The 144,179-nt window shown below is 41.8% G+C and overlaps 5 protein-coding genes across 17 annotated transcripts in view; 4 read left to right on the top strand and 1 right to left on the bottom strand.

Moving 5' to 3' along the window:
* Positions 1–18,161: 18,161 nt before the first annotated feature.
* Positions 18,162–22,217, top strand: dhdh.1 (dihydrodiol dehydrogenase, tandem duplicate 1; the record flags this gene model as incomplete). The annotated part of the gene is given in 8 exon segments (XM_080498929.1): positions 18,162–18,251; positions 18,348–18,459; positions 18,529–18,692; positions 19,706–19,958; positions 20,458–20,534; positions 20,538–20,582; positions 20,787–20,937; positions 22,108–22,217. Coding segments are annotated over 8 exon segments (1,002 nt in total).
* Positions 22,218–32,681: 10,464 nt separating this feature from the next.
* dhdh.2 (dihydrodiol dehydrogenase, tandem duplicate 2) lies at positions 32,682–36,767 on the top strand (the record flags this gene model as incomplete). The annotated part of the gene is made up of 7 exons (XM_080494319.1): positions 32,682–32,771; positions 33,598–33,709; positions 34,104–34,267; positions 34,601–34,853; positions 35,200–35,324; positions 35,702–35,852; positions 36,569–36,767. The coding sequence occupies 7 exons, from the start codon at positions 32,682–32,684 to the stop codon at positions 36,670–36,672; spliced, it is 999 nt and encodes a 332-aa protein (XP_080350445.1). The 3' UTR covers positions 36,673–36,767.
* Positions 36,768–38,047: 1,280 nt separating this feature from the next.
* Positions 38,048–53,547, bottom strand: pkma (pyruvate kinase M1/2a). 5 transcript variants are annotated; one of them, XM_080516289.1, is made up of 11 exons: positions 53,475–53,547; positions 48,101–48,282; positions 47,686–47,777; positions 44,889–45,020; positions 44,619–44,805; positions 44,260–44,530; positions 44,023–44,173; positions 43,773–43,925; positions 42,067–42,233; positions 39,376–39,557; positions 38,048–39,278 (listed from the first exon to the last, which is right to left on the bottom strand). In XM_080516289.1, exons 2-11 carry the CDS (start codon positions 48,252–48,254, stop codon positions 39,172–39,174), a joined length of 1,596 nt encoding a protein of 531 aa, XP_080372415.1. In that variant the 5' UTR covers positions 48,255–48,282; positions 53,475–53,547; the 3' UTR covers positions 38,048–39,171. The 5 variants fall into 5 exon arrangements, with proteins under 5 accessions (XP_080372415.1, XP_080372416.1, XP_080372414.1 ...); XM_080516290.1 differs by lacking the exon at positions 53,475–53,547 and adding an exon at positions 53,403–53,454; XM_080516288.1 differs by lacking the exon at positions 53,475–53,547 and adding an exon at positions 52,656–52,787.
* Positions 53,548–54,144: 597 nt separating this feature from the next.
* On the top strand, positions 54,145–78,768 carry LOC308148863 (protein mono-ADP-ribosyltransferase PARP6-like; the record flags this gene model as incomplete). The annotated part of the gene is given in 25 exon segments (XM_080520401.1): positions 54,145–54,207; positions 54,793–54,859; positions 56,808–56,878; positions 56,881–56,928; positions 58,863–58,940; positions 61,150–61,244; positions 61,410–61,470; positions 61,685–61,775; positions 61,937–62,003; positions 62,157–62,306; positions 63,869–64,019; positions 64,402–64,533; positions 64,919–65,014; positions 65,241–65,333; positions 66,057–66,182; positions 66,463–66,528; positions 66,868–66,935; positions 68,283–68,331; positions 68,777–68,889; positions 70,263–70,335; positions 74,999–75,068; positions 75,698–75,777; positions 77,059–77,122; positions 77,813–77,897; positions 78,666–78,768. Coding segments are annotated over 25 exon segments (2,160 nt in total).
* Positions 78,769–126,986: 48,218 nt separating this feature from the next.
* The window catches only part of celf6 (CUGBP Elav-like family member 6), a gene marked incomplete at both ends in the record, with an annotated part of 154,621 nt that continues 137,428 nt past the window's right edge, over positions 126,987–144,179 (top strand). For 5 of the 9 annotated variants that reach the window (XM_080500725.1, XM_080500718.1, XM_080500724.1 and 2 more), the window contains 2 exons: positions 126,987–127,236; positions 139,061–139,143. In XM_080500725.1, coding sequence (XP_080356851.1) covers positions 126,987–127,236; positions 139,061–139,143 — 333 coding nt within the window. The remainder of the gene's footprint in view (positions 127,237–139,060; positions 139,144–144,179) is intronic. The other 4 variants (XM_080500720.1, XM_080500722.1, XM_080500723.1 and 1 more) reach the window with 1 other exon arrangement.

The raw sequence follows: 144,179 nt of genomic DNA on the forward strand, positions 1-144,179 counted from the left end.
GTCCCAGAGTTCTGGTCCAATCCCAGCTGACATTGGGGACAGAGGACAGGCCCCTACTACGTCTTTTTGTATACAAAACCTATACAAGCTAACAAACAAACAAACTTATGTGCAAATTCAGAGGCCTCAGTTAACTTAGCCTGGCATCCATATCTTGGGATTGTGGGAGAAAGACAGTCTTAAAAGAAAACTCACATTTACAAAAGGAGAACCTGCAGACAGAAAAAGGCCTTTTCACAGAATTGCTGTGAGGAAAGATTACAAGCCCACAACACTGGTGCTTCCCAGCTTTTTTTACTCTGGAGCCAGTTTGGCTCGAGGAGAGGCGGTGGACTCCAGTCTGTCCTTGTAAAACATTTCAGTGAAGCCAAACCTGGACAGACCAAGAATGGAGGAGGTTTTTTTTATATTTTATTTGTCTGTATGTTCCATAAAGCGTCTTATTGTGTTTTGTTCAATTGTACTTCTAACAACCTTGAAGCGGCACCCATTGATCACGGCTGCTCCCAGTGCGGTCAGTTAACCACTGTGATACTAAGCAGGAGTAAGTCTAAAGAATGTATTTATATTATTGCATTATTCTTTATTTAGAGGTTGCTGTGTTGTGAGTGTGATGGAAACAGTTTCTGTGGATGTCTATCACTCGCAAAACATCCCTTTTGTTTGTTAATGCACCTCTGATCATTTAGAGAATATAGTATGTTCATTCTCTTAATAACTGAGTTCCACCACTTTTTATTTGGTCATTATTAGCAAGGCAGAGGGCTTTGCCACTTAAATATAAACCTCTGTCACACTGGGGGATTTGCTGAGGCGACTAATGCATCTGGATCCGTTTTCCCTGAAATGTGTCACAGTTGTAGATTTGGGCCTCCCCCTCCAAAGTAGCGTTTCAGGAAGCAGGTTTCACAGAAGTTATAGAGTCCTTACATAACTCGAAGGAAGTGGATGCTAATTGAGGCAAGGATGACTCACTTTCATCAGCAGAGGTATATCCTTCTGAGCGCTTGTACCTTTGATGTTTCTTCCTTGGGTGTTTCTCTGGGACTCATTCCATTTGCAAAATGTGCAAGATTTATGTTGCATGCAATTGTGTGTGCCACTGTGTAGCCACATAGCTCACAGCAGTGTATTCAATAGACACTTACAGTACGGTGCCAACTTCCCCAGAGCAAAACAGAGGAGGGAAGAAAAAAAAAACAAAAGGGAGGAGGGGGAAATGTATTGTGGGATCTTGTGCTTGTGTATGTATGTCTGCGCCTCTTTGGCTGTATATATGGGAGGGCAGAGCATGTGAGCCAGGACGCCAAGGTTGCAAGTGTGTCAGTATGTGCAAAGGTTTGTGTTTTGTGTGCGATAGGAGGAGGAGGAGGAGGAGGAGGAGAAGGAGGAGGAGGAGGAGGAGGAGGAGGAGGAGGAGGAAGCAGGGTGATGATAAAAGTAAGTTTATTTCAAGGCCCACCCTTACCAAAAAGAAGTACATTCAAGTATACTTCAAGTATACTAAAAATCAAGGTAGTATACTTCAAGTTTACTTTAAGTGTACTTATCAGAAGTATACTTTACCAAGTACATTTTAAGTATACTAATAATTATACTTATATATATACTTATTCTAAAGTTTACTTACATTTAGACTATACTTGTACTTGACTATACTTATCAGAAGTATACTTTACCAAGTACATTTTAAGTATACTAATAATTATACTTATATATATACTTATTCTAAAGCTTACTTACATTTAGACTATACTTGTACTTGACTATACTTATCAGAAGTATACTTTACCAAGTACATTTTAAGTATACTAATAATTATACTTATATATATACTTATTCTAAAGCTTACTTACATTTAGACTATACTTGTACTTGACTATACTTATCAGAAGTATACTTCACCAAGTACATTTTAAGTACACTCATAATTATGCCAATGTTATATATGTATATACTTATACTAAAGTTTACTTACATTTAGACTACACTTGTACTTATCAGAAGTACATTTCACCAAGTAAAGTTTAAGTATATTAAAATTTAGGCTATACTTTTATACTTATATGTATACTTACACTAAAGTTTACATTTAGATAATACTTGTTCTTGAGTATATCTTATTAAAATGAAATATGACAAGATATAAAACTATTTGCAGTTGTATTTTTGACTGTAGCCCATTTAATATATTTTCACATTTGCTAGATTGTTTCTGTACTATACTATACTGTAAGATAATCCAAATCATATCGATCCGATATTTGATTTTTTTGGCAAAAGGTCAGTATGTATGTGGCTTATAAGTTTATAGCCTAAGTGAACCTGGTGTTTCTCATAGTCTACATAGTGTCATAACCTTTTTTTTGTTTATTTCAAACAACTTCCAACCCTTAAATGGCACATAAAACCACCTATTTTATAACAATGGAAAAAGGAGAAAAATAACTTATCAGGTAGTTTATTAATGCTCATAAAATGGGAACATTTATTAAAGACAATGAGCTCTTTCAATCCCGTTCATATGGATTTGGCAGAGGTACAACATACAGTTTATCAGTCTCAACAACACATTTCTTTAATATCTTATAAGGGCAAATGACATACACATTTCCAGTCTTAACTTCATGAATGAAAGTACTCTCTACATCAATCTTTGAATCTTTACACAATGGCCTGTTAGATTTACTCAGCTTCTCTACCAACACACAAGAATGTTTGCTACATGCACAGTATCCCAGGTTTTCATGTGCACACTTTTCTTTAAAGACAACCAAGTCATTAATTAAACACAATTTACCATCATTCAAAGATACAGCACTGTTGAATCTTTTTTTCAGCCGTTCATAGACTTTCAGACTGTGAAACAAAACAGCTGTAACCAAAATACGCCTGTAATACCAGAAGCAGTTACTTAGATTTTCACATAGTTTTCCAATGGCAAGCCCATGTGAAGCTAGGATGTCTACCTGCCATGGAGGATGACCAAATCCTTATACCCTATAACAAGAATAAAGATCCCTTTTTTCAGGTGTTCATCTGCATCAAGTATCACATACACGGGGACAGTCAGCTCTAATGCCAAGGTATTTCAAACAGCATTCACAATAAAAGTGTACTTCATATGTAGATGAGCTTCCAAATTCTTTTTGGAACAGGTAATTGGAGGATGGGATCAAACCAGGAAAGGCAATGTTGAGCATTTCAAGCAAATGAGTCACTGCTGCACCAGTCAAATTGTGCCACAACTGGAAGGGCAGGAGCATCAGTAGTCTCTCCTTTAGTTCCCGGAGGACCAGGATACAAGAGCTTGTCACCAGCATCTCCCCCATCTTCATTGACCTAGACAAGAGAGTACACCCAAAATGTTAGTAGTTGACATATTTAAAGTTTGGGCAAAAAACGTTTTTCTTGAATTACCAATCCCACAGAGCCACTCGATTAAAACAAACACTAATAAAATATTTTTATACATCATATTTTCAAATCCCAAAGCATAGTATGACTCCTAACTTTGCTGAAATATAAGTTTATTGAACACATATGATAAAGCATGCCCCTCATGTGTTATGTGTTAGGTATAATTAAAGAAACCAGGCGGGTTTTCGTAAGGTACACTTTCTAATGCTTGTATATTAAAGAGGGTCTAACTTTGATTGACATCCCATAAGCATCAGAGCCAAAGGCTGAACTACACGCCCGGCCAGGGTCAAGTCTACAATGAAGATCCCGCCCATATGCCTTCTTCTCGGGGGAGGGGGGTCACTTTGTGAACATATTAGACAAAAAGCCTGCGACATAAATTAAAAAAAAAAGTATGGGCGTATTTTGTTCACTTTGCTTCAGAGTAAAAAACAAAGTAGGCTACACAGTTGCAAGACAACAGTAACCTGTCGTTCATAACTTACCTTTGCTTCCTTGCATCTGTTCCGTGTTCTTTTCGGGATTTGTTCTGTGCCATCCTCCAAGTACTTCTTGTACGGTCCCGAACGTTTTGCCATGATTTCGCTACAAAAATCTACCACGATCCTCCATTACGCTTCACGTTTCTTCTCTCTGCCTTCTCATTTCCCAGCATTCATTTCGACACGGTAGTCTCGCGGTACTACACGTAGTGCGACCCAACTTCGCTGCATAGAGATCTCGCGATAGCTCATTCGCGCTCCTTCAAACGTTCGCGCGCTTGCAGGTGAAGGAAAAAAGAAAAGAAAAACGGGAGCTCGTCGACGAGATAGGTGTGTTAAAACCTTGATATGGCGTATGCTATTTATTACATTAAAGACAAGGCTGTAGAGGTGGGACCAATACAATGGATGAAGGAGGACGACCAAAAACAACTGTCATCCAAACCTTTTAACGAGTGCCCTAATCTGGAGGATGGAGATGGCAGGTTGAACGTCAAGTGGACAGGCGGACGTGAGGGGAAAAAAGACGGCCAAAGGACGTTTCCAGCGAAGATTTTAATGATCAGCGGTCAGTATATGTGTGATTTATCTTTTATATATTTATTTAAGTAAAATACCTTTCCAGAAAAAAATATGTTACAACACCGCGTATTCGGCTTATTACACAGTTTTTGTCAAGTCAATTGCACTTTTGGGCTGAAATCAAGGCCTTAAATGTCATTATAAAGCATTAAATTGCATTCAAACTGGCATAAATGTAGATTTCTGGGAAAATTATGACATTGCTCAATAATTTTTACTGTTTAAGTTAATCAAATATACCAATATGATTGTCTAAAGTTATATGTGTGAACAGTTTATCAAGTTTATGGTGACGTTTTCTTGCATGTGAAAAATTTGAGTTGACATATTCATTATTGTGCATTTTTGTGTCTCATTGCACTCTTTTAATGTTTCTCATAGACAATTACACTGACCTGTGTAAAAAGAGAGAGGACTTCATAAAAGGAGAAGATATCTGGAAAAGACCAAACGATAATGAGAAACGAAAGAGAACGGCCAACAGCAAGTGGATGGAGAAAGAGCAACCGAAAGGCATTCAAAACAGGTAAAACATTATTAAAAAAAAAAAAAGTATGACTACATACAAAGCTCTATAACCGATTAATCATACACCTCATGTCATGAAAATGAAAAGTAAATCTTTCCTATATTCAAGTGATTTTTGAGTCTCTCATGTCATCTCTGTATGGTCTGAGACTGCACATGCAGCGTCTCCAGCAACATGGAGCTGCCTGTGGAGACCTCTGTAAATAATGCAGATCGACATACACAGCAGCCCGCATTGGCTGATGCCGATACACGTAAAAACTACAAAAATCGGCTGATAATATCGGCCGGTCACTCATACTTTCCAAATACTAACATGCAAAATATCTATTTGGCAGCAAAAGACAAAAAAAGCATCCTCATCCTGTCCTGCAAAAGAGGCTGCAAATCAAATGATTGAAGAGTTGAAGAAGGATCTCATGGAACAGCAAGCTTTGGAGGTAATTTGTATATTTTTTGTTTAATTTAGGAAATAATCTGGCAATCTATTGGGGCTGCTAGTAGTTTATATCGGCGACCTTGCTGTGCTTATCTTCGGCAGAGAAACGCTCGCTTGCTCAAGTTTGACCGGAAGACAGTCAGCAGCACATAAAGATGTGGAGTCCAAGCCACAACTTGATGCTGCAAAACTTGATGCCATTGTTGGTGAGTGTACTTAACTACTTTTAAATATCAAAATGAATTGTACTAACACGTTACACCATTGCTTAGTTCTCCATTGTTGTTTTGATGCAGCACGGGAGGGAAAGGGTTAAGTCTGCAGAATCAGTAAGGAAAACTGCAGCAAAAAGCAAAAAAAGGTGTGAGGAATTCACCTGTGAGTAGCTACAAAAGCTTTCCACATAAAATCATGTGTTGGTAACTGTGTGTACAAGGAGCAGCGAGAACAGGAAGAAGTGACAGGAGACATGCAGACGTTATCCTAGAGCCACAATTTGAGAGCCACTGGTCTAAACCAGGAGGATCAAACTGCCATGTGGACTTCTGGAGGTCGTCAGGAAAATATCAATGATACAATATTAGGAGTTCACTAAAATAGTTGCACTTTTCTATTTTATTATTTGACTATTTATAAACGTATACACATATATATCAAAAGTACCAATGGATGGTTTTCTGATGGAAATCTCACGTTTCTTTCATTGCATACAAAATCTAAGACCATTTTAAGCATTTCAAAGTGCACTAACTTTAACTTTGTACATCCAGACATTTTGACTTGCTATAAAGAAAAGTGTTAAAAGATAGAAGTCTTGTCTAAAATTAATAAACCCTGCTGCTTGTTTTGCATATTTGACAATCGATACCTTTTTCCATCATGGGTGTACAGTTAAAGCATTATATGCGTACCTATTGTTAATTAATTACATCAAAATTAACTTATCTATTGTGATCAATCAAATTTTAAAAGTCTGCTTAATCTGATATTCAAAAAAATGATTCACAGCAGTATTATTAATTGAAGTATGAACTGTTAAGATTTTGTGGTGTCAGAGTTCACCTAACAGTACAAGTGTTAATTTCTTTTTGTGTGTGTGTGTGTGTGTTCACAGGGCATGCTCAGTCCAAGTTTCCATCTATGAGCGTTCCAGATGTGAGAAAAATAATAAGAAAGAAATGCAACAACGAAAACTTCAAAAAAGCATCAACAAGCAAGCAAGTAAATGCTTAAAACAGACAATTAAAACATGTTCAGAATAGTTTGTGTTCTCAAGTTTGTTTCCTCCTGTTGAACAAATCTGTTGTTATAATGTTCAATTTCTACAATTCTCTATATGTTGAATAAATGTAAACAAAATTGCTTTGCTGTTTTCTTAACTTTATTTTCTCAGCATAAAGGTGAAGTATCACGAAGTAGTGGACTTGAAATGTATTGGTAGTAATAGTAATACCAAGTTTAACTTTAAGTATACTGTAAAGTATACTTTCAAAGAGAGAAGTATACTCAATTTTATCAGAAGTACACTGGAAGTAAACTTAAAAGATTACTTTAAGTATACTTTTGGCATACTTTAAAGTATACTTGTAGTATACTACAAGTGGGCCAATTTAGTCCCAAGGAGTATACTTGTAAGTATCATTACTTTAAGTATACTGTAAAGTATACTTTCAAAGAGAAAAGTATACTCAATTATATCAGAAGTACACTACAAGTAAACTTGTATTATTACTTTAAGTATACTGTAAAGTATACTTTCAAAGAGAGAAGTATACTACAAGTAAACTTGTATTATTACTTTAAGTATACTACAAGTAAACTTGTATTATTACTTTAAGTATACTGTAAAGTATACTTTCAAAGAGAGAAGTATACTACAAGTAAACTTGTATTATTACTTTAAGTATACTGTAAAGTATACTTTCAAAGAGAGAAGTATACTACAAGTAAACTTGTAGTATTACTTTAAGTATACTGTAAAGTATACTTTCAAAGAGAGAAGTATACTACAAGTAAACTTAAAAGATTACTTTAAGTATACTGAAAAGTGTACTTTCAAAGATAAAAGTATACTCAATCATATCAGAAGTACACTACAAGTAAACTTAAAAGATTACTTTAAGTATACTTTTGGTATACTTCAAAGTATACTTGTAGTATACTACAAGTGGGCCAATTTAGTCCCAAGGAGTATACTTGTAAGTAAACTTCTAGTGCAAATATAAGTATACTTGGTAGAGTATACTATGTATACTTAAGTACACTTGATATTACATACTTGAAGTATACTTCTTTTTGGTAAGGGCAGTTCTGGTTTTGTTTCATAAAAGCACTTACTCAAATAAAGGAGACCATGAAATAATAACAATAATAAACTTATTTCATAGAGCCTCGCAGGGCACCCAAGGCTTCTGTACAAAAGCAAAATAAGTGAGGAAGAAGAAGATACAGAAACAGCCCACAGTAAAAAGGGCGAGGGATAATGTGACGTGTAGGTGAGTATGAACAGACGAGTTTAAATTTTGGATCTGAAGATGGGGAGAGTTATGGAGGTCAGGTGGCAGTGCGTTCCAGAGCTTGAGGGCAGAGCGACTGAATGCTGCGCTCCCCATAGAGCGGAGGCGGGCGGAGGTACAGTGGGGTGGATGGAGGAGGAGGATCTGAGTGCGCAGGATAGAGGGACAACATGCAGGTCAGAGAGGTATGGAGGCGCTGAACTTCACATTCCCCCGTTTGATCCGGACCAGAGTCTGGATTTGTTTGGTTTGTTTCCAACCGATCTTTCTAAGTGGCGGTGTGAGAGGACGTGGTGCGCAATGCATTCTGGGTAGGAAACCAAGCCAAACATGTGAATCAGAACAAGCAGACGCAGAAATAATAATAAGAAAAATTTGGAAACGTGTAGAAGTAGCGAGAAAGGCTCTCATTGATATCTGGTCTGAAGACTAAATATATAAATTAAATAAATACAAATAAAATTTGTTTGTGGATTTGCCAGAAGCTAACTAACCTGGCCACCGCGGGCGAAAGCAGAGGGACTTACGGTTTCGGTCTGGACCAATCAGTGAGCCGTGTTTCTTCTTTACTTCCTCTCTGGTCAGTGTTTTTTTTCAGGCAACAGCGCCCCCAAAGCAGCAGCTAGTCTAATTGCATGATATTTTCTAGCCGTTTTTTTTTTGTTTTTTTTGTGAATGCCACCTGAACCAAATGAAGGTGTGAGGATTTACACCAGGGGTATGAAACATGAGGCCCGTGAGACAAATCTGTCCCACCTGAGAGATGTGCAAAATAACACACCATTTATTTTGGGCGTTTTCCTTCATGAATTTACATCATCAGGTTTACGCTAATTGATTAATGTAAGAGATGCAACAGTGACTGAAAGCACTTTTGTTTTTATGACTGTAGGTGATTTTCAGGTACATTTTATGCGATATGGCGCAAACCAGCTCAGCCTTTAGCAGCCTTTGGCAGTGGAATTTATTAAAATATATTTTAAATGTTGCACTTGAAATTTAGACTTTGTGTTGGATTTTTTTGTTTTGGATCCAATTCCAATATGTTTTATCATTTCTTCTCCAACATGAATAACTCCACAATGTTGTGATTGTGGGGTCTCTGCACTCCATCTAATTACTCGATGAATCAACAAAACTACTGTTTATACATTTTACAGTATAAAGAAAAGTATTTGTGTGAACACACAATTTAACTTGCAGGATCTTAGTAAACCAGGCCCTTCAAGTCATATTTACAATAAATTCTATTTTACACTGTTTTACTCTTTATTATTGTAGTTGTTTCATAATAGTTGTGGTAGTTTTTTTATACACAACATATAAAAAATAGGATTTCAGTTTGCCCCCTTAAAAAAAGTTCGAATTTTGTTTAGGTTAAGTAATACCTACATTATTTTTAGGATGCATCTGTATTGTTTTGCCCTAAAGAACTGCAAACATTTACAGTTGTCCAGTTCACATGATATAAAATACGGATGTACTATTTGCAGGTTCTGGACACTTCTATAAAATAACTTTAAATGTATTTTACTCACCAGTCTCTTTAGAAGAAACACAACTTCCTACCTGTTGCAAGGCAATTAAAGGCATTAATTAGTGTGAATGTCAAGTATGTGACCTTCATGGAGAGCAATGTTTGAAATATTATGAGATCTCAAATATTATTTGAATAGAAAATGGATATAATATAAGGGATGACATGAGGATAATGAAATCTTGCTCTCTGCATTTGTTGTTCCCCCCCCCCCCCCCCCCCCCCCCATTTTTCTTCCCATCAGTTTGTCTGTGGCTCAGGTGGCATAGCAGTTCTGCCTTTGATCATAGGATCACAGGGTCAGCGGTTTGATCCCTGCCTCCACATATCAAAGTGTCCTTGGGCAAGACACCAATATCCAAGTTGCTCCTGACAGCTGCTTGATCACTTTGCATAAGCTCCATTGGCGTGTGGGTGAATGTGTGAGAATCACTCAGTTGAGAACGTGCTATATGAGAGCAGTCTCTTTCCAGTTTATTATCTTCTGCCTCACAAAAACTAACAAAGACTTCAAGCTGCAACAATACAGCTTCATGGGCAGGTTTTACAGTGACATCGTTGGAAGAGAGGAGCGAGGGAATCAGAAAACCTTTTAATGTTAAAGGATCAACATGAAGTTATTTTTGCACCTTGAACTGCACAAACTGCAGAAAAAGTAATGAGGTGGAAATGTTTATTATCCCAAGAGTGAGTCATGGTTAGTAAGCTCGCAGAGCGAGATTCACTCAACAAAACCACTCTCTTCTCAAAAGATATATTTTATAGTGCAAAGCAAAGTATTGTGATGTGATGTGATGATGTGGAATATGCAGTATTGTCAATATATTATATACTACAGTATATAATGTATAAATGTTAGCTCATTTACATTTTGGCAGAAACACAACTCCAATAAATGTGGTAAAAGGCAACAAAGACATGAAAAATTAAAATGAATAAATAAAAATAAAAATTGTATCAATAATAATTATAATAATAATACTGATTAGGCAACATGACTGGCTAAGAAAATAACCATTTAGAGAAATGAAGTAGCAATTATAAGGAAACAAAATTGCCAGAAATAATATATATCTAACACAAACTTTGAAGATCCTGTGCAAGGGAAAAAGCTGAAGGTGAGTATTAATTATCCAAAGTCATTTTTTTCCCGTATGCGATGGTCCCAACTCGCCGTACTTGCAAGCGCATGTTGTCGATATGCAAAAACTTGGGCAAAACGTGGGGATTCGTACCTGGTGAGTACCGCCTCCGTACGGATTTGGAGCACGTAGCACTTTTCGTGCATGAGGAACTTTCGCTGCGTTCGGACTACGGATTCACCCCCGTACCGGTGACACACGAACACATTCTACAGCCAATGTGCACACAACGCATTGACTCCATGCTGCGCGTGTGATAAGTGCATGGTCTGCGTGTACTCGGCACTTCCCCACAATTCTACTGTCCAATGAACACGCAGAACTCACGTGGACCGCACGGGGTTAGCGCTTGCTCCCCAGTTACAATGCACGTTGTGCGCACTCATTTCGGCATGGACGAAACCACCATCTCCTGCGTTGCCTGTCCCGCATCTTTTTTTTTTCCCCTCTCCCGTATCAAGGCAAGTATGTCGTGCTCATGCGCTGCCACTCGAAGCTGCTCTTGCAGCATCAGAACCCGAAGTCTCTGCGGTGGAATGGGCGGCATCTGGAGGCAGCAGCAGCTGGGACGTCGGGCAGAAAAACTCACATTCATCGCACTTGCACGCACTTACATGAGAGTGAGTAAGGACACCGTACATGAGCAGCACGTGTAAGTACGGCCTCCATAGGATAACGGGGCAATCGCACGGAGATCGTACGTTGTAAGCACGTTGTTCCTTCAATAGTCTTTCAAAAAATAGTACAAAAGTCTTACTTTTGGGATATTAAATGTTACACCCTGCGAATGATGTAGAGCTTTATTCAAACTGCTATTCTTCCTGTTCTATTTCCATTTAACAACTCGTCTCAACTTTTTTTGAAATTGATGTTAAAATAATGAATGCAATGTTGACATTCATTCTCCACAAATGTGAAAAATATTGAAATTGTGCTTTCAAACAAATAAACTTGGATTTAACAGAAAATACGGTGCACTTACATTTTTTTCTTGTATTTATCCGAGGATTCACAGGTTTACACCTACACAATTTCAGGAGACAATGAGCTTGCTTTGCGAGATGGTGTGACTAACTGGCTGTATCCAATCAGCACACGGAGTGACCACAGATGAAATGTCGTGAGTTGAACGGAGGGAGTTGCTGAGCAAATTCAATAACTCCCACATAAGACAGAGATTGAACTCAAAGAAAAACCCAGCAAGGTGAATTCCATCTCCTAATCCCCCTGCCAAAACCCCAGCTGGAAAAATGAGAGAATTGGTTTTCTTTCCCGTTTCTTCTTCTTTTTTTTTTTTCCCCCCAGTGGTAGTTAGCAGGCTCAGAAACTAGTTCTGATCTGGTGCTGTTTCTTTCTTTCTCTCTGTCCTTCCCTCTATCTTCCTGGCTCTGCCACTGATATGTCTTCTCTTCACCTTTCAAAGCCTTAAATCACTCTGGCTGTGGACAAGCATACAGTTAATAAACCTAACAGCCGGCAGGTGTGCGCATGTGTGTGTGTGTGTGTGTGTGCGTGTGTGTGTGTGTGTGTGTGTGTGTGTGTGTGTGTGTGTGTGTGTGTGTGTGTGTGTGTGTGTGTGTGTGTGTGTGTGTGTGTGTGTGTGTGTGTGTGTGTGTGTGTGTCTTGTGTACAGGCCATAGTCGCCAGTGTATATAAGGTCTCGAGGCTGGACCGGTATCGTACTGTAACAATGATAGCCGCCTGGTGTCATAGCTCCATCTCACATAAACCTGCCAATTTGGTATAGCAGGAGAACAACCGTGCACCGTATGAAAATATTGTCGGCGATATCACTGAACAAAGACATGATTATCCCGATGCACAGTGATAACACGCCATCGAAGCCAACGCCACATTTAGGTATGGATGTTCTGTGGCATGTCACGGCTGAGAGGCTGGGCCACATATTTTGATATGCAGGAGCACAGCAGCGGCGGAGTTTCCTGCAGCAAGCAGGCAGCTCTCTTGTCACAGGTGTACTGAGGCATGGCACGTAAAGACACGCACACACACACACACACACACACACACACACACACACACACACACACGCACACACACACACACACCTCCCCTCTCGGCAGCCATCCGCCGCAGGACAGCTGATAAGAATATCACAGGTCCTATCAGGCAATTAAACAGGGAGACGCAGCGGAGTGTGTTGGCTGCGTAATGGCTTCGGCCTCCCTGCAGAGAAGTCAGCGTGACTGGCCAACAGGGGGGATACAGACCGCTGATGGAGTGGGAAATCAAATGGTGGGAGAAGCAGCTACATTGGTCACAGTGAGCTATTTTTCTGTCATGTGGTGGAAGACGATTTGCCATGTAAGTGAGGGGGAAAAAATGTGTTTCAAATCTGAATTTGACTGTGATGAGGATTAGTAACTGATATCTATATTACACAGGAAATGGCACTGAAGTACTGCTTGAAAATACTTTGAAATTTGTCTTAAATCAGAAATCTTTCTGGTTTGGTAATGTGTTTTGTACTTGTTAAACACCACCAGGCTTCACACGGATGGACGAGGTTTCGAATCCTGAGGTCACGGGTTGTTTGACCTCTGCGACCTTCTCGTCAAGCTCGCCACGGCACAAGTAGAACTTCGGTGACAGGTCTGCACTAAATTAATAGACATTCCTCAAACCCACATGGACATTATCAGGTGGGAGACAGAGGTTGGTGTCTGGTGCCTGCCTCGGCCCCGCCCTATCTGCCACTTCAACCTCAGCGGGGAGGGTCAGTGATCAACTCTGGAGCGTCTCACACAGTCTCACCATACGAGGTGCCGCCACCCCCGACCTGAATAGAGGCATTACTGTGTGCGTGTGTGTGTGTGTGTGTGTGTGTGTGTGTGTGTGTGTGTGTGTGTGTGTGTGTGTGTGTGTGTGTGTGTGTGTGTGTGTTTAAGTGAGACAGATACGATAAGAAAACAAGGAAAGTGAGTCAGAGTGTTCCCTAGATCCAGGCTGCAGTTAATGGAGACAGATAGTACCTTTTCCAACGGTACTGATGACTCAAACAGAAACAAACATTCACCGTGGGGGCAGAGCCTCGACTCAAATGGCTTTATTTGTTGCTGGGATAAACCCCTTTCAACTCCATTAGATGTAAACAAGACAGCCAGGAGAAGAGACACGTTTTAGTTTGTGTGTTCTTTCACGCAACATTTGGTGAACAGGTACATGCCTTTACAGGTTTAGAATAACGTTTTGTTTATTGAGGATTGAGAAGGGACATTAGGTCAAATTTCTCAGAGTGCCAGAGACAGGTCATTTGATATATGGACTGGTCACAACCTACAAATATTTAGGCATTTTGCTTGACAATTCCCTGTCTTTTACCCCTCTGATTCAGTAGCTTGCTTTTCCTTCCGAATGAAATCTTGTCTTTCATTTGAATCCAGAATGAGACTGGTTTGTGCCACATTCATGTCTGTGCTGGATTACGGTGATGTTTTGTATATGCACATCTCCTCTGGTAGTTTACAGTTCCTGGATACGGTCGATCATGGAGCTATGAGGTTCATCGCCAGTTTAAATGTCCTTGCCTGCTGTATACCCCTGTTAGAGTGGTCTTCTTTATATGATCCTCAACTGTTTTAGGTCAGTCACAGAAACACAGACTCTTTTAATCTTCCCTCGCAGGATCTTCTTTTACTTTCTGTTCCTAAAGTCGAGACTGAATTGGAAAAAAACAAAAGCATTCAGGTTTGCAGCCCCATCTGCTTGGAACGAACTACAAAAACACCTTAAACTCAAAAACCTGGTTTTAATGAACTGTTTTAAATAGTTGCTTACTGACCTGGAGACAATCACATCTGTCTCCAGATGTTTTGAATAATGGGGTTAATTTTAATTGATGGTCTTTTTTTTTGTTGAGCAAATTTTATTTTATTTTTTTATGTATTGCCATTTTTCTTATATGTTTTGTGTGATTTGAAACTTTAATGTACTGCTGCCTGTCTTGGCCAAGACGCTCTTAAAAAACAGATTTTTAATCTCAACAAGGTTTTTCTGGTAAAATAAATTTAAAAACAAATTTTAAAAAGTGCATTTTACTATTATTATGATCATGATTCTGATTATTATTGTGATTCTGACTCTGATTCTGATTATTATTAATAACAATAACAATAATAATAATAATAATAATAATAATAATAATAATAATAATAATAATAATAATAATAATAATAATAATAATAATAATGGAATAATGGAGTAACATTTTGACCAATAGGCAGCCAAGTATAATAATAATAATACCCAGACTGCTACGTGGGTTCGGCCACACCAAACCACATACAGAGAAGGTACAGCACTGCAGCACATGTCAACTGAAAATGAAAATGCAAAAGACACTGGCTCCAAATGAATGAATGCCCTTGATGCAATAGTTTTGTGTATCACTGTACTCCCTCTGTACTCTGACCCGCTCCCCATCAGCAATAACATCCTGATAAAGGGCTGCTAAGTCAGCTCAGGCCCTCCTCCTCCTCCTCCTCCTCCTCCTCCTCCTCCTCCTCCTACCCCTCCTCCTGCTCCACTCCTCATCCTCCCAGTGTGTGCGTGCTGCTAACAAAGATAGGACTCACAATGCTGGGCAGCTCAAAAGGGTCCTGTTCCTGCTTGATCCTTTCAGTGTCCCTCTGCCCCCCTTTTTTATTTCTTTCTCTTGGACATAAAAAAAAAACCAAACAAACATATAAATATAAATATATAACCTTGCCCCACACATCAGAGCACTGTAAGCATTGACAAAATGACTTATTAGTCCTTGTGGCACACTCTCTCCGTCCACGGATTCATCAGGCTCCCTGCCTTTTCCTCAAAATGGCTGGCACCTCCTGGTGCTCGTCTAGCCTGTCACCCTTCCTCTGCAGTGACCTTGAAACACAGTTGAAGGAGTGATGGTGCTCCCATAACGACATGTCTTCTCTCCCCCCTAAACAAAAAAAACAAAAAAAAAGAAGCTAAATAAATAAAACCCATACACACCACCAAGATGGCTCTCCTACTTCCACCGACGGGTGGAGGGGTGGAGGGGGTGGGGGCATATCTACATCAATCAAAACAGGATTAGGGTGCCTTTCCCTGGTCCTTTTTTTTATTTCCCATCCAGTCGAATGTGCTGATGAAATACAGAGCTCTTCCAAGGTAACAACGGTTAGAGAAGCTTTTGTTAAAGTGAAGTGTAAGACCTTTAAAAAAAAAAAAGAAAAACCTTGATATTTCCAATCATGAGGGTGCAATAATGTGTTACTCGTGCATTGCTCGGGTCAGTGACAAAAAGTGGGAAGAATGCGTCTGACAGCAAGATACACAAATGAAATGACATGACAACGTGTGAAACCAAACTGTCTGCTGTAATCAGCCACCTTCACAGGCCAAATATCTTCCCCCGAGAAGGAAACTTGTGACCAGTCATGTGACTTTTCTTTCGCGTCCTGGTGGAATAGGAGTGCGGACAAGAGATGATGCATGAATTCTTAATCAGATAAAGACAGTGAGAAGTGATAGGAGTGGAAGGCAATCGTCCCGGCCATGCTGAATTAATGAGGCGCCCGCTTCCTTCCGCATGCCAGGTTTCTGAATGACTCGGCTCATCAGCCGTCTTCACTTTCCCGCCTCCATCCCTGGGCTCGGCTCTGCAGAAACAGAAACCCCATCTTCCAACGTGTGCCGGACACTCGTCGCTCCCTCCTCACTAAAGGCAAGAGCTGACTCCTAGTACGGTCTTATTTTCTTCGTGACCTTGAGAGTGCAAGGAGAGGGAAGTGAAAAACTACAGTTTTTCAGATTACATTGAAAATTGAGCAATTATGGTTCAATCGAGGTGGCGTCCGGAGTGTAAGGGTGAAGTGAGGGTGGGGGTGGTCCTGGCGAGGTGTCCCAAATCCTGTCCAGCGCACGCTCCTCTGACCACCTGAGCCTCTGCTTTTTCCCTGACTGTCAGCTGGGGATCAAGTCAAGCAGCACGGAACCGATTCATTGCTTCAAACCAATCCACAAAGCAGCTTTTTTGCAATGCAACCTCCTCTCTCCTTTCAACCTCCCCCGATCGCACGTGTGGTGATGTCATCAATATGTTTGACCCTCAAAGAAGTTTTTTTTATGGGGGGGGGGATTACTCATTCCCATGGCCAGCAGGGCCTTGTGGTATAGGTAGGAATAAGAGGCCAAGCCCAATGCCATTTGCATACAAATTGCCCAGCTGGTACCTTGTTGTTATGACAACGGCACACAGCTCCCAGAATTCATTTGGAAGTGAAATACAAAAGGAGAGCAGCCAGCGAGGAGAGTCATTGATAAAATTCCTGTCGCTTTCATAATGAAGATGTTGCTGACACTGCGTTCACATGTCAATCCAATCACTACTCTGCGCCAGAATGAAAGGGAGATTTATTCCCACGACTGGAATTATGGAGCAAAAATATTCAAACTTTGAGGAGGACAGAACTGAATCCTCTGTTCACTGCTATAATCAATGGGGTAAATACATGCTTATTGCAGGCATAATATAAAACACTTGGGACGTGTTTTGCTCTGTAACTATACCAATTCTCACTTATCTGCAACTCCTGCTCAACCTCTGTCAGGTACTCTCACCTGATTTTGTAGACCTGTATATAATTTCTCTCAATGAGCCATGCAAAAGCCGCAGAGCACATGAGGGAGAAAGTAAACTCTGCTGACAACACAGTGTCCTCTACTGGCAGCAAGAGGCAGGAAGTTTACACAACCGCCTGTCTGCCTGAACAGATAATATTTAGCTCAAGGGCAAGTGAGCTGATGCTTTTCCACAGTCATCCTGGCTCAGCTTACTGGTCAGTTCAATTGCCCTGCGTTGGGCTCCATGAGCCTTCTGTGAATCCAGCATATCTGTTTATTCCAGCAACCCCCCACAACACCCTGGTTTAATCATTGGCCTCTGTGCGGCTGTCAGACCATCGCAGGCTAATCGGTTTCTCTCCCAGCGGGAAACAAAGGCACCTCCTGGTTTCAGTACTTGACCTGCAATACCATGGGAAGGTGCTGACCTATACGACGACGGTGAACCCTCGCCCTGGCCTGTGCACATTAAAACGGTGTTGAGGGTTTTTTTTCTCCTACTCAGCATGTTAATGATGGACAAGGACCCCGATGGTACTCCTGTTAAAAATTGCAGGAGACAACTGGTAAAAACAACTTCGGTCCAGTTTGAAAGGCTTGTATCAGCAACAACACACCAAGATGCGTGTGCGCAGACACTTTCTGTATTTTGTGTGTGTGTGTGTGTGTGTGTGTGTCGCAGCCTCTACCTCGGGGTGGGAGCACGAAGAAGGTGACATATTGTGCCTCCCCGGCATATAAATGCAGGAGCCTTTCTAGCCGCTGGCTCTGAGGCATGACAGTTTAGCGGGTTTCTTCCCCTGAACGTGCAACCTCGTCCAAGGTCACAACTCGCTACCAGCTCAGACCTTTGCCAAAGCAACACAATCCACTCATTTGTCACTTTCCATTCCATTCAACATGGCAACTCGGTGGGGACTCTGCGGTGCGGGGAAGATAAGCCACGACTTCAGCGTGGCCATGAAGACTCTGCCTCCTGGAGATCACCAGGTACTCAATACAAACAGCCACAGCATCTATATTGTCACACGGAGCGTATTAATTGCACCGATGTTGGGGTGTGTGGGTTCGTGCTTATTTGTGCAGATAGCGGTCATTGCATCAAGGAGTTTGGAGCGTGCCAGAGATTTCGGCAAGAAACACGGCATTCCAAAGGCTTATGGCAGCTATGAGGAGCTGGCTAAAGACCCAGACGTTGGTGAGTTGAGAGGCATCACTGATAATGGCGTGTGCGGTACTGCTGTTTGAAGAACCCGTGTCCCCACAGACATCGTGTACGTCGGGGTGCTGCACACGGAACACTGGCGAGTGGGTCTGCTGTTCCTCAATGCTGGGAAGAACGTACTGTGCGAGAAACCCTTCGCTATGAACTCCAGGCAGGTGAACGATCTTGTCGCCGCGGCCAGGAAAAACAACGTCTTCCTGATGGAGGTAAGGGTGAAAGGATGAGGTGATTTTATTTAGGTCGTTGTCCCGGGGCCTTAAAAGTGACGCCTGGATGAAGTTAATAGATCACATAAAATATTTTTATAGCATTGAAGTAGCATGGTGTGAAAGTAGTCAAACAGCAGCCTTGTTTTATTTGTCTTCCTGCAGAGAAATAGATGAGATAATTGATACCATGTTGATATTTATGTAGTAACTATGCGTCCGTGGCCAGCCCCTGCGAAGCTACGCATAGCAGAAGGACTGAAAACAAGCAAAAGCAGCTTGCCTGGCTCTGCATGAAGGCTGCAAAAACTGCCTACGAGCACCTCTTGTGATCACTCATTGTTAAGTTGTTTGTTATGTTAAATCGTGTGTGCACTTTCGTGACGGCACAACTCCAGAAAAGTTGTTTCTGCTGACAAAGACACAACTTCTTCCTGTCTGTTACTCAAAACCACATGTTATGCTTACATTTGGACTTATTGGCACAGGAAACAAGCAGCATCTAACATGTGAATTCAAATAATAAGATAGTGGATGGATGCGGCAGCTTTAAGACTAAAATAACTGAGCACAATGTATGTTAAGCCTCACTGTAGTGATGGTGGAGTTACGGAGAAGCCGGTGTCCTTTTCAAACAGTAGGAATAATCGACAAATCCCATCACTAATCCCAGATCTCACTAATAAAGCCCATGCCTGCTTGTATTTCTGCCAAATAACGATGTATGCTGTCTCAAAAACATTCAAACTGCAAATACTTCCAGGTGTTTAGACTACCTCACTGGTGCTTCAACTGATTGCATTCAGTTGTGTAGTACACCTGTGCGTGTATACATTTTAATCCTCATGTAAGGATGCAGTGCTCAGGAGTCCAGGGAAGAGTCACAGTTCATGGTTCACATCTACCACATGAGGCATGTAAGCGAGGCTCTGCGGTACTGAACTCCTGCTCAGGTGAAACTTTAGCGTTTGATTCCGTCGCAGTACTGGGCTGTGTGTTTTTGCCCCTCGCAGGCCATCTGGTCCCGCTGTTTCCCCGTGCACGCCGAGGTGCGCCGGCTGCTGGCGGAGGAGGCGGTGGGGGAGGTCAAGCTGGTGAAGGCCTACTTCGGCTCTCCCCAGCTCCACATTCCCCGCTCGGTGGAGAAGGAGCTGGGAGGAGGAGCCCTGCTTGACATCGGGCTGTACTGCCTGCAGTTTGTGCTGATGGTGTTCAACGGCGAGAGGCCAGAGTCTATCCAGGCCACGGGAGTGCTCCTCGATTCAGGTATGATTCAGCACGCAGGTCACGCAGCAGGGGCGGCATGCAGATTAGTATCATTAACCGTGCAGCATGAGTCAGTGATCACAAACTGGACGTTGAGCTCATCGCTATAAAAAGAAACAGGAAGGGAGGGGAAAAAAAGGATAAAAAGGAGAATCCCTGGTGTGACATTGGGAGAAGACACGACTGGCTTTTATTATTTGAATAAACTGTTGGGATTTAAACACCTGGGTGGACATTTCAAGACTATTTATTACTAATGTGTCATATTAATCCAAATCAACCATCCATAGGGCACAGTAATAGAGTAAAGCCTACACAAGAATTAAAAACAGATCCAAATTGCAGGGGTTGACTATTTTAAGAATTCAGTCACAAAATCAAAACTGGACCAGGATTTTAAAATGTAAATGATTTGACCTGATCAAAAACAGCACATTAGATTTCATTAATTTTCATCCCTCCACTTGTGCTCCGGTTTAATACGTCACATGTTTTGCAGGAGTGGATGAGTCAATGGTCGTGGTGATGAAATTCTCCAGGAAGAGGATTGCCTTCTGTACCTTTTCAATTGCAGCTTGACTCCCAAACGACGCCTCCATCAGCGGCACCAAGGGCTCCATTCAAGTACGACCTGCCAGTCCTGCCCAGGAACACTTTAGTTAATTAAAGAAATGATAGAGACATGTGGAGACCGAGCTCACTGATAATTGCTTTAACATTTAGCTAAACTCAGACATTCGTTCAGAGATTCACACTTGCCTCGTGATGATGCACAAACTAAAGCACTGGACACACAATTAAATGAAATGTTATATATTTGACCTTCAGGTCTTGGGCCCCATGCACTGCCCCACCACACTGGTGGTCAACAACAAGAAAATGGAGCACCCTCTGCCTGAACCGTGCCTCCCGCTCAATTTCACCAACAGCACCGGACTTCGTTACGAGGCGGAGGAAGTGAGGCAGTGTCTGCTTAAAGGTAGCATTTATATTACCTTTGTTGTTTTTAATTAGAGTAATGAACATATTTGAACAATTTGACTGTTTTCATCTAATTGCAAAGTGAGTTGTGCTGCAGGTGAATTTACCAAACCCACCTTGTAATGGCTTAAAACCGATAGAGTAATACCATTTTACACCACCAGATGGTGTAATGAGTCCCTTCAATGCAGGGCTTTAGAAAGTTTTGAGGGATGGCTCCCAGCTCCTGTCAAACCCTGAACCCAACTCACATGCTGTTGTATGTCACTTGGACTAGATGCTGTACTTTGTCCTGTTTCTCACATTACACATTAATATGAGATTGTTAAAGGTATCCTAGGAGAAGTCTCACTTTTCTCCTACTTGTCAGACAATCTAATAAGTCTCAATATTCTGCGACTACCACAACTGTTACAATTGACTTTTATTGCTTTTACATTCAACTTACAGTTGCGTCTTCTATACCAGTGTATTCAGTTCTGCATGGGTGCTGGTGCGAGAAGAATCAAGCCATCACAAGTCCAGCACAGAGAGACACAGTCTTTAACAATTGAGGGTTATCGGTTGACCACACAGGCATGTTTCTGGAGTATGAGAGGAAACAAACAGGACTACCGTGCCTGAATAGAGACAAAACAAAACTCCACACAGAAAGGCCAATAACCTTGCTACGAGGAGAACCTTATATCGTGATTTATTCTCGAAAGATAAAACATAAATAATAATCCCCCCCTCAAGCCATCACCCAGAGGGGGTCCCTGTTTTCATTCTCATTCTTGATCTTGGCCTTAAAAGACGAGACATTTGTGGCGTGCTCCTGCTCTGGTGGACTGAATAAACAAAATGTCAACTGCTTTTGTATTTGAAGAGATTAATTTCTTTTAAGAGCCCAAACCACAGTTTAAATCATGCTCCTCATGTAAAACACTGCGGTTGCAGCTTCTCAGAGGCTTTTAATGATGCACTCATCAGATTGGATCGCTGTTGTTATCAGTCCTTGAAATGTCCTCTAGCCCGTATAGTATTACACTACTATTGGGCTTGCTACTTATAGTCATTTACATAATCCATGCATCTCTGCTTATGCCTGCGTATGAATATGCACATAATTTAACAGGCGTCTGTCCTTTGGTCTGATTCTCCTGCTGAACCTTTCTTGTTTTTGCAGGACTGAAGGAGAGCCCGCGGATGCCTCTGGCTGATTCCATCTTACTGACCGAGATCATGGATGAGATCAGGAAGCAGGTGGGAGTCGTCTTCAGCCAGGACAGGCAGTGACATCACAGCCTCTTTCACCTGACCTAAACCCACTCGATAGAGCAGAGGGAGCTGCTGGAGGCAGGCTGTGGATTTCTGGGATGAGCAGATCACTCGTGACACTGTGTGACAAAGCCTGAGCTGCTGCCGCATCTCTGAGGCAACTGTGACTTCTCTCGCCACTGAATTAAAGAACCAGTAAATTAAAGGAACGTCTAAATTGTGTGTGTGTGTGTGTGTGTGTGTGTGTGTGTGTGTGTGTGTGTGTGTGTGTGTGTGTGTGTGTGTGTGTGTGTGTGTGTGTGTGTGTGTGTGTGTGTGTGTGTGTGTGAGAAATTTGCTATTTGTACACCCCCAAGAGCCTAAAATACATGACACACACCCTGAATATGATACACTTGTGTTTCACAGATTAAAGTATGAAATTGAAAACATGTCTGATAAATCAGGGTGTAAATAAACCAAGTTGCGGGTGTGTGTGTGTGTGTGTGTGTGTGTGTGTGTGTGTGTGTGTGTGTGTGTGTGTGTGTGTGTGTGTGTGTGTGTGTGTGTGTGTGTGTGTGTGTGTGTGTGTGTGTGTGTGTGTGTGTGTGTGTGTGTCCTGTAATGAAGTCCTGGACCTTTAAAAACAAACCCAGCTGTCACTGCGAAGTGTGTGATTGATGAATCCAATAAAGAACTGATCGTGAAAGCCACGATTCTTTTCGAACATCATCCGCTGGAGAGGAGAACAGACTTGGAGTGGCACATCTGAATCGAAGTGTTCTGTCATGTCTGACCCTCGCAGCGGTGCACAAATAGATTCCAAAATAGGTTGCAGTGTCTGCTTTTCAAGGTTAGGACACGGAAAGGCCTTTGTGAGTCAGCAAAGAGCATGGCTCATTTAATACTGGGCTGGCAATACTGGACATTTCATTGACACTGGGTACAATCCATGAATGCAAAGTGGCAAATTTTGATGCAGCAACATCATCTTACTTCAGTTATTTTTGCTTGATTAATGACGAAGGCTTGCATTGTAATTTCTTTCTGGACACCCTGTGCTTTTAACTTAACCTGCTGCATTACCTGTGGTTAGGAGAGACGTGCACTAAATGGACCGTTCAGCCTCAAACTAGACAGTGATGAATATGAGACCCACCAGGTTCCTGTAACGGTCACCTCTTACCACAACCAAGGGAGCTGGATGACCTCTGACCTGTGATTAACACAAAAAAAACCTTTTATGAATCAAAATGACAATGAGTTATGACTCCAGTTTCGATTTAAAGAAAAAAGAATGAAAAGAAACACCAACAATTAATTCATACATCATCTCATTCAAAACACATGCGGGTGTTAAAATTGAGATATGGTGAAAATACAGAAACCTTCAGTAATTTTAATTATTGGATTAGATTATAGATCAGTCTGAAGGGAAATTAAAGTTCCAGGTCAGAGAAAAGTTCACATCATTAGTCAGCAGTAAACATAAAGAGAAAAAAAAGTAGTGTGACTACAGGTGGAGAGCTCCCCTCTGTGGGAATACAGAAGATAAGAGATTATAAAACACAAATTATAACACTCTTTGTTTACTCTTCTCTCACAGACGTCACCGTTTTACTCAACTTGCACAAATGTGACGACATCCATGTCATATATTTACCTGACAAACACTAGAAATCTCCAGTTTCCCCTTTGTGTTTTAGTCTTTTCAAGACCAACATATTTGGCAGGGTTTTGATATTTTCTGTGAGAAAATAAGTCACTAATTCATCAATACACTTGAAGGTTATAGAATATTTTCATCCATAAATTTTCTTAGAACTATATTCCAAATGGATTATAACCTCTATCTTTAAACAGATAACTGCACATTTTAATTATGCAATGAAATAATTTAACTTGATCAAAGTATTTTTTCTCCCATCAATTTCATTTTTATTATTTTAATTTTGGGTTGTCCTTTATTTATGCCTATTTCTTCACAGTTTAGTTGAACATTTCTATCATATTATAATTCTCTAGGATTTTACTCTTTGGTATACGTTACACTTTGGTATATTTACATAGACGTTTATGTTTTCCTGGATGTTTTAGATAGGATGCATGTCTATTTTGGACTCTGGCTTTTATCAATGTGGTTTTAATACTTTACTGACAGTACACTCGCATTTAAATATATTTGGCTGAATGTGTGTGTGTGTGTGTGTGTGTGTGTGTGTGTGTGTGTGTGTGTGTGTGTGTGTGTGTGTGTGTGTGTGTGTGTGTGTGTGTGTGTGTGTGTGTGTGTGTGTGTGTGTGTGTGAGAAAGAATCTGCACATGTAAATATGTGTGCAGACGTGTTCTTATGCAAATCTTTTCCCGTCTCATGTTTCTCACTGGCTTCTGAAGCATTTCGATGTTCTGTGTGATATCCATTATCCAACACGTTCGATTGTTGCTGTTCTTATGATATTACATAATCTGAACTGTATTTGTGACGTTAGAAAACACACCACTGTCAACATTTAGGCTATACTGCCCCCTGCTGAAAGATAACAGCCACTGCTACCTGTACAGTAAATCATCAATAACACGTTCCAGTCCCGTGTATAAATGAAATAGACTGATTTCGTACTGAGGCAAAACCAACCTGCCAAGATTAGAGGCTTTATTACTAATCAGAACAAATGAAAGAAGTTTGTTATTCTAATCATTTGAATATATTTCACAAATCTCACAGTTTTTAAGTGAATTATTTAATCTCTGAGCTTTATATAACTTCGCAGATAATTCCTTAAGCTCTGCAGGTCTCCATATAATAAAAACAGGTTGGAGCATTTCAGTATGAATGGTAGTGGTTTACAGTAAACATGTGTTGCCATTCATCAGTGTTGCCATAACATGTACCTGGACGCTCGCTTGTACCATCCAAGGATTCATGAAGGGACGTTCCTTTTATTCAAACACCACATGCATTCACGTTCACATGTGTTTCACTCAAGGAAACTGACACATCGCACACACTTCCTGTATCATCACCCCTCAAACTGCATTTTGCCTGCAAATATAAGAACAGTGATTGAGATTAATTGTCTTTGTAGAGTAACTATGACCTCATGCCGATGCTATCTGAACAACACTGCTATCTCTGTAAGATAAGAAGAAAAGCCTTTCATTTTTATAATTGTCTTTGTTCTCACAGAGCAGAGCTCTTTCCCTGTAATCACACTACTTTTTATTTTTAATTGCTTTGATATCCACTGCTGACTAATGCACTCGGCAAAGGTGCAGTTTGTCCTCATAAATACATTCATAGACAACGACAAATGCAATTGATAACTCACCCTTTTTACGTATGTGTTTTATTCTCTTTTACAACTTCTCCTGAAGTGCTGAGAAAGTAGGTCGGCTGTGTTTGTGTTTATCAGATGTTTCAGGAAGAACTTGACATTTCCTTGTATTTGGACGTCGTCCAAACTGCCACCGCGAAATCACTCACTGGACTTACAGGCATGAGTAAGCAAGTGTGTGTGTGTGTGTGTGTGTGTGTGTGTGTGTGTGTGTGTGTGTGTGTGTGTGTGTGTGTGTGTGTGTGTGTGTGTGTGTGTGTGTGTGTGTGTGTGTGTGTGTGTGTGTGTGTGTGTGTGTGTGTGTGTGTGTGTGTGTGTGTATAAAACTGCTCAGTTTTATATGTTGCTGATGTGTAGCAGGTGTCTTCATCAGTCTATCCTGCTTCAAGAAGTGTAAGAAGTCATTAAATGTAAAGGGGGTTGTGATGTGCAGCTGGTGTTCTGAGTCGGCCTTGAGGCTGGAGTTCAAACAATAAATCCTACAGGAGCATCTTGAGTGAACTCGGCCTCACTGATGTTTTGCTCAGTGAATGATCGCGTGAAAAGGATTTATGGCTGCGAGAACGGCATTGAAATGACACTGTCTTAACTCTTACAACACTATTTCTGGAAGCTGATCCTCAGTTACCTGGACACAGTGAAGACTACAGGGCTACAGTAAAGGACAGGCATCTTCCAATTCAACAAACAAAACGGATCCTGCTCCTACCAAACAACATTTTTCTGGCAGCAGCAAAACATACTTAATCTTCAAAATGTTTGCATTTTTGTGCATTTTGGAATTAAGAAGCAGAGACGTCATAATCAAGATTTTAACTGCTGCAGCAAACAAAAGAATGTTGTTGTTTTTTCTGTTGTTAACCAAGCACACTAAAATACAAGTCTCTCATCCGCAAAATCACAATTTGTATTATAAAAGTGAACTCAGCCACAAGCTCAACTGTGAATAAAAGCTACTACAAGACTGCACAATGTACTTTATTAAACCACAAAGGAGGAAAACATGTTTTAAAAGAAAAGTGTGAGAAAGAAACATGAATTAAACTGTTTGAAGATGCTTGTAGTTCTAAAAGGTCTTCAAGCTCAGAGAAACATTGGGAAAATATGATTTGTTTCTTCATCAAGAAAGAAAAAATTAAAACACTGTTTTGGTTTGTTTGAGTAGTGCAAGAGAGGAAAGTCACTTCCATATATTCTAAACCAAACCAATACTGGAGTGGTACTCATAAAACAATAAATAGGAATTTCAAGACTCAAATACCATAAAACTTTAAAAAGTTAATTTCTTGGCTATGGAAAAAATGTCCTGTTGCTCCAGGTCCTTCTACCGTCAAGTAAATAGAAGCAGATATATATTTAGCTTTAAATTGATGTTTCCCTTTGACTGAAATACAGAAAACAAGTTTAAATTGTATATAGATATTTAAAAATACTGACTTGAGACCAGAAGCATGAGAGTTCATATGTGTGATTTATTTAAACCCATTCTTGGAATATATAATTACAATGGCTGGCAAAATCAAAATAACATTCCCAATAAGAGGAATGTTGAATAAACCTCAATGAGGGGTTGTTTTTATTTGGCAGACGAGCCCCTCAAAGGCTCTACACATGATTGAATTGATATAATATAGTAGGAGCATATGTAAATCAAGGTTGTGTTCAAGGATTCACTGTGCAGCGACTCAAAGCTGCTTTTTTTGTCCATATTCCTGTAAACCAACAGAAAAAAGTAGTATCAGTCTATTTGTAAATATAACGCGTTCTATTTACTCTGTTGTGATACGAACAAACATAAATTTTTGATGCAATGAGAGATCATTCTCATCAAAACACAATATTCATCCATCCATCCATCCATCCATCATCCATCCATCCATTCAATCAAAATGACCTTTATTTACTCTTCTTTCATCATCTGTTCCATGTTATGGTGCATAAATGTGGACAACACAACCAAATGATTCATTATTCTGATATTATTTTATTAATAAGATACATTAAGACACATTTTGCACATTTCCTGTTTGTCCTGGCTGCAGACGGATCCGATCTGCCTGCGAATCTCATCTTGGACCTCGGCCAGCAGAGCAGAGTGAGCGTGGGACATGACTTTGCTCTCCTTCAGCCCTGCAGGAGGGAAGAAGGGAGGAAAATGCACTCAAAAATGTGCTGGCAAAGAGTGAACTCTGGGGAAGTTGCTGTGTCTGATGCCACCTTGTGTTGAGTGTGTGTCACTTCACATTATATAAGAAAGTGTCACTTGTCCACCTTGCCTTACCATCAAGGACTAAACATTGCAGCAGAGCCGGTCAATGTGATGAAGCCAAATCTTCAGCTTTAATACGAGCCAATATCTAGAATCTTGACTTGCTGGGGTTTGACTGGGTGTGACATATTGAGTGTGTCAGTCAAGACAGGCTCATGGAAATGATGCGGAAGCACCTTTGAGCAAACACTGCTCAACAACAGATCCAACCACACCCACATAATGTAAATTAAATCAGAAAACATTTAAATTATAAAGTATAAATGTTTCTTCTGCTGTGATTTGAATAGGTAAGGGTTCTGACAATAACTTATATCATTAAAAGATTCAGGTTTTTTTTAAATAAATGTAGTGTAAATGTATTGAAGATGACATAATTGTACAAAATAATAAACTATGGATACACCATATATGTAACAGGTATTCCAGTTGAAGATATAAGAACCTCTCACACCTTCTTAGAAAACGGTTTCCAACCAGTATTCATCCAATAATGTGTTTCATTGCCTATGGATTTGAATAGTCAGAAATATTTTATTGTTGCAGATTAAAAAGACTTAAATCACTTATTTTTTGCCGCTTAGTAAACCTCTGTACTGCGTAATAACGCAAGGTTCACAGGAAGTGCTTTCCATTTCCAGCCCTTCTTCATCATGATTTAAAACAGTTATTTGATGCGTTTAGTCCTGATCCAGTCCTCAATACCAACCACGAAGACTTTATGAGCAGAACAGCTCATGGTGCACCAGGTGTTGGAGGTGCTGAGCTGCGCGATATACAACAAACGTGCAAATGTATTAAAACTACACAGCTTGCTTGCTTTTTTGGTTTTTGCTTTGTTTGTTTGTTTTTTTAAGCTTCAGTGTCGTTTTCAGCTGCACAAGGGTGGTAAAAGGTGAAGTTAAGAAACGTGCATCCATACGGTGTTTAAAGAGACCAACAGCGGTGACGCTCCCGATACCAGTGGGTCCGTTTTGGGATCGAATCTCATGTTTCGATATCGCTATTTTTTTTTTTTTTTATTGCAGTCGGTTTTCTTCATGGATAAATGCCTGTTTGTTTTTTCAATCAGAGTTAAAAGTTGAGTTATTTCTGTAGTATGTCTGTTTATTCTAACTATTTCGATTCGTGATGTTGGTTTGGTTATAATGTCAATAATAATAACATCCTTAAATCTCATGATCATATTTCAACTGTGTGGTATTGACCATGTGCTACATCAGATATTGGATCCTTCCAGCCCACAGGATCGGAGTGCAAGTGCATCTTTTTAAGAAGTGGAGAACAGGAGGTGGTCAGTTTTCTTTCAGTATTTATAAAGAAGTTCTCATCTGCTGTTTCTGTTTTTCACTAAAGAATCCACTGAGAACCAATTAGCTGATATTTCAGAAATATGTCCACATAGTTACAATAAACAATTGATTTGTCATCGTATGTTTATTGTTATTGCCTTAAATATTTGAGATTTAAAGACAGCAAACACACAAGAGATGAAGGCATATGAGCAGCCAGAGATGTTTACTGAACCGTTTGCATAATGTATGTTCAACCTGCTATATTGAAATGTTGGTCCAAACACTTTGATAAAGAATAAGAAAGAACATTGTTTGCTTTAATGTCTTTTTATTAGACATAATATGATAGAAAATACCTTTGACTGCTTTCTCTTACCACATGAGCTCAAGGCTGCCCACACAAAGAGGATTTTGCAAAAAGAATCATTACCAATATCAATTAGATTCAATAGATATCAGTATTGGAAAGGAGCACCGATATCACTCATCACACAAGGAAAGACCCCAGAAAGAGCAGACTCTAAAAAATAGAGCCCTTGATTTTAGCCACAATATGTAATAATAATAATAATAATAATAATAATAATAATAATAATAATAATAATAATAATAATAACAATAATAACAATAATAACAATAATAATAAAGATTAGGCCCATTTGTAAAACTTTGGGTGTTCAGTTAAACTCTGATTTAATTATTTGAATGACACTCTTATTTATTTATTTGACACTCTATTATTTATTTATTTATTTATTTATTTATTTATTTATTTACTTATTTATTTGTTTGTTTGTTTATTTATTTATTTATTGATCTGTTTTTTTTCTGTTTGTTTAGTAAGTGTATGATTTGATTTGATTTGAATCATTTATTGTCATTGTACAGGTACAGGTACAGGTACAGGTACAGGTACAGGTACAACGAAGTTACATTCACATAGAAAGTTTTGGGGAAAGAAGGACACATGAGGTGAGGAGAGGAGGGGGGAAAAAGGCAGATTAAAGACTGTGTTCTGAGGAGCACACTCTGTAATTGGGGGGAAAAAACCCACCTCAGTCACATTTAGCATCAACACAGACAGGTTACAACATTTCTCTAGACAGCATTTGGGATACATGAAGGGTAGTTTTGCAGCCCGCCGCTAGGAGAAGGTTTTTGCACATACGTAGGTTCTGGTCTGCACATTTTTAAGTGATGTGGGATTTTGTACATGCGTGCAAATCAATTACATGCGTGCAAATCAATTATGTGCACTTTACGTGTGTATATATATATATATATATATATATATATCAATCATGTGTTTGTTTTCAGATCCCCAGCACCATGTGGTGCCCCACTGCGTTGGAGGTGAATGGGAAAAGGACGGAGTACCCACTGCCGGAGCCCGGCATGCCGCTGAACTTCACCAGCAGCACCGGGATGCGCTACCAGGCGGAGGAGGTCCGGCAGTGTTTGCTCTCAGGTACCGTGAACTTCAGCATCATTTAGAGAGTTCAGTGTGTGTGAGTGTATGCAGTACTGTGCAAATATTAGGAGTGTGAGGTAGATGGAGGAGGATTGATTTAAAACTGTCAATGGCTCCTTTTCTTATCACTAAATACAAACATTGCAAAATACAAAAAATAAGCCATGAAATTTGCAGTATTTTTGACTCTTTTCAGATTTAACTCCAACGCTTATTTGTATTAGGTTTTTCTTTTTTTAATTTCATGTATTTGTGGAGATTTGTATGAGATTTTCACGGATTTGTGTTTTTGTGTATTGTACAGATGTATTTCTAGTCCTGTTTTATTCCTCTCCTGCAGTTTAATTTAACGCATGCTGCATGTTTTATATGATGTGAAGCACTTTACCAACTACAGGTCGTTGATTGACAGTTAAAGTCTAGCTTGAAATGAAAAAGGCTCTTATTATATTTATAGTTGTATTATTGGCCTCTGATGTATGATGTTTAGAGTCACTCACACACTGTGATCGTAATATGTTTCTGCACTTTTGCACAGTACTGTATTTGTATTAACATATGGAACTGTTTTAAGATTTCGCGACATGTTATGCACACATTTACCACAAGGTGGCATCAGCCACACTGGCGTCTCTACAGCTTTTTCCAGCAGACATTTGAGTGCATTTTTCTCCTTTTTTATTTGTTTATTTGATTATTTGATTATTTGTTTATTTGTTTGTTTTTTTCTGTTTGTTTAGTAAGTGTATGTTGCACGTACGTAGGTTCTGGTCTGCACATTTTTAAGTGATGTGGGACTTTGTACATGCGTGCAAGTGTTCCCAAATCGGTTGCATTGTCAGATTTCCAAGGTTTGGACACAGAAAGGCCTTTATGAGTCTGTAAAGAGCATCACTCATTTAGTTGTTTGTGTTTCATCTTCACATGTACACAGAGTACAATCTGTAAAAATCTGCAAAAAACCTTCTCTGAATAAATGTTTGATGAGACACAACTCTAGTTTTTATGTAATACAGCTTTTAAAAAAGGATATTTCATCATGCCACACAACATGCATACAAATCCAAGTGAGATATGTTAAAATGCTTTACAGATGAACAAACTTTTAATGTTAGGTAAAAGGGTATCCATTAATTATCAGTCTGAAAGGAAATTACAGTTCTAATGCAGCCAACAGGTCACATCATTAGTCAGCAGTAAACATAAAGCATAATAAAATACAAAGTAGTGTGATTACAATAGCGTGCTCCCCTCTGTGTGAATACAGAAGATAGGAGATTGTAAAATACAAAGTATAACATAATTTATTAACTCTTGTCTACAGAGGTCCGAGTTTTGTTCATTTTGCACAAATATTACTTAATATATTGAGACGTTTTCATAACTCTGCAATCTTTTTTTTTTTTTTGCTTTTACATTTTATTACAAGCCGAACATGTCTCAAGGTTATATTTGTATTTTCTAGAGCTGAATTTTTCATCAATGCACTGGAGAAGCAAATGTTTACCCCTGGTTTCAAGTTTTAATAATGTTGCCTTGACACACAATTGATTGTACACCATTTATGCTACTTCTTATTACTCTGTATTCTTACTCATATTTATATACAGACCTATTTTTGCACTACTATTGTTCACATATTGTACGTAGTTTTTACTGACCTTGTACTGTTTTCTTTTATATGCTGTTTTACTGCTGGCATTCTCTGGCGACAGCAGAAACAGAAATTCATTGTAAGGAGAAAGTTTTTCTGACGTGCATATGACAATAAACATTGAAACTTTGAAACTTGAGAAGCAAAGCCATCTTTACCCCTGTAGTCTTTTATACATATATTCTAAATGACGAAGAAACACCTTTCTCTCAACAGAAAATGGTATACATTAAATATAAACACAGATTTGTCTATTAAATGAATTGTGTGATATATTATTTAATTTGTTCCATTACTTCACCTTGTTTTAAAAAAAACCCACTGTATGTATGTATGTATGTATGCATGCATGTATGTAATTCATAGAAGTGGGAATAACGTAAATTTTAGGTTAAATGTTTTATTTTAAAAAGAAGTCCCAGTCAATATTAATGACGTGTGCGCCCCCTCGTGGCAGAAGGCTACAATCACGTGTCCAACAATGGCGACCAGGTGGGCGATCTGCGGCGCGGGGAAGATCAGTCACGACTTCACTGTGGCCCTGAGGACTCTCCCACCTGAGCACCACCAGGTGAAACGCTCAGTAGAGACAGAGACTTGAATTCGCTCGTTCTTCGGTGTTCAGTCGGGATCATTTGCTTCGTTTCTGCAGACAGTCAAACATTGTAACGCGAACACTAAGTTCAACCGGTGCAGGACAAATGGGCGGGTCTTCCATCCTTTATCCGGCCTCTGATTGGTTTAAGGTTATGACGGAAACCAAAACCAGCGAATCATAGAAGAGCTCCGTCTGGTTTGATTTATCGCGAGGAAGTGAATGAGGCTGAAGTGGAACAAAACATGAGCGCGGAAGAGGATGTTTTCTTATTTTTTAATGAAACATATCAGGATCTATGTGGACCAAATATAGAGGAACAAAATGGAAATGAAAACGGCCGATGTCACTCATTTTCCGTATTGTTTTTTGTGTGTTTCTTAGTGGAAATTATTTAAAAACCTTAAATATGCAGTTCCTGCTGCCTTGTTTCTAGGATTGTCTCAAGGTCCGAGTTTTTATAGTCACTTCATATTTCATAATGTGAGATATGAAGTGAAACTAAACTGGGTCATGCACTAAACCTGAAATTTGCATTACACTTTGCAGGTACTTGGAACACTAAGCAGCAAATATTGACTGATTTTAGCCTTTTGCACAGGTTTTGCAATACATATGTCTGTTGGTATTTATTGTTGCGATCTATTGGCAATGAGATAACTTATACTGTTTGGAGACAGATGGGTATGTTTCTAAATACAATCTGCAACTGCCTGCCTCAACTGGTTATATTCATGATAACTTATTTTACAAATGCATTTAGTCTTCATTTCATTTTTCTGTCTTTTAATTCTTTCCGCAGGTCGTGGCAGTGGCAGCTCGAAAGCTCGAAGATGCTCAGCAGTTTGCCAAAAAACACAACATCCCCCAAGCCTACGGCGGCTATGAGGAGCTGGCCAAGGATCCAAATATCGGTCAGTTTCTGCTTGTTCTTTGTGATTCAGAATTAAAGTTATTACTAAAGAGAGAACTGACACACTACCATCCCATTTGACCCCGTAACGGTATATTCTGCACTTTATTTGTCACGTTAACCTGTTGTGAACTGATTAATATGGCATTCAGAGACATGCATACGTTTCTATTTGGGACTACCATGTAACGAGCGCTGAAATAACAAACTCCTCCATGGAGAACAATGATACTTTTCACCATTTACATATGCAAGTACTAAACACAGTACTGAAATCCTTTTCACACGCAACTAAAAGTTATCTGGAGTCTCGTGTAAGGGCACAATTATCAATGAAAAGTCTATTGTTTTGCTAATTATTTTTACACTCAGATATACTTTTTATACATTTATAGATGTGGTTTACATCGGTGTGATCCACCCCCACCACCTGAAGACGTGTCTGATGTTCACCAGTGCCAAGAAGAGCGTGCTGTGTGAGAAGCCGCTGGCCATGAACAGTAAGGAGGCGCAGCAGATCCTGGCCTCCGCCAAGGACAACAACGTGTTCCTAATGGAGGTAAACATTGAAGAGACGTCTGCCTTTTTTCAGTTTACTCCTGGACAACCAGCCTCAGGTGAAGATCATTTCTTTACACAATCTTTGAAAAGCTAAACACACACATCATATATGCAGATGTCTGATTGCACACAACTGGATGTGTATTGATGTGAGTAAAGGAAGTGGATGGGGCTGGTCTTTGCGGCGTTTCTGAGTCTAATAGTCTTTGTATAGCAGATTAGAATAGAAAAAATGTAATTAAGAATTCATCGATAACACAAAGAAAACACCCGAGTGAGTCGATCTGCATCACAAAACCCAGCTCGTACCTGTTTTGCCCTTTTGATTCAGGCTGTCTGGACCCGCTTCTTCCCGGCCTCGGTGGAGATCAGACGGCTGCTGGAGCAGGAGGCGCTGGGCGACGTGAGGATGGTCCGAGTGGAGTTTGGACAGTCGCTGTTGAACATCGCTAGAACCACACAGAAGGAGCTGGGCGGAGGAGTGGTACTGGACCTCGGCATTTACTGCCTGCAGTTCATCCTCATGGTGTTCAACGGGGACAAACCGGAGAGCGTCCAAGCCAGCGGGGTCCTTCTGGAGAACGGTTAAGAAATATAGTAGAAGACTTCCAACATCAGAAGTCCGTGTGGCGTAATAAAAGTAGAAGTTTTGCTATATCATGAAATATATTTGTTCACGTTCAATTTGATGGACATTAAATCAAAATGTTGGGCTGGGGAAAGAAAAGACCTGGACACATCATAGAATTACAATTCTGCCAGACAACAGTATTTCTAGCCTGTCGTGAGACTCCACCCCTAATCTGGTATTGCTGTGTGTTACAATAACGGTTCAAATCCAACTCTTATTGATGTGCAGCTTTCAATCCTTCCTTGAAACAACATTCATCATGTTTTATATCTTTTGTGTCAAATATCCTGCTGCTGCAGGAGTGGATGAGACTGTGGTCGTCACCATGAAGTTCTCCAAGGACAGGATGGCCACGTTCACCTGCTCCTCTCGTGTCGTGATGCCCAACGAGGCTCTCGTAGTGGGAACAAAAGGCAGCGTCCGTGTAAGTAAAGAAAGGAGGGACGTATGGTGAGTCTCAGATACGAGTGTGAGCATTTACACTGATCAGCCTTAACAATGTGGCTGCTGAGATGAACGGCACTGATGATCTGAGCTGTGTGGGGAGTGAATGCTGGCCAGTGTGGTCTGATCCGATGGAGGATTTATTTTCGCTGAACCGACCTCAGAGGGTGAAGGTGGTTTCTGATCGGACAGTAGTGGGTTGCATTTCGGAGTGGGTCTGAACTGTGTGTGTAGAAAGATGGTGATCTGGCGGATCAGTGTGGCTGGTCAAGTGAATGGTTCGGAAATGATTTACCGTGCAAATCAATTATGTGCACTTCACGTATGTATCTATCTCAATCATGTGTTTGTTTTCAGATCCCCAGCACCATGTGGTGCCCCACTGCGTTGGAGGTGAATGGGAAGAGGACGGAGTACCCACTGCCGGAGCCCGGCATGCCGCTGAACTTCACCAGCAGCACCGGGATGCGCTACCAGGCGGAGGAGGTCCGGCAGTGTTTGCTCTCAGGTACCGTGAACTTCAGCATCATTTAGAGAGTTCAGTGTGTGTGAGTGTATGCAGTACTGTGCAAATATTAGGAGTGTGAGGTAGATGGAGGAGGATTGATTTAAAACTGTCAATGGCTCCTTTTCTTATCACTAATTACAAAAAAATAAGGAAAAAAATAAGCCATGAAATTTGCAGTATTTTTGACTCTTTTCAGATTTAACCTCAACACTTATTTGTATTGGGTTTTTCTTTTTTTCATGTATTTGTGGAGATTTTCACGGATTTGTATTTTTGTGTATTGTACAGATGTATTTCTAGTCCTGTTTTATTCCTCTCCTGCAGTTTAATTTAACGCATGCTGCATATTTTATATGATGTGAACCACTTTACCAACTACAGGTCGTTGATTGACAGTTGAAATCTAGCTTGAAATGAAAATGGCTCTTATTATTTTTATAGTTGTATTATTGGCCTCTGATGTAATGTTTAGAGTCACTCATACACTGTGATCGTAATATGTTTCCACACTTTTGCACAGTACTGTATTTGTATTAACATATGGAACTGTTTTAAGATTTCGCGACATGTTGTGCACACACAAGGTGTGTGCATGCACGTTGCACCTTGTGTGCAATGTGCACATTTACCACAAGGTGGCATCAGCCACACTGGCGTCTCAACAGCTTTTTCCAGCAGACATTTGAGTGCATTTTTCTCCTTTTTCTGTCCTGCAGGGCTGAAAGAGAGCAAAGTGATGTCCCACGCTGATTCTTCTCTTCTGGCTGAGGTGGAGGATGAGATTCGCAGGCAGATCGGATCATTCTACAGTCAGGACTAACAGAAAATGTTAAGAATCAGCTCAGAATGCCCCTTGACAAAACTGCTACAATAAAAAAAAAAAGTTTTTATTGTCCATTTGTACAACAAAACATTGAAGAGATGAATAAAGTTTATTCTTATAGACAGATTTGACTTCTTGGTCTTCTTATACTTGAGTAGCCTCATGTCTGACTCTTAATTTCTGCAACATTTTAAAACCTTAATGCAAAATGTTTCAAAAAGAATGTGAGTTTCCATTGTGGAAATTACGATACTGGAGGTCTTGCAATCCACTGGCTAAGTGGTGTGAATGACTTATGGCTTTGTAGTAACTGAAAACGTAATGTTTTTTTTTTTTTTTTATGACAAACTGATTACAGTATTTAACCTAAATCAGGGGTTGGCAACCCGCGGCTCCGGAGCCGCATGCGGCTCTTTGGTCCCTCCACTGTGGCTCCCTGAGCCTCTGTAGAGCTGCAAGGCATTATGGGAGTTTCTGTTTGTCGTGTTTTAAATGTAAGTATTGGGGGTTATATTAGGTTTGTAGTGTTGCTAATAACTGGGTTGTGTTGTGCTTTTGTTGCTTAGTTCATGTAGTTAAGTTTATTAGTTGTAAGTTGGCAACCAGCGGTGAAGAAGGACATGGTCTGCACGCGGCACTGTCAAAATAAAAGCGTGCGACTCTGGCTTTTGCGTTCAGTGTGAAACTGGACCAAATGACTCTTGCGGCATTAAAAATTGCCGACCTCTGACCTAAATGAGTGAGTGCGAAGACTAAATGCCAGCTGCTCTTTATCACGAGACACAAATGGACATTTTCTTTGAAATTGGTATGACATTATTACAATTACTGTGACTAGATAAATTGGCTTAATTTGTCAAGATAAGTTATGTTCAGTGGCTAAACTTTGACCTTTATACCAGGGGGATCTGAGCTTTTAACTTTAACAAAGTTCCTCCAATTTCTTTATTTTTATACTGTTGCAAAGTGACTCTTGCCTCATAACTACATGGATTTCCCAACGATTGTTTTAAACTGTCATTTGCATTCTTCCTGCAGGTCTTAATTCAGTGATTTAATAAAGTTAAAACTGTTTTAATAAACTTTATTTTTTCCCCAAAATGTCTGAGGCTCTTCATTGTATTGGTCAGTTCACAAAGCACAAGCTGCACTTTCCCCAATATATAAACATCAGTAGTTCAAGTGTTGTGCTCACTTTAAGTTGAAGTTCAATGTTTGCAGCTTCAGACAAATATTTGGTAGGAGCCAGTTTCTCCCCACACAATATTGCAATAATGAATTTAAGGTTGTAATCTGCACGTATATCACTAGACAGAATTATTTTGTTATGACAAATAACTCCTATAATCACTCAAGTAAAACAGAGGCTAAGTTCAGGTACGTGCTCATCTCTTTTATTGTTGGAACTCCAGTCTTGAAGGACAACTCAATACACCAGCTACACGTTACAACACTCCTTTACATTTAGTTAGTTCTTGCACTCTAGCATTACAACCAAAAAAAGCAAGTTAGACACATGGAGACGGTTACAACAGATTGTCAACATAGAAAGATTCTACACTCAATGACAGTCAACCGAAAAGACAAAAACAAACTCTAAAAGTGCTCATTCATATTAGTAAGTCGACTTCAGTGAACCATGAGCGATTCAGTAGTGCCACCTTGGATATGGTCCAAATGCAAAGAAATGTCAAGGCTTCATGAAACGTCTAAAACAAACACAGTAACTAGATCGGACAGCGGACGTCCAAAACACACTTTTTATTTTCTTTAAAGTTAGACAAAATCGAAGCCGTTCTGGATGTCCACAATAAAAGTTTACCACTCACAAAAGTAAAGTATAATATCAAATGTAACATTGTGTGGAGTACTGTCGGAGTGTAACGCTCACAGATACACTGGAATGCAGTGAAAGCTGGCATAGAGAGGATTTTTAGTACAAACAGCACTGCGGGGGATGGGAGAGGGGGTCTATGTGGGGGGGGGCGCTGGAGCCGAGGCTGCACTTGTTGAAGGAGCCCTTGTTGGGTCGACGCCACTTTGTTCAATCGGCAGAGGAGTGCGATCAGTCGGCTCTTACAGTACTCGGGGTGCACTGTTAAGGTCAGACGGCTCCACCGCTTAAAGCCCACTTAGACCGCGCACACACACACACACACACATATATATATATATATATCAGGGAGCATTCACTCATAGACTTTTAATTACACCAGTGTCTGAGTGAATAAATACAGCAGTTTGGCCAGGGTGCATCAATCTGAGGCCCTGAAGACTGGCTTGATTAGAGAATCAACACGAGAGGAATGGAAATGTGAGGTGGAATCGGACAGAACAAGACTCCACTCCCACCCGACAACCGCATTCTTTTATTACTTCCTAAGTGCTGAACTGCTGAAGGGTTGAGTCCGTTGGCCCGGGCGGTGGATGGAAAGGGAAGAGAGCCGTGTTGTGGAGTGCCATGAAAGATAGATGAGGTGGAGAAAGTGGAGAGGTTTAGACCACCAGCACCACGCGCATGGTGTTGGTGTAACCGGAGCCGGGACGCCAGCCGGTCAGGACGATGACAACATCGCCGTCTTTGAAGAAGCCTCTGGCCTTTCCTGGAAAAATCCAACGTAGAAATATACATTTTGAGTGCAAAGGTTCCGCTTCGTGAGACAAGGCTGCAGGACAGCAAGAGGAGACGCGGGGATTTACCCATCTCCATGGCAAAGTTGACGCGCATGTCCACGTCCTCGGCCCAGACGTCGTTGGCGGGCTTGGTGTAGAGGACCGGGAAAATGCCGCGGTACAGGTGGGCCTGGCGGGCCGTCTGGGCGTTACGGGTCACAGAGAGGATGGGGGCGCGGGGCCGGTACCTGGAGATCAGGTGGGCGGACCTGCACAGAGAACACAACTGCAACTGAGGACAACGACATTTGGACAACTTTATTCTGTCAGGATTTTATTTTGTAAAATTTGGGGGATGAGCCAATATCAAGAGTTTGAATCGCATCACATCCCGACAGAATGAATTGAATGTCAAATTTCAAACATAAAACAAGACATTTATTTATACAATGAAGTGACAATTAGAATTTTGGGGAAAGGTGCACATTTACATGCATCCGTACTTGGAAAACACCAAATCCATCAAGGAGATATTGACACGCATTAAATTTAAAATTGGCCCAAGTGTCAGTTTACGAAATGTTTGGTGGTTCAGTGTGTTAAAAAATGATTCAGTCAGGGACTGTACAGTTACCATCTCTGAAACTTAGAATATCACTTTGTGAGGTAATTTTTGACTTAACTCTAATTGTATTTTTTATGATTTCCTGGTAAAAATGTATAGGCTCCAATGACAGTATATAGAAGATTCTACTTTATAAACATATCTTGATTCCATTTCAATCTCAGATGTACTTCTAACAAATCGATTTAGTAAAATGAGCTCCAATCTTGAGGCCGGCACACACTACAGGAAAATTGGGCTGATTTGTCCCGATCTTTGCTCTCGAACATCAGAAGCACAAGCCTGATTGTTGGAAGTCTGTAAAAAAAAAAAAAAAAAAAATTGTGTCCGAATTTCCTGACGAGTGATTTTATCTGGTGTAATCTGCATGGAAGGAGAGACCGTAGATAATGAACATGTTCAATGTCTGCAAAGAGAAATCCTGCAGTGAGTGTTCTGCTCTGAGCAGAGCCGAACAGCAGGGGGCGTGACGTCACATGTACCCGTATGAACCAACCAGGCTGAAAGAAACACTGCTGCTGCAGCCAAAGCTAGAAAGTTCCCAACTTGCTAATGTGTGACTTTATGATGAAATATTAACTCACTGGGCAATATAAATGGATTGTGATCACCCAGTTTAACTTCATTATTCCTCACTGCTATTCTATAACTTCATATTTTCCATTTGTTTGTTTTGAGGTCGTTTGTCTGGTGTGGATGCATTTTGTGTCGTGATCTCACCGTCACTGATGGCAGAGTCAGTGTGCGCTTCATAAATTCACATTTATCATAGTTCTATCAGACGTGACCATTATTACAGATAAACCCTCGTGGAGCCAAACAGACTTGGAACAAGTCAAGAACAAGAAAAACATCCTTCAAATCCTCAGTGACGAGGATTTATTTTATCATGTCAAAAACATTGCTCTAAACGTCTCCGCTTCGCTCCAAGTATTCCAAGGAGGCGGTGCAATCTGCACACTAATCACGATATTGTAAATATGGGCAGGCCATTTTCCAAGAGCTCAGATTATTCAGTAGACTGCGCCTTCATTCTCTGCTCCGGTGTCAACGTCAGAGTACTTGGGTGACTTACCCCGGTAAGTGATTCTGCTTCACAGTACAGAAATCCCAGGGTTAATCCTGAAGTTACCTCGATAAAAGAAAGTCCAGAGTCCTAATATAGGCCTGACGCTGCTTTGCGACAACATGTTTGTTTACATCTACAGGCCGTTTTACACTGAAGTCACATTTGATTCCGCGAGATTTGGAATATTGAGCATGAAGAACATAGACCTAGAAATATAGTTTCATTGAAGTCTATGGTGCAGAGCCTGAGAATCGTTAAGTGTGTGCTCCACAGTCACACCACCACATCAGAAGAGGAAGATTTCGTGATGGTCAAGTGTGTCATCTCAAAACCTGTGAAGCTTTGACAAATCCTGTAGTGTGTGCCAGGCCTTAGCCTGCTGATGTGGACCCTGCATGACATTTTCCACTTCCACTCACTGCCGTCACCCACCCCAAGTATCAAAGCTAACCATGCACACACAACCACACACTCAAATGTAGAAGGTACGTGGAGGGAGGATTGGGAGCTGGTGTGTATTCGGCAAGCTCGTACCTCGAGGACCGGGAGACTTTCATGTTTATCCCTCCCTTTCTTACCTCCCAGACTTAGTGAGAACAATGATGGCGCTAGCGCAGCATTTGAAGGATGCCTCAACCGCTCCCACCGCTACGGCCTCTGAAGGATCTCTGGTCAGCTGGGTGCTTCTCCTCAGCTCCTCGAACACCTGCCTGTGGAAGGTGGCCGCCTCGGCCTCGCGCGCTATCTGAGCCCCGGAGGGAAGGGTGGGTGGGTTACTCTCAGTCACACACACTACAAGTACACACAGAGGCACTCGCACTGCAGGGAGCGGCTGGCAAACAGCTGGCTGGACTCCTGCATGAGCGAGGGGGAGCCAATGGGGGAGTCAGAGGAGCATTATCTTCTCATGCCTGCACTTCAGAATGTACTCAAAATAAGCAACATCCAGTCGGCAGTCCAGTGAGGGTGTGTGCCAGCTCTCCCTGCCGTTTCCCCCCGGTCAGTCCCTGTCTGGCCCTACTCTCCCTCAAGTAACCGAGATCGGTGACCTTCACAGTCTGCCGGGACCAGATAACCTGCCTACCTTCCAGAGCCTGTGAGCACAATGAACGCTGAGGCCAAGCTCTTAAAGGAGGCCTCGACAGCGCCGATTGCAATGGCCTCAGCGGGATCTTTGCAGTGCGGCGTGGAGCGACGCAGGTCCTCGAACACCTGCCGGTGGAACATGGCCGCCTCGGCTTCACGGGCAATCTGGCAGGGACGAGGGCAAGGTGTATCGAGCAAAGGTAGTCCCCACACACAGACAGTGAGAAAAGAAGAAGGAGAAGGACAAGAGGATGACAAAGTTAAGACACAAAAAGCCCCCGCAAATTTAATGGGAAAGGAAAAGAAAAGTGGGGAAGTGTGTAAATGTGAAAGGAGTTGGGGATTGGGGGGGTGGGGTGGGGCAACACATGGGGAAACAACGTTGAAACGGTTAAAACTTATCCACAACATGATCAAAGTAAAATTAAGGGAAATGAGGAGAAACTAATGTGTTAAGACAGGACTACAGCTTTAGAATTCCAAACTTTTGACATAAAAAAAAAGCATCCAAGTGACAAAGCCTAGAAGAAGATAAAGTGTTCAAAATAATTGAAAAGCCAGACTTTGTACTAATAAAAGTCGAGTAATCAGCTGAGAAGAGGAGGCCAGACACTGCACACAAGCTGAGGAGGTGGTTAAATCACAGCCACGAGGAGCAGAGAAGAAAAGCAAGAGGAAAGACGTTATAATAAGCAACATTAGCTAAAGAATTTACATTAGTCCATGCGATCTGCTTTGAAATATGACAGAGTGAACAAAGGTTGCTAGATGAATTCAGACGTGCAACTTCAGCAGCAAGCTGGAAAGAAGCACCGTCAGACTGCTGAGTCACTCCTGCAACTGTGCTGCAGTGGATCTGAACTGTGGCGGCGAGCCAAGTCAGGCCTGAACAGTGAGGGACAGGCAGGAGAGCAACGGGGGCTTCATCCATTCATCCATGCAGAGGCACTAATGCCAATATTAGACAATGGATTATGAACAAGACTGGGGCTTCTAAGGGGTTTCTTTCCCTAACTGACAAACACAAGTGCAGATACAAATACAGTATTAAGTGAGGAGCAAAAAAACCCCCAAAAAAAACCCCCAACCCCAAAAAATTTTAAGAAAAAAAACAAGTTTCAAACACTTGGGTTTATGGGAAAATATAAAATATGGCATCACTCAAACTGCTGGCTCTGTCCAATTTTCGTAAACGGCTTGTGCTTGTAATCATTAGTTGACATACAAATCATAACTGGTTTGATACTTGTATGATATAATGCAGTTTTTGCCTGTTGTCAGACATTTACCTGAGCAGAGCCCTTAAGTGCAACTCCTCAAGCGGCACAATCGGCTTGTGGAAGTTGCACATAATTCAGAAACGACCGCAGCCACAGTGAAATTGTTAGGCGAAGAGGCAACAGGCAAAAGAAATGTGCTGCAGCTGTGAAAGCGCATGCCGACAAGTCATTAAAGAAATTACTCTTTTTAATCATGGTGGATTAGAATATCTTGAGTATTTTACTAGACAATGATTGGATGGAAGACTCAGTTTGTCCCAAATTCAGCCAAATGGAAAAAAATTCAATGGACAAATCAAGGCAAAATTTATGGAATCAAAATGTCATTGCTCACTTGGGGTTTGATTCAAAAGTTAAGTTGGAGAGGAAATACTTAAAAAAATTAAAAATAAAAAAGAACTACGACTCGTGAAGGTGGACTCACCATGTGCTGCGTGCGCACCGCCTCCAGAGGGTAGTCTCCCTTCGCCGTCTCTCCGCTCAGCATGATGCAGTCGGCACCGTCCAGGACGGCGTTGGCCACGTCGCTGCCCTCGGCACGAGTGGGACGGGGCTTCTTGATCATGCTCTCCAACATCTGAAGGGTCCGGGAAAATTAGACTGAGAATTCACCGTTGATAGCATGAGGCTGGCACACCCAGACTCTACACTATTTCCATGAGTTGCCATCCGACCTGGGTGGCGCACGTGATTGGCTTGCCAGCCCTGTTGCAGCGACCAATCATCATCTTCTGGGCGAGGAAGACCTTTTCTGTGGGGATCTCAATACCCAGGTCACCACGGGCCACCATGATGCCGTCGCTGGCCTCCATGATCTCATCGAATCTGCAAAATAAGACAGGAAATTACAACCAGTCAACTCCGGCCAATAAGAGCACAATGTGAGGAAACCCGGCTGCACATGAGCACACCTGCGCACGCCCTCGTGGTTCTCCAGCTTGCTGATGATCTTAATGTTCTTGCCCTTCTCTCCCAGCACTGCCCGCACGGCGTGCACGTCTGCGGCTTTGCGGATGAAGGAGGCGAACACCATGTCGACTCCCTGAGCAACGCCGAACTGCAAGTCCTGGATGTCCTTTTCGGAGACGGCGGGCAGGTCCACAGCAGCTCCAGGCAGGTTGACTCCCTTCTTGCTGCCCAGAGTGCCGCCATTCTCAATCTCGCACATGAGGAAATCAGAGCCTGAGGAGAGAACGACTATGCATGAACCCACAGGAGCTCATCATATATACTCCCCAATACCGCCTCCAAAAAGACATGTTCTTCTCACCAATCTCCTTGACCTGCAGGGAAATGAGTCCATCGTCAATGTAGATCTTGCTGCCGATCTCCACCACTTTGGTGATGTTCTTGTAGTCGAGCCAGAGGGTGTCTTTGCTGCAGTTCTCTTGGTAAGAGTCATCCAGGGTGAGCTTGATCATGTTGCCCTTCTTCAGCTCCACCTCAGCTGTGCCACTCTGTCACATCAACAAAAGGTTGTTCTGGTTGTTTTTTGCAGAGAATGTGTTTTTGAAGCAAGATGTACTGCAGGTGGACTCACTCCCTGGATGAGGCCGGTCCTGATCTCTGGGCCCTTCGTGTCCAGGGCGATGCCGATGGGCCTGTACTGGATGCTGCCGGGCTCGAAGCTCTCGCACGCCTCACGCACATTCTTGATGGTATCTGCGTGGTACTAAAAAGAGGGGGGATCAAATGTAAACCATCTCCAGAGATTACACTATTAGGTGTAACCAACTGCAGTTTAGTTTTTTTTTTTTTTTTTTTTAAATCAAACCTAATGCCATCACCCATCATAAACACCATTCGATAGTGGTGCGTGTAAACTGTTACCCAAGATAACGATATAAAAATCACGCTGGGGCAGTAAACATGGTGACAGACGACGCACACAGCCATAAACATGAGTCATGCCATCGAGATCCCAGCAGGGTCATGAAGTTGTGAGGAGGCAGAGTGCATCAAGTACAACAACTCCAAGCCTCCATGCCTTAAGCAACTGAGAGGTGACATGTCATCGGTGTCATGTCCTTGAGTGCAGGTCACACCTTAATCTTAATGATTACCGTCTGCAGAGTCAGCACCGTCTACAACACGACTTGGCGTTTTATAGGTCAGTGAAATGAGTACAGCCCCCCCCCCACACACACACAGAAATGTGGTGCACAACAACAGTTGCAGTAATTCAACCCAACCTGAACCACTATAAACAACACACAAACAAGGTTTAAACACACATTCAGTGAAGTACATTCTGACAGCAGCAGACATTAGAAAAGTGTTTAGACTTGTGCATCGACAACCCAGGTTCGGATCGCGTTTATGGTACATGGCGCAGGAAACGCTAACCAAGTGTGGGGTTTCCAGGTAACCGTTTATCCCTCCTCATTGCAGCAGATGTTAAAATGGAAAGCAGTAAGCAGTCCTGATGAATACCGTCCTGTTTAACCACGACTTTATACGGAAGTCAATGGTTTGTGGGGACCTGTATGAATGAACTCATGATGTACGCCAAAAAATATTAAAATCAGCCATTTGTTTAACAGCAGCTCAGAACTCTTAACTTATTGATCAGGAATTAAATTTTTTGAAAACTGTCCAATTTATGTTTGCAGTGTTTTTCAAAGTAATGTGTAAAGACATTTCCTGCTTGATTTGAAACTCGGAATATGATTCAAAGTATAATTTAATTCATGTTTTTTTAAATAGAGTTTCGACTCTACAAGCTGGAGACGTGCTCCTGGACCAAAGTATTGGGGGGGGGGGGGGGGGAACCAAACAACTTTGCCTGCAACAGGCTTTTTAGCCACACAAGGAGTACAGAGTTTGTGACTCAGAAGGCAGCCGTCTGCTGCACATGGCTTATGCTGCCCACCTGGGTGACCGGAGCTTTCAGTAATAACTTAAGTGGCAGGTAATCACATTGGCAGGCCTTTTCTAGCCAGACACAAGGTGAGGGACACTGCAGCTGCTGCTCTGTGACAAAAAGACCAGAATGTTCTCACGATCACAAAGGCTCTCAAACAATGAATTATTCTGCCAATTAGTATGTGTAATCCCGTGTTAACACTCAAGACTATCGTAAGATTTTAAAGGGGATTCAGAAAGGCAAGATGTGTGAAGCTGGAAATGCAGACCATTTTGGTTGCTACAGTTCAATAAGAGACATCAAAAGGTTCATGGTCCAATATTTTATGACGTTTTCTGCACTGGGTAAGGTTAAAATACAGATAATGTTGAGTTGCTTTGATTCAAGTACAACACATTACTCATCAGGATGTGGAGCAATGCAACATGCTACAATTGCAACTGTAACTAAAAAGTAACGTGGCCTTGACAATGTCAGCGACACAAACCTGATGCGTCACCTGCTGAGGAGATAAAGGGAGCAGGAAGCTGCAGAGAACTTATCTCGAGCACAAAGATTTTACGTCGATCTACATCTTTAGTAGCTTTTGATCCTTCTGAAATAATCTGCCTACCAGGTCGACAAAACATTTCCAAAACATTGTAACCTTCAAAATGAGATCTGGGACTGCTGGAGAGAAATTAGAAACAAAAATATTCAACCAGAATGCACCAGCCTGTCGCCACATACCAACTACCAGGTTGCACAACACTTCAGGACAATAAAAAAATAAAATAACTGTCAGCGCTTATGAATGGATCTCAATAGGATTGAATAACTAGTTGACAAACCAGATCCTGGCAAGCATCTCAAATAGTCCAGTAACGTCTCACTACAGATGCTTGAAAGGGAAAGTCACCCAGTTCAGGAAAGTCCTCTTCAATTAAAGAAAAACTTTATGTAACAAAGGCTGATGGCTGCCAGCAAGAGTCACTCTGTTCCAACTTTATGTTCAGCATGACGACATTTCTGACAGTTGTATTCAAAAAGACTCAATACCTTGCTCAATATCCATTTCTCAGCTCTACCTCAAGCTGCATGAACAAACTTCACTTGACAATGTCAACTCAGGTTTGTCAATTGCTGAACTTTTGACATTTGAATAGTCAATGGAAAGAATGAAGTTATTACATCTACAAGTTGAACTTGGCAGATGTTAATCTCAAGTTAGCACCAACTGTTGCGTGCTTTTGTTGCGAGACTGTTGACTCAACATTCACTGGCCTTATTTTATGCAACAACGTGCAAAGACCGCAGGAAAAGCTAAAAAGGACGTACCACAAAAGGTAAACATTGCCAAAAAACTAAATGTGTTCACTATGATAAAGCAAAGAACGATACTTTATGAACGATATCGGCCTAGACAATATGACCTGAATGGTTAGCAGCCTTTGCCCAATACATTTACACCACGAGTGTTGAAAAGACAGACCTCGTGCGTGCCGTGGGAGAAGTTCATGCGAGCAATGTTCATTCCAGACTTGATCATTTCCTTGAGCGTGTCCACAGATCGAGAGGCCGGCCCTGCAAGCACACATTAGGAGCAGAGGCTCAGTGAAATGCTGCTCATGCTAGCACAACAGTGAATACGCTATAGTTTTGAAAAATATAATGAAAGACGAAGAAAATGCCTTTAATAAAAAAAGAAAAGTGAACACGGCAATTAAATGGTTTTGTCCAAACATGGTGGTAGTGGTATGAGCTTCTCAAAACATGACTCCTTTAACAGGCAGCTTGGAACAGCAGAAACCATGAACAATTTTGTATTTAAATTTACAGAAAATCATGCCATAAGGCATGTTTGCAAATGAGGTTTGTCTGTGTGAGACCAGAAGAAAAAGACCAACCGATGGTGCAGATGATGCCGGTGTTGCGTGCGGTGGTGGGCTCAGAGTCAATGTCCAACAGGCACATGTGTTCCAGGAAGGTGTCTGCCATGGCAGCGTTGAGCTGCTGCGTCTGGATGAAGGCAGAGCCCATGTCACACTTTTGATGAGGCATGGCGATCACGGGTGCAACTGGAGGAGTTCTGCGTGGAAAGGGACGGGAAAGGTCAGATTAAGAACAAAGCAAGGATAAAGGATTACTTGGTGCTGTCCTCAGTGAGCGACTGGTGGCAGGAATGCCTAGCATGTCCGTACACGCTCAAGAGAGTACATCAGCAGAGACATCGCCCAACGGGAGAGGAACTCCACAGGGAGCCTTAATGCTCATCCATTTCCGTCCAACCTCAGCTGTAAGGCTAAAGACAAGAATACGATGTGCTCTTGAGGACAGGTTTTGCACAACAACACATCTTCATTTCCTCTTGTGTTGCATAAATCAGGAGTGACCACACAAAAAAAAAAAACCTCTCACCATTTCCCTCATGACAATCATTTCACACATTTTAGCCTGGAATGCTCAGAGACATTCCTCATGCTGAGACACTGCAGCCTCCATGCTCCACCGTGAGAACAGAGCAGTGTAGCCCATTGCACTGCGGCGCCATATTGTACATTCAGTCCCCCCCACCCCCTTCTTGCTGAGTCACCCGTGGCAACCACACATCACGAAGCCCATCGGAAGGGGCTGGGTTTTACAAGCCTTCATCACGACGCTAAGCAAACACACTGCAGATGAATGCGCAACATGGAGATACTGTAAACACTGGTGCACAAATAAATGGATCACCACTTTCCATTTCAGACCGGCCACACAGACGTGCGGTCTGGCAGGCATTTCCTTTATTTTTCATTTAAGCAATATAAGAATTATGGCACATGGCATATAAACTCATCAACATGGAGTTTATCAGTTGCTTAAAGCAACAGCCAATAAGGTGTATTTGAGCAGGGAGTCGCATTTCTTATCTATGAGGAGTGCTGCTTCCTTCATGGCTCTGCTTGCTGCTGTTATGCAACCACAGCCCAGCTGACTGGCAGTGAAATGCTTCACTGAACAATCTGGCAAAGAATAAAAATCTGTGGGATTCAAGCACTGGGTCACTGACGCTGCCACTGGTTGACTGGGATTAAATTATGTGAACATACAGTCGTGGGCCTTGGAAATCTGTCAACGTGAGCAGTTAGAAAGTTTGATCACTCGTAGGTTTCCTTACTTTCAGATCCAGACCAACAGGCCGTGGAAATAAACGACCCCAGGTAAAGAGCCCTACTAATAGTTTACTGCATGGCTCTTTATGCAAGGTGCCAAAGAAGCCCTCATTCAAAAGCACCGAGTTGGAGGATCAGGTTTCCTCCTTTTAAATGACAGATTGCATTTCAGCCAAAGAATCTTTCACTTATAAACCATGAGCAGGTAGCAAAAGAAAGAAGGACAATGCATGCATTTAGCTGCAAAAACCTCCTTAATGTCACCCCTAATAAGAAGCAAAGATTGTTGGATTGTTAAAAAAAAGGGGAATTTTAATAAGACAGAATGTTGTAATTCCTCTGTGCGACAACTGGAACTAAGGGCACATCCACAGTGGCCCAATTGAGGAAATTATGTTGCATTAGTCAGTAGGTCTTGTGGTCCTTTTCTTCATTAAATGCATCATGCAGGGGGATTCCTGGCAGAACTACGGCACCAACAGACCGCTTCATCTGGAGCTGCTGATGATGTAACATCTCCATCAATGGAGCAGACTGCACAGTACGTGAGAGCAGTCACATCCCACTACTGCAACTCACACATACACACCAGCTCAGAGTGGACTGAACCACCAGGAAAAAGACGGGGGGGGGGGGGGGGGGGGGGGGGGGACCGTGCAGTGGCTTCTCATGAGTACCTCTTAAATTACATTCTTCTGAACAAACAAACTGAATGTAAAACCTTACGTAGTATTTTTTTTTGTTTATGTTCACAGGATGTTTTATGTCCTAACATTCACAGTTGAAGATGTGAGACACCGCTATTGGGTGAGGAAAATAAATTGGGTGAAAACAATGAGTCATCTACTTTGGTCACTTTTTGGGATACAAATATATATTGCTGCTCGTCGCTTGTAATTCCAAGTACATGTTGAATGTTTTCATTCTTAAATGATCAAACTATATAACAGAAGGGTATCATTATTTAACCAAAGAACATGAATGGACAATGCAGTCTTTAGAAATGTGGAGTTTACAAAGACAATGCAATGCCAACAGTTGAATTTACAATCTGCAGATCTAAAGAGGAAGGCCTTGATTATGTTCAGAGCAACTCTTTGTTCACTGAAGGATGTTTGTTACTAAAGCTCACATTGAAGCGTGTCCAATCCTGGTCCTGGAGGCCTGTGGTCCTGCATGTTTTAGAGGTCTACCCGATACGGCACACCTGAATAATATCACTGTCAAGCTTTTTAAAACTAAATAAAAAAAGTCTCCTCATTGCAATCAAGCATGTTGCAACTGGGAAAGGCCTAAAACATGCAAGGTGTCAGTTTTAAACAAGGCTGACCAAGTGATGACTAGGAATCATGTCTTGTTTTATATTTAGCTTCCACCACAAATTTACCGTCAAGACAAAATAACGGGACCAAACCGTCACTGGGTTACTTGAGCTAACAAACACAGACACGGGTCTGACGGGAGGTGGTGGCAGTGAGCAGCCGCTACAGGAGAACCCAGCCACAGTAACCGTGACACAGATGCAGGACTAACTTTAGCGCTGGCTGTCAATAATCCCTTCCAATCCCCACCACTCCACATCTACCTTAGGACATACCCTCAGCCACCATCCAGCCTATCTTTCTCAACGGTTTCGTCACTTGTGTATAAAATATGTCACTGCAGCCATAGGAGCAGGGCCTCCAGTGTCTCGCCATTTGGTAGCGTCCACCATGGATGTTCTGCAACACTGGGCTAATCCAATTTAGCTCCAGGAGACAGCAGGCCGAGTCAAATGTTCACACCGGCCAGCCAGAAGCACCTTCTGCAGAGTGCACTACATACCCCCAGTAGATCTTCCCGTTCCTCTTGGGGAAAGCCGAGCACGTCACGACCAGTGACCTCCGCAGCCACCCCAGTGCGGCGGGGCTTCCAGCGGCAGTAAGCAAGCTACGCCCTGCGGCAGCAGAACTGACAGCTGCAGGACGCGTGCATATGCGCCATACTTCCAGGAGCTCAGGAGTAAATCCATTCAATGAGGATGAAGGACATGAAGACCGCCTGTAGTGATCACAGAATCGCCACGATCTGATATAGCGGACATACATGTGAACCTCAGTGGCTCACCGGAGCGCCGTCTAACCAATGTTACTAGCAGAGTAGGTCATACAACACCGCAGCCTCTGCTAATAATAACACATTGCATGCCGACTTGGTTTGCAGAAATCTGCAGTATGTACGGTGGCATGTTTCCTGTACACTGGGCCTGTTTACCAACATGGTCTGGACTGGCCGAATAGGACGGAACAGAAACGGCTAGTCCTGCTCAATAGCACATCGACCATATACTAAAAGCTGTAACTGGCAGTTTTAGGATTAGGATGCATTAGTCATTAACCTTCAGCCAAGTGACATTCATGGGAGCAGAGCCAGCTGTGAGCCATGCTGCTTGCACCAACACAAACTTAGTTACAAGAGCACTTTCCCCAAGAGCAGTGGTTTGTGGTTTTGCATTGCAACAATTACAAATGACCAGAATGCCAACCGCAGTTTCTATTAACAGAAACTAGTTATGAAGGTTGGTGCAGCTCAGGCAACACGTAGAATGTTAACATAACTTTAATTTACCTGCATATGTGAGCTATATCAAACTTTAGATGCCCTGGCATTAAGATTTTAGCATACAGATGTCCTTCAACACAACTTTTTTCCACTTGACATTATGAGCTGGCCGGGCCTCTGGGTCATAGGTTTATTTTGGCAACACTCACTTCAGCCAGAAAGGACCGAGTTTGACACCCAATTATGTGCAGCTCAAACATTCCCCAGAAGGGAAAATATAATCACATTATGATCTGATGTGGCACTTTACAGAACCCCTTTATGGATCATATAGCTTTCTTTCCTTTGTTACCTGTAAAGTATAAACACAAGCAACGGGGTTGGCTTAAACTGCAAACAGAGCTCAACAAGCAGGGGTGTCAAACTCTGGCCCTGGAGGGCCGAGCCCTGCATGCTTTCCATGTCTCCCTTCTTCAATAGACCTGAAGGTCATGATGGTTCATCACTGGGTTCAACAGAAAGCCTGATAACAAACTGCCCGTTGCAATCAGCCTTGTTGGAGCAGGGAGACGTGGAAAACATGCAGGGCTCGGCCCGCCACGACTCCCCTGCTCCACGGTGGGTGAGACCTGCAGTCATGTCTGTGTATCCAGTGTCAAGAACGACACTGCATCAAACTCCTGCAGAAAAAAAAAAACCGACACAACACTCACACACGTTGAACTATACACGTCAAAGACTACATATTCTACACTACGCAGCTTACGTGGTTTGGTTGTATCTGAAGCGTTTCCGAGGAAACATTACAGGAAAGGCGGATGAATAAAAGATGAGTTTGTCTGTCGCACAGCTCGGCCTGGAGTGTGAGGGCTTGAACACAACCAGATAAAACAGGTGGCTTCCAGTGAAGCGGGGATGTTTTAAATCGCAGTAAATTAAGGCGACGTGTTAAAAAAAAAAAACGACCAAAGGATGCGTTTTAAACGCAGTTACATAGAAAAGTTGCGACGCAGACGATGCGCTAAAGGTCACGTTCTCATCCTGCGTCACATTTTCCTGATCTCGAAACGTCACACAGGCCAACCAATCAGAGGCCGAGAAAGAAGGAGCGGCCACACCCACACTAGGAGGCAACAGGAAGCCGGGCACACCGTCCAACACTGTGCATCACCAATGATGGCGTTATCTTTAATTCACGTCGTTTTGCAGAAAAGACGACGACACGCCATTTGTTTGAAACACAAGCAGTCTTCTAGTGTCAGTGCGGAACACGCGCAGTTGTCCTCCAGTAACTCAATACCGTTGATGAAACACTTCACCTTCCTGGCAGCGCTGTTAAAACATTAATCTGAATTCAACCAGGCGTGCAGACTACAGAACACTTCTCACTGCACCTCCCAAAAAAAACGAGTATAAAAGAGTGGAAATGAACAACCACAGGTAGATTATCAACGCATCACGTAGCGAATGAGGAAATTGTAAACGCTTAAAAACGCGCCGCGGATGTACAAACCACTGGTGAAATGGTCGCGTCAAAACGTGACTGCAGTGTCGGGAAGCAGCCGGTGCGATGGAGGAGACCCACCTTGAAACGCTGAGTGAGCCTGGGACGCAAGTTGGTGCCGTAACACTGAGAGCGGCTCAAGGTGATCTCCCGAGTTATCTCAGTTTGAGGGACTACTTTACAGTGATGCTCAGGCATATCCCTCCGAGGGCACACTGATAAACGTGAAGACGGACGACGATTTTACGAACACACGTCAACTGTAGCCACCGATGGCTTATCAAACGAGCGTTTTAAATAAGTATTGTGAATACAGGCATTGAGGAAACGTTTAAAACTATAAACGAGGCGGAAGGATACGCATATACGAGGGAGAAGTGCTTGGTAAAGTTGGGGAGCCAATCAGAATGCTTGATTTCATCAGTCTCGCATAGACTCCAACATGTGATCATGGAGGGACAATTTCCTGAAAAGAAACGCAGTGGATTGTAAAGTATGCTCAATTTAATATTCTGCTCATTTTAGTGTCCTAACGTGATTGATAATATTTAACTGTGAAGTATGTTGGCTGCCCCATTGCTTCACAGGAACCTGCTTGTTCTAATTTTGTTTTATATTTACAAAAAGTAATATAAAATAATATAAATTCACTGATTTTTTAAATCAGTGAATCCATTCTGCCATCAAAAACTCCCTACAAATTAAACATTTATCCGTTTTGTCACAGCCACATTTATAGTTCAGTAGAGGGATGTCGGAAGGATGTATGAAAGAAGACCCTCTGCAGGGCCGCGATGAAGCAGGGGGCGAGCCTGTATCGCCATCTAGTGTTCAAAAATTAAACTACAGTTGGTTTTTAAATTTCCTTGGAATGAATTGTATTATTTTGTTCCTAGTATTGAAAATTGTGTAAACAATCGCTATAAAATATAACTAATAATTATTAATTACTATAATAATCTATAATTGCATGACCTAAGTGCTGAAGCTGTATTGATATACCATCACATTAAATACAAGTATTACTAAACTCATCAGGTTTGATTACAGAAATCTGATGAGGGCTGTTCTTGTTAATTTACATGAATAACCACACAACAAATAAAACTCGAGCAAAATAATTTCTTTTTTATCCAGTGCACATTACATTAAATATGATTATTGTTATATTTTTATTGTTAACATATGCATCTCTACTGAAGTGATGAAAAAAATAAATCTATGACTTGAATACGAACGCCTCACAGGGGTTGTTAAAGTGATGGTGACCTTGTGAGTACAACTGCATGTGTGTGGTACCTACTGAGTCCATGCTCCTTTCCAATAGTGTTCCCTTTTGGTTCTCACCTGTTCACAGTTGAAGTTGTGATAGCACTGCTGCTCCCACTGCCCATGGTAGAGTCTCACCGGGTCCTGGCCCCTCCGCCTGGATCCGCTCCACTGCAGTATTGGACACACCTGTCCAGGTAAGGAACAGGTTTGCCGTCCCGTCGCTCTGTCCACTGCTCGAGCTCCTGGCTGTCACTCAGCATTAATGGCGGCTAACTCCTGTTCCACCGAGGACAGTAAGAGACTGTTGGAATATCCTGGCATAATTCTTAGAGATGAGCTGATAGGATATATCAATGCGGCTAAAAGTACTTCTGCACAGTGCAACTACTGATGGCAATGATGCGCGTAAGAAGCCTGAGGCATTGAAAAAGGTGGCATTTGTGCAGTGAACACGAAAATAATTTTTTTGACAATGCTTGGCAACCTTTAATAAGATAGTCTGGATCCTAAATTGAACAGATACAGTAGTTTTTCTGCCAAATCCCCCAAAAAAGCTTATGCCACGGTTATGACTTGGGCCATTTTATTTGAGTTTAAATCACAAAACAGTGTTATTTTGAAACATTAAAGATGCTGTTTTTGTGTTGATTTTTTCTGAACTTGAACAATAGGTATAACAAATGTCAAATCAAATAAGACCAAACACAGAGCCTTTCTGATATTCAGATATCTGATTTGTTGATATTTGTAAGTTTTTGGTTGAAACAATTTGGGCTGCACAGTATTGTACTGGTCAGCACACTGACCTCATAATGAAAAGCTTGTGGTTTTGTTTCCTCTCACAGTCCAAACACATGCATATGAGACTGATTGTCGACATTAAAATTGCGACTTGGTGTGAGTCTGTCAAACTGTCTCTTTGTGCTTTCCCTGCCTTACCTTAATCTGAGTACAGCAGCATAGAAGATGTATGGATGGAATAATTCATTATGATTTAAAACATTCAAATCTGTGGTTGAAAAAAAAACCTATCATGATGCAAAAGGGAAGAAGACTTTAAATGACATAAGAGTTAACAATGACAAATCAGCTTTGTTTTCTGAACATAATTTATACAGACTCGAATTTGTAGTTGCAGTTTTCGTGGCGATAGAACAGAGCGGTCGACTTCGAAGTGCTCGCAATGAATTGCTTCATGATTTATCGCTTCGTACAGACGTCATAAAATCACCAAGCTGTGTGGACGCAAACTGTGACCCTGGCATTTACATGTGCATGTGTGGTCTACGCTTCACTGTGGACCAAATGAAAGCTTGAAGATCTGGTTTCACCCACCATGACACACACGTTGCGCAGATAGATGGCCGAACGCGGGTTCATAATCTGTCCATTCTTTAGGTCAGTCCTTAAACAGACACCTTGAGACAATGGGGGTAAACACTGATTAGCTGAAAGGCCTAATGACTGTTGTCATACACGTGCACACCATGACACTACTCGTTGTAGGCAGGATTTCTTTTGAAGTAATTGTACATGATTTTTTGAAAGATACTGCTAGAATAGATCTCTAACTTTTTGATGTTAGTTTTAAAATAACAGTATTGATTGTGTGTGTCATATGGCACGCAGCATAGTCATGAGGTGGAGCTCAAATTTAAGTCATTCTTGTAGGTGTTATTGTATTTCTTATTTTGAAAAATATGTGAAAAACACATCAAAATGATTCAAACATCCAACAAAATCTGTCTCTAAAGCACAGCGGTGCTTGACGAGGCTCTGACTTGTGCAATGGCAGACACACACACGCCTCAGACTAACACACTGGCAGATGCACACACAAAGCGCAGCCATTTTTCCCTTTTATTTCTCAGCAGCATTGCAGTCAGCTGCAGGTCACATGACCCACTTGCCTGGGCTCACTGAGCATGCTCAGACCCCTCAGTGTTGTCAGGCAAAATATAAGACAGCAGTAAGAGCAGAGATCTGCAATAGATAAACACACACACACACACACACACACGCACACACCAGCTGGCTGGCTGGCTGGCTCGCTCGCAGACGCGCATCGGGAGAGGCAGACAGCGCTGGAAGAACCGGGGATGATTGTGCGTTAGATTCCTCTGCCGTCTTTATTTTCAACAGGCTCATTGTCATCCATCGTGTCGGCGGCTGCGAGGTGGTGGAGAGAAAGGCAGGTGTGCCCTTTAAGAGGAGGGGAGCAGCTGAGGCAAGGACAGCATCCGAGTCTCCATCCTCTGTGGAGGTAAGTGTGGTTGGATGGCTGTGGTGGTGGTGCTGGGGGGGGGTTACATCGTGTGGGGGGAGGGGGGAAAATCTGCCTGACTGCATCTGTGTTTGTGCAAAATAGTAATCGCAACGGATAATGAGGACGGTGATGCCGAGTGTAGACGGGGGGGGGGGGGGGGGGCTCAGTTTGTCAGTGAATCCATTGGTATGTGAGACGACAGAGGCTATGGGAATGACGGCGGGGGGGCTGTGGGTTGGGTGGGGGGGGGGGGGGGGGGGGGGGGGGTGATGGGGATGCTAGCGCGGGTGAGGAAATGGCAAGCCAGTAGGCATAGAGAGGAAAGGGATTTTTTTGGTTTCCAACCATAAAGGAGCCATGTCACCAACAAATTAGAATAAATATCCTTATTTTAGGAGTCAGTGCTGCAGATTGTGAAAAGAACATTTAAATATGCTGACCTATATATGGCACAGACACCAACATGTTTGTTGGCGTTCGGTCTGGTCGTGCTGAGCTCTGTTACCATCCAGTCTTTGTTAACATCCAGTCCCTACAAAGGCTTTCTTTTTCTCTGTATTTTGGTTGGAGGTCCTCCTACATGTTTGGATTTTAATGTTGATATTTTGATGCCGCAATGTGAATACGCATTATTGACATGTCTAACAGTGATGAACCTCTGTGAAATACAAAGTGCTGTGAGTACCTATGTCATGTTGGGTGATGTTGTTTGCCCAGCCAGCTTGTACTGTTCTCTCTCTAATTTATCTCTTTTTAAAAATAATTGATGCAGCCTTTCTATTAAACATGATAAAAACGCATTGTTCTACTATTCCCAGATATAATTGTACTGATAGCCAAGCTGAGCAAAGTTCTTAAATGGGCTGTCTGTCACGGCGTATCCGCCTCTGGTGCTTTCATATCAATAGATTACTGGTTCCTGGAAGGAAAACAAAACAAAGAAACTGAGACATCCTGGGTACTGAACGTACAGCACATATCTCCCACACATTCTCTCTTCAGTGATTAATGCCGCTCTGAAAGGAGGCAGAGATGGCTGTTGCTAGGATACATGGCAAGGTGAAGAGCAGCCCATTTAAAGAAAAGGAGGAGGGCACGGTTTACAAAGCTTGGCATCACTGGCAAGGGCCTCTGTTTCATGTTTTCTTGCTCTGCTGAATTTCATATTCCTGTTTTTTTTTTGTTTTTTTTCCCAAGGTTGTGTAATTCTGACGTGAAAGAAAGAGAGAGAGAGGGGGGGAGAGAGAGAGAGAGAGAGAAAGAGGGGCGGTCTGTGAAAGCTCCCTGGTTTTCTGTTCTTGTTCCCTTCCACCTGGAAACAGGCTGCGATGGTTGGCAGTAGTCAAAGGCCCAAACCTGTCTGAGAGTGCCCTATGAACAGCGGACCCAATGGTAAGACAGCTGAGGTCCTATTGGTGTAACCACGGCATGTGATTGAGCTGTGTTGGACATTCATGGATTTACTCAAGATTATTAAACCTAAATAAGTTGAACCAAAATACATGTTTGTGTCGTATTTCCGATTTAGCCAGACTTGAAAACATATCAAGCTATTACTAAATTAGACTTTAACCATTTTTGAATTGTATTAATTTACACCTGAAGGATGTTTTGGCAGGAAAATATTATGCATGATGTTATGATTATGACTTCTGACAGGAAAAGGATATTTTTGCTAAATCAAGCATTTTTTTTTTTTTTGTCAGCCAGGTTTTCTTTTGAAGGGTAAATTCAGACAATATCCTGTGTTTTTGAAATAAATCATGGCTCTTTGCCTCGCCTCTTCTCGACGCTATAAAAAGCAGTGTTTTGAAGCTCTTGAACGGAAGGCTAAATAGGGAGATGAAAGATGAAAGGACGATAGAAAGAGGATGCATTCTTTTTCTTTCCGCTGCACTATAACGGCCTTTTCACAATGTGTGGTCTCACAGGACATCAAAGGACAGTGTTGGACAGACGAGGAGTCGGACGGGGAAAACGAATCAGAACAGTTCTTGTACGGCATTCAGGTATTGCAGGAAAACATATTACTCATTTTCAATGTAAGTTGAGTTTTAATGCTGGATTTTTTTTAAAGATGTTTACATTGTAGTCTTCATGAATGGTGCTATTGTGTGGTGTATTTTATATTTCATACATTAGACATATGTTATCTAATGTTGATTATTAACATGCTACCATAGTTAAGAGAAAACATTACAGCAACATATGAAAAGAGGTTTTTAGATCAATTACCTCATTTTATTTCATGTTTTTCTCAGTGAAATGGATACAGTGTTTATTGGTAGCAAGTAAATCAAATGATAAACAAGCAGCTTACATAATGATTACAGTATCTTGGATTCAACAAATATGCTTTTTTTTTAACCACTTTTACTTAAATAGAGCTTACCAACACCGTTATCCACAACTACAACAACAACCATTCTCACTTTCACAAAAAACCAGACACTAGTTTCTGTGGCAATCTGAGTAATCCAGATATTGGTCAAGATAGATTTGTCACACAATAGTGATGCCAGACAACAGCTCAGAGGTGATTTTAGTCACAACAGTGTGGTGGATGATGGTTGAGACCTTTTGCTCTGGTAGTGCAGAACAGAAGGGCCTGCTGCCTGACATTTCCTCCGTAAGGCCTTCTTAGCAGGATTTTACATTGGAGGTGTCACAGTTTTGTTTAGGTTTCAGGCTGAACTGAAACCCACAATAGCAAATAAATTTACTAGAGCCACACAGTGCAGGCGCTCAAAACGTAATGTTTTGTTTCCTAGTACATCTGACATTATTTACTGCTTTCAACTGCTGTATTAATTCCAAGCAGCGCTGTGTAATTCATTTGTAGTTTGAAATTTAAATGTATCATCTCATCTCGGGAAAGTTCATTGCTTGACTTCAACTGAAGATCCTAATCTGTTAGTTATCCTTTTTTTTAATTTTTTTTTTTAACCGTTATCTTCCAAGCCTTTGATTGAAATGTAAATCCAGTCTGGGACGTAAAGCTCATTTCAGTGCAGTCAGAGGACATGAAAGCAGAGCGGTGAAGATAAGGCCGGGAGAGAGGGATCTGTTCTGCACACTTTGAGCTCAGGAGATGAGAGTCTGACTTCAAGTCGAGACGCCAGGAACACGGACTGCATGACAGAATCGGCTCTGCCGCTGTTATTATTAATGCTGAGATGTGCTCTTTATGGCGAACACTCCCTGTGGTGGGAGTCGCAGAACACTGGAAATATTAGAATCCCTAACAAATGCATTCGCTATATTTAAATTTGACTACTTTTTATCCCAAGTCATGAAAATTATACAACATTTCAAAATAGGGGATTTTTTTTGTTGTTGACAACATGATCCTTTTCTACCCTCACAGTCTTTAAGGACACCTGATTTTCCTCACCTTTTTTCCAGACGCTCTTTCTCTCAACATTACAGTGCAATTATTTGTCATGATTAATGGGTATTGATTTTAATTCTATAACTCGACAATATATTGTACAGTTCTGCAGCTTACAAACAATTTGTCAGCATGTTATGTTATATTTCAAATCAAATAATGATTTATGTCTTGTGTTGTGAAACACTAACTGATCATCTGTCTTAACTGCATTAAAAGTATCCTGCAAAAAACAAAACTCTTTACTTATGTGAACATTTAACCGAACAATAGAATGTGTTTTATGAAATTGGTTGTGTGGTTTCTCAAACTGTGTGGGGGCCAGCAGAAAACATCTTGGGGGGGTCAGTGGGGGATTGTCGTAATAAAACAACAGAAATCCTTGTAAACGTATGTGAGATCATTGAAAATGACAACATGAGTTTGAATGAAAAACCAAAATATATACCAACAGCTACCAGATTTCAAAGAGCTTTTTATTCCCTATGGGTCCAAACAGGTGTAAATTATAATGTGGGAAAAAAGGTCAGGAAAACCTATATTGAACCACGTGAGACATTTGGAGGACACGACGCAGCTTTAGCTTTGTCTCATTCCCTCACGCTGAGATTTTCTGCTGTGAAGAAAAACATACAGCACCACTTCCAAAGTGTTGGGAAATGTATATTTACATTTCATATTGCCCTAGTGTTTTGGAATCGTGAAATCATGCTTCTCTGTTTGTGTTTGAAGGGGCTGTGGGATGTTGGGGTGTGACTGACAAGATAAAGGTTTTGAACCGCTGATTCATTCACTGCTATAACTGTGAACAGTGCTGCTTGTTGCAGGGGAGCTGTGCTGCTGACCTCTACCGCCATCCTCAGCTGGATGCAGACATTGAAGCAGTAAAAGACATCTACACTGACAGTGCCGTCTCTGTCAGGTACAACAAAAGCACACTCACTGCATAATGAGCAGTTTTGACCACTGGCTGGTTTACAAAAAAAAAAAAGAAAAGAAAAGGGGGAAATGATGTTTTTCTCACCCTCAGGGGATATTATGCTGAAAGTGTGATAAATTGCCCTTATCGGTGTCTGTCTCTGAACAGGGAGTATGGAACTATTGATGATGTGGACATCGATCTTCATATTAACATCGGTTTCTTAGATGTGAGTCAGCACTCTCCCTCTCACTGCCTCCTCCCACTCTGCCCATTACTATTCCGACGTTGACATTTTGCAAAGTAACACATCATTTATAATACATCATGTGCTCGTCATTTATTTATGTAATGAGACACGGCCCTAATTAGGATGCTAACTCTGTATATTTGTGTGTGTGTGTGTGTATGTGCGTGTGTATGTGTGTGTGTGTCTGACTCAGGAGGAGGTTGCAACAGCTTGGAAAGTTATCAGAACAGAGCCCATTATTCTGAGACTGCGCTTTTCTCTTTCCCAGTACCTCGATGGACCCGGTGAGTAAAGATGTCAATGTGGATGTTGGTTTTTCTGGGAGGGACTTTAGGTATTTGTGCTACTCACTGAGCGTGGGAGGTGAGTACAATGTGTGCAGCACAAGTGGGAGAGTGAAGGAAAGCATGTGTACTATGTAATGATGTTAGTCATCTTTATTTAGAGCCGTCAGTTGAAGTGTTCCAGCCCTCCAATAAAGAAGGCTTCAGCTTGGGCTTGCAACTGAAAAAGTAAGTGGTGGGACATTTTGGAATATATATATATATATATTTTTTAGCATATTGGACACTGATTGAAAAAGCAGCTTAGTCTCTACCTGGTAGGTAGACGTTTTTGGTTTTTTTTCCCTCTCTTGATTTCCCCCCGCTTATGTAATGTGGCAGGATCCTGAGCACATTCACCTCCCAGCAGTGGAAGCACCTGAGTAATGAATTCCTCAAGGCCCAGCAGGAGAAGAGGCACAGCTGGTTCAAAGCCGGAGGAACCATCAAGAAGTTCCGTGCGGGGCTCAGCATCTTCTCCCCCATCCCTAAGTAGGTCCCGCTCCCCCACAGAGAGAGCCTCGCTCGCAAACAAGTGTGGCGTCTCCGTGAATGAAAAACGAATGTGTGGATCCTCTGTCCTTTCAGGAACTGACACAATACAGTTGATGTTAGCATTTTGGACAAAATCAAAAAGGGTGATATTGACGATCTTAATTTATTTGAGTTTATTTCATAATCTTAACAAATCCCAGTTAGTCTTCCAATAATATAAATCCCCAATAATGTCCTTTGATATGACAACAAAATCTTTATCCTCCTGACATAAAGGTTGCGTTTGTCCATATCACCCAGTGCTTGCTCGCCGCATCTTTGCATATAAAAGAAAGTGATGAAAATATCTGGTGATGGCCTGTTTGAAAAAGGCGAATGGTCGTACAGGAGAAGACAGGCCAGCGAGCGGAAGCTCTGACACTGCAGAGTGTGCAGATTGACTTAAAATCAAAATTTGACAAACCGAAGCGATTCCGCCTCCGGGGAACAACTGTACTGTGCCTCAGTCTTACTCAGGGAGGCTTTGACAGTTATGCCTGCGCAGGGATTGAATCCCAGCCCACTTGATGGAGGTCAGCCTTACTAACTACTAGGCTGTCTTGACAGCCTCACCATTTGACAGGAGTTTTATGTCAAGAGGGTACATGGATAATGTACTGCGAGCAATGGTAGACGTGAATACTGTTCTTATACCTCAGCAGTTAGCGACCTGAGTTACTGTCTAAAAAAATGATTTTGAGCCTGTTGCACCAGTAAAGTGACAGAAAAATGTATAAATGACGGACCTGGAACTGGAACGGTTTCCCCCTTGTTTTACGTAGTGCAAAAAGTATTCAATATCTATATTGAGAAGTATATTTACAGCTATGTATAAATTCTGAAAAGCACACAACGAAAAAGAAACACTGTTTCATTGCGATGCAAAACACAGTGAAATATTTAAAATACATATCTTTCAATTGCAAAGTGCATTTTCATTTTAAACTTTGAAACTAAAAAAGGAAATTAATTACCACAACTTTGTCACTTTTTTCCACCATCCCAATCTGCCGAGAGATGTGAAATCCTGTCTGCTGCAGTGTTTCTCTCCAATGCTGTCGTGGGCAGAAGCCCGACGCGTGTCAAGGCGTACAATTTTTTTACACCCGCCAGCATGCATGTTTTCACAAATTCAACGTCACAACACATTAATGCTAATGTACTGGCAAGAGAGAGAAATGTCCACTGCACTTACTGTAACTGTGTGACCTGAAACAGCAGGCTTTTATTTAAAAAAAAAAAAAAACAGCAACAAACTATTAAAAGTTAAATGCAAAAGGTATCCCATAGGACACAATTGGACTGATGAGTGATTACAGCAGGATTTGTATTTCTTTAACAAACGTTGCTATCAAACCAGATACTGACTATGTAAACATATAAACCACACAATGCAGACACGTGATGTTTTCCACTTTAAGGCCAAACCCCCCCCACTTGCACTACGTCTTGAGCAAATATCAGAATACTGCTCGTGTTTGACTGGTTGACCACAGGCTGCGTGTTTTATCGTTTTCCAGGTCTCCAAGTTTCCCCCTGATCCAAGACACGGTTTTGAAAGGGAAGCTCAGTGTCCCTGAGCTGAGAGTGACGCGTCTGATGAACCGCTCTATCTCGTGTACCATGAAGAACCCTAAAGGGGAGCTCTTCAGCTACCCGCCAAATAGTCAGGTCAGTGCCGCTCCAGACAAACCTGCTCTGATTTAACAGTACAACAAAACAACCCTATACCACCGATCAGTCTCTAGTGTATCTCACCCACATGTTTAGGTATTTTCATTGTGCTCATGTCAAAGCATTATTGTCACAATTCCTTAAAAATTGTTGCGAAGCATCCACATTTTTTTTAAATAAAATTTACACAATGTTGCAATTTATATTTTCTTTTATTATATTTCCTTTGGTTTTCCTTTTGACCCACTGTGATCCACTCTGACCCTCGTCTGAGTCACCCGCCACCTGCACTGTTCCCACCCGAGCCTTTCCCCACCCTTTCCGTCACATGCCTTGTGCGCCCTTTCCCATAATGCTTTGTCTTCACTTGACTCATCAGACTGTGGCTGTCCCGGCGGCCAGGGCCCCAGCGCAGATTACCACGAGGCAGCTGATTGAATTGTTTTTCTCATCCCAGGCGGGCGGACACTGCAAGAACATCCCCACCTTGGAGTACGGCTTCTTAGTGCAGGTTAGAGCTCGAGGAGAGGCGAGCCCACTTTATAAACGGCACTGAGGCACTCTGCCTGCGCTACTGAGCTGTGCTTAAGAGGAAAGTCTGGAGAGCAGTAAAATAGCTTTGGATTGTTTATAAGTACACCGTGTAAGAACAGTAAACTAGCTCATGAGTGAATTGTAAATGTCTCCCTGGGACATGATCAGTGTGAGCTTTAGGTGTCTGTAAGTGAGAGTCAAGCCTCAAATGAACATTGTGTTTAAAGTAGAACCCCCCCCCCCCCTAGAAATGTGAAATATTCATGTTCTATATCAATTCTGCCGTTCTTTCCTTTTGTGGTGCGGCTGTGCTGGAGGTGGGTGTAATGACTGGGAACACCACTGTGCTTTTCTTCTGACAGATAATGAAGTACTCAGAACAGAGGATTCCCACGCTCAACGAGTACTGCGTGGTCTGTGACGAACAGCACGTCTTCCAGAACGGATCCATGCTGAAGGTATCAAAGACAAAACCAGAAGCGGTGGCTCCGTGACAAAAGAGTATCATTACAAACCATTTTTACGCAGCGAAAAAAATATCCAACTTGAAACTTGGCTCTTAGTTTTCAGTACTAATGCGAGCAAGGAGGATTTGAATAGATATGCTATTTATAAAAATTTTTTTAATTCTCATATACATTGATGTGTGCGTAGTTTCATCCCTCTCTGTCTGTGTGTATTCAGCCAGCTGTATGTACCAGGGAGTTGTGTGTGTTCTCCTTCTACACTCTGGGTGTGATGTCCGGAGCTGCAGAGGAAGTGGCCACTGGAGCAGAGGTAACACCCACAACCCAACGGCGCATGAAATTAATACTTGTACTGTGTGGCTTGTTCTCACAAACACTGACCAAGTAACATTAATAAATAAACAACCTTTGATTAACTTTTCATAATGTAAAAAAAAAAAAGAGAGAGAGAGACAAACTGACCTTGTGCACACTTCAAATCTTCTGCTGCAAGTGAAGCATCATGGCAGATTCTTCTAAACAATGCACAGAAAGTGATGTACATGTAGTGCACAAGTACATGAACCCACAGGAAGTTTGACCAAATCTGTGTTGCCAATACCAAACAGCTTTTCTCTGCTCATCCCACAACTCCAAATTTTGATTCCATTTAATAGGGGAAAAAACAGGAGTTTCAATGGTTTTGGCTCCATTGCCAGATTTTTATTACGATAAAAATAATCTGCCTACCAAGCACACATTTTCTTACTTTTTCCACATTTTCAAGCAAATTGTACATTTTGATTGTGGCTATTAAGGTCGCGTCAAGTTAAAGAATAGGAAAAGAGTCTGTTTGTATTAAATATTAAATTATTAGGATTGACTTCAAGATTAAAAATTAAACAAAACAGGCCTAAAATACTTTAAATGTGAAATATTCTAATTCAGATTTATTTCAATATGCCTGTATGTGTGTTGTAGGCTAGTGTTATGGAGGGGAAAAGAGTCACTTATGATGCTGAAGCCACTCCAATGTGAGCGTTTCTTTATGCAGGTGGTGGATCTGCTGGTGGCGATGTGTCGAGCTGCTCTAGAATCTCCTCGCAAGAGCATCATTTTTGAGCCCTACCCGTCTGTTGTTGATCCCAACGACCCCAAAACTCTGGCCTTCAACCCAAAGGTCAGCATCCACACCGCCAGAATCCCGATTACCAACTGAATCAATATGCGTGTTTTGTTCCAAAATGACATTTAATTTGATAAACAGAGCACAGTGTCAGGAACGAACCAGAGAAAAGGACTGCAATGCAAAGAAAATACCTGTTTTTTTTTGTTTTTTTTCTAAATGTAACATACAGAACCAGCTTGTGGCAAGACTTGATTGTGATTTTAAACTTATGTATGTTGCTCCCTCTCTCACTGCATACCATGTGGATGTTGGGCTCCATCGATAAACACAGAAGAAGAATTATGAAAGACTGCAGAAAGCACTCGATAGTGTTATGTCCATCCGCGAGATGACGCAGGTAATAAAAAGGAGGTGGGAGGGAAACGAGGGTCGAAGTGTAAATGTACTGAAGTACTCACTGACAGTGTCGCTAATACTTGACGTGCATTATTTTGGTGTAGTTTATACAGCATGCCTCTGATTTTGTTCATCAAAGTGGCATCTTGGATCTTTTCCCAGCTCTGCCCTCGGCTGGACTGCAACTAGAATGTTCTACTATTGAAATTGTTGCTTTTATTCATGATTTACATCACAAGGCATTATCAGTTATCCCAAAATTTGTGAAGAGAAAACAAAACAAAACAAAACGTGATAACAGCACATGCTCTTTGTGGGTTTTTGTTTTTTTTCCCCCCAGGGTTCATATCTGGAAATTAAGAAACAGATGGACAAACTGGACCCTCTGGCCCACCCCCTGCTACAATGGTGAGTGGAGAGGATCTGCTCCAGAAATAGATTTGTTCTGCTTTGACTCAGCCATAGAAAGCAGAATACATCATATAAGTCATATTAAGTAAAGAATTGTAGAGGCACAATAATGATTCTGTGCTTGTGGCCGTCACCCTCGAGTAAATAAAGCATGTTCAATATTGAAAGGACTGACGTAGCCATCCACAAGTATTCTCTGAAATTGTCTGTATTGGAGTGGGTGGAACAAACCCTAATGTTGTGTTATTCCTACTTTGACAGTGCAAATATATTCAGTGCGATTTCTAAAGAAAACAGAAGAGTGTTGTTTCCTAATATATATATATGCAACTAAAACTGGTTAATTTTGACCCTTGCAAATGATAAAAGCAATAAAGTTGCAATTAAAAGCACATTTTTTAATAAAAGTAACTGGTGTTACTCTTACTGTTTCAGTAAGAGTAGAAGACATAACGACTTAGCAGCAGATTGCTGGGAGCCGAGTGAGCAGTGAAACCAACCTCGCTGTGTTACGGCAGGGAACAAAGTAGTTGCGTATTATCTATAGTACATCATTGAGTTAAATTTGAATTTGTCTGGCCTCTCAACTAAAGAGACCTTGTAAGCGTTCTTTATATCAGCTGGTGTTCCCATTGAGAAAACTATATGGAAGAATGAACGGTGTAACAGCTATGACAGTTGCAGACCTGTAGAGAAGGATTATAACCTTTTCTTCATGCTCGAGAGTTGTTATCCCTCCTTTTCCTGGATTTTAAATTGTAGTGTTTGGTATGTCGTGTTCAGTCTGCTGGCTAAAGAGGTGTAAACGTTGTGAAATTGAGATCCCGTGCCCGTTCACATGGGGGGCTGGATCTCTCCCTCGTGGTTAAAAATGTCACTGTGAAAACATCCCCAGCAGTTAAAAATGTTCAGTACCATAATTATCTCAATTAATGGAATGTAATGACAACATTGGTCCTCAAATTTCCATCCCTTGCAGATTATGGTTTAATTATGAAAATGTACACATTAAATACAACATTATCACTCAATTTTCTTTCTCAAACTTGATAAAAGGCAACTGGCGTTTTGTCTAAATGTCCCAGGTTTTTCACACTTTGTGACTTTAATTTTTGCCGCCAGGTCAGACTGACCTGAAACGTAATGAATGGCAATTTTTATTTGGATGTTCATTCCACTCAATGGGCCCAGCAGTTAGAATTTCACGGTCCAACACTTTTTAAAACTTTGAGACAGGTCAGTGTGACCTGGAACGCGTCAGCAGGTGGGAAATCAAATTGGGAGCACAACGGTGAAATTTGTCAATTATCTTCTGTTCTCCCACCCCCCTTTGTGTTTCTGCAGGATTATCTCCAGTAACAGGTCTCATATCGTCAAGCTGCCACTCAGTAGGGTAGGAAACCAGCACAGCATCACCCCTCCAGTCACCTGCATCAACTTAGTGTTTCTTGAATGCTGCATTGTGTGAATTGATGATTTATATTGACACCACATCCGCCTCTCTCTCTCTCTGTCTCTCTCTCTCTCTCTCTCTCTCTCTCTCTCTCTGTCTCTCTCTGTCTCTGTCTCTGTCTCTCTCTCTCTCTCTCTCTGTCTCTCTCTCTGTCTCTCGCTCTCTTTCTCTCTCTCTTGCTCTCTTTCTCTCTCTCTGTCTCTCTCTCTCTCTCTCTCTCGCTCTCGCTCTCTTTCTCTCTCTCTCTTTCTCTCTCTTGCTCTCTCTCTCGCTCTCTTTCTCTCTCTCTCTCTCTCTCTCTCTCTGTCTCTCTTGCTCTCTTTCTCTCTCTCTCTCTCTCTCTCTCTCTCTACTCTACTCTACTCTCTCTTCCTCATTGCAATAGCAACTCAAATTCATGCACACCTCCCACCAGTTCCTGCTGCTCAGCAGCCCCCCAGCCAAGGAAGCCCGTTTTCGCACTGCCAAAAAGCTCTACGGCAGCACCTTCGCCTTCCAGTGAGTTGGACCTCCAAGTCAAAATACGAGTTCTCAGTGAATGATTAGCAGCTTTAAAGCGAGAAGACTAAACTCCTGTAGGCCATTTGAGAATAGCCAAACCATTTCAGTATTTTTTTTTTTTATATATATATATTTTACTGAGCATGTTGTGGCTTTGGGGCAAATATAATGTGAGTAATCAGATTCGGTTAATAATTGATCTCAAATCAAGCACAGTCACTAAGACGCATGCATAATTTAGTATCAAAACAGCACAGCGCTGTCCAACATGGGCACGTGTCGCTGTAACACCTGGTCATTGTGTCGTGCATGAATAGGCCAATCTAGCAGATTTTTTTATGGAACCATAACAAACAACAGCACAGAGCTGTGACCAGCCTCTTGGAAACAAAAACCATCTTCCTTAGCCAGCGCATGGAGCCAACACGATCTGCGAGATCGAGATTTGTACAGTAGCAGATGGGGCTCTACTGAATATTTTAGATACACAAGACCCATCTGGGCATTTGTGGGGCGCAACTAATGCACAAGCAGTACTAAGTGTCTCTGTTTCTGCCTGGATAATTCTACAAATTTAATAATTGTCAACCGAAAAGGCCAAATGTTGGTTGTAGCCTTGAATGCAATCCACATTCTAGGCTTATATGTACAACTTTCTAATGAAATGTTCTGAATACAGCTTCCAAAATTGTAAAAAAAAAAGCAGCACTCATGGCACTTTATCTTAAGACAGAGATTATTCCCACGTTGGAATTTGAGGTCAATTAACCTTGACTGTGCTGAAAGGTGGTGGTCGAGACTTCTGTGTACATTGGTCTTCATCTTTGAGTATTTTCCCTGCTAAATTAAAATGATATGATTATGGAGCACTGTGATGATGTCACAGAATACCTTTGAATGTGCCTGCGCTAGTGATAAAAATAGATGGCTCCCGTAGCTTCTTTGTGCTTGAATCTTGTCCTTTTTATATATTTGAAAGCTAATTTTGATCTAAATACAGTCATTCCTAGAACTAAAAAACATTTTCTTATCAAATTATTGTATGTAGTATTCAATAAATGATCATGTAAAGTGAGAAACACTGGGGAAAGTAGATAGAAGAGAGTTAAAATCAAGATTTGTCTTTCTTTTCTTTTGTTCTCTTTTGCCACAATCACACTTTATGCAAACTGGAAGAGGGAAAATTGTCTGTATACAAGATGAGCTTAGGATTTCATCGTGTTTATTACAATGAAGGAACATTTTCATTCCAGCGTTCTTGAACCGCTGCACGTCGGTGGCCACACGCTGAGACCCCTGCTGTTTATATTCACACAGCACCTTGTCTTTCTTTTCTTTCTCATCTCTCCCTCTCTCTACACTTGCTCTAGTGGTTCCCATATAGAGAACTGGCACTCTGTTCTGAGAAATGGACTAGTCAATGCCTCTTATACCAAACTGCAGGTACGTAGCCCTGGCAGTTGGCTGGAGTTTACGTTGCATCTCCTCTCGGACAGTATCCCTGCTCTGGGACAAAGCAGGACTGCTGTCCGGCTGATTCATTTTTGCAGTTAATGGATGCCAGCTTCCCTTTCGTCAGCTTTTGCATTTTGGCATTTTGAGCGAGCAGGACACACGGGGAGATTTTCTTGGTCAATGCCGGCCCCGTTGTTCCTCGGCCGGCAGCAGCCGACAGCACGTCCCTTCCTGTTGCGGGACGCCGGGAACGGGGCTGTGGTGTCAGCTGAGCTGTCAGGAAGCTGTCTGTGTGCCCTGTAAGGGTTAACCATCTAGAGCACTGCGTAGGCTAGGTCTGAAGCTGAAGGATACAGAGGACACGCTCTGTGGTTGTGAGTAAAGCCTCTGGAATGAGGCCTCACTTTGAGGTTGGTAATTCACACCGCCCATTACCAGTTCATACCATAGCGGAATAAATAACTCCAAGGAAACGAAGGTCACCCGAGGGAATAAAAAGAATACTGTATATATTGACCAGGCCAGTGGTTTTCAAAGTGTGGGGCAGCAGAACAAATCTCGGGCCAGAAGTATTTATTCCCCCGTGATCTTTATGTTTTTTTTCCAGATTAAATCATGATAATAAGACAGTTGTGCAGGTTTTATGTGTTTTGATGAAATGCATTTGATCAAAACACATTCATAGAAATTAATAGAGACTAATGTAATATAAGATAAGCTTTTGAGCAAAGTGAAGCAGTTGTGATCTATGCAGAATACGCTGTATAATATACAATATAATCTGCGGTGTATATTACCAGCCATTTAACCAGTATCAAAACAATTCAACTTTTTATTGCCTGTGGGTCCCAACAGCCCATCCATCCATCCATCCATTGGCTACCGCTTTATCCGGGGCCGGGTCGCGGAGGCAGCAGTCTGAGCAGAGTTGCCCAGACTTCCCTCGCCCCAGACACTTCCTCCAGCTCCTCCGGTGGCACCCCAAGGCGTTCCCAGGCCAGCCGAGAGACATAGTCCCTCCAGCGTGTCCTGGGTCTGCCCCGAGGCCTCCTACCGGAGGGACATGCCCGAAACACCTCCCTCGGGAGGCGTCCGGGGGGCATCCGAAATAGATGCCCGAGCCACCTCAGCTGGCTCCTCTCGATGTGGAGGAGCAGCGGCTCTACTCCGAGCTCCTCCCTGGTGACTGAGCTCCTCACCCTATCTCTAAGGGTACGCCCAGCCACCCTACGGAGGAAGCTCATTTCAGCCGCTTGTATCCGAGATCTCGTTCTTTCGGTCATGACCCATAGTTCATGACCATAGGTGAGGGTAGGAACGAAGATCGACCGGTAAATCGAGAGCTTCGCTTTTTGGCTCAGCTCCTTCTTCACCACGACGGACCGATACAACGTCCGCATAACTGCAGACGCTGCACCGATCCGCCTGTCGATCTCACGCTCCATCTTTCCCCCACTCGTGAACAAGACCCCAAGATACTTGAACTCCTCCACCTGGGACAAGGGCACTCCACCGACCTGGAGGGGGCAAGCCACCTTTTTCCGGTCGAGAACCATGGCCTCGGATTTAGAGGTGCTGATCCTCATCCCAGCTGCTTCACACTCGGCTGCGAACCGTGTCAGTGCACGCTGGAGATCCAGGCTTGATGGGGCCAACAGAACCACATCATCCGCAAATAGCAGAGATGAGATTCTGTGGTCCCCAAACCGGACCCCCTCTGGCCCCCGGCTGTGCCTAGAAATTCTGTCCCTATATATGATGAACAGAACCGGTGACAAAGGACACCCCTGCCGGAGGCCAACGTGCACAGGAAACAGGTCCGACTTACTGCCGGCAATGCGAACCAGACTCCTGCTCCGGGAATACAAGGACCGAACAGCCCTCAACAAGGGACCCCGGACTCCGTACTCCCGGAGCACCCCCCACAGGACATCTCGGGGGACGCGGTCGAACGCCTTCTCCAGATCCACAAAACACATGTGGACTGGTTGGGCGAACTCCCACGAACCCTCAAGCACCTGGTGGAGGGTATAGAGCTGGTCCAGTGTTCCACGACCAGGACGAAAACCGCATTGTTCCTCTTGGATCCGAGGTTCGACTAACGGCCGGACCCTCCTCTCCAGTACCCTGGAATAGACTTTCCCGGGGAGGCTGAGGAGTGTGATCCCTCTGTAGTTGGAACACACCCTCCGATCCCCCTTCTTAAAGAGAGGGACCACCACCCCGGTCTGCCAGTCCAGAGGTACTGTCCCCGCCCGCCACGCGATGTTGCAGAGACGAGTCAGCCACGACAGTCCCTGCACGTCCAGAGACTTAAGGAACTCTGGGCGAATCTCATCCACTCCCGGTGCCTTGCCACCGAGGAGCTTCACAACAACCTCGGTGACTTCAGCTTGGGAAATGGACGAGTCCACCTCTGAGAACCCAGTCTCTGCTTCCTCAATGGAAGACGTGGTGGTGGGATTGAGGAGGTCCTCGAAGTATTCCTTCCACCGCCCGACAATGTCCCCAGTTGAGGTCAACAGCTCCCCACTTCCACTGTAAACAGTGTTGGTGGAGAACTGCTTCCCCCGCCTGAGGCGCCGGACGGTTTGCCAGAATTTCCTCGAGGCCGACCGAAAGTCCTCCTCCATGGCCTCTCCGAACTCCTCCCAGACCCGAGATTTTGCCTCCACCACAGCCCGGGCTGCGGCTCGCTTGGCCTGCCGGTACCTGTCGATTGCCTCGGGAGTCCTATGAGCTAACAGTGCCCGGTAGGACTCCTTCTTCAGCTTGACGGCATCCCTTACTTCCGGTGTCCACCACCGGGTTCGGGGATTGCCGCCACGACAGGCGCCAGAGACCCTGCGGCCACAGCTCCGAGCAGCAGCTTCGACAATGGAAGTTGAGAACATGGTCCACTCGGACTCAATATCTCCAACCTCCCTCGGGATCTGTGAGAAGCTCTCCCGGAGGTGGGAGTTGAAGGCTGCGCGGACGGAAGGCTCGGCCAGATGTTCCCAGCAGACCCTCACAACACGTTTGGGCCTGCCGAGTCTATCCGGCCTCCTCCCAGTCCAGCGCATCCAACTCACCACCAGGTGGTGATCAGTTGACAGCTCTGCCCCTCTCTTTACCCGAGTGTCCAAGACACGCGGCCAGAGATCAGATGACACGACCACAAAGTCTATCATTGACCTCCGGCCTAGGGTGTCCTGGTGCCATGTGCACTTATGGACACCCCTGTGCTCGAACATGGTGTTCGTTATGGACAAGCTGTGACTGGCACAGAAGTCCAATAACAGAACACCACTCGGGTTCAGATCGGGGAGGCCGTGTCCCAACAGCCGTTAATGTTAATATCCTATGATGTGGAGAAATGGGAAAGTTAGTTTTTCAAGCAAAAATCACAACTTGGTTTGAGAGGAAGCCACAATGTGATTCAAGCTCAGCAGGTGGGGAGTTATCCACTTTGAAAACCCCTGGTCTACCCAAGATATACTTTATTCAGTTGTCTTTCCATCTCCGTCATTCAGTTGTTCTGCCGTCTTGAGTTATTCAGGCTGATAAAATATGAAAGATGAATTAATAAAACAATAACATAAGAGCCGAGCTCCAGAGAGCCCAGAATTGTCTCATTTGCACAATACGGCCGATAATGACTGCTTGGAGATACACCGCCATGTCCTGAAAATAGATTAAATGCAATTAAATCCCAAATCTGGAGGATCTTGGAATCGTTCACGTCGGCCACGATTGCGCTATCGCGCTGGTGTGTTTCATTTGTGCCTCCTTTGTTCTCAAAGTTTTTGAACTCTCCATCTTTGATCTTGCCTCGATACATGTCTGCCTCCACATCTCCTCTCCGCCTCACCTTGAGCATTGACACCCTTCCTCTGTCATTGTGTTTCACAGGAGGAGGAGGAGGAGTGGTGGAGTCTGCCTCCAGCTCCAGCTATCACACAAATCCTCCTGTCTGTCACTCTTCTTTTTTCTCCCCCCCCTCCATTTCCTCCAGATGTGTCGCGTCCTGACCTTCATCTCCCACACGTGTTCCCGAACTATCGAGTTGCTCGTCACTCTTTTTCTGATCCCCCCCCCCCCTCTGGTCTTATTGCCACTCATGAACACCTGTCCATATTGCACCTGCGGTCCTTCTGCTTTTCATCACGTTGGGCATTCTTGTGTGAAGACTTGCCGTCGCCATCGCTCATCTTCACGCTTTACCTTCACCCCTCACAGTCTACATCTCATCTGTCATGTGTTCTTGAGAACCTGAACATTTTTATGCACAGGTGTCACTCATAAAATTCAAGCGCATCCAATGATCTCTCCTGCAACACATGAAAGGGGGTTAACGTATGGATCGGCTCGATTTACAAAAAAAAAAAAAAAAAAGCATAAAACTCGGCTCTGTTCTTCAGCTTTCATCTGAGCACCATTGGGATTCAGGATGTGTGTGGAAGTGTGACTGGAGTGTGATTTCAGGGAAACTCTCATTGAAATACTGACTCAGATAGAATTTTTTACGTGGTTTTTCTTGATATTCGGTATCGATTGTACCGTTGTATGTATGAGTGTGAGAGATGTGCAGTCCTGTGTTTATATGCAAGCTTGTCCTGTGCAACTGCTCAGTGACCCTCCCTTCCTCCCTGCTCTTTTCAAACCCAAGCTGCATGGGGCAGCATATGGAAAGGGCATCTATCTGAGCCCCATCTCCAGCATATCTTTTGGATACTCAGGTAGGAATGTTTCATTCCTCGCCCTCTCAGACCACAGCGCTCCCCCTCCCCACCACCACCACCACCATGTTCACTTGTGTTTGTAACATGGCTTGAACTCATCCTGGATTCCTCCGTCGTCAACACATGGGAGCCGCTCCATGTGCTCTTCCTGTGCTGTGACGTGTTCACTGTGTTCATTCTTGGCGGCTGGCCTTGGGGCCTTGGTGTTACATATTTTACATTGTGGCTGTCTGTGGATTTATGTGTGTTAGTCTGTACTTTGTTGCTTTTTGTCTGGTGTTGTTTTCCTGGGATATGGAGATGTCACAATATGATTTTCTTCTACAGCTTGGGCACCTGCTCTTTTCATTGTCATTTTTTCTTTAAATAGGGTAACAACCAGCTGTACCTGTTGATTTCTTTTCTTTTGATGCTGAATATTAAAACATATTTAGCTTTTTCCAGTGTAGCATGTAAGCAATCTTTGATAAATAACCTTCACATGAAGGTTGAAGTTCCATCATTCTTCATCATTTCACTGTGCAAAGTGTTGACGATACGCAGGCAGAAGCAGGCTTCTCACGGTGCGAGTGACTAAAGTTATCCCGACTGACGCTTATTTACTGGCTGTGTGCTGCTTCTTGCAGGAATGGGGAAAGGACAACATCGCATGCCCACCAAAGATGAGTTAGTGCAGCGTTACAACCGCATGAACACCATACCACAGGTGAGGGGCATGTTCCTATTCTCTATATAGAATTCATGAAAAATACTTTTTAAATGATACTTTGCTCTTTTAGTACAGATTTCCATTGTGAACTGGTTGGCATTGGAAAATAATTAAGGTTGATAAAAATGTAGGGCATATTTTTTTTTTGGTGTTTCGTCTTTCATAATTCCTAATAATCAGACGAAGAGTCTAGTGTTCTTTCGGCTGTTTTCAACTGAGACTGCTTAACTATGGAATCACAGGAGTGCCAAAATTAAAAGGAAATACATGTGGAAATATGAAGAGAATTAATAATACAAATGGTATACAAAAGTAGTCATATTCTTTTTCTATCTTGTCTTGGCTTATTCCGTGTGGTCAACGCTTCTTCTGTTTTGTCTTTGTCTTTTCCATTTGCTTTTTGTCATTGCATTTACTGGATGAGTCAAGCCGTCTGGACAAGACAAAAGCAATACAATGCAAATCAGCAAGGGCTGTGGGCAGGGCTTCCTGTTCAGGCTGACTCATAGTTTACAGGCAGGACGTCATGTCGAGCAATTTTTGTTGATGCCAATAGATGGCACTGTTGCATTAAGAATAGGTTTGAAGTATTTAATTTAATTTTCCTTTTAAACATTTCTTATTTGTTATTCATATTGTAAATATAATTTCTTTGTTTTGGTAACAAAACTATTTTTGTTTGGTTAAGAATCCGCTGGTTATGTTGGTTTGTGGTGTAATGTGGGCGTGGCCACTCGTCGTCGTAATTATATTTACCGAAGAACGAGAGACGACATTTGGGACTTGAGAGGAAACGTATATTTGCTGTGTGACTAACGCGGCACACAGTGGATATGTAGTAGCCTCTTCTCAATTCCTCCACGTCCGTCGTGTTTAACTTTCCCTCTTTCACTTCAAATAAACGTGCATCTGCGTCTCCTTCCTGCTACTACATAGCCACTGCAAGCAGGAACGGTGTGATCAGGTATCAACTCGTCAGCCTGAACAGGAAGCCCCGCCCACAGCCCTTGCTGATTTGCATTGTATTGTTTTTGTCTTTTCCAGACGGCTTGACTCATCCAGTAAATGCAATGACAAAAAGCAAATGTAAAAGACAAAGACAAAACAGGAGAAGAATTAACAAAACATAATAAGCAAAGACAAGATAGAAAAAGAATATGACAACCTTTGTATGTTTTTTGTATTATTGATTCTCTATATATTTCCACATTTGTTCCCTTTTAATTTTGGCACTCCTGTGATTCCATGCTTAACTCCCATGCTTATCATTCTCCACAGAGCCGTCCAATACAATCAAGGTTTCTTCAGAGTCGAAACTTGAACTGTATCGCTCTTTGTGAAGGTACTCGCACACAAAAAGTTCGACACGTGGTAGATGGAATAAGAGGCCTTAGTCTTTTTATGTAATCAAATAATCACACATATCTTTAACTATCCCAGTCAAAAATGTGAAATCGGCAACTATAGTAATACAGAAATATAATTCTTATGGTCCAAATAATCTCAAAAATGAAAACATAGAACATCAGCATACTTCAAAGTATGAAGTATGCTTCAAAGGCCAATACAATTTGATTGATATTGTCAGAGTTTGAGAAAACTTTTTAAGAAACTTTTTAAGAATATAAAATGCGTCACATAGTCTAATTACTAGTTTTAAGCCAGATAAGCTGTAGTTTTATCTTCTTAAGTTACAATTAAATCTGTGGATTTTAAATGAGTTTTTAAGTAATTAATCACCTTGTTATTTGAGCAACCTGGCAGGTCTATCTGCTACAGTCGCCACCATTACACTTTACTCCATTTACTATACATTTGAATCCTAAATTGTGACTGGTGATGAAATACATAACAGTATTACCCACTACACATGTGTTTTTATCCGTATTTATACATTTTTTTTCTCCAAAATATAAAATGCCATGTGGAGGAAAAAAGACTCAAAAAGAAAATTCACAAATATAGTAAATACAAAGTCAAATTTTTGATTGCAATTTTTTTGTTAGCAATAATGCCTTTTTCTTTTAAACAGTTATAACGTCAAAGGATCTGCAGAAACACGGTAACATCTGGGTATGTCCTGTATCCGACCACGTCTGTACTCGCTTCTTCTTTGTGTAAGTATTCAAGACACTTTCATATCCAAGATCATTTCCTCAGAACTAATGCATGATTACCAAAAGAGGCGGCACAGCAACCTGGCTGGAAGCTTTCCAATCATAATCGCACTGGAAATGCAGAGTTCATCACTCGCACTTGCTTATTTTCTTACCGGCTAAATTGCACATGATGAAGGTGAATGAAATGTAAATGAAAAATGAGGGAACATGCCTCAGATATCCTGACAGGGACGGTTGAGTGGAGTTATCATTCCACTAAACTCTGTTCTTCTCAGGACAGAAAATGTGAATACGGCGCTTTATTTTTACCAGATGGCTGAAGTCTGTTACCCTGTTTACTGCCGTCTCCTGAGTTGGAGATTGAGTTTGAGATGGCCTGCAATCACATGGAAATCACAGCTAAATATAATTGAACTCTGATCTCATGCTCGGTGTGTGGCTGTTATTCAGCTTGAACAAATAAAATATTTTGTTAGAAGGAACACAGCAGGATGTGTTGTGTCGGGCCAAAATGTGCCTCTCATAAAATCACTTACAAAGACAGGAGCATCTGGAGAAGCTCAGATGTCTCAAGGGAAGCAAAAAAAAAAAAAATCTTAACATCCAAAAGCTTTAATCTTCAAATGAGATGAGGGGGAAAAAAACAATCATTTTCTCTATCATTACACTGCGTCCTTTATGCCACCAGATATTAGCACGCAAAATAAATGCGAACATGGTGAATCTGAACTTGTATAATAGAATTACAAAATATTCAATTTGCAGGTATGAAGACGGTCAAGTAGGCGATGCCAACATCAACACCCAAGAGCCTAAGGTGCAGAAGGAGATCATGCGTGTGATTGGGACCCAGATCTACTCCAGCTAATGGAGGTCCACCGAGTGGCGCTGGGAAATATTATACGTCTCTCTGATGGAGGCGGGCAGGCAGTGTCGATGGAATGTTTGGGTGAGCCGTCCTCAGGCCTGATGCTGAGGGATGAGGGAGCTCTTGAGCACATTCTTTCTGAAGTGGTTTTGTTCTGGTCTCTTTGTTTGCCCCCCCCCTCTCTCGCTCTCTCTCTCTGTCTGTCTCTCTCTCTCTCTCTCTCCTCCACATTGTCACTCATCAACAGTTTAACCTTCAGTCTGGCTTTTCTCATGCCATCTGCACAATATAAAGAAAAAAAAGAAGACAGTATTCATTGTTCTTAACTGTTGACACACTATTCTTTTCCTGCATTTGCTGCATTTCCCCCATATTTTTTTAATGCACTTTTCTCACACTAAATGAATCCCATTCTTCATTATTAATATAATAGTAAAAAAAAAAAAAAATCAATATATCATTCTAAATGATATCAGATCCCTTTCTGGTGAAGTTTATTACATTTTATTAGCAAGTCTCTCATCATTTTTATCAGTACCCTCTGAAAATATGGTCTGTTATCTGAGGGACAAACTTTGTCCTGTTGTTTTTGTCCTTGTCCACTGGATGAAGCTCCCTGAATCTAATAAGCGAGGTGTGGCTTGAAATCAAGTTACTTATACTGTAAGCACTTTGTTTTATATGAAGATAATGTAAAATCCGTCCATTATTGTGTTAACATTATGATTTGTCTTTGCAGAACTAAAAGGAGTTGATCTATTATGCACCACTACACCTTACAGCCCCCAATTATCTAAGATAAAGAGAATTACATTAACGGTTTGATCAGACGGGATGAACACTGCAAGTTTCATGAGGACAAGAGTCATCAAATTTTATTAGGAGATCCATTCAGTTAATATTTTTTTCATTTAAATTTTATGCAATGAAGGCTTTTAAGGGGGGGAAAAGTGTTTTTAATGTTACTACCATTACTACATAATTTGTGTTTTGACATACGGATTGCCTCTGTGTCTTTAACCTTCATAAATGCATCATTTTCATTTTCAAATATTGTCTTTGCAACTGCAGTATGTTGAAGGTTCATTGGATTTGCAATCCAGACGTGCTAAAGTGTATCCGGACTTTAGTTTCTTTGCTTACAGATTTTCAAAATTTTGCAATTGATGATGTCAGGCTAAAGCTTAGAATGTGTCCAAACTGCAATATGAATACATATACATATCTTTTGACTTACTGAAATAAAAAGAGCCAATTTACATTCAAAAAAGAAATGATCAATATATTCATAGAATTTGTCATTGCACCATGTTTTTTAAGTAGCCTTCACTACTTGAAGGTCCAGTGGCAAAAACCTCAAAAAGGGTCCTCTTTGTTTCTGATCTTCACCAACTGCCACATTTACAGACAAAACCTACTGTACAGAGAATCACGGACAATGTTTCCCAAGCTACTTACAGACAGTAATCCAGTCCAGGTGAGCTCACACTTCAAATAAACCCAGAGTACTTCAGAGTTCTTTTAATCTGCAACTGTTTGGTCTCACCTCGGAGAATGGCGACCTTGTATAGCTAATCAAGTTTATCAGTTAGTCATGTACTGTATGTATGTATGTTTGTGTGGCTTTGTATTTTCTTGACATTATACTAGACATTGCACTTACTCAACATTTGCCTGAACTGGAGAAACTGACTGTCCTCTGACCTGCAGTCGACAGGCAGGAGAGGAACAACACTGATAAAAATGAATATTTATGTACCTGGCAGGACTATAATATCCAACATCTTTACTAAGTCTGTACTGAGATCGACCGTCATTGTCTCCTGGAACTGAAACTCGGGACTATTGAATGGATTTGGAGGCACGGAAAAGAAAACAAATTGTACATAAGGACATTGGAGATTATGTAGAAATGTGCTGCTCAGACGCAGAGGGACGTGTGCAGCTGACCTTTTGCATTGTGGGACTCTGCAGACAACGGATACCTGTTTTTTCTTTTTCTTTTTCTTTTTTGTCGAGAAGGTTTGAGCTGCGAGTCACTATGAGAGTCTGTTCTCTCCCATCTGTCTCCGGCGACGGATGTTTTTCAAAGATGATATTGACGACAGTGATGGTGATTACGATGAAGATAAGAGGCGGTGATGTGGGGGGGGGAGACAAAAAAAGAATAAAGCCTGATTTTGCACAGTTTTACATACCGACTCGATTTCCTTGGTGTCTTTGTGGGGAAACTGTGACCATCAACCGGGGAAATGTCCGTGTCCTGAGGTTTTCTGCTTGTGTTTGGAGCAGAAGGGGGCACTGTTACCCCACCACTTCACACACAGACCACCCCAGTTCTCTACTCCAGTTTGAGCCCCGTCTAAAAATCTAGCCAAAACTCTTCCAGCTGTATTTAAAACTCTCACATATTCAATTTCTTTGAAATGCAAAGACCATCATGACTGAACAGTAATGTTCTGTGTAATTAGGATTTGTAAACCTACCCTTCTTTAGTTTTTACCATTGATATCAACCAATGATCTACAATATAAGGGCAGTTTTGACCTGGAAGTTACTGAAGTTAGCTCTTATATACACAGTCATTGTGCTCTGCATGTTACTTGCATTGACAAATAATTCTGTCAAAAGCAAATACATGGGTCCTTCCTAAAGAAAACAAAAATCAGCAAAGTACATTATTGTCATCAAATAAACCAACAAATACAGCCGTGTACACAGAAATACAAGTTGTTTTATGTTGCCGTAATCTACGGACGAGGATTATGAGGGGACAGTGTTGGAGTTAACTGAGGGTATTGCAGAAGCAGATTAGATTTGATACAGTCAAAACAATTGGGAGTTAATTACAATTTTTGCAAGGAATCAGGCAAAAACAATCTGTTAAGAAAGCAGATGTTTGTCATTTAGTAGAGTGGGTGACAAAGCTAATGGAATTTGTATAAATGTATGAGACAATAAATGATCATATGCTATGTAAGCTGCACAATGTCATGCAACACCAAATGCTGATTTTCAGTACAGACACACACGGTAAGTGAAAGAAACGTAACACCATGACGTTTTTCAGCACCTCCTGCATTCAAGATGATTTTCCTTTCCAAAGTGATTTAGTGCTGAAGGAGGTGGTGCAGGAGAGGCCAACGCACACTGCAGTAACTTACACGCTTTGCTAAAACTCCATAAAAATGTTTTCAACTAACTGTCTCACAAGTTCATTCACATTTTTGTTATTGATTCCTTTAGCACAATACTCGCTGTTGTTTCTCCCGGCTCTCCCTGACCACAGAAAGCTCTCTGCTTTCAAAAAACCAATGGAACACCGCTCATTGCTTCTCCTCTGCAAAAAGTCCAGTCTGATGGCTGTTTTGGCACAGGAGGCCCTGTGTGTTGAGTTTGTGACAAGTGCTGGGTGTGTAGAGAGTGGGCATAATCATAGGGAAGCTGAAGCACTCATGGACCCTTGAAAGGCACTTTATGTGTGTATTTGTGGCTACGGTAATTGGGCCCCTCCTTTTTGTAAGCTGACCCATTCCGCAGAGGCTGTGGCTGGGTCTCTGTGCCGATATCTGTCTGTACACGTGCGACTTGCTGATGCGTAGGGTTCACATGTTACTATGATCTTTAAAACTCGGCCCTCATGTTGGACATGGTCCCCCTGGTTTGGCTGTGTCCCCCATTACAAAAGCCAGCTGGCTGATAGCACACAACTGCACATGGTCTCAGTCCAGCCGTGCTGCTTTTTTTTTTCTTTTGCATGGGCAGTTCACTCTGTGACCACCGAGGGGAGCTCTAGTGTTGCTCTGCTCTGCCTTTGTTTTTGACGCCTCCCTTTGCATAACATTAACGTACACACCAGCGGGATACACACACACACACACGCGTGCAGGTAAACACACACTTGCACGGTGGTTGTTTTGGTGGGATAAAGGAGCGGTGACGGGAGGGCAGAAGGTCACCGAGGGTGTCTGGCCCCTCGGCTGGAAGCAACCACTCCCAGCCTCCCTCCCTCCCGCCTCTGTAATAAGTGTGACCGTTTGATTCCCTGCACAAAAGGAGCAATTACAGGGAGTCTTTTATTGAGCTCGGGGTCTCTTAGCTTGCAGCTCCGGCCTCCGTTGTCGGCGGCAGCGGGCGACAGGAGTGACAGAGAAGGTCGGTGGTTTAACGGGGCGCGAAGGGGTCTCGTTTCAGTTAAGACTTCGCAGGCTCCTCTGCACGCCACGGAGGCCCCCGGGACAGAGACAAAGAAGTAGACGAGACCAGAAGACAAGGCTGGCCAGCGGGCCAGGCAGATAGATAGATAGACTCAAGAAAGCGAGAGACGAGAGGTCAGAGTTTGGGATCCATCAGAATCAAAAATCACTTCATTCGCCAAGTAGGATATATGTGCAAAAGTTTCTCTCTGCCGCTGTCTTGCAAAGACCCGGACACAAATTTATGCAGTACCACAGAGCGAAAGAGGTACTCGTGAGGCGCACGACGGTATGGTTGCACTTGTTGAACAGGTGTGGTAAATTCCCGGAGGTGCAGAGGAAGTGGCATCTAATGATTTTTTTTTTTTTGAGGAGAAGTGCTTGAAATAAGCGACGATATGAAAAATGCACAGACATGATTCTTGAACTTTATAAGTAGTGTAGCATGCAAGGAGCCGTGTGGACATTGTGAGTGCAGGGATGGCATACAAACATTTATTTTTCACCAAAAAGAGGGAGAAAGAAGAAAAACAACAGGATTCGATTTTCCTACTTTACAGTCAGCCTGGAGCCCCAGTAAGCCCAAACTCCCATTCAAAACAGTACCAAGCACTGTCAGTGTCAGTGGTTTTTATTGAATTTTCAGCCTGGGTGTTACTCTATATTTGTGTGCATGCCGAGTGCCTCCTCCTCCTCCTCCTCCCCCCCACCCCCCCTCCTCTTCTTGCCTGGACATGAATGATGGAGTACAAGTCCTTGTCTGGTCCCTCAGAGATGGCAAGAAATGGTTTGTAAAAAGGGAAGAAAGCCAATGTAGCGACGATGGATGGAAGAGCTGATAGTGGCGGTGATGTTTTGGTGGGAGGGGGGGGGGTAGTAGGGAAAGGATGAGCCGTTTTTAAAACGACACAGGAACTAAAAAGAATAGCACCACAGTGTGGCGACCAAAGGGAGACATGGATGTCGGTGTTTGTGCATGTTTAGTGGGTGTTGAGATGGTGGTGGTGGTGGAAAGAGATAGAGAGTAGATGAGGATGCGAAGGGAGAGGGAGGGAGGAAGGGAGTACACCATTGCTGCTCATAAAGCCAACAGCTGTGTGGGTAATGTTTTGTGACACCGAGCCTCTCCGAGCCCTTCTGTTTCCCAGAGAGCTACGAGACGCCATATTCCGTCGTCACAAATGGCTCTGTCATTCACCCCCTAAGTCTTAATTATCGCTCCCGGTTTTTTTGGCCACGTTTTGCTCAGGCGTATGGATCCATCTGCACGCTGTATAATTCCACTCCGCAATTTACAAGTGGCATTTATTACAATGGCCTCCGCGGCATCTCCTCTTTAACACCGGCAGCCCTTTCCAGAAAGACGAGGGGGGGAAACAAAAGAGCAGTGCAATCTGGCAGCAACAGTGCCCACCCTCAGTTCCCTCAAATCTCTCTCTCTCTCTCTCTCTCGTCTTTTATTTTTCCATCTGTACCCTTGCTCTCTGTACGACTATCTCCCTCCACCCCCGTACTACTAATTTTTCCAATTCTGTGTGTGTGTGTGTGTGTGTGTGTGTGTGTGTGTGTGTGTGTGTGTGTGTGTGTGTGTGTGTGTGTGTGTGTGTGTGTGTGTGTGTGCGTGCGTGCGTGTGTGCGTGCGTGCGCACATACGCCCGTGTTTTTCCTTTTGTTATTAATTTAATTTTTATGGGATTCACAGTACTCGCACAAACCGCCCCCTATCTGCCTCGAAGCAGAGGAAAAGGAAATAGCTGATGTTGATTTTTTTTCTTTCCTCCCTCTCCTCCTCCTCCTCCTCCTCCTCCTCTCCCCCCTTTGTAATTCATTTTGGATTAATTCTCTTGTCTTCAGAGACTATCCTAATTCTTTATTATTTCCACTTCACAGGCTTGATGACATCCCCATATCCACATATCATATCCAGGGGAAACTTTACACCCAGCAGACCTTCTTACCCCCCCCCCCCCCCCACACACACACACACACACACACCCCACCCCACCCCCCACGCCCCCTTTCCTAAATTTCTCTTGTTCTCTCAGGCATTTGCCTCGCTTATCCTTTCCCTCCGCATTCTCTCGCTCGTTCGGCCTTTTCTCACTTGAGTGAAGTTACTTGTTAGTTTCCATCTACGGAGGGAGGGACGAAGCACAAGTGGTGCTCACACCTTCCCACCTCCGTCACTCAGAATGTGGGTTCGGTGCATGTCATGTCTGCTCGTCGCTCCCTATTCACAAGGGAATAAAATGACACTGTTTATTGCTATTAAAGTGCCACTGGGGAATAAAATCTACATTCATTTGTCACTTGTCGCTCCTCTCCTTATGTGGCGGCGCCGGTGCTTCTCTTTGACTCCCTCACAACTCTCACTTGCCAATTTTCTCTATTAGAGATGCTCATTGGCAGGTGGACACTCGGGTTCATCATAACAGAGCGCTCCTTTGTCTCTGCTTCTCTTCCCCCCCCCCCTTTTTTTTTTCCACTCTCCAAGTCTCTTTTTTCTCCTCTGTACCTCTGCCCTCTTTATGTCTTTCTGCCTCTGCATTTCATTCTCCCTTTTAGCCTCTTTTTCCCCTTATCTTTCTCTCTTTTTTTTGCGCTTTTCTGTCTGCTCCTCTCGTCATCCAGTCCACTCTCTGCTTTTATGTGTGTAATCTTTCTTTCTTTCTTTCTCCTCATCCCCTTTTCTTGGATACAAAAACTATTTTCCCTGTTGCTACAGACGCCCTCGTTTTGTCCCACACCTATCAGACACACACACACGCACGCACGCACGCACGCACGCACGCACGCACGCACGCACGCACGCACGCACGCACGCACGCACGCACGCACGCACGCACGCACACACACACACACACACACACACACACACACACACACACACACACACACACAATCTCCAATTCACTATTAAGTGGGCCCTGAATTTCCCCTGAGCTCGTGCATGGTGGCGGCTGCCTCTGGAGTCCGGCTGTGCTAGATGTGTTGTCTGCTCCGTTACCATTCAATTACCCTCCTGTAATCTGACAGGCTCCTCGTGGCCTGCACTGGGACAATCACTATTATATGCGTGTGCATGCCTTCTATGTAAGTGCACTTCTGTTTGGGTGTCCGTCTGCCGTTACATCTGCCTCTCGGAGTGTGTGCCTGCATTTCAGATGCATGCATGAGCAAGGACGATTCCGCACTGTCTGCCCCGTTTTTCTCGTCTGCTTCTTTTCCTGAAAACCGTTTCCCCGCTCAAATTCTCCCACAGATTTCTGGCCCGAAGTCACTTGACATCCAACTGCACCCGCAGAAACACACACTGATAGAATGAAAGAATGTGAGTCTGGCTCGAAACGTCCAAAACCCTAACATTTCTGCTCTCTCATCCTCTCCGTTATTATTTTTGCCCTGCAATCTCCTTCTCGCCTCTTATCACTCTCTTCCCACCTTAACTTTCTCTTTCTTTGTCATTTTATCATGTTCCCCTAATCACTATCCTCCTGTTTTCTCTTTTTATCTCCATCTACCCCCTCCTCCTCTCTCTCTCTCTCTCGCGCTGCCTGTGCGAGGCAGGCTGGCTCTCGGTGTTGACCTGAGAAGGACTGACATTCAGAGGCCGGTCCCCTGCCTGCAGCACTGACATTTCTGCCAGACTTTGATGGCGCCTTTGAACAGAGATGTGTGGAGGGAAGAGCTGCCTGTCTCTCTGCCTTCCAGCAGCTCCAGCCCTGCCTCTCCACCACTCAGAGTGAGATGTACTGTAGCAGGCTGCTCTCCCTTCACACATGCAGGGACACATGCGCAAACACAGGCACGCCCGGGAAAGGAGTCGCGCATACGTGCACTGTAGAAAAACTGCAGTGAAATTTACTCTGTGTCCGTCCAGGCGATTATTGAACTCTTCTCTTACAACCCCCACACAACAAAATACACCTAAACCACAGTATCATGTTTTATGGAACACAAGTTACACTTTTAAGTCGCACAGACTTTCTGTGCACTGCTCCATCGATAAACCTCAATTCAAGAACCAATCAAGCTCTGGCCAATTCAGGCTTCTTTGTTTTTTTTTTTTTTCTTCTGCAGCACTTTATCTGGCTTTTTTCACCAGCCCCTCACAAGTTTCTTTTAGACACTACGATATTTCTTTCTGCTGCTCTGCTTCCATTTGTTGCTGCACATTTTTGAATTTCTTAGTCACATTATGCAAAATTCACTTTCTTGTTGTTTCCCTAACAGTAATATTTGTCCTGGAATGACACATCAGAACTGAAGAAAATCTGTCATCTCTCTTCCGAGCTTGTTTAAATTCTTAAAAAGTGTGTTGCTCCAACCAGCCCATCAGAAATCAAACTCTATATAGTGCCATCGGGGGTTTAGCCAATCACAATCAAGGTGGGCCCTTCCTTTGACCCTCCCACAATTAGGAAGCTCTTTTCTGGCACATGACATCATGAGAAGAAGTACTTCCTCTTCTTCCCAAGATGGGCACGTGTGGGCGGAGCCAGTCCAGCTCACACAGACACAGCAGATTCTGAATGCAGCTCCTATGATCCAAGATTCAAATGGATGAAAATCAAAGAAAAGCTGGATTTGGACCAATATGCTTTGAATAAAATGTTTTTGGACCAACGAGACCATGTGCCAATGTTGAAAAGCTGCATGATATGACTTTGTTCATTTCTGTTGTGTAGCTTTTCCCTTTTAGCAAAATTGTGCTTGTGCAATCGCAATTGTGCAATTGTCATACAGTGCCATATAGTTGAGTGCTACCCACACAGTTGTATATACTTTTCATTGATATAAGTTGTGTGTACAGCCAACAACTAAATAAACAAGAGCTTAAAGTCCAGAAAATATGGTAAAAAAAAAATTACTGCAAAGGTCAGAAAAATAAATACCGTTCTATAAAGAAAAAACAGACAATAATCTAATGATGACCATAAAGAACATCAAAGTAAGCATCATAAGACAGTCAAAAATTACAGATAGTGATATTGCAAAACAAAAATCATGGTTACCAATACACCAGTACAAAACAAATAACAGCAAAATTAATGCTTTAAAAAATCACAAATAAATATCACTAAGTGAAAAATTACAAGTAAAGATGATCATACTCTAAAAAGAACCCTACTGTAAAAAACAACAACAACAACAACAACAACACATCCATTACACCACTGTACAAAATAGTTACTTACAAACGAGCTAGTTAGTTATTGTAAAAGTTACAGTAATTTTACTACAGTGGGTGCAAATAAAACACACCTGAACTTATTTACTTAGCATCATTTATCCATGCACACTTTCTTTGCCCCACATGCACCCAGTAATGATCCGACATGCACATTTGACTGTGCAGATGAGGCTGTGCACGTACATGTGGTGTAGCACAACCACACATGCAAAGACACAATCATACAGCTCCTGCTGGGATGCCTTCAAAGACCTCATTGCCCCCCTCGGATAAAATTGGCAAAGGGAGAGAAAGAAGGCGCCCATCAAAGACACCTATGTCACGCCAGTAACCCTTCAGCTCCTCTTCTTCATTCTGCTCGCCTTCCTCCTCAGTGCCTTCCAATCTTCTCTAACCTCTAGACCCTGCTCCACAGACCCTTTGTTACTGGCTCCTCATGATGTTACAAACATACAAAAGAAAAAAAAAAAATAGACATATACAGACAGAAAAGTGGTTGATGGGGGTTGCTCCTCTGACAATCAGTGAAAAATGGCTCCCTGTACTGTTGTTCAGCGAATGTCGGTTCAATGCCAAGATGCTTGCTTTGGCAGATTCCCCCCCCCCCCCCCCCCCCCCCCCCCCCCCCTCCCCTCCCCTCCCTCCCTGGTGTCACTACTGGGAATGGGATTTTTTTTCTTCTTCTCTTTTTCATGTATTGCAGGGAGGAACCAACGCATGTGGTGCTCTGTGAGTCTAATTAAAATGACTTGGCTATTTCGCCATGCGATTGTTTTTCAGAGAGGTGGATGAGAAACGAAACACTTAATTTTGTTTCGCTTGGTTCCTCCTCTCTGTGGAGTTGAACAGAGCTGAGCCTTGATGAGAGTGTGGATTTGACAGCTGAGCATGCATCCAGATGCATATTTGCCTGTGTGTATGTGCATGTGTGCACACTGCAACAACAAAAAAAAAAAAGCCCATTTTAATAAGTCACTTAATTTGTATTCAGTCCTATAGTCATAAATAATTGAGCCTCCAATGCAACCGCATTCGAATGTCCTGACCACAAAGTGTAGAAATTGCAGCGCTCTTGTCAGGCAGTTTATCAGCCGAGTTTGACTCATGCTGGTTTTATTGATGTTCCTGGAAAGAGGCGAGAGATTTCTCAGATGCCGCGTTGAAAGATATACAGCCAAAAATGTCCATCTTGTGTTCTTTCATACCATTATCTGTGTTTAAATCAGTCATTTTACTCATTAAAACAGTGCACGAGACAAATTTGCTTTTGTCTTTGGCCACAGAGTCACTTTCAAATGTTCTTCTTGAATTAGACATTTTCTGGAAGATGAAGAAGCAGAGTAATTGCTTTCTTTGAATATACTGTTTCTTGTTTCGAGGGAAATGCTTCAACTCAGAGGAGGAAAAAAAAAATCATAGGAAACACATAAAACTAATCCCGTTTCATCAGATTATTGCACGCAAAAATACATTTTAAATAAAAGAAAAAAGGATTTGTCAGGACTTAGCATTGCAGATTTGAAATGTTGTTAAATTAATGAATCTGAAACTTTCTTTTTGTATAATTGATGCAATCAAAGATAAGATATGTAACTTGTAGGTAATGAGACTTCTTTATCCAAATTCCCTCTCTGGTCTTGACGCTTTCTTTGTACGTAGAAAGTGTACAGAAAGCAAGGAAGTGACAGGTCCGGCCCCTTCAAACAGCCCCCTGGACCAGAAGCATGGCACAATTCACTTCAGCCTATCATGCCAGCTTCTGTCCTTTCCAACCCTTCTCCTCCTCCTCCTCCTCTTCCTCTACCTCCTGCTTCACTCCTCTTTCCTCCCTCCAAGCTGGGGGCCCCAGGGTGCCTGCAGCCTTCCTGTACTGGGCTATTGATTGGGAACAGGGCTGCAGCTCACCTGCTAATTGAAAGCCGATTGGGGCCCTGGGCAGAGCTGTAAAACAGGCCCCACGTGGCATTAAAAGCTGAAGGCTGACGGGCCACTGTAAATCCAGGGCTGCTAATAGTCGTGGTGTATATCCATCTGTGTTAGAGCCGGATCACAGTGTATGTGTCTGATTGTGCACGTGTGCGTGCGCTTCTGCTATTGTATGTGTGCACACGTACAAGATGTTAATGCCCGCATGGTACGTGTGTGCACATCCTAACGTGTGCTGTCTCAGACTGCCTTTTTTATGACTGCACATGCTTTTTTTTTTTTTTTTTGTATGGATATATTGCACGTTTGTGTATGTGCATGCATCAAAGTATGTCTGCATGTCGGAGCAAAATACGCCGGTGTATTATGTGAGTGGTGTGGTTTAAAATGTATGGCGGTAGGCGCACGCTTACACACACTCATGCGCAGGTGTTTCACGGTGACAGTCGGCTTCCCCGTGGCAGCAGGAGAACGGTCCTGTCCGTAATGGACACATCGTTCCTCTTTCTTCAATCCTCCTGACATCCACAGCAAGAGCTCTTCATCTCTCCCTCCCTCTTCCCTCCATTTCTCTCTCTCTCTCTCTCTCTCTCCCTCCCTCTTCCTTCCTCTTGCTTTATTTTCTTACTTTGTCTCTGCTCATGTCACACCTGTGATCCTCCGCAGAGACATCAGCTCCGGAGCTGAGCTTCATTTTTTTTTTTCCCCCCTCCCCCTTTCTATTCCTCTTTCTCACTTTTCCGTGACTACCCGTCCCCTCTCGGATCTCCCTTTCTTTTATTTTGCTCCTCCTTTGTATTCGTATATCTGTATGCATGTGTGTATCATGGGCTCACAGTCGGTGTTCCAGCTCATCTCAGATATGTGTGATGAAGCTGAGTTCAGTGCTCTGAGCGTGCCTGTCGTCTGCATCCTTTAAGCAACTTCCTGGCTCGTGCTTGTAGCGTTGAGAAACACAAAGCCAGCTCTCCAAAACATTGAAATTTGACGAAACACTAAAGCTATTTACATTGCACAGTGTGAGCCTAATTATCCACACACACACACTCTAATTCAAATAATTTAAGCAAGAAATCTTCTCACACTGAGAATATCCCTGATATAAATTCTGTGTGGATGGTCTGGTGGCACTCCAGTTTCATCCCATAGTCCAAAAATATGTATTTGAGATGGATTAGTGTTTAGAAATGCAAAGTGTTTGTTCTGTGACCTGTCCACAGTGGTGCACGGACAACTCGTCCACAAAACTGCAACCGTGAACAACTTGTCCACGAGTAATATTGTGTGATAAGAAAAAAAGCCAAATATATAGACATATATATGAGATATATGAAAAATAAATAAAATATAAATCAGAAATAACATTATGTAAAAGTATATTGTATAGGAGTTATTTTCTCCAAATAATTCTGAAATATCAATGGATTGCTCACATTTTAGTATATTGACGATAATTTTTTTGATCATTTTTGATTAATCATTTAGATAAGTAAGACTTAAAAGTAAAACTTTGCTGTACTTAATTCAAATGTCTGTGTCTGACATGAACCTCAGTAATATTGTACATTGTGATTAACAATGGGAAAGCCTCCCAGTCAGTGTTCTTCATATTTCTGTGCTGCAACAGGTTTTGGGGAGCTGGAGACAAAAAAAGGAGTCACAATCCACATAATAGCAACACATCTCTCAGAATTACACTCGTATGTCACATAAATCTTTGTGAACTTTCAGAGAAATTTGAGTTTGAATTCACCTTAAGCTTATGTGCATTTTCCACAATTGTACAATATTCACTTTGCATTAACACAGTATCTTCAGAACCAATTGTGAATTAATGACCATATAAACATGAAAAATCATTTTGTATAAACACTGAGATGAGTTTGAAATACCTCCATGAACGTCAACAATATAAAACAAAATCAAATCTAATTCGCAAATTTTTAGATTGCAAATGTTTGAAAGTTCTTTTGGGAAATATGAATAACACGTGTGTGGCCCTGCAACTCAGGAGATCACAAACGTCTACAAATGTTTTGAGATACTTTGTGATATCGTTTAGAGGCTTAATGCGCATACAAACATAAACTCGGCCATGTTTGATCAAGCAAGACTAGATATGAAGAGAGTCACGAATTGAATCTAAACTTCAGCATTTAACAACGTCATGCTTAATGTACACCAGGAAATAAAAAAAAATAAAAAAATCCATTCAGTCAAAACAAACACATTTCAAAGTTTCAGTATGAATTCAGGCTACTGCATTAATCCAAAATATGGATTGGTAAACTGTGTACTCCTCTTCCAAGACTCTCAAAACAGGAGAAGATGATTTGGGATACAATTCCTTGTACGAGGTAGAAAAGGAGAGAGTGAAATCTACTGACATATAGCTGGAGCCCTATGTGGATGAATCAAAAGGCCTGCTGATTGGAGACTTTCATAAACCAGTATAAAAAAAAAAAAGTAAAAAAGTGAGTTAAGTTGGAACAGGAAGCCCTGCTCATACATAAAGTACATGTAGCATTTGATTTGGAATTATTTAAAGCAATAATAGAGTTTCAGTGTTGCTTGCAAATTCGGTTACCGTATATACTACAGAATGATACTGTTTCCCAGGTATAAATATTTAGTGACGCCAAACCAAGACAACCTACAGACAGGCAGGCACGTCTGGACACTCACCACATATTCCTCAGCCCGTCTGTACAGTAACTTTCCTTTGCGTTTAGTTTTTTCTTACGTTAAATCTCACTTTACCCTTTGCGCTCCCTCCCTCTCCGTCTCTCATGTCTGTCTCTCTGAGCACCGTGATTGAGTAGTGAGGGTGCTGGCCGTCCTGCAGCATGGCACGTGGAAACAGAGGTTAATTGGATTGTAATTAGAGCGGAGGTGATTAATTGATAGCATCTGTAAATTTGGATGTTTCCATTGTAAATGTGACAAATGAGAGCGTGGCGGGCCGGAGGAGGAAGGGCAGAGCAAGGAAGAGAGATAGAGAGGGAGGGGGGGGGGGGGAGAGAGAGAGACAGAGAGAGAAGAAGCAAGGCACACATGCACAGTAGGAACACAGGAGGAGATGCAAAGGCGAGAGAGTAAGACGGTGCAGGAGTGTGAAAGATGGGTTTATTTTTAGTTAGTGCTATATCCCATGGTGGTGCGGTAGACAAGGTAGATAAATATGATTGAATGCTTGCGTGATCAAGCGGCAACTGGGTGGGCGCTGACATTACCATACAAATGTGCTTACCTATAGCGGCTTACATTCAGAGAATTGGCTCAGACATCATTGTGTGCCCCAGGTCCATATGACCAGGCGGTGACCCACTGGTGCCGGTTCACTGGTTTTGGTTTTACTTGTCGGCAAACTTCTCCCTCCGTTGAAAAATACATATTTGTTCGGTGTGACAGTGGTGACAGTGACAGGTTCGTTCACACACAGCCAAAAACTAAAAGTCCCAGGGAAAGTTTTACGCAGATTATGTTTGTGTGCATATTAAACAACTTTTTTTTTTTTCCCCTCAGTTTGTACAGGAACCCCGTGCAGTGCAGGCGCGCGCTTCTGTGGATGGAAGACTTAGCACTCTTTACAGTAACTTTCTCGGTAAACGTGTTAACTGCAGTCTTGACAACAAATCAAATCCACTGCAGCAGCTCATGGTCAACACGCAGCACAACAACTACAGGGTCTGGATCAAGGCCAACAGGTGAAAAACAAGTCATTTCATGAGTAACAAAGCTACGAGGTGGAGCTTCTTTTTTTTTCTTTTGAGTGAGTGTTTGAGCAGCATTACTATTATAAAATAGAAATGAGTCGTGAAAACATCTCTTCAACAGAAAATATAAGATGAATATCAGCACATCATTGTTGTTGTTGATCATTACTCATAACTTTCTTTAAAATGGTGCTGGATACACAAAGGGTTACAAGGTACACTTTCAACTATTTGCCAGCTCACAATAGAATCTCATATCATTCATTAGAACGAACTGAAGTACCTGAAGACCAATGTGGGTACAGAGAGAAGATTATAGTGTATTGAGCGAGCTGGGTTGCAATCTATTGGATTGTGTGATAAATTACAATACAACATTGTGTGGGAAATGCTTTTTACCAGCATAGGAGTTAATACATCAAACCCTTGATTAAAGGGTTATACTCCGAAATCTGGCTGTGAATTATAACTGAAGAGGACAGAGGACTGACGGTATTGCACTCACAAAAATCAACCATCTTATGCTCTTGAAATTACATTTCAATGAGACTATTTGGATGAGTTGAGTAACATGGGAGGAAAAACTGCTCTTGACGGCTTCAGAATGGAGGGAAAGTACCACATGAGATAGGGGGATAAAAATGATTGTCCATCATAACCATGAAATATCTCTCCACTATTCTGTGTAGTGCCTTATCAACTCATGTTTCAGCATCGCACGAGCGTCCGTATTCACAATTGTGAACGTGCTATTCAAACTATGATCATATTACATATATTATCTGTTACGCTGTTAAAGTAACCTTCCACTCGAATAATCTGTATGCAAAGTGTAATCATCTAATTATTATATCGTCGTGTGTGTGGAGGGGTCTACCTTTCTTCTCTTCCAGCCAAGAAAACACAGTCAAAACAGAGTCAAGACTCACATGGTACTGTCTTGAATGTGACATGCAGCACATTCAAACATCCAAACATCCGACCAAATTACAGTAAAACTGTATTTCAATGTGAGTCACTGCCTCCCTCGCCAGATGTTATTTCTATTGTATAGATCACACCTGTTATATCTCAGCACTGAGTAATGATTATACACACATTTATAGCTTTCTAAAACAATACATAACGTTCCAAGATATCAGTCATCATAAGAGCACCGCTGCGCCAAGCTGCCTCGGCTCATTCTTGTTCACATACAGTGAGAGTTACCCCCGTTAATCAGGAATTCAGATACCTCAGTAATTTGTGAGGCATCGTCAGCGGGACAGAGTGAAACCGAGCAAATAACAACAAATCAGATTGAAAATGTTTGCAATTCTGACTATTTTCTATTTTCCTAATTAATATTCCGTGCGGGAATGTGCCAAAAGATGTGCTGTTCCCCTCAGTCATGTTTGACGGTTCTCGCTGCTGTTTATATGATGTCATGACTCACGCGATTCCTCACATGGAGACGTATGCTGAAGTGTAACATATGGCGCGGGTGTGAAAGATGCGCCGTGTAAGGTGAGCATGTAATGACTTTGCCACAAGTGATGTCTGGGCTCACGCTGAGAAGCCTCGGCAGCCTCGGCCTCCCAACAAACCTCTTTATATGCAGCATATACAGTAAGATAAAATGCTATTTATCGTCCCAGGGGGAAGTTCGGTTTGCGTGCACAGTAGTGGACAGCACGCGATGCATTCACAAGTAACAGCGTTCATGGCAGGGCCGTAGGTTAATACAAGACCCGTGCAAGCCATCAAATTAAGGCATCATCCAAGCACAGAGGAATTAACAAGGCTGTTTTTTCCAGCGTCTGAGCAAAGAAAAATTAATAAGGCCATACTTTGTTTTACTGTCGGGGTGCGCCGATGTAATTTCTTGGGCAGGTGTCACAACTGTGAAAGTCTCTTCGTAGTGCGTGGACGGCTCACGGTGGCTCGCGTGGTTCGTTGCTCAACGGAACAAATTGTTCATTAACTGTGGGCCTAATGCTCGAACAAATGTCCCAGGAACATTGCTGTGGTGGTCCACGCGAGGATGGAATTAAGCTAATCAAATAAGCCCCTAGTCATGTCCTATCAGACAGCTCCAGACTGCAGCAAATGAGCCCACGTCGAAAAATTTACATTTCATCTTCCCCAGGGGACAGGTAGGGTCCCACCTCGCCACCATTTTCACCCCCCCCCCCCCCCCCCCCATAAGCATCTGGCTCCTGGAGGAGGAAAACGGGAATGAGGGGGAGAAAAGAGGGACGCGACAGTTCCTGGCTGAACCTCTCCTGCCATTTCCTGGGCACACTTCCGATGAATAAGGGAGAGAAAACAGAGAAGATGACAGCAGGGGAAATATTTGCTGTTGTGGCTGGAGCGACACTCAGATCCCAAGAATGAGGGCCGGGCATATTTGCGCAGCTGCCCGCTTCCCCAGCGCTGAGAGCACGGGCGTGCGCCCGTTGGAGTCTATTTATTTGTCAGAGTCACTGTGCCTGCGATCTGTAAGTTATGTGCGCCTTTGGTTGTGTGTAACTCCATACGTGTCTGTGCGAATACATTTATGCATGGGCATCAAAGTGTTTGTATGTGTGTGGGATTGGGTGGGTATCCAGGGAGAAGCAAATCCATCTGTCTTTCTCGGATAAAGATGCCAAAAACAAGGAAGAAGGAGAGATTCTGCTCCAAGAGAGGCAGGGATAGGAAGGAGAGCCAAACAGATGCCCTCATAACTCCTAACTTGTCTCCTCGTTGTCTTCCTCCATCCAGATGTTCACTAACTTGTCATCTCACATTTTAATGTCAGCTACTGGCCTCCACTCTCAGGAGAAAATGTATCCACCCCATACAAATGTCTTATTTCCCGAACACATTTCCGGCTCTGATTCAATGCAGCAATAAGTATTTTAAATGATAGCAAGGTACAGATGCAAAACATTACCCAGGCTCATTCTCGAATCAAACACGCCTTGCTTGAGGCAAATGTACTGTAATAAACATGATTTTATCTCCCTCTACTGTTATAATGGCCATCTAAATAAAGACAGTTTGTTTATTCCCCTCTAACGTCTTGGTTTTTATTTGAATGTATTTTTTAAAATGTAAATATGGAATCCAACATTCTCCCAGTTGTAAGGAGGGGTTGTTCATCCTAGTAACCTGATTATCTGTGATCTCAGATATCTGAAGCAGTACCAAAATCAAACGACATTTCATCACCACACATCATATTATCTGCACACCGAGTATTGCGCTGTAAGTAATAAGTGTGTTTTACGCAACATCGAGACAAGACATGCTAAAAAAGAAGATTTAAAAAGTTGATTTCAAAGACTGGTGGTTAATAAATCAAGTCATTTGTATTTGTCTTATAAGTATATAGTAAAACATAAAGTTTGCGTGGGCTGCACTCTTGCATCACAGATAGATTATCTATGGAACCAGTCTGGGTTCAGTGGGCCTTTTTAAGTGTTGGCATTATCTAATTGAACATATATGGGCTTTTTTTTCCAGGTACAGCTTCCTCTCACCATCCAAAAACATGCATTTGGGGTTTTAATAGTAACTCCAGATGAGTCACTTTTGACCATGAGTTGGATAAAGCAGTAGAGAAGATGGACAGGTCGACTGAAAATGGACATAGTGTCCCTTCTTTCTTTAGAAATTTTGAATCTGAACTTGGGAAACAGAAAGAACAAAGACCTGGGAGGGCTCAATAATTAAAAACAAACAGTAATTGCAGGGTTAATATTTCTTTTTTTTTTTTAATACAGCAGCGTTCTCATGTCTGCTTCTAAGTACCTACATCCTGTCTGCCACTACATGGGATTTGAATGAATATGTTCCAATTATGCACTGGAGAAGCCTATTAATAACTTGTGTTGTTGGATCATTGGAATCATGTGAATTAGAGGCGAGAGACCTCTGAAATCTGCAGGCCAGAGGCTCTTCAAGCTCACAAATAGGGGCCATATTGTAGAGTGCTCTTAAAAATAACAAAAAAACCCCAATGTGTTCACCACCTCAACAATTTGAGCCTGTTTGTGGCCTGATTTCTGAGCTGCATGACTCATTCTGAGTAGTGATCAACTGCTCCTGGCCAACAGACAAGCATCCAGACAGCTGTCCCAATCTTTTGACAGGTTAAAAATAAACAAAAAAACTTGGGTCGTATGTTTGTTTTTGTCAGTTCGGCTGCAAAACAAAACCTTACACTGAAATAGTACTATAGCAACTCTACCAGCAGAAAATCTATCATTTTGAAAAACTACATATCTACCTGTAGAGAACGGAACTCTATAATTTTGGTCCTTGTTAGTCAGTGCTGGTCTGTGCTGCGAAAGGTCCAGAAAGGTCTCATGGCTCCATGCAGGCATATGAACACAACAACATATGTTGGTGTAGCCAGCATCCAATATGTCTTTAAGCTCCGTTCCTCCCAAGCATCCTTTTGCTCTTGCTTATAGAGCACAATAACAAGAAGCCACGAAATAGATGACCGGTAAACAAACTTTGGTAAACAAACTTTATTTAACATCAACCTATGATCTGCATGAATTCCTTCAGGAAAAATCTACTTATTTTCACATAAAATATGAGCAGGCAGGTTATGGCTCATAAACAATGTGGGCTTTATAACGCAGATTACTTCACTCTGCAGCATGAGTTTAAATTTCACAATAATTCTGACATCTTACATTTCAAGCACAGTTTTTCACTCACATATACTTCTTGAGGTGAACTGCGTGTGTTTGGTTTTAAGCCAAATCACAGCACTGACTTTGCCCTTTCAGAGGCTCGACAACCTTTAGCTTATTACCGTTGCTTGCGATTCTTCTGTTCTTGTTTTGTTGGACTTCATAAAAGTGTTTCATCTTATGGATCATGAAATTGCTATTGAAGCAGTGCATAGAAAATGCTGTAAATTGGTTTCACTCTCATTTGTGTAACATGTCGTTCTGATCTTTGGTGTACCTCAGAGATCTATTATGGGTCCTTTTCTATTTTCACTAATATAAATGACACCTTTTTGATGTATATTTTAAAAAACACAATTTATCAAACAACATACAAACATACTTACTCAATCATCTATTCTGAAACATGCGACGTGTGTTTTGAAATTGACATCCCAGAACATCCTACATTTAATTTAGCAAATAAAATAATACAAACCAGATGTATAGATGCTGAGCCCTTTTCCAATCTCCCAGTATCACTCAATGCCATCGTACAGTGCTATGACCCTCCTGGCCGGTATCACCTATCGCACTCAGAAGCATTATTCCACATGCCCCATTTACATTTGAATACTATATTAAATAAATGGTTAAATCCAGCCAGATAATTCTAACTTACTGTAAGTAAAAACCCTTCTTCTATTATAAAGATGGAGGAAAAGTAGTTCATGCTTTTTAACCTCAAGTTGAACCGGGCAGAGTTTGGAAATTCTATATTCCAGTTCCATCTAAATACTGCTGCTCATCTTTTAACATAAGATGAAAAAAAGAAAATACCTCACATATTCCCTTGCCTAATTACATTATGATTTTGTAACTATTTATTTAGTATTGTGCTTTGAGCTGACTTTGCAGTTGCAGCCCAAACATTTCAGAACAAAAAACATATTTACTCCGTCTGGAGTTCCCACCTTATCTTTTGTTACTATTATAAGTATAGTTTTACTATTTCGAAAACCCCACATATTGTATTGAAAATTGTATCTAAATGTTACTTTTTATCTAAAGTACGGATTTATTGTTTTTATCTGGTCTTGTGGAGGAATTTGACTTGTCATTTTTAAATGCGCGATACATATAAACTTGATTTGAGATGATTTAAAATGAGTTCATGTGGATTCAAATTGGATACCTTGTCAGTTCAAGCAATTACATGCAATGGAATCGCCTTATTATTAAGCCGCACTATAGGCAGTAACAATTTATACAATCACATGTGGTGGTGAAGAGAGGAAATATGTTAAAATAATGGAGCAATTCACAATATAGAATCTCTGTTTTAGTGTTTTTGGGTTCACCACCTGCATGCAAAATGAGGCGTTTGTTAGCGGGACATTCTGAAAATCTGTGGTCCTAAAACTTAATTAAAATGACAATGTGAGTAGAAAATACAACATGTACAAGTGTTGTGAAGTAGTCGGCACTGTCGCAAATAAAAAAAATAAATCTGCGCTTGAAATATGAAAGCAAAACATGCCATTGTGGTTTACAGAGTACTTGGCGTCTACCAAGCTAATCTTGTTACGACGCCTGATGAGAACATTTGCATATCAAATTAGCACTGACAAATTACCCATTATCGAGTTTAAATATGTTAACAGTCTGGTGATGGGTTGGAGCTCTCTAAGATGTCAAACCAGCGCTTGGCTTTGGGTGAAGATAATTCTTTACACACACGCTGGGCGTCATGAAGCAAACATAGACCTGACCTGTGTAGCCCGAGTGCTTCACCTCACTCACCATACAGCACATTTCCCTCACGCACACCTGTGAAAATCCTTTCAAAGCACCTCTAGGCAAGGCTATGAATCCAAAGTAAAAAAAAAAAAGAAAGAAAAGAAAATCATTGCTGTGTTTCATTGTAAAATAATATCACATATATCTAATAGAAACTTTTTACTGTCCCAGAACTGTTGCTCGAGATGTGCTGAAGTGATGCTAGAGAACTGAGTGATGCTACAATTTAGTTTATGCAAGTCGAAAGAAGGTCATTTTGAGGTAAAGTACTGAGAGAAAAAGGAGCCAAGAGTACAATACAATAAAGGAGGAGATAAAGGTAAATCGAGCTCACATGGATCAAAAAAGGTTTCTCTTGGAGTTGCAAAAGTAAAAAAAAGAAAAGAAAAAAAGAAAAGGTGGGCAGGCAGACAAAGCAGAAGGGAGCGAGCCAAAAGCGAGCCCCTCATGAAAGCCAGAGTACAAACAGGTACAAGGAAGGTGAAAGTCAGCGGCACGGAGCTCTGAGACAACTCCAGAAGTAGTGGGGTGAACAGGGGGCGTGGCCTGGAGAGGAAGACGCAGCTGAGTGCAGAAGAAGGGAAGGTCAGCTGATTTTGTACAGGGAGAGGCAAGAAGCTGCAAGGACAACAGTGGTGATGAAACTCAGACAAAGAGAATAAATCAGAGGCAAAAACTATGAAAACTACACTGTGAAAGTGAGACATGAAATAGAAGCGAATCGTGCTCTCCATTTTTAGCCATCATGAAAATATGAGAAAGTCGTATGCATTTCAGTGGGATGCAGAGTTTGAATACGCCCCCGAGTTCAGAGTGAGTCATCAGATATTTGAGAAAGTTACACAAGAAATGTAAATTGGGAAGTTTGATGTGAAATCACTCCATTATTTTTTAACAAGCGATCTAGCGGGGAGATGAAAACTTATCTCAGAGACACAAAATGAAAACCTGGAAACTTTATGAGAAAATTTGAGAAATCAGTAAGATGTAAACTTTTAACCAATAAAGCTATTAAACTTTTATCAACATCACATTGGGCCATTGATATCACAGGACGCATCTAGGGGGTCAGGGGGAGGCGAGGGGGTGCTCAGGGAACCGGCGACCTGTTAGAAGTTCTCGTCTTTCATATCCAGGTCAAATCTAGTCCTCCAAAAATAATTTGATTGTAATGCACATTTCCGTCTCTAAAATGTTTTTCAGGGGTCTGATTTAAAGTAGGAATCCCCCCCCCCCCCCCAGTACAAAGCAAAGGGAAACACTTGTTATTGTCTTTATTTAAAGGTTATCAGACTCTCATTTTATTATTTATTTGTCTATCTAATGGCATTTAACACCCATGCTGTTAATCCATCCTTCATTACTGCTTCATCCTGGTCAGGAGCCCAGCTTACAATGGGTGATAGCAGGATACAAGTGGGCGGGGTTAAAGTCCATCATAGGACAAACAAACAAGCAGAGAAAAACAGCAGCCACACACACTCACACTCACACCAGGGGGGAATTCAAGATCACCAATTAATCTCACATCCATGTTTTTTGGACTGTCAGAGAAAACCACAGTACCTGGAGGAAGCTCTCACACACACACACACACACACACACACACACACACACACGCACACGCACACACACACACACACACACACGCACACACCCAGGGAGAACATGTAAACTCCACACCATGCTCGTCTTGCAGTGTGGCTCTATCGCCACCATGTTGCTCACCCGGGATGCAAAGCTCATTAATTTTTTATGTGGCCATATTTGACCAGACATCCTCCTGTTTATTCCAAACTAATAATTCATGACAACCATAGAAAATTGATAGTAACCATGAAATAGTTATGCTAAACACTGAGATAGGTGCTGCCGTTATGTATATGAGCATATGATAGTATATTATGCTCCCAGCAATCGCTCCTCATTGATGCATTAAGCGTGTACATATGAAAAAAGAGATGATAAACTATGTTTGAACATGTGAGCTATGAAATTAATGCAAATGACAGAATATATATTTTTAAATCACATCGGGCACTTTAAATAAATCATATTTTGAGGACTTGGTTGTGAGTAATATATATTATAGAAAGACGATGGTGCTCGGTGGAATGGTAAATGGACTTCGCTTATATTGAACTTTTTTTTACGGCTTCAGCAGTCTGAAAGTGTTCAGAAGTGGAAGATAGGGGCTCAAACCTGAAGACGACTCACTCAACCAGTATTTTGCTGAAAATTGAGAGATTTTGGTTTTCAGGCAAAAAAAAAGAAAAGAAAAGAAAAAGGGTAAGTATTGTGTAATATTGGTCATTCTGTACTTTTGAATAGATCCTAATACAGTATGTGCAAATGGCTCATGGAAGCTTTTTCTTACTTTGCTTTAAAAATCTGTAAGTATTCTCAAGTTTTTTCCTCCAAGTCTTCAAATATCCCTTAATAAGAATAAGTCAACCCTTGTGGGGTTGACTCTCCTAATTCCCAAGTGTTTGAATGAGAAGCCATTGCAGGGTTTATTCTAAAGACAGCAGCGTGTGGAGTAAGGCTTGTATCACCAGAGCCCTAAAATGACTTCCAAATGTTTGTATAACCTGATAGATGGAGAAATATTTCTCTGGGTTTACTCAGTTTGGAGGCATTGCTAATACCACTCTCGCAACTCCATTCATTTCTGCTGCGGACCTCCCTCGCCCCATTCCCTAATTTGTGGAATCGCTTTGGGCCGATTTCTTTGCATACTCTCACTGTGATTGTGTCACATGTGAGGCCCTCCTCAGGCCCCCCTGATAGTATATCCACAAATTTATTCCGAGAGGTTATGAGGGCTGGAGGCTGCACTTTGCTTTTTATTCAAAACATCTTTCTTTCATCTAGATGTGTTCCAGATATTTTAGGATGGCTCCGGCTCAGCGGGTGCTCAAATGGTCTGCCCTTGATACTTACAGTACATAAAAGGAAAATTAGACCAATTTGGAAATTACCATATTTTTGTACTTTGAACTGAATAATAACTGCATTTGGGGAAGTTTTCACTCATTTTTTCTTTTCTTTTGTACTTATAGAATTTTTCCAAGGGTGGTTGATAGTTTATGGATAGTTTATTGTTCGGGACAATTAACCACAGCATTATGACCAGTGATAGAAGTGAATAGCAATAATTATCTCTCTATCAGGAATACAGGATAGATGAGGCAGCAAATTAAGTTTTTTTTTTTCCTCAACGTTGATGAGGGAAAAGCATTAATATGGACAAACACAGGGAATTACTGATTGCATCTCTACTTTTATTGTTCTTAAAACCCTAAGTTGAGCCATTTGCAGAAACATGTCATTCTTGTATGTGCCTATGGTGTGTATGTATGAATGACAATAAAGCTATCACTATTTACCTTAAAGATGGACAGACTGATGCACATATATAGAGAGAATATAACCAAATCAAAAAGATATTACACAAATTAAATAACATTAAAATAAAACCTGAAATATAAGGTGTATGGTGGTCTATGTATTGAACAGTTTCTAGCTGAGGGATGTTGACCTTAACAAAAAAGGGGGAAATACCCAACGTAGAGCGAGGTAGTAGTAATGTAACTGCAGTAACAGTGTATGTATCATATGGATGATGGAGGTTGTGGGGACTTCTCGTGCTTTCTCTGTTTTGCCATTACGTGCATTTAAATTTATACTATTTGTGATTGTTTGTTCACTGTGGTGTCCAGGTGTAATTTAATAGGAATTTTGTAAGACCAACCACAACACTACACTGCACAATCTGCTACATTCTCCCATCATCCTGGATCTTTGGCTTATTCCTTCCAGTAAGTGCTCATGTACAAGTCATCCTAAACCATAACTGGGAAATGATATTGACAAGTACTGGCCTCAGCAAAGTTCTACAACAATAATGCGCCAGACAAATTGTGGACAGATGGGGTCTTATTATGTAGCCACACTGAAAACAAAACATAAAAATCCCTTTGACTATCATCACGTTACTTCTATTAATTTGAGGTGAGAAGTTATATTTGAATAAACAGACAATATTCTGTACATGCAAGTAGTGAATGTTTTTCCCTGTGAGAACTTTTTAATTTGGTAAAAATGATGAAGTTGGAGCTGCGAGGGAGGAGGAGAGGAGCAAGGCCAGTGAGGAGGTTCATAGTTTCAGTGGGGGGAGACAGACGGTTAGGATACAGGAGGTAAAGGATTTTATGACGATGATTTGCTGTGGCGAACCGCCATTCAAGTCTTCTAACGATTGTTATTGTGGGAATTTGTATTTGTCGAGAATATTTCTCTTCTTCTCTTTTTGTCAAAACCATGAAAAAGGTGTTTCTAGTGCACGATGGGCAATGCTGCACAAGACACACTCTGGTTTGATTTAGCTCACATTGTCATAGAAGGTGAGCAACACATTTTTAATAGCATTATTATTATTATTATTATAAAATTGCTCATTTGTAAATACATTAATCACTTCTTAATACCTAAGCTCCCAAAACTACAATGGAGGTCATTAGAAGACAGTAGCGCTTCTGTGAGGCAAAACCCTGGGCCCTTCGGTCTATTAACATATGAAACATTACACTATTAACATAAGAAACCTCTGGTGACACTCACAGAGTTTAAAACCCTGAGCTTCCCACCATTTAATTAGACTAACCAATCTATTCAAGGGAACATCATGAACTTCTGAGGTTGAGAAATGTCTTTGAAGACATATGACCACGTCCAGCTGCCCTGATTCCATTGTTTTGAGATGCCTCCTACCTGGACAACTGAGACATTTATCAGTTCCACTGAGAAATTGGAGAGAAAGTAACACTGGGTGATACCGTAGCAGGTGCTCAGTGTGAATATGCCCAAATACACTTCCAAACACAAACGTGGGAACAGACCCTGGTTAAGACTGAACAGCTGACAAACTGTAAGATTCTACATCACGCCATATGCCACGGCCTAAGAGTACTGTAACCCAAAAGTACTGCAGCCTAAGAGTACTGTAACCCAAGAGTACTGTAGCCTAAGAGTACTGTAACCCAAGAGTACTGTAGCCTAAGAGTACTGTAACCCAAGAGTACTGTAACCCAAGAGTACTGTAGCCTAAGAGTACTGTAACCCAAGAGTACTGCAGCCTAAGAGTACTGTAACCCAAGAGTACTGTAGCCTAAGAGTACTGTAACCCAAGAGTACTGCAGTCTAAGAGTACTGTAACCCAAGAGTACTGTAGCCAAAGAGTACTGTAACCCAAGAGTACTGTAGCCTAAAAGTACTGTAACCCAAGAGTACTGCAGTCTAAGAGTACTGTAACCTAAGAGTACTGTAGCCTAAGAGTACTGTAACTCAAGAGTACTGCAGCCTAAGAGTACTGTAGCCTAAAAGTACTGTAACAAGCTTGTTTAAACATGTGAGGATAGTTGACTTATTTGAATGGACTCAAAGTTCTGCATCATATAATCATATTCCCCATTCATTCATTCATTCATTCATTCATTCTTCCTCTTCTTCTATTATTCTGTAGTTATTTCCCCAACATCAAGGATTTTATGTTTGTCTGATCTGCAGAGTTAAGTATTCCCTATCTGTGTTAGCCTAGGATAGTGTCCTAAATATATTTTTGGACATATGGTGATGAAAAAGTGAGTTGACTATGTCTGTGACGTTCTCCATAAAAAAATAATAATCCCAAAAATTAAATATGAAGGTAAATATGGTATTCAGGTGCATGTTATGTGTGTGTGTGTGTGTGTTAAAGGTCAGGGTACCCATATAAAGGATGCATGCTAGTCTATTCTTCAGAAAATGCAGGCTGACTCCTTAACACGTCAGTTCATAAGCTTTTATAGGGGGGGGGGGGGGGGGGGGGGGGGGGGCTGAGGGGTGGTGGTGACGACAAAAAAAAAAAAGACATAAATGGTGTCAAAAACAGATGATCGTAGCAGACTGTAGCATTACTAATTGTGTACATGGACACACTATGTGCTTGCATCGTTAACTGTGTGTGATGGTTTCTCGGTTCATTATGCCTGAGGACAGCATACAATCTAATGACATGTGCATAACCAAAGCAGTCGTAAATATTTATACCTGGAAAAAACAGATATACCTCATTAAGCTGTGCTTGAACTTAGAGGGCAAAGGACGAATGAGCTTTCATATCAATAATGTAATGATTGTGCGTATCTGCATTGATATTCCGCAGCGCTAACGCTGATCACAACAGGAAAGCTTGCAGATGAATAGGATTATGTCTTTTTGTGTACTGAAATAAGCATTATTGGATAGTAATTCAATTCTGCCACGGATTACAAATTCCTCGTTCCTGCTCTATTAGTTGTAATAATTTTGCTCCAAGCAGAGTCTCTAGCCACTACTAACAGTGAATACGAGATGCACACACACGCACGCACACACACACACACACACGTTTATGTTTGTGTACATGTTGCAGGCTTGTTTTACTATATATACTACTATAATATATCACTAACCGATAATCCAACAGTTTGGCTAGTGTGTGTGTGTGTGTGTGTGTGTGTGTGTGTGTGTGTGTGTGTGTGTGTGTCTGTGTGCGTGGGTGCGTGCATGTGTCCTCTCCCGTCATCAATCATATCTAATATTCTCCCTCATTTATCCGTTTGATATTTGTTTGCTTATTGCCTCTGCTATTGTTCCTGCTGCAGTTTGATACATTTCCCGACATCTCTTATTTCCATTACAAGCCATCAATTAATACAGAGAAATACAATCATTGTGACAAGGCGTCTGATGCAGGCCATGAGTATGAGAAATGCATTTTGACAGGGTGTGTTTCAGGCTGTCATATGTGGAGGGGCATTTCTCACCCCACCCTCCTTTAAAGCACTGCTCTTTAAACCTCCCGACCTAATAAAAACCACTATTCTTCTAGTTTATATTCAAAAGCACAAGCCTATCCATCAGCCTGAATAAGGCAAGGGGCTCGGATTATTTTCAGTAGAAACGTGAAAGATGAAGACACAAATACAAATTAACAGTGCTATATTTGCATGTCGAGCAGTATTTCATTTAGTGGCAAACGGAAATATCATTACTGAATATTCTTTTTTGTTGCGAGTGAAGTACTGTGTGGGTATTCTAAAGCCAAACCACTGGTGGAATTGTTAAAATAGAGGAATGGGGAATCATTAAAAAAAAAAAAAAAAAAAAAAAAAAAAAGAACCGAGACAAAGAGACACAAAAGCAACCGCACTACTATTTGAAAGCTCGTGGCCCTTGTGTTTCTAAGCCAGCTTCTGGATAATATAAAAGCATGAAACACTTCTTTGAGCTCTTTTTTCTTTTTTTGGGTATCAGGTGAACAACATTCAGTGCTGTACTCTAAATGAGATAACAGCTTTGCTTTGTGATTTACGAAAGAGTTATTTTGTGAGGACTTGTTGCATCAACAGATTTCATAGAGGGACCAGTTCAAATAGAGACAAACTTATGCACAGCATTGATGAAAAAAAATGTTTTTCAAGGTCTTTCAGACTCACTGAAAGACTCACAGGAAATACTAAAATAAATAATAATAAAATTTTGGGTAAAAGTGCAGAACAACACGACGAAATGAACCACGTCCAAAGGCCAAATGTTACATTCATCAAAGAAACAACGCAGCAGTTTTGAGTCAAACTACGGTATATTAACAAGCACATTTTAAGGAAACACTCTCAGAAGTGGAAGTCATCAATGGCCACTGTGTTGACAGGCTAATCCACCCCCCCCCCTTTTTTTTTTGCAATCTAATTGAATTATTTCAGATTGTCTCATTTACATGACCAATGAATGATATAATCAGAGTGAAGTGTGATTCTTTGTGCATGAAGAATATCGGAGAACCGACGGTATTGAGGATATATTAAAGTTTGTTGTGTTGCTGTTAAAACTGCACCAAAGAAACATGGTCAGAGTTCAGAGTCTGATCAGGAAGAGATGAAGTGTAACAACCAGCAATGTAATACATGTGGCCATTCTTACAAACGCTGTAACAAGTTTCCACTAATATAATAAAATAGTAAACAATTTTTTTTACAACCATTATTGAGAGCGTTACAGAGTGTGTATCTTCAATGAATGAATATGACGGCTCTCAAATGGACTGTTTTTGATCAGCATACTGCACAAAAAGCCCTTTTCTCAAGTACTACAGCTCTATTTAATATGTCCTCACATTATTAGCTGCAGTCATTCACATTTTAAAAGGGGGATGTTTTTAATGCTACTTCAATCATGTAAGTTATTACATCATGGAATTTGTTACATTGAAAAAGGCCAGAATTATTACACTATTGGCCATTATTACATTATAGTGTGTTTTGCCTGACGGGGCAACGTTGTCTCCAGCATTGACCAGTTGTTCTTCTTCACCAATATTTTTGGTGCATGGAGCGTCACATGGTGAGTATACATAACATATAACGCAATGTGCACAGGGGTACAACAGAGAGGAACAATTCAATGTGCCATTTACGTGAACTGGGCTCGATTGAACAGGATTAAACCACCTCATCCGATACGATGGGAACTTCAATCAAATACGTTTTTACTTAATTAGTAATTGAGTCACAACAGCGTTTAGTTAATTTATGGTTCATGTAATCACAGCTCAACTTGGGAAAAACACCTAAAGTCACCTGAGATCAGCTCCAGCACTGCAACACTGAGTTGAACAAAGTGGTACAGTGGATGGATATAATAATGGCGTTTTTGGGAGTTTGTTACTTTTGTCTTCGTTGAAAACAGTCGGTGAACCTCTGTAGTTCTCTGCCCTGCTCTGTGGCTGTTAAGTTAAGTATTGGCTCACGTTAGCCTGCCTCCAAACCTCCAAAAGGAACATTAATTTACTGTTCTGTGTGCTGTCAGCTACCGTCTACATGTTGGTAGTTTATCTAATGTCCTTTGTCGCTGCTGTTTCTTGTTGTCATTGGCTTTTTAATCAATTTCTCTGCTGGGGGATAGTAGGTGAGATTTGCATTCCCCTCCCAATTTCAGTTGAAATTTGCAGCGATTCAGCCCTTAAAGTGACCCACAGTGCTAAAAAATGTGTCACAACTACACAATTACATGCACGCTATTGGGAGGTCCTACATAAGAGAGTTAAAAGTGAAATATGAGCTACTTTTATGAATAGCTAAACATTTTTTTTAAACATGGGTGAAGTTACTTCACAACTCCTAATACTTAGTGACTTGTTCAATCCTGCATATATTAGGATACTGAAGAAGCATTGTGAGTCTTTTTGAAGCCATTTCCTTCCATTCATTTTGGCACTTTCCAGTTCAAGCCTTCTCAAACACCATCTGCACCAGCTGGGCCTTTTAGAAACACATCCTTCAAAGCCGTTTTCAGACGTGCCAGAAGAGGCACCAAATGGTAAAGCCAGCTTCGGCGCCATGAACACATTTCAAAATTTTGGTCCCGTTTTCAAAGACTTTGAAGAGTCCGCTTTCCGCAGTATCTCAGTGGAAACGAGCTGTTTAGAGACATCAAACTCAAACTTCACAACAGTCATGTTTACATACATCGCCCATAATCAGTGTCACGGCTGTTGCATTGAAAACCGTGTGTGTGCAAGTCCGGTGCAGTGAGCGTGCGTGGAAAAATGGTGAAATTCTCACAAAAAGTGGGAATTTATCCCCTCAAGCACAAGAATCTATGGCACTGAAGTGCACTCTTCAACCCTGCTCTGTCTTTGTCTGGGAGCCTGTTGTTTCTTTAATAACGTACCCTGCAGCATCCAGATCTCTGTGTTCCTCATCATTCTGGTACAAGGATCATTGTGGTGTGTGTGGCTGTATCCCTGAACTGTCTTTGATTCTTTCCACAGTGTGGCTGTTTGCACCTGACATGAGTTTCGCAGCCATCCCTGAGTCTGTCTACCCAGAGCACTTGAGAAAAAGAGGTCACAATTTGGCTTGTTAAAATTGCATGAACAGTTGATACGGCTGGTGATTTCATGTATAATAATTCCTTTTCCAAGTTTTGCTTGAGAGACCGTCTGACCGTGACTCAACGGAGGCACGGTATCTTGGCCGAGTCCTGTGTGTGACCTTCTTGTCTTCCGAGATAAAATTAATCATGGCGCTACACAGTTGTATACCAAGACGCTGTTGACTAAATTAGCAGCACTGTAGTGAGCGAGTGTATTGGATCGCGGAGGTTTGCACTTCTTGTGCCAGCTTTCTGTCCTTTTTAATTGTGTAATCCAATAAAAACAGAAATAGTCATGGTCCTCCCTCTGTAATATCTGAAAATCCATCAGCTTTCCTCTCAGAGGGAGCTGATTAGATATGAGAAATCCAATCAGATTGAGGATTGATGAAATACATGCTGCTCTGAATTCACAAATCAGGATATGTCCCGCTTTTCCAGTTTCACATTTTCTCTCCTTCCTCCCCCGGAGACCAACAGGTCAGATGCTGCTTGGGAGTAACATGTTAGTGGAAGCCTGTTTTGGAGTCCATCCCCATAAAGCTGAAATGTGGAAACACAGCCCTGGGCAGAAACCCTAAACATTTGGACAGCGATGGTAAAAAGCACCGTTAGCTTTGACGGGTAATTCTAGCCAGGCTCTGATATGTACCTGCGAGCTCGGGAATGAACACCCTCACACACTCACTGAAACTTGGGCATTTTCCATTACAACTGGAACTATAGCCACGGCGGTCTCTTTAGCCGGGCCAAAAGCACCATTTTCACTTAGAGGAAAGCTCTCCTGTGAAATGCGGATTCTGTTGATTTTTCTTTCATGCCTCAGTCAGAGTGGAGATGATTGGAGAAAAGAGTGGACAAAGGTCCAGAACGGAGAGTAAAAATGTGTGTCCATGAAATTAAATAGCCTTGTGTGGAGGTGGTGCAAGTTCCTTTAGCAAAATTTAATTAACCGGCGCACGCGGGCGCCATTGTAATTTCTGTCGTCACCCTGTACTATAAATATAGTTGTGGAGTATTCTGATCCGCTCTGTGAATTAATGATAGATTCTGATGATTATGTTACTAATCCATCCATGTCAGGGGAGTGGTAGCAATCTTAACTCACAGCAAGTCAATATCTGGTTCAAATCAGGGGTTGGAGAACTTTGTTTTGTGGAGTTTGCATGTTCTCCTGTTTCCTCTTTCAGTCTAAAAGCAGGTGTTTGAGGTTCATTGTTGAGTCTAAATTGCCTGTAGGTGTGACTGTGTGCAACTGTCTTCCATAATAAGTTGAGATCAGCTCTGAAGTGCACAGCAGATGGATGTAGGTTACTTTATTAAAAGTGTAGCAATCTACTCCAGAAAGAATTTCCTCTTACATGAAGAGTATCAATTATATTAGCGTATAAAACATGATCATTATGCGAGAAGAGAGCGTGTTTGGACAGAGCAGCAAACTGTGTCTAATGTGATTACACGACTTTCCTCACATTCTGCATGAGGCCTCGAGGCCTTTGTTTGCCCCGATGTTGACCTCTCTTTCCTCAAATGCCCTGGCCGTGACTCCTCCGTGGCTCACTTGCCGTGTCCCGTGCACTAATTCTCTGACTAAACTCACTTCTTGCCCTCCCACTCATGCATCACGCTGCATCTATCTCTTTTATCCCTCTTGCTCAGCTCTGTCCTCTCTTGTTTCATCTTGCCTTATCCTGCCAATCTCATGTCCTTGTTATCCCTCCCTCTCCCCCCTGTACCCTCCCTCCCCACATCCCCCGGCCTCCTTTTCCCTGTCCATCTCTCCCCACCAGCCCTCCCTCGCTCCTCCCTCTGCTGTGGAGGTCAGCTATGATGCAGAGCCAGAGAGCTCGCCCGTGTTTAATTACATTAATAAAACACCCTGTGAGGTAGAATGACCTCGCGGCCCACAGCCCTCTCCACACCCCCTGCATGCCTCACCCTCTCCCCGCTCCTCCCTCCCTGTTGTTCTGCAGGCTTAGGTCTATTGAGGCTCCCTGCAGGCCTAGTCCAATTGGTGCCAGGTTGCATTTCATGGCTGATTGCGAGGCATGTGTTTCTCCCTCTCCCGACATTGGTTCCACCCCCAATCTCCAGCGGTTCCCGACATGCTCACTTCACTGGAGGTCATGTCAGAGACTTTTCCCTCCCTCCCTGACCTGCTGTAGGTGGAGGACGCAGAGGAAGAGCACGGCGGCAGAACGAGGCCTCTCTCCAAAACAGCTGTAATGAGGGACATGCCCTTCTGGATGAGTTCCTCTGAGGTGTAAAACCATCCCAATCACTCTCATTTCATTTTGCTCACATGCAGCCTTCCCCGGCTGTCAACGGGACGGCCATGTGGTTCACCCTGAATTTCTCTGATTCCACTCGGAGAAACAAATGAAACACGCATTTGGATGGGAAAATCTTGGCATGTGCCAGGGTTTGGTTCACTTGGCATGTATGGGGGCTCTTCGACACTTGTGTTATAAAGTAGAAATCTGAGACATACAAAATGCCTCTTGGGCCAGAAGACAATGGTCTTCTGCACATAAATTGTGGCAGAAGCATGGTGGCATATGACAGGCAGCAGTAATTTAGTATTATGGCCTGCAACCGATGATGGCAATTCCCATAGTTGCCAACAGGTCGGCGCAATGTAATATGCATAGGATTCATGCAAATGGGACATGCCTAAAACATGTGTTGGAAATATCCCCGCCACTGGGTAGAAAGCCTGCATGTTTGAAAGGATGCCTTATTTTCACACTGACAATCATGCATCTTTATTGTAGTTTATGAATAGATACCATGGGCCTTGGGGTCACACAGCTGGCACTTCCTATAAAAAACAACATAAACCTTCAGCCCAGGTAGACACCAAGAAATTACAAGTCGGACTTACAAGATTTCCTGCAACAGCAGGAATCTAATCTCCTACAGCCACCTTCATGATTTTCATGAATAGTCAACAGCCTCACCGTAAAAAAGTGGCATCATGTCCTCCAAGAACATTACAGCTTAATGCAGACACATAACTTACATTTCCTCCACGATGGGGATTCCTAACCTTGTGCGGAGCGCCAGGCTCTTTTGGCAATGCAATTTATGTGCCACATTTTTCCTCAGTGCATGTATGATGATACTGTAGTGCCGGTGTGGCATGTTATTGCCAATATATTATGGGTTAATGGCAAAACCACAGGGGCACTCTGGCACCGTAATCGCTCTGATAGTTGATGCTTTCAGTTTGATTGTGAGAGCAAAAAGTAGTTAAAAGCGTTATATGCTGTGGGCATCACTCGTCTTTTCAGTGTCAGGAAGCTTATTTCTTTTTCTCCCCAACAATCATTTCTGCTCGGAACAACAGCATTCATCCATAGAAAGGACACAGAATCTGTGGGAGTTGTACATGGTGCTCATATTTATTTGATAAAAAGGCATCCGATGATGAAATGAGACAATTTCATGTCCCTTTGGGTCAGCTTTCAAATCTCCTTCCTAAACATGTTTCACAGAAGTCCTCTTTATTATTTGTTTTTAACCTCCCATATTCTTACTATAGATACACGTGTTATTGATTCCAAACACCTTTCCCAGTTCATGGCTGGCATCTTTACTGTCTCTCTTTGTGACTTTGAATTATCGCTGCTTCACTATCTGTGAAGCATTAACTGCCTTTAATAGCTATACCAACGCTGTTTATTATTATAATTATTTCATATATTCTCTGCCTTGCATTGCTCTCCTCCCTTTGTTCTACTTCATACACTCTTCACTGTCTGCTTTGTTATTTGTTTGGAGGGTTTTCATTAGATTCCCCGACTAGCAATTAGTGTTCCTCTCCGAAGCGGAGGCAGAACAGTGGCACTCAATGCCCCATCTCTTTATTGCATGGTTAAGTAGCCTTCAGACTCACATGGTTATTAATAACATCACTGCTAAATCGCAAAAAAGCAGTGCGGCTAACTAGGTTAGCACACTGTTTTACTTTGCCTCAAAACATCAGGTGAAACAAATTTACCTCTTCCCTTTTACACTCACCCTGTCCTTTCTCTCCTCCTCTTCCTCTCTGCCTCCCACTCTTTGCCCAATTTTAATGTGGGCACAAAGAGAGGCAGAGAGACGAAAGTTAATTAGATAGAACTCCAAAAAAAGGGGGTGGGGATTTGGGGGTGGTGGGTGTGTGTGGGGTGGGGTGGGGGGGTGGGGGTGGGGGGGACCTGGTAATGGAAAGGGGCTGTATGGAAACAGATGGCCTAGAATTTATTAACTTGCAGGAGCGCTTCAAGGAAGCCAGTGCGACCAGACATTAGGCCAGCCACTGTCTGGGTGGGGGCTCGCAGCCTGCTGGATACAGGTAGAGGCTGTCAGACCCCAAAAATAGCATGCTGATTTATCTCTGGGTGGTTGCAAATGATCCATCAGAGGAGAACAATGGATGCAATCCAGCTCGCCGTTTGACGTTTTTTTTTTTACCTGATGCCTTTTAAGTCACTATGTGAGTACGAGACTAGATAACCAAAAATGTCAGTAAAGAATGTGTCATGCAGCCACTCCATATTCTCCTCCTGCATGAGCTGGCATGCAGCAACAGCAGTTTTTCTTCTTCAGAACGTTAGAGAAATCATACCCGAAACATGCTGTTTATACATCTTCTGTAAATCTCGAACCTTGATCTTTGCCTTTCTGCATCTTTTGGGTTTTCATTGTGCACTCTGAAGTTTACATTATCACAGTGGTTTGTTTTTTTTTTACATTGTGCAACACCTGAGGACAAAATTTGGAGCTGACATGTTCACTCCTAATATGATGATTTATTGATAATATCTGCCAGCCACTGCCAAACCGTACAAAATTGTAATATCATAACAACCTCTTTAACTCATCCTTACAAGGTGTCGAACCTCCTTATCTTTCATAAAGGCAGTAAGTGAGGGCATTAAGAATATTTTGTTATGTTTTTCATTAAATTAAAATAAAATCTGTTCTATGTTTATTGTTATTTTATTGGATAATATTTGATGGTTTCAAACTGTTTTTATTTGTTTTAGTTTGGCAACCATTGTCTATACTGCTGTTTCCTTCCTAGGGTCACATTTAAGACACAGGAGAGGATCCACATTGGCTATAGGCGAAGGCAGGTACGCCCTGGACAGGCCATCAGTCCATCACAAGGTTTATGCCAGCTTGCTAAAGGAAGACAAAATGAAGACTGCTAATGGGAATAAAACACCTCTGGAAGCATCAAAACATCTTTTTTTAGGACTGAATGTAATAAAGACAAAATGTCATTATAAATTAGTTTGACAATTTAACCATCTGACTTCCACTTTTAAAGAGGAATCCTCGAACTCGCATGCCTCCTTTGAGTTCTTTTATCTCCTATGAACCCCAATATCACACCACAATATCATGTCTTGTGAATCTTCTTAGGAATTCAACCAAAAACTGCGACTCAACGGAAGATGAGACAAACTGAATGTGATCACAGAGTTGAGAGCCTGACTTTCACCTCTCACTGGGATTTTAAAATTCAATTATTTGATGTGTTTTGTTCGGTCCGCTGGTGTAGTACTTTTAATCACTCTTACGCAGACACAGATTTTATTAGCGCCACCCCCCCCCCAATAAAAATAATTCAGTTGAATAGGGGACGTGTTGACCTGAGCGTTGGTAGACCTCCCCGCTTCCCTCCAGGCAAATCACACCCTGAATATATGTGAAAACTGTTTACTTGCATTTTACAGATAACCAAATGCAAAACGTTCACTGCTCAAGGAGCGTAATTGTAAATAAATGTGACTCATAATGTTATTTTAGCCTAAGGTAACCATTAACCGATTAGTTTATGTAAAACTCAATGGAACAATTCATCCCTAATGTGCCGCTCCAGCACGGTGCCTGAATATGAGAACTATAAAAAACAAACAAACAGGAATTTGGAAATACACATGGGCAGCAAATGGAGCTGTTTCCAATAAACCGCCACACGTCTGCAGCACAGTCTTCATTGAAGTTACAAGAAGAAATGTTATGAGAATGTTTCATAAGTAGTAAAAAGTTGACAAACTGAAACATCTCACACTTGGGCCTTTATTTGTACTCTGTGACACTGTAGTTATGCAGTATTCAGCATGCAACCTTGAGTGCTTGGAGACACAAAATACATCCTTTAGACTGCAAAACAAACATATCCTGTCCTTCCAGCACAATAAACAGCATTATATTGGAGGGAAACACACTACTGGGAATGAAACATTCTTAGAAAATAAGTAGAAAACAACAATATTATATTGAGCCCCTGAGGTCCTTAGACATCTTAAGAGAGGAGGGCTTCTATTCTGCCACATACTCAGTCGGCCTCTGAATCATATAGAGACACACACATGTATGCAAGTACACACAGACACTGGGTTGCACACTGTGCCTTCAATATATGGACCCCAGTGGGGACATTGACAGAGATTCAGCACAAGCAAAGGAGCAAGGACATTTACAGGTACAGAAAAGGTAAAAAAAAAAAAATAAACAAAACATTATGAGCCTATACGTTATTTTCATTCTTTATCTTCCATTTCTGCTTCTTATTATTAAAATTCAATTGCTGTTTACGAAACACAAAGCACGCGATCTTCTCTCCTCATTGAAGCTGTAAACTAAAGCATGCACGCCATTTATCAAATTGCCTCTTGCCACACTGGCGTATGTGTTCGCCTGGGTTTTCCTATTTGCGGACTGAAATACAAGAAAGGAACCTCCAAAGGTTTTAAGAGTTGTGAGGAGATGTAGGAGTTTTGATGTGCCGAGCCAAAGCTCTAAAGGCAGCGCTGCCGAAATCAAACAGCTTGCACAACACAGCGCTAAAAGCTAATGAAAAATAGATTTAGCAGGGAGCACATTGCTTTATTTCAGTCTCTCCAAAGCAGCATGATGGAAGGCAACATGTGCGACAGAACAGCTTGTGAACTAGTTGTGTAGGCTCTGTGAAGCAGCGCTGTTTGTTAGTCAGTAGCATGAGCTTCAAATGCCACACCACTGAACCTGCCGGGCCTCCACCGAAATAAAAATAGACTATGATGACAGATCTGTCGTGCCGTAAAGACACCCATTAACAATGTGTGGTTCTGCTGCTGCCCAGGGGGCTCCAGCCTACCTCAAGCTGTCGAAAAAGCCTGAAGCTACAAAAAATACAAGGAACGAAAAGCTCCTTTTGGAGTAAACCAACTCTTTTGCATGTAAAATAAACCAAATTGTCTTTCCAAACGGGAAGGTAAAGGTTTGACTGGCTGCCGTGAACATTGCGTTTGATGGAAACAGAGTGCAAGCTGTTGCAGGGCGCGGGAACGAGCCTGACAATAAATGAATGCTGTGTAAGCTCCACTGTGTGTTTTCTGTCGAGCTGCACAATGCGATGGCCCGCCGTGTCCTCGTCTGACTCCGGGGTGAACTCGCGCTTGTTTTTCCTGCAAGCGCGGGAAATTAAGTTATGCAGTGGCGAAATGGGTTACAGATGTACTAAAAGGTACTGGTACAGGGTGCTGTTGGCAGAAATGTAGAGATGCATGATGACCACAGAGAGATCCAGAACAACTACAAAGACCTGCAAGTTGACAACAAGCAGATGCAAAACAACCAGAAAGATACACAAAATGACAATAGGGAGACATGGAATGACCAAAAAAGAGACACAAAATGGCCCTAAAGAGAGTGACAATGATCACAGTGGGACCAAGCAGCAAGACAAAATAACAACAAACAGATGCAAAATGAGTTGCGAGGGGCGACGCGGTGACAAGAGATTGAAAAGGACAACGCAGAGCTCAAAAACGACAATAGATATTAACCATTAAGAGAAATGAAGGACTTCGATCAAGAGTTCTTCACTTCAGATTTTTTTTTTTTATATTTTCAGTTGACTTTACCAGTTGTTTCCTCTTTCCATTGTTGCCATTACTAAGAAAATTGTTCATTTCAACCTGATTTTGAATGGTGAATGGTGAGTAGTCCCAAAGCTCTTTGCATTGTTCATCACATTCACCCATTCACTCATATATTCACACACCAACGGAGGCTGCAGCCGTGCAGCCTATGATAGTGAAGTGTTTACTGTCAAATTTCAGAGAATTATATAATGCAACGCTTTCTGTAGCATCTCAATCAAGTACATGATGTAATTTAAACTTTAAGTTAACAGGACTATTCAATTCTAGTTCTAATTATAGGATTAAAAGGATTTTTCTTTCAGAACATTTCCAGACGACATCAGTTTGCTAGTCAACAAACACACCACAAATGGTCATATTTAACTATTTAGAATTATATGATGCAATCTCTTGGTATCTATTGGAAACATTGTTTTTGAAAGGTCACTTTTGTTTTAGTACAAGTCAACGTTTCCTCCAAATTCTCCACAATAGAGATGAAATGTTATTCGGAGCACCAGACACATTATACACATTATGCAGTTAATTGAGTTAAACGACAAATATCCTTTTTTACATGTCAGATTCTTTATTGCACAATCCTAATTGCTACACAAATTAATTTACTTTGACAACTCTTCTTGTCACAGCAGCATAAGAATTAAAAGTCAATCTGAGTGGGAGGTTGTTGATGGTAATCACAATTTTTCTTCACTTTGCAAATCACAGATGACTTTTCTTTTCGGGTGTTTCTTTGTAGTTGTGCTCCACATGAAGCCCACTTGTCCTTGTGTCCACTCTTTCCTCAGCATGCGCCGTGACTCTCTGTCACTTGTCAATGTCTGTGCACCAATGGCACAAAGATAAATCCCTGTACATTTATATGTGGTTCAGGTCTGTAAAATGCTGCTGCCAGTGATGACGTTTCTTTTTTTCTTCTTCTTAACATTAAAGCATAAGGAGAAACTCTTGATTGGCTTTTCACTAACCTCAATGTTCATTCACGTTCCCTCACGGTACAGTTTTTTTGTTGTTGTTTCTGTTTATCGTGTCATGATGATAATGAACCGATAACCGATACTGATTTCCATAATGTTAATGGCTTCCATGCTTTCAATGGCCTTTTTCTGAGTTACGTATTTAAAAAAAAATAACGTTTGAAATCCAAGGACAACAACACTTGAGTCCGCTCTAATTTTATATATACAAAAACATCTGTCAAAGCATGCTACGGCAAATTGAAACAGCAATTTCACTCCGATGTGTTCAGACGCTGATGACATTGTGCTGATGTTATTGTTGGTAATGACAAGCTCAGAGGGGTGTTTATTTTAAAGATGCTTATGACTACGGCTTTGAAAACTCTTCACTTTGCAAGCTGTTGAAATAACAATAACTTTTATAGTCTGTAGTCATTATGTTGTCTTTGCCTGGTCTATAAAAAAGGCATTTTTAATCTCCAGGTGTCTATTTAGACACATAAAGGTCATTGCCTGCATGGTTACAGGTACAACTGGTAAATATTCCTTGTTTCTTTTCTTTGTCGTGTGTTTTTGGCCTGGCCATTGATTAGATCGGATTTCTTGTATTTATTTTCTTGTTTCTGAGTGAATGAGTGGCTATTTTCTATCCGTGCATATATTCATGAAGTCTGGCGCCATAATAAATTCAATCATAACACACATATACATAAATGGAAAATAACACATTACTACCATAATGAAATGCCAAATGATAACAGACAGGGAATCTACGACAATTAGCTGAGTCCAAAACTAGAAACTGAGGAATAATTGAAAAGGCATAAACCTCTATTTACATTTTCAGATTCTTTAGCTTTTAAAATTTAATTTCAATTTGCATTCCGGATTTGTAATGTGGACCTTCAGCGCAGGCTGACTGTCGCCAGTGCCTTGTAATGACTTAAATAACCTGAATTGTACAAAAACAACATGTAGCTTATTCGTTTGTATCACGATGTTAACTACCAAGATCTATACTGAACAACAAAAGCAATTGGTTGGTTCTTATTTTTAACTGTGATCTATATGATGTTAGCAGATAAAAACTGACCTCGTTCTAACTGCATTTGGGGACAATATAATGGATAAATCAGTAGGTATTTTTCTGTTTTTTTGTTTAATTATTTATTTGTTTAATATTCAATTATTAGTTATGCTACTATTTTGCTTTGTTTTGCCTTGTTTGCTTTGCTTTGCTTTGTTCTGTTATGTTTGTTGTTTGTGTTAGTTTGTCTTTGTTTTTTTATGTACCAACATATCCGAAATAAACTAAACTAAGTAAGTGCATTTATACCAATTTGCTGATGGTTGTTACTATAGCCATGATGCCACAGTGGACAGTAGTTAAATTCAAGGATGATTCTTAAAATAATGATAAAAATGTTATTGCAACTTGACCTAGTCAAAGGCTGCTAAAGACATCCGTTTTGGCCTAAAACAACATTTTCCTTTTCAAAGCAGCAGACGTTATTTCTAATTTCTGTTACCATTTCTACTGTGGCAGCGAATGACAAAACGAATAAATAAATGAAGAAATATAAATTAAAAGATCACACAAAAAATGTTTTTATTTGGAAAGCGGATGTGCTCTAATATGTTTCATATACAAAGTGTGGGACTTTAATCCACAAGGCAAAGAGATCAAAGTTAGCATTAATGGGGATCAAGCAAAATAAATCAGAAAAGGACTTGAAGAATAACAAACCTTGTGCTCTTGAACGAGACAGCCGAGGTTTTAATTATCTTTGAGTAAACCAGGTTAGCCTGGTTCATGTCTTCCCTATCTGTGTTCAACTGAAGCAGCGCACTGCTCCAGGTTCTCCTCAAGGTTTATGTTTCTACCAGCAGTAATGAGCTACGTTTTCCCATGAACAATTTTAACACAGGTTTATGGACACATGGCCAGATCGTTCTGATTTTCCCCAAGTCTTCTTTTGGTTTTTTTTTCCTCCCAATCCTTTTTTTTGGGGGGGGGTCTACTGTGCAGAGGAACCTCAGGGGGAGCCAGGAGCCTTTAAGCCGAGATGGTGTCCTCAGTTTCATCTCACACAGAATTGTATCATCCCTTGACCTCATCACCGCCTCTCTCCAGTCAGCCTCACTTACCATTCATATTGCGTTAAAGCTTTATTCCACATTCTGCTAAAGGATATGTTTCTGTTAGTTAACGAGATGTAATGGTCCTGCAACTGTCTCTCTGGCACTGAAGCATGAATATCTTTCTGTGCATGCAAGCACTTATTTGCATTAGTGTATTGTGCTCAACTTTCCTCACATTTGCAAGATTAAAAAAGTAGGTCAACTTATCAAAGTAGGGCCATGAAACAATGTTGGTTTGGAGTGGCTTTGAAAACAGCTTTGATACATTTTACATCAAAAGGATGCATTACAATGATATAATGAACCTCTGACACATTATAGCAACACCCATCGAGTTTAATGACTATTTCAGCAATAAACAGAAGGATGGACAGATTTATTTCTATTCAAAAGGCAGAATTAGATAAGCTGGTTTTCATCTGTAAACCAATCCTTTAAAAATGTATATGAACTTCTGCTCTTGATAACACACAGACAGACTGTAGGCATAACGGGAAGAGAGCGACATGCAGTACATTAATACCATCATATGTCCTTTTCTTTTCTCTAGAGTTTTATTGATCTATCTGAATCCATTATTCTTATTTATTTACCACTAATCTATTTAAATTGCTACCTAAAATGCTGTTATTGTCTTCAGATCTACAGCTATTCAGGCACTTAAACAGTTCAGCTTAGGGACATCCACTGCTCAAACACTTTATATATATACATACATACTGATTTACAATGACTGCATACCAGAAAAAGTAAAATATTGCATTTACATGCAAAAGCTATGCAAGTATAAAACCCATGTGAATGCACTCAGGGGAGACCAGCGCAGAACATTGTGGGATTCATTAGTTGCCAGAAAGCAGATGACTCACCGTGGTCTCCCTGACCTCTTAGTATTTGTTTTCTCTCTCATTTATTCCTTGCCTCTATTACCAGTAAACTTAAACATTCGGCCGAAAAATGCCTGCTTATCATTCAACAGTACATCAACAGCGGAACAGACGGAACACCGGATATAAAGGGAAAATAGACATGTAATTCACCTTTTCGAAATAAAAATGAGCAAAACTTAATTTAGCAAAAACATTGTTTGGGCCGGACCAACAATCACTCCTGCATTTTCCCTACAGCGCAGAAGCAAATGAACTGGCAAGAAATTGTGTTTTAAAAGAAAATTATGGCTTCTGAGTGAGTGGTTCTTTATCTGGTAGAGCCTGCGCGGGTGGGGTGGGGGCGTGGGGGAGCAGTGCACCCCCCCTCCCTCCGGCGGAGACTACAGTTGAGGTTTGAGGCTGCTCTGGTATTACCATATACACTCAGAGATTCACAAAAAAAAATACTGTCACACCTCATACTGGCTGTGCCATGAATATCAATGGTTGCTCTCCTTTTGGACTCCCTCTACAAAACAGACAGTGAAAAATGTTCATGCATGACTACGTTCCACCTGGCCCACTCCATATATCCAGTTTAATGGGATAATGAACACACAGTATAAAGGAATTGTGCATGACACCAAGCTGTTATGCACAATGCATGACTTATGTCACTGATTTGGCTCCTTCAAGAGACTATATTTTTGGTAGCTGTTTCAAGTAGTGCACTTGTGACATCCCAACAAGTCACCTTGACAGTGGTGTGAATAATTTGGGTAATAAAAACAGCAATGGCACTCACTGGGCTCCGGAAAATAGCAGTTGCACTGTGTGAAATATTCGGGGTAAATATTTTTTGCATTAGTGTGGAAATTATTTTGCTGACACATTTACAATGTTCGCCACCCACACGCGCTTCAGTTCTAGTTAGCTTGTTGAGGGAAGAATTCTCACTCGGTGCTAATGGGAAAAATTTTGTTTTCATCCAGAAATAATGTAGAAATAATTTGGGTGAAATGTGTCTCGGGGGGGGGAATTTTCTTTTCGTCTCGTCCTTTTCTTGCAAGATCATCGCCGCTTCACAAGCACAGCTGGAACTATTCTGGCTGCCTTTTTGTCTGAAAGAGGCGCAATCGGCAGAGGTGCCCTGTGCAGCCATCCAGGTGCTGAGCTTGGCACAGACATGAAGAAGAACCCTGTCAACCTTTCTGATACGCCTGCCTGTGTTCGAACAAAAAGGATGCTTACACACTGGCATAATTGAAAAGATCATGCAGTACCTGCATTTCCCCCCGCCAGGCAGTTTCCACGTCTCTACAGCTGTGTAGGAAAACTATCCCGCGGAGAAATGACAAATAAACCACTGCCCCCCCCCCCAAAAAAAAAAAAACCAAGGGAACAAAAATCACAAAGCCAACGAGGAGCACTGAAGCTGAATTAGCTATGTCTTTCTGGGAAACAATGGCCCTCATGGTATTGACAAGGGAGACCTATTGTGTTTTTGATCCCTAATCAGAGCAAAAGTACTCTGCATGGGTTTTCTGAGATGGTCTACAAAGATGTGATTAAATGGGAAATAAATAAAGATTCATAACAAAGAGAAAGAAGCACCAGATGTTAGCACGGCTCTCAGAATACCACGATCCCCAAAGACCGTTCACTCTGACAGGCATGATGAGGGTGGGGGGTGGGGGGTGGGGGGGGAGCGCAGGAAAACCTGCAAAAATAAACAGCACATAATCCATCAAAGCTGACTCCTCGACTGGCTCGTCACCAAACAACGTTCACTGGATCCATTGTGGCCTCCTACATATTCCTGGTCTTATCGCACTTTGATATGATTTTTTTGTAAAAGGAAGGGTCACCCGCTTGTCTATTTATGATAGAGAAGCCTGTTACATAAACACGAAGTCACTTATGGCAAAAAGCTGTTCAAATGTCAAATTTGCATCGGTACCACAGGAGAAGAAAGAAAACGGTCAGTTCAATTATCCCCTCCTGGGAAATACTACTGCTGCTGCATTTTTTTCCACGAGACTTTTAATCAGTGTTAACACAATAATTTCAGACGCACATTACGGATGGATGGATGGATGGATGGATGGATGGATGGATGGATGGATGGATGGATGGATGGATGGATGGATGGATGGATGGATGGATGGATGGATGGATGGATGGATGGATGGATGGATAGATAGATAGATAGATAGATAGATAGATAGATAGATAGATAGATAGATAGATATTTACAAAGAAATGTAGATTGATAGATTGGATTTAAATATCAGGAGATTGCTTTATTGTACTAATTAGGAGAAGCAACAGAACAAACTAATCATCACTATTTCATTACAGCTTTTTACCACCCAATTAATTCTGACCTAACAAAGGTTAAGCATTGTCTAGTGAATGCACTTCAACATGCACAAGCAGGTTTTCTCTCACTTTTTTCCCCCCTCTGTGATCCTATACTGATCCCAGAGGGCATGTTTTATTCTCCTTTTGCCGATTTCCACACGAGGATCAAAGGTCAGGTTCGGAAACAGAACAACACTCCTCGGGGCGTCAGAGGATCCGTCTCACTCAGAGACACATAAACAGAGCAGATGTGAAGATACGACCGACAGGTGAGCAGCTCTCATTAGTGATTTTCATAACAAACTTGCCACACGCGATCGATTAATGACACATGATGTGATCCACAGAAATGCCATGATATCGGGGATAATTACTCACATCAGTGCGAGCTGGATCGGCCTTGTATTGACGTTGCATTCCCATCTGCATTAATTAGGCCTTTCTGTGCACAGAATTCAGTTATAAAACAGTGCCGGCGCTCGTGCTCACTTGCATGAATATCATAAGTATTCTGAAGAGTGTGGGGTTGAAAGCATCACTCCCCGCATCTGCGAAAGGACCGAAAAGGTTTGGAAAATGTGCTCAGCCGACAGACAGAAAGCGTAGAGAATTTGTAGTGCAAACATGTACTGTTAAATTGTAGCTCCAACAATCTATTTCACGCTCTATGAATGGCAGCGTTGGTTCAGCACCACGGACAGTGACACACGGCAGCTTTAAATCCACAGGCTTGGGCTGACATAGTTTTAAAGCCACTGTTTTGTTCTGTTTGTCTTTCGCTCGATATCTATTTGCATTATCTTCATGTCGAGAAGAAGCAGAGGCATGTTTTGCTTTTCAACTGTGCAATACTCCAAAGGTGGCTGTGGGTTGGCTCTCAGAACTCTGCAGTGTTTTGTATTTACTCAAACACGCCCATGATCTCAGCACAAGGCTAAAAGCTACAGTTTACATTCTGATAGTTCTTTTGAACAAAAGCGGCGCAGGTTTCAAATATCAGACGCCTGATGTATGAAAGTGTCCCCATAAGCATGGAAATTCTATGCCGCTATGATGGATAAAAAAAAAAAAAAGAAAAAAAAGCTTGAACTACATAAAGACTCCCTGATGAATAAAGTGCACTTTTTCTTTCAAATCGTTTAATTTTCACTCATATGCACAGCAGATGGTGTCGTGGTTTCACAGTGAGAGTATCCCTGGTTTGGGTTCATGCAGTATTTGCATGTTCTTCCTGTGAATCCATGCAATTTTTCATGCAACAAGATGAATGCTCGTGACCATTTCATATAGTCCTCTCTGTGGTTTGCAGACATTTATCTTTATTCAAAACAGTTTTAATTGTGTTTTTCAAATGTAAAGGTGAATCTTTCACACACACAAAAAAACAGGGTACTTACCGAGCCTCTCCATACGACATATTTGAGCAGCAGAGCACCACAGCAGCAGCGGCGGTCCTGAGTCCTCCAGTATCCCAACTCTGTTGGTTTTCTCCCCTCCCAGATAGCAAATAGCATTCACCTGGCATCCCAGGTGTAAAATAGTCCCTGTTAGATGGGTAGAATGAAAACCAGCAGGAACCTGGCTCCTGAGGACCAGGATTGAGAACCACTGCTGCAAAGATCACTTCTACACTGTTTCACAGCAGTGCCTTTCATGGCTGGTCCTCAGGACCTAAAGTCCTGCTGGTTTTCTTTCGAAACATCTGAAGGGGACTTTTTCAAGCCCAGTATGCCCGATAAATGCAATTATTTACCTCGGGGGAGAGAAAACGTGCGCACACCTGTTTCCAGCAGACCGAGGAGGACAGTAGCCTCTTGTGTGAATGTGCGGGGAACAAATGTGTTGACATACAGAAATTAAAAGTTTTCTCCCCAAATAACAAATATCATTTGGAAAAGAACATCATGTGGCAGGGGGGCTGTTCTGTCGTGTTGCCAGGATAAAACTAAATGACCTGACAAAGACTGGAGGAAAAAAAAATTAAAGTGCAGATCGCACAAATGCTGCCTTTGCATCATTTAAATGTCCCCAGCTTTCCACGCTTACACTAATGTTTGCGTTCTTACTCTGCCCTGTGGGGCCCTCAGCTCATCCTGCACTCCCATTGGCCCGGGCCGAGCTCATTTTGGAGGGTGGGTGGGGTGGGCGGGGTCTGTTTATAAGAGTGCGAGCTGACGTCACGGGACGGAGTGGCAGCGTTTGGAGGGGGGGGGGGGTGTTGAGGAGGAGGGGGTGTTTAAAAAAATTATTTAATAAAACAACAAAAAAACAAATAAATAAGGTTGTTTCCGAACAAGGCGGCTTAGGCTGGAAAGGAAGAGGAATAGAGGAGCAGGGAGGGAGAATGAGTAAGAGGGGTGGGGAGAGAGGGAAGATATAACGGAGGAGGGGGGAGTGTACACTGTGCAGTTGACTACAGAGAGAGAGAGGGAGCAGGAGAGAGAGAGAGAGAGAGAGAGAGAGAGAGAGAGAGAGAGAGAGAGAGAGAGAGCGCAGCCCGCCGGCCCATTGAGGAAAGATGGCTACAGTCACTGCAAACGGAGTGCAGCAGGAGAATGGATTCAGCACCACGAACAGCGCCGGCAGGATGAACGGGCTTACCATCGGCCAGAACACCATTCCAATGAAGGACCACGACGCCATCAAGCTTTTCATCGGCCAGATTCCCAGAAACCTGGAGGAAAAAGACCTGAAACCCCTGTTTGAGGAATTCGGAAAGATATACGAACTCACTGTACTGAAAGACAGGTTTACGGGAATGCATAAAGGTTGGTTGTTTTGGTCTTCTCTCACTTTGTGCGATTAAAAAAAATTATAAAAAAAAAAACAAAAAACCCCACGCACACACACACATTTAAAAATAATAATAAGAATTTTTAAAAAAGATCGTCCTAATTTAGTTCAGGAAAAAAAGTGTGTTAATGTGCAGATGTTTGGGACAGAGTGAGTGGATGCCCCGTGGAGCCTTCACGCGTACACACGCACGATTCCATATGGCTGCGTGAGAGCGCGCGAGGCGGGAGGGGAACACGTGGAAGTGAAAGGCTCGCGCACGCAGGGTTAATTGTTACCAACGGATCCACGTGAATACTCTGAAAACGCCTTTGTGTGTTTACATTGACTATCATGTGCTGAGCATCACCAGTTAAGACCATTTGAGGGGGCGGGACGGGGGGGTGGGGGGATGATGTGTGGGGAGGTGGTGGGAGGCATGTGCAGGATGCGTTATTTCACATTTCTTCACAACTTATATTTATACCCCCCCCCCCCCCCCCCCCACACACACACACACACACACACACACACACACACACACACACACATCAGTGAGTCCGTTTGCACCATATTGTCAGATAGGAACAAAAGCTTTCTTTGAAAATCCAAATCATTATCTGGCAATCAGCATGTGTGATTAAGGTGGTGCTGGCATGCGGTGTTTGACCTTTCAGCAGCCTCGTAATGCTGCCTACTTTTCGGACGTCACTGTGCTGTGGAAAACACTATTTACACGGCAGCTGTATTGTAATGGTGCTCCGTGGGCGGGTTTCAGTCAGGAAGTACAAAGCAGGATAATAGTAGAGGCTGAGATCCAGCATGCGTCGTCCTGCGTTCACACACACACACACACACACACACACACACACACACACACACACACACACACACACACACACACACACACACACACACACACACACACACACACACACACACACACACACACACACACACACACCACTGCCTCCCCTCATTGTCCAAAAAGGACCGCGATCCACGCTCACTTAGTAATTAGTCAGACAAGGCGCAGATAATCAGGGATCGATCAGTTCTAATGATGGTGATAATACTGAATAGCTGCTGTGCGGGTTGGCTTTGTGTTTCAGACAAGCTTGGGGGCTGTTTTAACTGAAAAAGAAAAGAGAAGAAGAAGGAAAGGAAAGAAAAATAACGAAAAACCGTGTTCAAGTCCAAAATTAAAGTTCAGGTTTGGCCATATGCACGGATTGCCTCTTGGTGAATCCTTATTTCAAAATGATTTAATTCAATTATAATGTAAATCATTAAAAAAAAAAAAAAAAAAATCCTGACCTACACTGATTTCTGTCTTTTTTTTTTTAAATCTCACTTTTCTGAAGAATTAAACTCATTAAGATACTTTAAATAATAAAAACAATTTTGTTTTAGCATTTTTGTAACTTTCTCAAATTAGTAATATCAATTAACATAAGAAGATTGCTGAGTCTACAGTTTATTAAAAGCTAAATCAGGTATTAAAAAACCTCAACACTAGCTGTGATTGATCAATGGTTGTAAATTATTCTCTCTCGCCAGTGGCATTGCATTCAGTCTGCTTACTCACACTAAAAAAATATTCAAGAGGCAGGCAAATTATGCATGATATGTAAGTCAGCGGCTACAGTTCATGATCTTATTGATTAGCACAAGTCAAGCATTCTTGTGGGAAAAATATATGTGGGTTGAGCGTTGCTTTCTTGTGCGTGTGCAGCCCTTAAGATCTCCATGCACCACCTGTTCCTCCAGCCACTGGCTGCTGGTGCTCCCCCGGCTCCTCCACCTTCCAGCGCTCCTCTTTGGAGCCCCATGATCGATTAAAACAATATTTCCGATGTTTGTGTTGTTTACGCCTGTCCTCGACATCCCTGAATGTCAACACTCTGGAGGATGGTTGCCTCGGGAAGGATAATCCTGTTCCAAAGCCAGACTGTATGCCCGTTCAAATCATCCTCCACCAAGGCCACTCTGATGTATGCATTATGCCCACTTCATCCCCGTGTGACATTCAAAGTCACTTTGGGAGCACAGGCGTGCACTTTTAATAAGATTTCGTCAATGCATTATATGGATGAGTTTTTCTTATTGGCCACTCATCTAAACCTTCTTCATGTCTCCCGCTGTGTCGATGTGTGATATCTGTGGACTGAAGCGAGACAGGACACGGGTAAGAAAATGGGATTAGCGTCATTAACAAAGAAGGAGTAGGTATAGTGTAAAATCAGCTCTGTCACTCAATGAGGGGAGTTTAAACAACTAGCTGAATGGGCATTATGAAAAAGAGAAAAGTTTTTTTTGGTGTGTGTGCTTCTGAAGGTAAAATTTAATTACTTTCTCAACTATGGAAGTTCTCGCAAACGTTCAAATTGAATTTTGTCATAAACAACTCTTTAAGGTCAACACATTGACTTTGACTAGCACATAATCAAATATCACTTTTAAATGTATTTTCACAAACGCTACTATTTATTGTAATTAAATAAATAGTTTAGAGCAACTAATAATTGAATTGTGTCTTGTCGCTGCAAAGTTGTCCTTTCTGTTTTACCGCTCCAAATAAATGGTGACATTAAAAGCTGAATTTAACAGTAACTTTAAATTACTTCATTTTTTTATGCATGTACAATATATGCTCTTTATAATAGCACATAAAATCCATTCCAGTCCAAGACATTTGGTCACTTTAGCTGCATAGTTGTGAAATACTTGCATTTTTAAGAAAGAGGGCATAACTTATTACAATTCCCATTTGGATTATGGCTGAACAGCCAACATTATTATGTTCCCCTGGGTTCCACCAAGTTTATTCAGCATGAAGATTTCTCGGCTATCAAAGGCACCTAACTGCTTCAGGGTTCTGGGACTTAAATATATAGTTTAAAGCTGCTACAATCATTTTGATATTAACGAGAGCTCACATGACCACTTGTTTGTTAAATGGGTCATGCAGAGTAATGAATCCTTGGGGGGGTTATCACCTGACTCTGCAGCGCCACAATGTGCTCAGGGTCACTCCAGTCTCTTTCGGTGGGCCGATTTGCTTTGCTGAATAGCACTGTTATTGGTTTGCTTCACTCCGACGACATTCCTCATGTGTTTTTGTCTATTTTACAACTGTAATAACAAAAAAAGTGTAAAGCATGAATCCTCAATAATGTCCGCATTTAGCACGAGACAACAGAAAGAAAAGGTTAGCAGTGGCAAAATTTATAGTGGAGAGACTAACATTCAGGCTAATAAGAGAATGAATATTAGGTTTACACACTGGGTGGTCAAAAACGCAACTCAAATGATTTGAATTGCTCTGGGCCTGTCTCATTTGCTATGAATGAGCCATTTTCAAATTGTGATTCATGCAAGCTTCAGGGTGCTGAAGTGCAGGAAAAATCTCAGGGTCAAGGATCCATCTTTTACTTAAAATGTTCTGAGAAGAAACCCCCCTGAAAAGCAACACTTAAAAATGGAACATTCCAAAATATATAGTTAGAAATATGTCATTTAATTTGGAAAGGAAAGGTGTGATGCTCTACTTCCTAACAGCAGCATTGTGAAGTTGTATCAATCTGTCTCTCTCTCTCTCTCTCTCTCTCTCTCTCTCTCTCTCTCTCTCTCTCTCTCTCTCTCTCTCTCTCTCTCTCTCTCTCTCTCTCTCTCTCTCTCTCTCTCTCTATATATATATATATATATATATATATATATATATATATATATATTGTAATGGATGCATCAATCAACAAAAAAGCAATAAGTACAAGTAGTTGCAGACAGTAAAGACGTATCAGATATTCCTGGTCAAAAGCATCTAATTGTGAAGAGTAGCTTAGGTCCATCACCTATATCATATCATAATGTGCCATTACATTAAGAAGTCTGACATTCAATAAAGAAAAAACACCTGGCACGAGACAAAGTTGGGGGAATACAGTTTGGCTTTCAGAATTCAGTAACTCAAACAATATGTACAAACAGTGAAATGATTTCCTCTTTGTTCCACTTCCACTCAGAATACATCATATTTGTCCATGTCAATGAGTAGACACAGTGTGTCTATTATATTAGTTTTAAAGCTTCAGACTGGAGTTGAATTATCCATCGGACTGCAGTTAGTGAAGATCCTATTCTAATTATCCATAGATTTTCATCATTTCTACCGGTTGGCATCAGAACCTCTTGGGGATGTCAGATGAGGGATTGCTGATAGATGTAAGAATCACATGACTGTGTCAGACTAACTGCCAGCCATTAGAAATCTCTCAGATGATCTCCATCTCTTCAACGGCAGTCCAATGGATAGTTTCATTTCAACCTGATATTGTTCTGCTTGAATGAGCGGCATTAATCTACTCAGACAAGTGTTGTAGCTGTGTAACTATTGCCAGAAGTGTAGTATCAGAGAGCTCGAGTCATTTCTGTCTTCGCACAATATAAGATTTTGCAATAATCTTTTCCCTGCGTTATACATATTGCATAGTGGTTCAGAAAGTAGTTTGCGTGCTGTTTGGTTCACAAAAATGCATAATATGCCAAGAGATAGTGGCAAGCTATTATGTCAAAGGCCCAGGAGGCTTCTAGTGTTGTAACATTATCACAAATTCAATCCAGAGGTTTTTTTTCTCTCCATAACACAAACCTTTTTGATAGCAGAGCAGTAGAGGAGTGGAGGAGGCTATAATCAGCTCGCCTCCATGATCTCTAAAAACATAAAGTTCATAAAGATTTAGTGCTGTGCCATAAATTTGGTTTGACTTCTACTTTGAAATCCCTCTTTGGGCTTAGTTTGTGGTTGAGAAGGATTTGATTTGTTTCAGATGGATGATGTACAGTATATGGCTGCTGGCATCAGTTAGTAAACCGTACCTAATGGATGATTTGCAGCACTACCTTTTTTCACAGCCCGAGTCCTGTGGCACAGAGCTGCACTATAATTATAGATTTAAGGGCAGATCAAAATATGTCATATTTGCTCATGACTAATTCATGGGGATTGTGCTGCAACAATGTGAACAGATGTCTTGTGCTTCGTGAATACTTACACTGGGGTTTTAGGGGTATCTCCAGGGATATTTCTGCATGTCTGGGGAATTTTATAATTTCCTGTACACTTGACTGGATGAGTGCAGCTGTGTATTCTGTTGAAGGACCTTACTTTCATTTCATTCCTTTTTTAAAAAAAAATCCTGTGTTGCAGTTGTTTTGACGCTGTTGCCTTTAACGTTGGCCTGATCGTTCCTGCGCCGTTAGGGAGCCCTATACAGTGCGTGGGATGACTAGACACTATTGGCGGTGCACGGTGCTCGTCAGCGTGCCGTGCAGCCAGGTCGTGCTGTTTAACATCCATCATTCCGCTGAGCACTACATTATCATAATACTTAGTGTCAGTGCCAGAACGCATGCATTGTTCAGACATGCTGAATGTTAGCGGGGGGCAAATCTTTTGCTTGAGTAGCGTTATCTATCAATCCGTCTCTAATGCTGAGAGGAGGGACTCGGAGCTGCACCACACAGCCAGGAAGAAGACATACAAAGAGTTGTTAAATATCCTCATCCATTCTCCTCTCCTCGGTAGGTCCATGCAGTGTAATCGGCTATAAATAGCTTGCCAAATGGACACAGAAACCCTTTCAGGCACTGAAATGTCAAAAATGGACCACAGTGGGGTGATAATATGTAATTTCAAAGGACGTAACAACAAACATTCAAAAGCTTCTTTTCCATTTGTTTTGCGTTTGTTTGGAGTTTTTCTTTTTTTTTTATTGTGTGAAAGTCAGTACTTTCAATGATGGCCTGTGACTCACTGAGCCAGACTTGCGTTGGGATTTCTCTCCTGCAGGAGTGTTTGCAAAAAGATGTGTTGGACAGTGATTGACAGTTTGAGTAAACTGAGTGACAGGTGTAGCTTAAGTCTACAGATGACCTCTTTGATCATTAGAAAGGGGGCTGCGTGTGAACCAGACAGCTCACGGCTCTGAACAGACCGCACCGAATGCAGATGGGTGGAACAATTGAAAGATGGAAAGATGCAGGTAATAGCGAGGAAGCGCGCGGATCAATTCTAATACCCTGTTTTGCCTTATCCCTGGTGAAAAGGTCGGCACGGTCCCACGCGGCGTCTGGTTGTTTGACAACATCGAAAAACAAAAAATATATCTTTTTATTTATAAATTAATTTGCATTCTCTCTCAGTTTAATAAACATTCTTGCATCAGACATGTGAGGAGACTGAAGGATAGCAAATTGCTCATGATTCATGAATTCACTGCTAATGAATTGAAATTTTATACAAATTTGTTCTGGAGTTATTTCAATTACAGGTACCTGATGCCTTAAAAAAAAAAAAAGAACAATTTACTGTTAATGCCTGGATGCATGCAATTGTGAGCCCATACTAATTTCCATTTTAAAACAAATTGTTGGAGAAAGCATTACGGGGGGGGGGTTCTTTAAGTAATTACCCAAAACGTGTCTTGCAAATGCAAACACTAATTTCTCATTTCCTGCTTTCTCTTTGAAGCAGTTTGCAGGGTTTACTTTTTCATTTGCCTTGAACACAATTGGTTGAACTTTTGTCCCTCGCTGAAATTATAGTGTGGTAAATTGTGTTTGATTACCAAAGTATTATTTTCACCCCACTTACCCTGCTCATCACAGGATGCCTCAAGTCCTTTTGCTGAACCTCCACCAAAGCTTACCCTTAATTTCTGATCCTTGCCCATGCTCTCCTCCTTCAATTCTTTTTTTTTTTTAACCAAGCAACTTTTATCCCCACTTCTGGTCAGCAGCTGGTTGATTCAAACTTCACATAGGGCAGTTTAAACCCTGAGGCACTGCATCAGTTTAGAAATGAACACAGAACAATATCTTCAAATACTGTCAGTGAAAGCTGCAAAATGGACCTTCTTGAAATGAGTTAAACAGCAAAGTAATTAAAGCCTGTTGTATTGATACAAGTGACCTCTTCACTCAGATGGAAACCTTTAAAAAAAAACAATTCCTGTTGCATTTTTATGCATATATTTAGTAAAAGAATGGGGATTTCAAGGGGTCCCCTTTCCATGTCTTAAGCATCAATGCTTTATGAAGCTTAGTCTTCCTCCAGACAAACATATGCACAGCAATAAAAGACGGTAAATAACGTAAAAATGGATGTCTTTCTTGAGTTATGCATCATAATATATCACAGCACATTATCTGTTCCCTTGTTGCCTAAATTAGTTGTAGTTTTGTGCCGAAACTCTACACAGTTGTTTGAACCTGCATTTTGTTCTCCAGGAGGTAAGACCAGTGAAAATGTTATGTTTTTGTAAAAGTCTGCTCGCATGATTGGATATTACACCACAGGGGCGACGATATTCCAGAATTTGCCGGTATGAATGTAATCCCATGCCAATTAGTCAACTTAAAATTTTAAACTGACAGCTCTAACCTGCTGCCAGCTGCCGCGTTCTTGTTACAGAGAGTATCGCCGAGTCCCTCCTCATGTTCTGCGAGCGGAATGCTCATCTGTTTCGCAACTGGCTCCCTCAGTCGCGGACTCCTTCGGGCTTCACGCGTCCCCTGAGCCGGCGCTGCTGGATACGAAGCTTTCCTGAAGGCCTGCAGAAATTCCAGCGCCGTGAGGGAGTGGAGGCAGCAGCTGCACGGCTCCCCGGATATAAAGCGCTACGCCGCACAAGAGGTCCACTTTAACAAGTCATTTGAACTAATAGTATCAAATGCTATTTTTCTTGAAGCTACTGTGCAGATTTGAAGCCGAGCAAAAAAAAAAAAAATTGCAGCACTTTGCTTCAGATGCTGTTTGGCTTGCTGTGGGCATGCTTCTGGAAACTGTGGAGGGTGCGTAGTACAAATCATTGACTCAAGTAAAAGAAGAAGCACAAAAAAAAACAATTAAACATTCTATATAGCACATTTTATTTGAGTAAAATAAATAAATGAACCAAAGAGCTATTAAAAGTCAAACCTTTACAGTTATTTTATTGGTAATATGATATAGTGATATGTATATAATTATGATGTATGGTTCCAAAATGCAGGAAGTGGAGCGCTCTCGGAGTGCTTTGTTGATACTCATGTCACTCCTTGGTGGTTTTTGGTTCACAGTCTAGCCAGGCTGGTTCAAGTCAGGTATACTGTTCACTGCAGTAGGATTTGCTGGAATAGGTGGGTTAATCTGGTTCACATGTTGTTTTACTGTAAATATCTATTTTTCCTTCATGGCTACTGAAAACACTTCATCTAAAAATTGAAAATCTGAAATGATCAGTATTTTACAGACTCACATGTTGTTGATGTGACGCCATATTTTGGGGCTCATGACACAGTGTCAAGTATGCCAATGTACTTTAAAATCTAAGAAAAAGAAAACAAACGTCGATATTCACACATCAATACTGTCGATCACCCATTCAGTTATATATTCTGCACAAGTAGTTATTGTTAGCTTAATGATGAATTTTCATGATTGTCGCAGAGGTTGGAATCCATAAAGATTAGAGGATGTCTGAAGGAAAAGATTTACTGTGGAAAGTCAGATTTGTGACTCTATAAAGACCTGCAGTCATTGGACATACTAAACCTTGGTAAGGAAGATACACCCCTTCATTTGTCACAAACTCTGGGTTCAGCACGTCCTCATGAATTCAACATTTTCAAAGAAGAGACACCAACTTGTTGATAAACAAGTTTAGTGGAAATATGTGTATATATCAGGCGTGCAACCCAGTGGTCTCCCATATGAAGCACAAATTACTCACGAAGCCTTAAATAGCATAACTCAGAGTATTACGTCACACATTATTGCCATGATCTTTCAAGTGTAAGAAATATATCTTAGGACGAGAAACAATAGTTACAAGAAAGAGATTTACGGAAAAAAAGTGAAGAAGACTACCTGGACATCCAACCTCATTTTATCTAAGATCAACTTTCAGCACTACATTCGCATGCAGTTTGTGATGGGAATCAGTGAATCGTGATCAAATAAAGTCAAGATGAACAATAAAGTCGGGTATATGGGCTCAGTGGAAAACATCCAAAAACATCTAAGGGTGATGGCAGAAGTGTGTCACCCTCTTTGTCGGGGACGAGCCCCGCGGGAGGCTTCGGCTCATGTTCCACAGTTTTGTCACGTCACATAGGATGAAGAGTGTATCCCCAGGCTCCCAAACTTTTCTCCTTTGCTGTGTGGCGTGCCGTTTCATCAGTGTCGTTTAGGTGATTTTTCCTCTTGAGTAACCGCCTAGTTGTGGAGGTGGGTGAAGGTTGTCGTGAAAGGGAGCTCTCTTGGCCAGGCGCCAGAGTGCGTCGCTGGCTTTTGGGGAGGATGATGGGTGCTAGGCATGCTGCGTATCATCTGTCTGTGTGTGTGTGTGTGTGTGTGTGTGTGCGTGTGTTGTCTCCCATGGGAATCCTTGGCAGTAGGTGTGACATGTAGTAATGGGAAATTATGCTGCACAGTGCAAAACCTCCTCTGAACGGGGTCACCCACTGTCGGCTCTGCCAAGTGCGTAACAGAGCAACAACTCACCCGGCCTTTAGTGAAAGCTGTCACATTTCAGTTCGGGGAACTATTGACAATTAATTTACATTTTCCTGAAATTTCCAACATAAAGAAGAGTCTCTGGGGATGTATGAGGGTACAGTTTCAACTCATCACGAGGGGCTTTTAATTGCTTCGCAGCTGAAGTACTGTAAATGCAAACTGCTGTGTTTCACTAACGGTGAAAATGATCGTTCCTAAGAAGCTTGGCACATACTCTCTCTTACAAACTAAAAGATAAACAAACACTCCACGGTGACTAAGCCTTTTTTTCACCTCTCTACTTGGGTTTAACCTGAATAAACACTGTAGTTTTTACACCTGTATGTGAAAGATTGTGCCGCTCTGTTACTTTTACTACCTCAAATGAAATGAGGAAAAAAAGGGACAGAATTAGATGACAGCAACATAAAAGAAAAAAACAATATGGCAAACACTTTAGTCTTATGAACAGTTAAGATATGCATGAGTTCACTAAATCTAATCTGAAAGGGTTGTCATATAAAAAAAAGTGCAATTTTAATCTCAGGCAGCATGTGATTTTCTCTAAGGCTATAGAGCTATTAACTTTAGAGAGCCACTTTCCAATTGTATGGATATATGAATTCCATTTTAATATAATGCATGTTTTGGCACTTGCTTGTAAAACTCCTGTAAGTGTAATATCTTGGCCATGTGTAGAATGGCATTACGTTCGATCCATGCACGCGCTTGGAAGGTGAAAGTGTAGTTGAAAAAAGAAAAAGAAGTAAGCCTTTGAGATGCTTGTAAAAAAAAGAAAAGAAAAAAAAAAGACAAACAAAGCTGTTAGGCTCTCATCCATTATCAACACTTGTTGGAAGTTTAATAGCACAGCCACTAAATTAAATTCAGACCCGTGTTTTGATCAACAAGTTCTACTTTGTAATGAGCCTTCGATCACTCTGTGCTGTCTAAATGGGTTTACATAAAGAGACGGTTCTTTTTATAATCCTCTGTACAACATATAAACCTGATGAGTAGTAAATGTTGAAATCCCCACATTATCATAACGACATAAATACAACTTTATACTTGTGTGATCCCATGCGTCAGTTGAGGAGCCTTTAAAAAAGGAGTTGGGGTTTTTAGCTGCTGGAGCTCATTTTCACAGGTCACTTAAAGTAAAAAAAGGAAGTGAAAGCAATTAAAGCATTGATGCTCACTGGGAACACTTAATACAATTAACTGTGTCTGGAAAAGTTGATTTTTAAAACAATGCAGGTTTTTAAAATGTGGGATGAGTGATTGAAGCTCATTATATCACTCAAATCCCCCCAAAACTACACACTGAGTAGTAGTGTTAGGTTGAAAGAATTCCAAAGGTTTTCACGTTGAGTTGTTATCATTACTCGCCAATTAGATTAATAGACAATTCTAAGCATTACTCTTGTCATCCGAGATGTTTCAGCTTAAAAACATGTGAATAGACCTGAAATATCCGGTAAGTATTTTTATGTAGTCGAGAACTAATACAGGTGTCACACATTTGGTACAGCGACAACTTTACTTATTTTATGATTTTAATTTGTCTCCATTACAACTTCAATAAATCCAACTTTATTTAGTCCCAGGGTATCAAAACAAGGGATTCACTGAATCAAAAATTCATCCTGTTAAGAAAGGCTGCCGTTGGCCCCCAAAACTTTTGTCACCTCAGGGGGAGGCCCTTCCTACACGTTAATACCTCTGACCGAGAAGATAAATTGATTTGATTATTGGGGATTTATTTCATTACGATATCAGAACATGTCTGTATGTTTTGGGTTTTTTTTTCTCCACAATTCTCTGATATTCCACATAAACACTCGGCTCCTTTTGTGTCTGAAACTCAATAAGCTGTAATTTATTTCATAACTTCATTTTTGTTTCTACAGTAAATACTTAACATATGTGAAAACCACTTGAGCTTCCTATCTAATTCAACGTGAGAAGGCAGTAAGGTTACAATTCATCTTCTCCATTTGCGAAATGTACTTTAGAAATTAAATGTATATTGCCTGTGATAAACTGGAGACTTATTCAGGGTGGACCTTGCCTTTACTCACAGTCTCTGCAACCCTGAACTGGATAAAGCTGTATAAAAGATGGATGGATGGATTATACAGTCTATTGAATGTTGAATTTTCTGGTGAATTGGACCATTTTCTATTACTGCATGTCATTCCTGTATTTCTTCCCTCCCTGTTTGTATTGATGATGTACAATGAATCCATCTTTCTCCTGTATCCCTGACACTGTAGGATGTGCCTTTCTAACATACTGTGCCAGAGAGTCAGCACTGAAGGCCCAGAGCGCCCTCCATGAACAGAAGACTCTGCCAGGGGTAAGTGCCCCCAATTTGCCCTCTGTCATAGGCTAAAGCCCTCGGGGCAGCCAGACTGGCATGGGAACCTGCATTAACATAGGAATTACATCACATACTGTAGACGCCGACACACAGGAGGCTCATGGGGACACCGTATACATCAAGATGCACATTCAGGAATACCGACAGCCACAGATATGAAAACAGATGGAGAGAGACACTCATACTCTCTCAGACGCCCCCTCCGCCTGGTTCCTGCTCATTCCACCGCACACACTTTCTCACCTCCAAACACACACATACACGCACACACACACACGCACACACACACACACACGTGCAGACATACTAAAAGAGTGTGAGTGGCCTATCTCACCTTGCAGTGTCTTATTACACTAATCACCCCGCCAGAGATATTTGATAAGCGCTGCTTCATAACAGCCCGTGCCGTCCTTCCCCTGTCCTCTCACAATATGGCTGCCGCAGACACTAATTGCCTTGAGGAATCCCACTCTCATTATCACATATAATCAAACAGTAAGTATAAACAATCATTTTTACCATGTATATCACCATCTGGTGTTTTTGTTTTAATTCTTTTCCTTGCTTTTTTTTTTTTGTTGCTTTTTTTTTTTCTTTTTTCTTTCTTTTTTTTTTCTCCTTGCGATCTTCCGTAGTTTGCCTTTGGCGAGTGTGTAACTTTTTCAATTAAAATAATGGCCTCTTCAAACAACACAGGTAAAACATACCCAGTAGTAGGCTCTTAAGCCCACCCAGGAGGAGACCCTCAATCTGGGATGAGCGTGAGAGTGTGGTGTCTGTCTGTGCTCGATGAGTGTGAGGGGAATTCGACTGTCACATCAGGGGAATTATCGAGGTGTGATTGAATTACGCCCACAGGTCCCTAAGAACGGAGAAGCTGTTTCCAGTGCCCGAGCCGCTCACTACCCCCCCCTCCCACACACACACACACACACGCCACCAACCCCACTGCCCCTCCTTTTCTTTTTTACCCCCCAGACAACCTCCCAGGTTGGAGCTTTAATCAGAGACTCAGGATATCCATCCAAATCTCCTAGGGAGAGAAAGAAATACAGGGAGACAGAAGGAGAGGAGACGAGGAGTGAGCGAGGAGGAAGTCGGCATATGGAATAGTTGGTAAAGGAGGGCAGAGGTGATGGATGCATTGGTGGGAACTCTATATTGTTTCTCCCTGTTGGGTTAATCAGTTGTTTGCACTTCACTGCATATCATGGATACTTCGCTGAATGTTGGGTACATCAGCACACTGTGGCGGTAATGTCCCTGGGAGACAGGGCTCTGTGGCTCCTCGCGGCCTCCTGCAGCTTCATAATGAGATGATAGCCATGATGGTCCTGGATAGGTGTTCCTGTCTTTATTGCCCTCATGGAGAGACATTCTTGTTTGTCTTCTATCTGGAAAGAGGTTAATGGCATGTTCTGTGGGGTTTGAGTAAACATTTCCCCTGTACTGCTCACAGCGAGGGGTCAGTCCTGCAATCTCAGAGTGAGCACAGCCTGCATACAGAGGACTAATAAAGATGTTCTGTCTTTCGCTCTGTGGGCACGTGCATGTGTCCGTCCGTGTGTGCGTGTGCGTGTGTGTGTGTGTGTGTGTGTGTGTGTGTGTGTTAGATGGAGAGAGTGGGAGAGAAAACAAGGAGTGTCAGTGAGACAAAGACTTAGAGAGGTGACACTTCTGGACAAGCTCCATTGTCATTGTCATGGCCTGATGGTTTGAGATGCTCAGTCGTATAATGCTGCCATTTCAGAGGCTCCTCCAAACAGTCCGGTTGTGGCTGTGTGATTGTCAGGCAACCAAATGCAAATGTTGTTCCAACAAGACATGTGGCATAAAAAAAAAAAAAGATAACGTCACTTATTCCTCATGAGGATAGATGAAGCAAAAATAATACAGGCATTGCCTAAAATATGTGTTTGTTTTTTTTGGCTCTGTCATGTTGTACGACTTAGCTTTGAAGGAGCTTTAACAATCATGAGCCTAATGAATTATGCTCATGCCTTTCCCTACTTTATTGAGGTTCAATTTGGAGATAGACAGACTATACTTTCAACACACATAAAGCACTACTTGTTTTTGTAGGCCAACATGGAAGTTTGCATCAATCTGGTTCATTCCTCAGGAAGCCAAAAGGATTATACCATTGGCTTTCAGATTGTTGCAGAAAGTCAACTCTGTGATAAACAACAGCTCGTAGATTTGCCAGCTTTAATCATCACCAATGAATTGCAGTTATATGGTGTCTGGAGCCTTAAAAAATATTTCACGGGTCCGACTGCACTAAAGTTGTAAGAATTCAACTTAACCACCACAAATCGTCCAATGTGTAATTCAATCTAACACTCTTACCTCCAAATTTGTTCCTATTGCCACAAGCTCAAGGTATTATAAATCTACAAAACGTTTGCTCAGTGATGTGGTAAAGGCTGATGAGTTCACATCCAGGGTGATGAAATAATGTCCTTGACAGCATCTGTAGTCCAAATGAGTCACTTCTGAGGAACTCACTTGTGTGAGACCCGCAAAAACTCTGACAATCACCTATGGGACAATTAGAAAAAACACCTCGACTTTGGGATGGAAAACCAAATGTGCAAAAGTGATAACTTAATTCTGGGTTTTACGATTAATGGCTGCAACATTCATACCAGGATTAAGTCTTTGCATGGTTTCCTCGCTTTTACTTAAAAGCTACTCAACATCTTTTTGAACTCTCGAGAGTACAAAGAATGGGAGAAATTACTTTATGAACATGCAGGTGTGATTGAAATGCTAAAACACTTAAAAGGAATGAGAAAGAGGATTTGTGAAGAAGGAGTCTGCTTGTGAGTTTGATGATCCGCTTTACTGGCGAACATTTGGCTTTTGTTTTGCCACATCGCCCGGGCATTGGAGGAATAGCTGGCTTTTGACTCTGAGATATCTGTGAAAAGCAGAAAAAAAAAGAAAAAAAACCCACAGTCCCAGCTTAAGATATGAGCTGCTCAGCTTTGGTAGCATGATTCCATTTTTGTTGTCTTTTCTTTCACATCGTCGATGTGGTTTGACAGAAAGAAAAGACAAAGATATGCCATGATTCATCGTACAGGCTGAACAACCATTACTGACTGTGAGAGGCACAAAGTAAAAATCTGGCTTTCCAAACATGAGCGTGTAGGCAAGCAACTGTGTCAAACAACAGGAGAGTTGAAAGTCACATTGTATGTTAATTAGGAATAACACTGAGTAACTTGTTTGTGAGCAGCAGCGTGATCACACAGTATGTTATTTACTGTGGTTGCCATAGCATAGCAGTCATGGTGGCTAATCTCCATGTAAGCGGCAGTTTAGATGATGCATATCGTACCAGTACATGCGATACATGAGTTCATTTGGTAGGATGAATAACTCATTTGTTATTGTCATTTTACTGGATGCTAAATAAAACGCTCACCTGCCAGAGATACTCTTACATAGACTGGGACCAGTGTGTGCAACACTTTGCGACGAAAATACGTTTCTTCCATCACGGCACAGACATTTCCATATCAACAGACTCTGTGCTCTCCGCAAAGCAGGACGATAGGCTTTACAGTGAGACAGAGAGGAAGGAGAACTGTTATTCTGTGTTCTCAGCAGGAAGCTGCAACTATTACATCATCTCCAGATTGGAGATGAGTCTTAAATTTTCCATAATTCACATTCCCTTTTGTTTACCAAGTCTGGTACTGAGCGCAACGCACTTGAATTGCCACCGGGGAATCTGGCTGCTGTCTGCTGCGGCTGGAATGAGCTTTGTTTACATTGTTTGATTAATTGCATGTAAAGAGCATAATGAGATCTTGATGTCCTGTGCTTTAGATCCTGCTGCTGCAGTTTGTACAGTAAATGTAATCAGAGATTTTGCCTCTTGCCCTCGGTGAGCTCGTGACACTGTTGTGTTTATGTGTGCATTCAGCATATTCCCACATGTAGGGCAGGAGGATGCTGTGCGTGGACAGGTTAGGTCATGCCCGTGAGCGATTTCTCTCTGGATCTGATTAATTCATCAGACGTTTATGTACAAACCTTGGCTCAATTAAGGCTTATGACATGGCATTAGTATTCTGCTTATATTAAGACAGTTTATGCAATGCAGGTACATCGTTGATCACAAAAAGAGTCCTGATGGCCAAATACTATCTTTTGATTGCCTATAAATTTTATGGCGGTCATTATACTTTATTTTTTCACGATGCCAATAAAGGATGAAAGTAGAAATAGTATTTTGCTGTTGCAGAAGCAAAACACTATTTACAACTGTTTGCCAAATACACCCCCAACATGGTACTATTGGCGCAGCAAATCTTCAAATGAATTTGACTCTATGCTTTCAGGGCCATGCTGCTTTCTGCTCTCGGGTCAATTAGCTCTTGGTGTTTGCATGTAACAAGCATGCTAATTGGGTGCCACTGAAGCCCAAAAAGCCAATTAAAATTTTCTAAGGGAGGAAAAAAAAAAAAATACATCGTACTTCTCTTTGTCTTCCTCTCTTTACCCTCCCCCCTCTCCTGCGTGTTCATACCTCAACCACCGTCGCTCAGCCTTCTCCCTTTTCCCCTACACTTTCCCTGTGGAGTACTGAGTGTGAGGTGCTGCCCCAACCTTACACTTGTCATTTCTGTTGCGTTTTCTGCAGAGGGGTCCGCGTTTCTCCGTTTCAGAGTGAGAGTACCAGCAGCACCTGACCCCTGTATTGATGACGAGGCAGCCAAGCGCAGCAGCGAAGAAGATAGGCGAGAGAAAAGTTAGAAACTCACACATTCTGAAGTGTTTCTCTTCAAATTTGAAAGGGTAAGCTTGAAGGTACCAGCTGTTGCCAAAGTGGGGAGCAAAATACCCGGGTTTCTAACAATTTTTCTTCTCCTTCTGTGCATGAAAAGTGCAGAAAATTGACTTCAGTACATGTCACACAAAAATAGGTCAGGGGGAGATTGCGCAATACCAATAGCAAGTGTCACTACGCGCACTGCCACGGGGCCATGAATCAGCGC

Source organism: Blennius ocellaris, assembly GCF_963422515.1.
Source record: "Blennius ocellaris genome assembly, chromosome: 1".
NCBI lineage: Eukaryota > Metazoa > Chordata > Actinopteri > Blenniiformes > Blenniidae > Blennius > Blennius ocellaris.

Coding starts and splice junctions, on each gene's coding strand:
- pkma (XM_080516287.1), bottom strand. CDS start 51,435: ATGTATGTCCGCTATATCAGATCGTGGCGATTCTGTGATCACTACAGG. Junction 41,728..43,772: donor CGGTGCGCACGCAGCACATG/GTGAGTCCACCT, acceptor TCCGGGGCTCAG/ATAGCGCGCGAGGCCGAGGC. Junction 39,279..39,375: donor CAACTTTGCCATGGAGATGG/GTAAATCCCCGC, acceptor GGATTTTTCCAG/GAAAGGCCAGAGGCTTCTTC.